Here is a 144179-nt window from a genome sequence, read left to right on the forward strand (position 1 = left end):
CAGAACTAAGGGCCATAGTTAAAGAATGCCCTACACCTAGGGAGGAACCCAAACATTTTTTGAAGAATTTAGAGTCATTATCAGGGTCTGTGACCCCAGGCTACCTGTTCTCTGTCAGCTTGTAGAGATGTTGGTACGATCTGGTGAAGCCCAAAACTGGATGCAGGAAGCAAGATGGCAAACCCCCAAAGATGATATTCGAGATCCTTGGCCTTCAACATCTCAGGAACCAGCAAAAGCTCACAAAATAGCAGCGAAACTTTTATATAAGCCATTCCTAGAGTCTTCCTTGCCTGTCCTTATTGCTCTATTATACAAACTTGCAAACAAAAAAAAGATGACTCTCTAGCAGACTTTAAAGCCTGTGTGTAGTCCTTTCTCTATGACATTTGGGGTTCCACGCAATAAATAAGGTCACCCAGCCTGCTCTGGCTGCCCTCTTTGTACATGGATTATCTCCCGAGATTAGTGTGTCAATAAAAAGGCAGAAAATAGGATGGGAGGCCACTAGTCTGACTGAACTCGTCACTATAGCTGAGCATTTTGAAAGGACCCTGGAGCAAGATTGCAAACAAAAATCTGCCAAGCTATTAGCTTTACAGCTCCAAGGGCAGAGACCCAAAGCAACACCTGGGCCTCCACCCCTGCACCCTCCTAGGGGTCCATTAGCAAAACGCTGGTCCAAAGATCAAGGTCACAGCTCTCATCAACTGGGGCTCTGGAAAAGAGATTGTCCTAGGCAAATTCTTTTTTTAAAATTTTATTTTAAAGATTTTATTCATTTATTTGAAAGAGAGAGAGAGAGGATGAGCAGAGAGAGAGAGTGAGAGGGAGAAGTAGACTCCCTCCTGAGCAGAGAGCCTGACTCGGAACTCGATCCCAGGACCCCGAGACCATGACCTGAGCCAAAGGCAGATAGATGCTCAATTGACTAAGCCACCCAGGTGCTCAGCAAATTCTTTTTTTTTTTTTTTTTAAGATTTTATTTATTTATTTGACAGAGAGAGACACAGTGAGAGAGGGAACATAAGCAGTGGGAATGGGAAAGGGAGAAGCAGGCTTCCCGCCAAGCAGGGGAGCTCGATGCAGGGCTTGATCCCAGGACCCTGGGATCATGATCGGAGCTGAAGGCAGACGCTTAAGGACTGAGCCACCCAGTCTCCCCCCAGGCAAATTCTTCTTAAATGCCCTCATACTTGCCTGCAGAGGAGAGCCCCTCACACAGCTGAAGGGACTCTGAGGGCTTCTCTGCTAGACTATTACCAGAAACTCCCTTAAATAGCCAAGGGGAAAAACTAAAGTGAAAATTAATGGGAAACCTTGGCACATTTTAATAGATACCGGAGTTATACTTTCTACTTTAAACCCCACCCTCAAGATGACAAATCCCTCAAAGTAAAAAGGTAGTTTCCATCGTTGGGGGTAGAGGGTGTCTGATAAAGTTCAGAGAGAATTTTTATCTCTACCAGTACAAATGACTCAGGCCTTTTACTGAAAAACACTCCTTTTTGTTGTGTCAGTCAGTTCCAGACAATTAGGTAGGGATCTCCTTTCTGAATTAAAAGGGCTAATTCATTTTGCCTCCAATGGAGACTTCACCTGAGAATTTCCTGACCAACCTGAACCTGATCTTTTATGTTCCTTAGAGTCTGTCCTTGACAGAGAAGAGGAAGAATTTCAACAACAGTCCCCAAATTTAATGGAGGAGCCCAAAAATCCATGGGCTTCTAATATTTACATTGGACGAATAAGAAGTACAGAACCCATAAAGATTCAGACAGATAAAAGTGACCCTATCCCTACATTACCTCAATGTCCCTTCAACCCTGAGGCCATACAAGGCCTCATACCAGTACATAGTAGAAGACCTTACTACCCAGGAGGCTAATCATTCCCTGAGCTAGTTCCTATCAATTTTGTCAATCCTGAAACCTGATGGGCAGGGAGGGCAATTTGTTCCAGATTTGAGGGCTATGAATAAGATGGTTATTCCGGTTTCCCAGTCATTCCAAACCCAAACACCCTTATGTCACAAGTTCCACCTGGTGCTCAGGGCACTGCTGTGCACCTCTGTTCAGCGGACACATCACCAGCCAATATCTATTTGCCTTCACCTGAAGCAATCGACACTGTACCTAGATGGTTATGCCTCGACGGGTCACCGAGGGCCCCCCTTATTTCTCTCAAGTAACGTCACTGAGGTTTAAGTACCCTCCAGTTCCCTGGGAAACCGAAACTTTTGTAATATGTAGATGACCTTTTGCTGTGCTTAGTCACAAAAGAGGGGTCCTCTATTTGCTGTAACAATTAGCTGAAAAGGGAGACCAAGTCTCTAAGGCAAAACTACAATGATCTCTAGACATTATTCAGTACCTAAGTCATGAGCGAAGCTCAGAAGCAGTTCAGCTGTCTCCAAAAAGAATTAAGCTAATTCAGGAATTTCTGAGACCTACAAGTGAGGGACGGCTTTGTGGATTTATTGCAGACTACGGGATCCTAATTTTTCTCTATTAGCTTCTCCACTCTGTAAACTTAACTAAAATCTCAGTCCCTGAAAGCTTTGCTTGGAAAGACAAACATAAGCAGATTTTTATAAGACTAAAACAGGCGCTGGAAGAACCACCTGCCTCAGGGCCATCTAACTATTTTAAAACCCTTCACCTTATTTGTGCAGGGCGGGGACAATCAAGCCCTGGGAATGCTCACGCACGAACATGGTAGTAGACGCGCTGATGAGAGCATGCAGTGTGACTCAGTGGCTCGTGCCTAGCCCAGCTGTCTTCATGCTAGGGCCGCAGCTGTGGAGTGAGCCCAAGCATCCGCAGATCTGACCCTAGGAAATGGCATTCATTTGGAAACTTCACACTTTGTCCCAAGTCATCTTCACTCCGAACTGACTCCACATTTCTCTGCAAATAGACTAACTTCCTGAGATCCCTCTGCTTTTACCATCTAATCTACATCTTCAATGTTGCAACACCCTTGATCTGGCTCTCTCACTACCTCTACATGATGAAGGTGAGCCTCCTAGCTGAGGTAGGGAGTTCCATTTCGTGACAACTCATCCTGACTTAGGAGATATCCCTTTAACGAATCATTATCTACTCTGGTTTGTTGACATGTCATACCGTAGAGGTGAAAAAGGAAATTTTCAGGCTGGTTGTTGTTATTACTCAGTATGACCTGCTGGGAAAGGGAAACCTCTCACAAGCTAAATCCACCCAACCAGCACAGCTTCATGCTTTACCTGAGCATGCCAGTTACCAGAAACACATACTGTTAATATCGATATGAATAGCTGGGACACCTTTGGAGTCATCTTTGATTTGATTTTATTATTTTATTTTTTTTAAGTTGAATTTTTTTAAAAGATTTTATTTGAGACAGAGAAAGAGAAAGAGAGAACATGAGCAGGGGAAGAGGAGCAGAAGGAGAGGAAGAGCGAGGAGCAGAAGGAGAGGAAGAGCGAGAAGCAGACTCCCCATTGACAAGGGAGCCCGACGTGGAGCTCGATCCCAGGACCCTGGGATCATGACCTGAGCTGAAGGCAGACACTTAACCAACTGAGCCACCCAGGCACCCCTGGAGTCATCTGTGATTTTAGAATGTTATGGAGACCAATTAGATTTTCTTGCATCCTCTGGGACCTCAATCAAAAATGGGCAAAAAGTAAATGATCTTCTTACTGCCATTCTGCTATTCTTTTAACTTCTGAAATTGCTGTCATCAAAATTAAGGCTCACCCTGAAAGCATGGAGTACCAGGAGATGTCCTGGCTGACTCTCATGCAAAGGCAGAAGCATGAGATTGTGGCGCGTGTGGACGAAGTCCATTCTGCTTCTGCAAAAAAATGGCTCTTCATTGTCAAATGTTTGCTATTCTGATGTCCTGGTAACATGGCAACAGTCTGCTCCTGAATCAGAGAAATTAAGATGGGTGAACAATGGCTGTAAATGAAACAAACAGCTGGACCTAAACCTAACTCCATTTTTTGGTTTCCGTATTCCTTCCCCCACCTTAGGACATTTAAGATGACCCAAATTATAAGTAGATATTGGTAGGGACTCTTCTATAAAATTGCAAAAACAGTCTACCAGCCATATCTGACCTGCCATGGCCACAATCCTGGCAAACTATTTTTGTCCTGAGAAGCCTCAGATCTCCTCCCTCTGGACCCTCTGAATGCCTGCAGCTGGACTTCATTCAGCTACCACTTGGTACGGGTTATCAATATGTTCTTGTTATCATATGTGTTTTCCAGTTGCGCTGAAGACCTCCCCTGTCGCAAGGCTGATGTCCTCACAGTAGCCAAGAAAGTGTTGGAAAATGTGTTTCCCACTTGGGGTATGCCTTCTATAATCTCCAGTGATCAAGGTACCCACTTCACTGGCAAATCATATGAGCCTTAACAAACACCTTGCAAACCTCTTGGGATTACCACTGTCCCTATCACCCTTCAATCATCAGGTAAGGTTGAGAGAACTAGAGAGATCCTTAAACTTAAAATGTCTAAACTTGCAGACACCACTGGATTTCCATGGCCCACAGTACTGTCTTTGGTCTTGCTGACTGTTCACAGTACTCCCTTTGGGAAAGTCACTCTATACAAGATAGTTGCTGGTAGATCAACGTCTATCGGTGTATAATCTTCTGCTGAAGTTATACAACTTTCATGCTAGGATGTCCAGCTACAGTAAGTCTTATGCTTATGTCTTCTGTTTAAGCATATCATCAGCAGATTAAAGAAGCTTTTCTGAATCCCATTTCAAGGGATCCTGTTGGTCACAGTCTAAAGCCTGGTAACCGGGTCTTCTGGAAGTGTCATCAGAGGAGGACAGCCTCATTGTGCCTCATGGGAAGGGACCTTCCCAAGTGCTCCTGAACACACTCTACTGCAAAACTAGAACACACTGAGCCTTGGGTACATATCTCACTGATAAAGAAGGCTCCACCTGACATCTGGCCCTAGGCAGCTGATACAGAACTACAAATTGAATTGACAAGGAAGAGAAGTGGCTGACATCAAAGTAGACTGCCTTCACCCAAGATGCTGGATGAAGATCTCATACTTAAATTAAACATGAAACCCTTTCTCCTTGTTCTTTTCTTTACTCTGGCATTGGCCTGGAGAGATAATGCCCTCATTGTATCCCTAGCTAAGTTTGGGGGGGTGGTGGTTAACTCTCAGATCACTGGATTTGTCATGATGCAAGAGATCCTCCCCAGGACCAACTTCTCTTTGAATCTCAATGTCAATCCTCCCCTCCCCCCACCCCATCCCCCACTTAGAAGTATGTACCCAGTTAGACACACTTACCTATGTGAATCTTAGCACATTTGGACCCTTCTGTTCCCATGATTATCTAGACCAGATCCGTCCCCACTCACTGAGACAGCTCGTCAGCAGCACTTACCTTTATAAGGCACTCAAGATGACTTTTTATTTCAGGTTTGGAGATTCCCTTCCTATATATGCTAAAACCCTGACTGACCCCGGGTTTAGGAGTAAATACAAATGAGAATATGATTAGAAACTTCTCCTGAACTCTTGGAGACCCTGCAGATTCTGTTGTTAAGACACTAGCTGCCCAGCAAAGATCCTCAGATTCTCTGGCCAAAGCGTTCTGAGTAAGGAAGTATCTGAGCTGTGGCCAACAGAACCTGCTGTACCTGAATTAACACTTCTGGGGAAGCTGCAACTCAGTTATGTAAGCGTTCCGAGAAAGCCACTTGGCTTAAAAGGGTGACTTCTTCAATGGGGTCATTCTTTGGTTCGGTCTTGGGGACCATGGCTCTGAAGCGCACTCCAAATGTTGGGCATTATCCTGCTTATAGTTACAGTAACCCCCCTGGTGTGCTGTATTCTCCTAGGAGCTTTAAATGCATGTTTGCAGCCACCACCCACCAAGCAAATGATCTCCCTGAGGCAGGAATGACAGAAAAGGAACAAAGAGAATGACCAACTAAAAAATTGTGAGCCTGAAGTCATGACTCATGAGTGCCACAGAGAGTCAGCAAAACCCAGGGTGAATGAAAGTTTCGAGAACTAGAGCCGTAGCTGAGAGTGGTGCTAATGCCTTGAATTTCGATCACATCTCTCCGTTAGGCTGAGAGTTGGATCAAAAGCCGGGGAGGCGGGGGGGGGGGGGGGGGGGGGAGACTGTTAAAAAGAAACAACAGGCCCCAAACGGAGTCACCAAGACTTCATGTCTAACCTAACTGCAGTTTCAGCCTCGCTGGGTTTTAAACTCATCAGGCTGGAATTTCCAAATCAGCCCCAGTGAGGTAATCCGCACAAGACCCCCTGCCCTTTCCCCAAGGGGAAAGTGACCTTGCCTGAAACCATCCTTTCTTTTCTTCTGCTAGTTAACTTCCTTGTCCCACGCGGTTCTGCCTATCAAAGCCTTCCATTTTATACAACTCCTTGGAACAGCCTACTATTTGTTAGATGGGATGCTGCTGACTCCTGAGTCTTAAATAAAGCCAATTAGCTCTTTCAATTTACTCAGCTGAACTTTGTTCTTTAACGAGACATAGTGGGGAGTGCCCAGGTGGCTCAGTCTGTCAGGCGTCTGCCTTCGGCTCGGGTCATGATCACAGGGTCCTGGGACTGGGGACTCTGCTTCTCCCTCTCCCCACCCCTTCCCCTCACCACCTGTACTCTTCCACATGCGTGCACTCTCTCTCTCTCAAATAAATAAATAAAATCTTAACAACAACAACAACAAACAAGACATAGTGGTCTTTTTCATGGTTAACTTAGTGCACTGATGAAATTAATCTGAACTTTGGGAAATTAAATTTAAAGAAATTTCAGATTTCAGAAACTCAGTCCATCGACTAAAATTCTGCGTATCCTATAAAAGGCTAAGGGTGTATGGACTTGAATTCTACTTCTGGCTCTGTCTGCAACGGAACTGGGTCTTAATTATTTAACCTCTTTTGGCTTTGAGTTGGTTGAATTAGATGAATCTAACTGTAATAGTCAGTTACTCTACCACTTATACTTTGTTTTTAAAAATTTGGTTGTTCTTCTGTTATTGCTTATAGTCATTGACTATTTCTCTACCTTGTTTTGTTTCAAGGACATATTAGACGAATCCTTTTGTTTGCTAGATGGGTCAGATGGAGGTGTCACACGTCAATATTATTGTTTTTGTATTGGTTGGGACATGGACTGATCACTGAGATGGGCCTAAAAGGAAACAGGATGATGTGCACTCATGACCAAAAACATCTTAATGATCCTTATGAAATCGTACATGGTTCTCCCTGTTCTGCTATAAAAGGAAACACAATTAGTTGTTTATTAAAATACAGTCCTCTAATACCACAGTGAAATACAGCTATATACACATAACCATATATACACAACTGTAAAATATAGGTATATATTTACACACACACTCGCCAAAATGGCTAAAGTTAAAAAGATAATACTAGGTATGGGGAGGATGTGGAGCAACTGGACCTAACGCTCTGGTAGTGGGAGCATCAGTATGACCATTTTAGAAAACGTGTTTGAGGGGCGCCTGGCTGGCTCGGTTGGTTAAGCATCTGCCTTCGGCTCAGGTCATGATCCCAGGGTCCTGGGATTGAGCCCTGCATCGGGCTCCTTGCTCAGCAGGGAATCTGCTTCTCCCTCTGCCGCTCCCCCTGCTTGTGCTGTCTCTCTCTGACAAATAAATAGATAAAATCTTAAAAAAGGAAAAGAAAAGAAAACGTGTTTGGCATTATCTGCCCAGGTTGAACACGTGCATGCTCAATGACTGAGCATTTTATGCCTTAGTATATGCTCAGTGGAAATGTGTGTATATGTACACCAAAGAACACAGACAAGAATGCTAATAGGAGCATTTTTGGTAATAGCTTCAGGCTAGAAAAAAACCAAATATCTACCAGTGTTGAATTTGTGAACAGATTGTTGGCTCTTCAGATGATGGAATACTACACGGCGACAAAAACTAATGAACCACAGCTTCTCTGAGCAACGTGGCTGAATACATAATACTGAGCAAAAGAAACCAGGCAAAAAGGTGACATAACACACATGCACACAAAAAACCCAGGCAAAACAGCTATGGTGGTAGAAGTCATGATAGGGCTTACGCCTGTTGAAGAGAGGTCAGGGATCTGGAGGAGCTCGAGGAAGGCCTTCAAGGATGCTGGTAATGTTCTATTCCTTCACCTGGGTGGTGGTTGCACAGGTGTGTCTGCATTGTGACAATTCACTTAAGACTTATGCACCTTTCTGAATGTATGTTTTAATTAAAAATATTAAAACAAGAAATTGATGCTTTGTGCTTAGTCAAAATAATAATAGCTCTTTAAAAAGTTATAATAATCTATAGCACTCAGTAACAGCTGCTGCTGAAACTCATTATTTTATAACACTGACTTTGACCAAATGGCTCATAATTAACCCCTCTCCCTAGGGGGAAAAAAGTCCACACAGCAATGAGTGTAGCGTGCCTAAAATGAAAACATCTACAGTATCATTGTTACAAAGCTTCCAATTGAACCAGAATACCAACAATACAGCATAATTTGTAATTATTCTAATTAAGTAGTACTCTTGAAACTTTTGAATCCATTTGCCTAGTTCATGCAGATCTTGAAAGTCTTATTCAATGAATCCAGCATTCTCAGCCAGTCAGTCGCTTACAGTCTACCTCTTCTGGGTCATCCTGATGGCGAGTGATGGCTAGGATGTGTATAGAGCTTTACAAGGTACAGAGCATCATGGCCACCACCAGGAGGACACCACCCCCATGGACTTGTCAGTGGCATCCTTAATCTCGTCTGACTCTGTTTTTTAAGAAGAAATGGAAGAGTAGAGCCTTAACCCCCCACTGGGGACAAAGCTGAACAGAAAGAGAGTTCAGGACAATTGTATCTTGTTTTCAATGGTTGCCAAGTTTCTAGAAGTTCAGGACCAAAGTTCATTACAGGTACTGCCCCCTGAAGGAAAACTCATTCCAGGTGCCACATGTGAATCCCTGCCCTCCCATCAGGTGGCGATTGGGGTTTATTAAAGCTATGGAAATGATCACATATGGGCTGCCAGGGTATGAGGGTATAATTTGGCAAAAAGACCTACGTTCCCTTTATTGAAAATAGTGTTTATGGATATGGAAGGAATGTAAATGCCCCCAAGGAAAGCCTGTTCTATTGCTGATCAGGCTATAGAACAACTATTCACCTTACCTAGAGAGTCTATACTTGGGAGGTCTTCCAATCTTCTTTCAAACACTTTCAATAATATCCCCACTCAACAAGTATTTATTGAGCACCTACTATGTGTCTCCCTATTCTGAGGGATAGAGCAGTGAACAGAGCAGTCAAAACCTCTTAGGAGTGACCGTGGAGCTTATCTTCCTTCCTGCCTCCTTTACTGAGAAGATGGAAGCGATTTTGTGTTAATTTCCTCAACCTGATGGATGGACTTCTTCCTTTCCAAAGCTCTAGGGCTCCTGATCTGTCCCTCTACCCTACTAATAACTACCTTCATCAAGCCTTACTGCTAGGTTCACTAGCCCTTCATTTTTTGACGACAAACATACTCAGGGTCTCCCCACACTAATAATCATGATACAAGGGACAAATAATATGATCAAACCTTTCCACTGATTCTCTTGCCTCCCTTAAACTGCTGGGATCTCTCTTTACTTTATCATCAAATCTCTCTAGAAAATCTCATTTCTTGTTTTTTTTTAATTTTTAAAGATTTTATTTATTTATTTGAGAGAGAGAACAAGTGGAAGGAAGAGGGAGAAGCAGGCTCCCCCCTGAGCAGGGAACCCGACGCGGGGCCCGATCCCAGGACCCTGAGATCATGACCTGAGCTAAGGGCAGATGCTTAACTGACTGAGCTACCCAGGCACCCCTCTCTAGAAAAATCTCATTTCGAAGAAGAGAGGCTCATTTGCTTCAACTTCCTTACAGAGCACTTCCCTTCCAAGCCCCGCCTTCCCCTTACCCAGGAAGGCTGTCAGTTCTATAAAATTTAGATCAGAACTTGGAGAAAAGAGAAAACCACCAGGAAAGCAGGATGGTGAGTAAAATGGTTCTGAGCAAGTGAGCCAAGTGTTTCAGGTAAAATAATTACCTGCTAATAGAGAGCCTCCTGTTGTGTGCTTGGCATTGTGCCAGGAATTTGAGGTTTCTAGAGAAGTACAAAAAGTGACCTTTGATAAAAAGTCAGCAAGGAAAGATGAGACTGAGAAGACTTCCTTGGGAAGTAAGGTTTGAGCTGAATTTTGAGGAATGAGTGGACTTGAAATGGAAGAAGAATTGGCTGAGGGTGGGCGGAGGGGTGTCACGAGCCTAAGGACCTGGAAGCAAGACATGAAATGATGTACTTGTTTGGTTTAAAATTTGGAAGAGATGGGGCAGAGCCAGATTAGCCATGTCCTTGCAAACCAGGCAGAGAGCCACCCATTAAAGGTACTTTTGAGCTCTTCAAGCCTCTACCACCCCATCTCTTTCCCTTCAAAGCCAAACATCTTTACTGTCTTCTCCCTTCCCTTTCACCTTCCAACCCATTCCGATAGGTGTTCTATCCTAACCACCCCCTGCAAACTGCCCTGGAGAGAATTCAGAGGACCCCTGAGTAATAGGCTTTGCTGAGAGGATACTTACAGGAATCAGGGCAGATTACTTAACACTCTGCGCCTCAGTTTTCTCTGAAATGGGGATTATAATATTGCCTTCCTCAAAGGGTTGTCAGAAGGATTAAATACATCTTAAAGCCTTGCTCAAGAACTGAACATTGTTACTATTATTAATCTTCCTTGAGCTCTTAGCTGTATCTGATGCATTTGACTACTCCCTCCATCTTGAAATACTCTTTGGCTTTTGCAATGTTGCACATTTGTTTGCTTTTCCTCTACCACTTTAGAAGCTTTCTATTAGTTTTCTTTGGATCCTGTTCCTCCACCTGATCCTTCCATGGTGGAGCTCTTCATGAATTTCCCCTCGTCTATTCTTACTCTACACTCTCCCCAGGCAATTTCATCCATAACTGCATGTCTTGCATTATCTCCTATGTATTAATTACTTTTAGATGAATCTCCAATCCAGACATTTCTTCTTCTTTTTTTAATTTTTTAAAAGATTTTATTTATTTATTAGAGAGAGAGAGAGAGCACAAGCAGGGGGAGTGTCAGGCAGAGGGAGAAGCAGGGTCTTCGCTGAGCAGGGAGCCCGATGCGGGACTTGATCCCAGGACCCCGGGATCATGGCCTGACCTGAAGGCAGACGCCTAACCGACTGAGCCCCCCAGGCGTCCCCAGACTTTTCTTCTGAGCCCCAGATTTGTACTTGATATAACTATTCAGGTTTTTCATGGTTATCTGAAATTCAACGCCTGTGAAACCAATCTCACTTCTTTCCAACCATCTACACCTGAACTTTCTCCTTCAGCACTCCCTATGGTAAAAAACAAAAAAAACATAACATTCTTGGGGAGTCTGGGGAGCTCAGTCCGTTAGGCATCCGAGTCTTGATTTTGGCTCAGGTCATGATCTCAGGGTTGTGAGATGGAGCCCTGCCTGGGGCTCTGAGCCAGGCATGGAGTCTGCTGAAGATTCTCTCTCTTCCTCTACCTCTGCCCCTTGCCCCCTCTCTAAAAAAAAAAAAAAAAGACATTCTTTCCATTACAGTTGGAAACTTGGGACTCATCTTTGGCTCATCCTTGTCAATCACCAAATTCAGCCGACAATCTGCAAAAAGCATTCAATCTGTCCACTTCTGTTTTCCCATTGCTGCTCCTTAAGTAAACCCAGGCTACTGACAACTCTGGGACTCTCTTGCCACGGATTTCTAACTGGCCTCACAAAGAGTGCTTTTGCTCTTTCAACCTTCTTTCCCCGGATAGTAGCCAGCTTTCTTTCAGTTAATCAAAATGTATAAGCAAATAACAATCGAATCATGTTCCAACCTAGCTTAAAAATCGGTCCACAACATTTCAATTGGTACTCCAAACTAAGCCAATTGTTCTGAAAGCTTAGGGAGTCTTAACCACCACAAATACACTCATGATCTTCGATGTAGTTTCCCTCTTATAGGAACTCTAATTTGATGTTCACTCCAAAGTTAGCTTATCCTTATGTTAGACTAATTGCAAGCAAAAAGTAGCAAAGACATCCATAAACAATGCCAATGAACACTGCATTAGAAGTCAAGCAGTATAAACACTGGGACTGCCATCTTTTATCCTAGGATCACCAGTGTCTCACACAGCTTTTGGCACAAAGTATGTCTTTAGTAAACAGGTGTCTGATACACGATGAAAAGTAAAGAGGATGGGGCGCCTGGGTGGCTCAGTCGGTTAAGCTTCTGCCTCTGGCTCAGGTCATGATCCCGGGGTCCTGGGATTGAGTCCCGCATCAGGCTCCCTGCTCGGCGGGAGGCCTGCTTCTCCCTCTCCCCTGGCCTGCAGCTCCCCCTGCTTGTGCTTGCATTCTTGCTCTCTGGCAAATAAATAAAATCTTAAAAAAAAAAAAAAGAAAGAAAAAGAAAAGGAAAAAGGCTGCCATAAAGTTCCTTACAGAATTGAAATATAATCCACAGAAACCATTTCAGGAGCAAACTCTACAGCCAGCAAAATATTTTCCCCAAGGACGGCCAAATGTTTACTAGCATTTGCATATCAAATGAGCTGCAATAACCTATTTGGCAATGAGGAAAAAAAAGGAAAGGAAAGAATGTGCCAGGCACAGGGCCTGAGACCGGATGAGACTTTTACAAATGCACAAGACAAGCTTCTTTCCCTCCAGGAACTTCCAGGCCACTTGGAGAGAGGCAAGTATCCCACAATTTAATATTCACTCTCTTGGCTCCTCCTATGGATAAGGCTTTTTTTCTTTTCTTTCTTTTTCTTTCTTTCTTTCTATTTTATTTATTTGACAGAGAGAGAGAGCACAAGCAGAGCGGGCAGCAGGGAGAGGGAGAAGCAAGCTCCCCGCTGAGCAGGAGCCTGATGCGGGGGCTCAATCCCAGGACCCTGGGATCATGACCTGAGCTGAAGGCAGATGCTTAACTGACTGAGCCACCCAGGTGCCCTTGTGTTTTTCTTCAGGTGTAAAATGGTGAGTGAAAACAGGACTGGCTCTCAGTCTTATGTCGGGTAAGGGTTGAGACTCAGACATTAATCAAATAATCACTGGCATAATAATAGCAGCTATTCTATATAGCGGCTAGTATATGCCAGGAATATTTTTAATACTTTACATAAATTAATGCAGGCACATTCTATGAGGGGTACTCTTACTATCTTCATTTTCTAGAGACAGAAATTGCAGCACAGAGAGGTTAAGAAACTTGCCCAAGTTCAGAGAGCTGGTCCACACAGTCTGGATCCAGGGTTCATTCTTATAACCATCCACTCACCTGCCTCCATGCTGTGTTAAGATATGGCATAGACATATTTACAAGGTCCGTGAAGGGCGGCTGGATGGTGTTATAAGAACATGTAACAAGGACATCTCAGTTTTTCTTGGTTTGTCTGAAGGCTGAGTACCGTAAACCAAGCAAAGAGGGGTGGTGGGAGAGGGAAAGACATGAAATTGGTAGCAACGGAGGGGAGAGTATGGAAGCACCTGGATATAGTGGTTCATCAGAGGTGGTGGTGGGTGGGGGGAAGGAATCTGGAAGGCCTCACGGAGGAGGCAGATCTGAAGGAATTCAAATATTGGTTTAGTTTGTAGAGAAGATAGGAAAAGTAGACATCATGAGCTCAGACTAAACCTAATTAATTTGGGGGACAGGAAGACACTGGTTACTAGGATTCTTTCAATTGCGAGTAGCAGACACTCAATTTGAACTGGCCCAAGAAAACAAGGACTTTACTGGCTTGAGTTGCTGAAAAGTCCAGAGTATAGATCTGGCAGCAAGTATATGAATGATGTTGTTAGGATCTCTCTTCCATTCCTCATTTCCATTTTTCCACGTTGGCTTGGATCTCAGGCCGTGGAAATATGGAAGCTCTAGATTTTATCCTATCACTTCAGCAAACACGAGGAGAGGAGTACTTGTTTCTCTAAATGCCCCCCCGTGGACTCTCATTGGCTCAGCTTATATTACGTTCTCCTTGTTGAATCAATCACTGTGGCTGGGCCATGAGCGGTGCTCTCATTGGCCAGGCCTGGATCACATGCCTTCCTCTGGAACCAGAAGGCAGGGTCAGCCGTACTTGAACCCTAGGTTCTGAAAATGGGGAAGTTGCCCAAAGTAGAATCTAGAAACCAGGCAGGCCAAAACTGAGACTTCCACCACAAGCGGTTGGCTGGGGCAGTGCTCCTCATACTTTACATGCAGAGTCTCATTCAGTAGGTCTCGGGTGGGACCTTATAGAGTCTGCACTTCGAACAGCCTCGCTGGTGAGGCCAATGCTACGGGTTCACGGACCACACTGTGGAGCAAGGGGTGTAACACCTGGAGTGACTGCTTCCCTCAAATTTATTTAGGCTGTTCAGTGCTAGCCTGTATCCCATCCTACCATTTGTCTACTTTTCTCAGTTTTGACGCTATACCTTTACACTAGCTGGCCCGTATGTGTGAAATACTTTTCCTCCACGTTCTCCCATTAACTTGTCAACATTTTTATGACTACCTCTTATTTCCTCCAAATGTTTCCTCACTGAGTGAAGCTGAGGCTAGGCTTATTCTTCAACTGATGCCTTTTCCAGTTTAGACCTGTGAACACTAACCTTGTGGTAGGGTAAAAATGTATTTAATTATTCATGAGTCTGACAAGATCTGCGGTGTTCATTGATTTGTTGTGTATGTAATTCACTGCCTGAGTTTCAATCTGGGTGTTTGTCTATATTGACCACTTCGGTTTTAGGCAATAGGCTGTTAGAAGGCATGCAAAAGATCCTTTGAACATGCTGATGTAGCACTCAGTAATCAGCACGGGAGTTTTGACCGGCTCCGTTTCCGACCTGGGCCGGTTCACTCCTCCTTAGGCAACCTGGTGGTCCCCCGCACCCGGGAGGTCACCATATTGATGCCGAACTTAGTGCGGACACCCTATCGAAATAGCGCGCTACAGCCCAGAACTCCCGGGCTCAAGCGATCCTCCTGCCTCAGCTTCCCGAGTCGCTGGGACTACAGGCGCGCGCCACCGCGCCCGGCATAGCACTCAGTAATCAGATGATGTTCAATTTTCATTGTCAGTGGTGTTTTTGGTCCTCTGGACTTTGCAAGCCACTGTGCCGATATTGGCAGAAATACTGAACTCTATTATGGCATCAAATTTCCATATCATTGAAGGCTTTGGATTAATGCCTGTAGAATGGAATGTCTGTGAAATTGAGTCCTGAGGCCCGAGTTTTAGACTCAAGTTTGCTCCTGAACTTGTTTTGTGACTTTCTTCAAGTCTTAAAACCACTCTAGACCTGTTATCCCACCGGCCATATTGGGTGTCTTGCTGTCCTCTACGCTCCTGCTTAGCAGACCCACTTCATTTGTTAACACGTGGCTGACGCTGTGGAGGTAGGACACCTGACCCTCTAAGCCTTCTTTTACCCATCTGCAAAAGACAATAATAATCATCTGATGTTATGGTGGCAATTGAAGGTCATGAATGTAAAGAACGTCATGATTGACAGTGTTAAGAAATCATAGTTTACTACCCATCAATATCTTTTTGGAAAGATGTTGGCTGAATGACTTTATAAGCAGGTGTATTACTCCTTAAATCCATTGAAACATAGAGTCACCATGATACTGGAGAACGTCACTCAGCAGTTGTCTTTTCTTTACACCCCAGTTCTGCAGATATCAGCTATCAATGGCCCGCATATGTGACACGAATAACACTTCATAAGTAAGGTAGTATTTATGTATTTCCCAGTATGTTAGCCTTGGTTAGAAAAAAAGCTACCTTCAATTATATTAGTTTCTCTTCTAATTCAATTTATCATTAAATATATCGGTTTAAGAATTATCACGGGTTCCACTTGTACGGTAGGACCTCTGTTGAAAGCACTGAACTGCAACTTTGTAGAATTGTTTCACATTCAGGAACTGGCTTCTCCACTTCCGGTGAACAAATTGGCTAAACCGTGTAGATTCGCGCTTTGAGCCAGAAGCCACGACCTTTTATGCGGGAAATGTGTCTAAACCGATGCTGCACCCTTCTCAAAACCTAAAGACGTTAGGTCCGCGAGAGAGGTTTGTTTTATCGATGCGGAAAAGTTTGGTTCTCGGTCTATCCGGATTCAAATCCCTCCTTGGATAGTCTCTAGTCCTCACCCCGAACCCAGACTTCTCTTTTGTACCTGCTAATGTCACAAATTGCCCGAGCGCGCCGTTGCTGGCCTCCGCCCAAACCCAGATTCCTCTCTCCTCCCGGCGCCCTCTACCAGGCAGGCGGCCCGCCGCTGGCCAGGGCTTTCCAACAACCCCATGTCCTGACCCCATTTACTTCTTGGGTCCCCGCCGGTGCCATCTGGCTGGAACCACGGGGAGAAACTAAAAGTTGGACGTAGTCATCCTGCCCCTTGCCTTCTTCACTCGCCCCAAATGCAAAACCCGGGGCTGCTGGGGGACAAGCTGCTGGAAGGAAAAAGCTTAGACGGGAAACGGCCTCGCGTCCCCGCCGGCCCTCTCCGCGGCGCCCGCCTTCCCCAGCCCGCGGGCCGCAGGAGGCGCGGCCCCTCGAGTCATCCAGCGTCCAAGGCCGTCCCTGGTTCCCTCGGGCCCCTGGCCGCCGGCGCCGCCGCGTCGGGGTCGGTCCGGGGGACCCGCGAGGCGCGGCTGCTGCAGTCACGCGAGAGAGGGCCTGGCCCGGCGCTCCAGCCCAAAGAGGGTGAAGCAGGAAATAAAGAGGCGACGAGAAAGGCCGGGCCGGGGGGCGCGGGGGCGGGAGCCCGGGGGCACCGGCGCAGGAGCGGCGGGGACGGGGCGGGGCCGGGCGCGCGGCGGGAGAGCTCTGAGCGCGGGCTGCACGCGGCGCGCTCGGGCCGCCCCTCCTCCCCGCGCCGCCGGCCGCGGCCCAGGCTCCCTCGCTCCGCCACTCCCCGCCCCTCAGCTCTCCCTCCCGCCTCCCCGCCTTCCCCGCCCTCCCCGCCTCCTCCACCTCCTCCTCCTCCTCCTCCCTCCCTCCCTCCCTCCTCCCTCCCTCCCGGCCTCCCTCTCCCAGCCAAACTGCAAGCCGGACCCCAGGCCGCCTCCCGCCGCCGCCGCCGCCGCCGCCGCCGCCGCCGCCGCCGCCGCCGCCGCCGCCCGCCGCCCGGCCTCCCCGCGAGCGCTCCACCATGGACAGTCCTGTTTTCACCTTATAAAGATGGCGGTGCGGGATCGCTGCAACCTTTAGACTAATGACTGTCCGAAACATCGCCTCCATCTGTAATATGGTGAGTGGCGGCCGCCGCCGCCTCGGGGGTCGTGCCCGAGGCTCGGCGAGGCGAAGAAAGGGAAGCCCGAGCCGCACACCCGCCGGGCGCCGGGGTGGGGGCGGGGGGCGGCGGGGTTCGCGCAGCGTGGCCAGAAGTTCCTGGCCCCCGCGCTCGGCGGGCGGGCCGCAGCCCCCGGGGCGGCCCGGGGAGGGGCCCGATCCCCCGCCCCCCTCCCAGCCCCGGGACCCGAGAGCTCGCCCGCCAGTGCCTGGCCGCGCTGCCTTGCCTCCGCCCTCGGGCTGCGGTGGAAGCGTCTGGGGGCGGGGGAGGGCGATAAGCTCGGGATGGGGGGCACCCATCCTGCCCTTGCGGTAGATAAAGCCCTACCGGTCTCCCTGACTGCCCTCGTCTCATTTTGAGTTCACTCCTTAAACTATATTAAAGGCAATCGGTGTATCTAGAGAAATTTGAAATGTAATAAAGCTGTAAGGAAGTGCAAAATTGTGGTTAGAGAAGTGAACTTCTCCCTGGTTTGGGAAGCACGGTAATTTGTTTTGGATGCCTCAATTTCCCCACCTGTGAAAGAGGGACAAGGTTATTTGGTAGTAACATTTGGAGGCCCTGAAGGTGGGGCCGTCTTTGGGCGTGGAGGAGGTCTCCAGTTATCTTGCCTGATCTGCTGTAGACCCCTCAGAGGCTGGTCTGAGCGTGGTCAAAGCAAGGGGACATCATGGGGCTCTGCTGGGTCTGGGTCCGTGATGTGGTGCTCAGTTAAACTTGGGTTTCTCCCATTGCTCTCCCTTCCTTTTCAGTTTTTGCAGGAAGAGCCTCTAGCCCTTGGGTTCCCAGGGTGCACCCTGCAGGCACCCCGGCTTGCCAGAGCTTTAGGAAGGTTAGCTTGCCCCCTGGAATAAGGCAGTTGCCCTCCCGTGCAGGGTGAGAGAGTGTGTGCCTTGCCATCACTCTCCAGGGTGCCCTTCCCCTTCATCAAAGGGCTACTCCCCCAGCTGGAACACGTGTTCATTTAATGCCAGTTTGGGGAAAACCTTCCTTGAAGCTAATAATACAGGCCCCTAAAGGGAATCTGAGAAGGCTTGATTGAGAAGCCTTAGGGTAAGGTGATCTGGCTGCCCTTCCCCCATCACCACAGCTTTTTAAATCTTCTGTCCCACATTCTCCTGCACGATTAACACCCGGCGGCAAAGGAGCCCTGTGTTAGCTCAGGGGTGGCATCAAGACCCAGTGGCGCGGGCTTCAGTTTTCAGCACCGTTGGCCATTGCTGCCGCGGTGGCTGGGGCTTCCCAGAGTGAGAGCTGCAGGACCAGTTAGATGTGGTGGGTGGCTCCTGGAGCCGTTCCATTTCCTCTCCTTTCCTTCCTTCTCCACACAGAGACAGGTCTCCTGCTCCTTCCTGTCGAGTGGCATTAACGCTGGCTTGGTGCAGTGAGAAGGTGATGCCTTTCTTCTCGCTGTCTCTCTATGCTAAGACCAGTTCCTGAGGGGCACCGGGAAACCAGAGTAGCTCTAATCCTCCTGCTTGCCTGCTGTGTGGCCTCAGGCTTACAGGGCGGTGAGGCATGGTCCCAGCTCTTGGTGGTGTTCCTCTCCTGCCTGTATGTGCTGACGCCTCGCTGTAGTGAAGTAGCCTGGGAACTTGAGAGCTTACATGTCCCAAGAGGAAGCCAGCGTCCAGCTCCCCGCCCCCGCCAGTGCGGCTGGGGCTTCTTGGCACACCTGGGCAGGATGTCACAACCAGATTCCAGTAAAACTCAGGGAGGCAGGCTGCAGGGGAGGCATCACTACTGGGTCTGCAGAGTTGACACCTCATGTGGAGTCCCTGAAAAGGCACCAGAGTTAGGCTCGACATCCGGGTGAAGTGAGGAGCTGATAATTTCTAAGTAGGGAGTTTTCTGTTCGTATTTGTACACTGTGTCTTGAGCAAGTGCAAGTTCTGGTTCTAACATGTACCAGCTTTTTGTCCTGGAACGAGTTGCTGTCTTAGTTTCCTTACCTAGAAAAAGGGGGTGACAGATATCATTAGGCTGTTGTATTAAATGAGCTCCTGCACTGCAGGGCCTAGCACATAGCAAGAACTCGGGGAGGGCTAGCTGTTATTATTAACATCTTTCTCATTATTATGTCACCTTCCAGTGGTTTAAAGAACGATGAAGATGATACGCTCTTGGAAGCAGCCACTAATATAAACAAGCCCACGTTCACTTATGCAAAGTTCATTTATGCAAACCAAGCCGAAAGGCAGTATACAGAGGCTGGGATGTGAATCCTTAACCCCGCCCCTTATAAAAGACTGCTCAGGTCACCCCTGCCCCTCCCCGTCTCACTTCCCACGAGAGAAGGCTTGGTGATGAGGAGTCTGCTGTCTTTTCACCTGATCAATGTACATTTTCACCAGACCCCTCTTTAGATTCTTCACTGGATGATGAATTGTTTCCAGGTAGGTCTTGTCTGAATCTCTGTTTACTGTTTCGTTCCTCTCTGGGGCTCTGATTGGTCCTTTCCACTCCTAACATGATTAGGGCCTAGCTGGTTTGCGTAGTTGTAGTAAGAGCAAGTGACATTTTCTTTTAAGCAGCTTGTTTGGCATATTTTAAACAGGCTGATGTGTCCAGAAAGGGTGTTAAAAGATACCGTCCTCCCAGGTAAGACTTGAACAAACCAAAACCTAGCTTTGAAAAGCAGATTTGTTTCCTCTACCAGACAGGGAAGGACCCAGCAGAGCAGAAACAAAACTTGTAGCAAATCCTTTATGTGATTGAGGAATGAGCACCTTCTCTTTCCCTCACACTTCTCCTGCCTGTTCTAGATACAGGGGTGTTGGAAAATATCCACATCCCTCTGCTGGTCGCCTTACGCACTGAAGTTTTATTGTCCACTGGAAGTTTAATGCTGGTTCCTATTTGTTTGAGTTTTATGTTCATGTGAACTCCTGCCACAGTGATTCTTGATCAGCTTGCTTGTGTCAGCTTAGCCACACAGCGTGTGTGCTTCAGAGATAGTAAAGCTTGTTTGGCTAGTGTGTTGTAATTTGTAAAATGTACTAGCTGCTACCAAGCATGAGGAAATGTTCCTTGTTGATAATCTGATTTTTGTCCAGATCAATGGATTTAACTTCTTATGTATTTTTATGACCCTACAAATGGAAAGTCCCCTCCCCAGTTTGAAGAGCTTGAGAAATTTTCTGAAGGGGAAGCATTTGCTATAGGAGAAACCAAACGTGTCCTCTAGCAATGTGACTTGTACCAATGCAAATTGGTCTGAATCATCAAATTTTCAGTTCATTTAATAGCACTGTAAGATGTACCATCGAGAAAATCTGTGTGTCAGATAGACTACGTTTTTGTTCCCGTAAGCGACCATTTGTTGAGGACCTGCTATGTTATGGTTGGCATATACCATGTGTAGGTACCTCATAAAAGAATGGGGCGAGTCCCGATCCCCAAGGAGCTCAGCAGCTTCTTAACTTTGTGGGCGTAACATTGGTAAAGACTAAACAATTTAAATATGATGTGTTATCTGCACAGATAAAGGTTGAACAGAATCTCAGAAGCAATGCAGTGAAAAGACCGATGAACACAGCAGGACATTTCTTTAATATGATTTGCATTTGACCATAGTTTATTTTTTTTGTATGAGGACATGATTCTAGTCAATGTAACTTTGACCTGGCATCTGTATCCCAGGGGCTGTCTGTGCAGTGAAGCATGTGTGTTATGGTAACTTTGGACAGATTGTTGTATTTCTTGGGACCCTAGTCTTTCTCACCTTGTAAAGTTGATACATTTTTGGGGGGTTGTCCAAAGCTTCTTAGTGAACAGCACTTCTTAGAGTCTTTATAAAAAAAATCTCCTTCACAAGATGGGGCAAGCATCTGAAAGATCAAGTCAAGGCCGTTTGTGAAAAGTCTGATGAAGAGGGAGGGACCAAGTTGTCTAGAGGTCAGCGAGCTGATCTACAGTCCATCCCTGAGGTTGCTGCTGTCAGAAGTTCATGGAAGGATATAGGCTTTGAGGATTTCTCAGAAGAGGGTGCACCCAGGGTGGGGGCGGAGGGGGTGGTCTACGGCCAGTGGGGTCACTTTCTCTCTCAGTCTTCTTTGGGCCAGTGGCACCTACCTACCGTTGACTGACCAAAGGTTCCAGCACACAGATGGGAAGTCTTGTGGAAGGCAGAATGTCCTGTGAGGACGGAGTGGTGGGCCTTGGCCTCCCCAGCACCGCAAACCACAGGAGAAGTAACCAGCCCCTAGATGGGGACGGACCTGTCTCTACTTCACTTTGAAACTCCTCCACACAGTATGTTATGAACCAAGCACTATAATTTTCTTTTTTTTTTTAACTGCTTTATTAACATACATACTGGTCACATATTTAAAGTGTAAAAAAAAAAATTTCCTTCTCATAATTGGCTCTCAACCAATTAAGGACCTAATTACCTTATTTAAAACTGTGTTGAATTTACCAGATACTAGCATTTTAGTTTTCCTTGAACAGTCCCAGTATATTATTGGACACCACAGTGAGTCCCATATTTGAATTGTTTTAAATAAATGAAGTCTCCCTGATAGTAAGGGAAGGTAGAATTAGTAAAAATTGGAATCAAAGCTAGAGGATTTTATAGAGATCTTTTTATCTTGCTGAGTCAATCACTGGAGGCAGTATTTTTGAGACTAGTTGGAAAAATTCTCTAAAACTATTTAAAAAGTACATATATCTTATAATTTGGGAGAAGACATAATTTGTCTCTTCCTCTAGTATTGTTACTGTTGCTTCCCATTCTTAAAGATAATTGGAGACTGTAAGCTTAATGTGTCATCTGGGAGTGGTTAAAGTCGTGTGAGGGTCTACTGTGATAGTTGTCAGATTTTAAAAATTGCAGTCTGGGGTGGGGTGGACTGATGTTTAAAGAAAAATTCTGTTCTTTTGGTCTCTTGGTGTAATATGTAGATGTTTGTGTTGGGTCAGGACCTGACAGCCTATAGATTTTTCTCTTGTTTTTCCTTGGAATCCTAGAGGAAAACAAAGTTGAATGCCAATATTCAATTAGCGTGAAAGGTTGTAATATTTTCTAGATATCAACTTTTCGTTCCAGTTCACCCATACAATAAAACCTATTTATTTTTTAACTAATGTGGAATTTTGGTATTTTGGGTTGTAATTGAAAGTAGTTTTCAATTTTGGTCCTCTTAGCAATTACGAGAAATGTCTGTAGTTTACACGTCCCTTTTTTCCCCAGCCTTGGCTGTCTAGTTCCTTTAAATGACTTGAGGCTCTATGATAGCGTTTAATTCTGTGGTATCATCAAAAAGGTATCTCCTGGTGGTTTTATCTAGCCTACTCATGGAGCCAGCCAAAGCAAATGGACTGGAAGAGTTTGGTGTCTTTTAGTCTAGTTAATGCTTCTGGCCTAAATATTTTAAGCACATTCTTATATCTTCAATTGTGGTGAAACCAAATGCTAATCTAAGAGTTTGAAAGGCCTCGTTGATCTTTTTAAGAGAAAAAGCCACCCCAAAATGAAGGAGCAAATACTTTTTTGAGACAAATAAATTCTGTATCAACAGTCAGCCCTGGCATTAAAAGCTTTTTGGAATGTTTCTGTTCCGAGATTGTTGCCAAGAATTTGGGGTATGTCCTAAGTCGTCGACATGAAATTTTACTACAGTTTTCAGAATGGTTCTTTGTGCTGGATTTGTAAGAGTGTGGAAGAAACCCCATTGGTTCTCAAAGCTTCACCTTCCACCTGTTGGTCCAGTCTTCTGCCCGTCCAGTTCTGATGCCACTTTCAGAGCCTGATAATGCTTTAAAGTAGTTTAGACTTGGGACTCTTTGGGTGGTGGTAAATTTCAGGCACACAGAAGAATATGGAGAATGATAGAGGGAACACCCGTGTGTTACCATCCGCCATCCAGTAAAGAAATAAAATACTACAAATACAAGTGAACCCTTCCTCATCCCACTCCCCCTTCCTCCAGTGACTTCTGTTCCGAACTTGACGTTTATCATGTGTTTATAGACATTTACATCCATCACCCAGATATATTATCATTTTCTCATGTTTTAAACATGCTCTCTGATTTTGAACAGCTCCTCAGTTTGCTTTTCCTTAAATTATGACTTTGAGATTTATCCATTAGAATGCATGTAATTCTAGGTTACTCACTGCTCTATGATATTCCATCACAAGTATGCTACCATGTATGCTATTGTTGATTAGCCCTTGGGTTTCCCGTGTTTTGTGTTTGTCGTGACAGTTTTGAACCTGTCTCCCTGTGCCTATGTTTGAAGTTTCTCTGTGGTATATACCTTGAGGAGAAATTGCTGGATCAAAGGAAATGGGCATCTTCAACTCTTAATATATTTCCAGATTGCACTCGACAGCAGTTATGCCAGTTTGCATTCCCCCCAGCGCTGCTGGGGGCTCCAGCTGCCCCACGGGCTGGCAGACACCTGATACTGTGAACCTTGATGTTTCGCCAGTCTGATGGGTGTGATTTCAAGTGTTTACTTTCCTGTTTACCAACAAGGCTGAACATCTATCTTTTCGTGTGTTTCTGGGGCTGGGGGGTGGGGGTTAATCCAGGGACTCCGGAGCAGTTTTCCAGGGCTTGAGAGTCAGGATGGCAGTGTTGGTTTTGTCTGAAAATAGGGAAAGGGAGGATGCAGGGAAAAACTGGGGGGGACCGAAGAACAAGTCCAGAAGGGTAGGGAAGGAATGGGAGCTAGAAGTTGAGGGAACAATAACGAGGAGGTGAGAAGGAGCAGGGAAAAAGATGACAGACTAGAAGTGAGAAGATACATTCATTCATTGAGTGTTGAAAGTAAATTTGGGATACATTATTGGGCCACGCCTCTCTGTTCAAGTTACATTGTTCATGCTACGTGGAATTGGAATTGAAATTGGCTTTGGTGAACATCGCGAGGTCGGGGCCTCTTCTGTGGAGAGCAACAGCAAGGCTGGGCTTAGGGAGTTTTCCTGTTTACCCAGTTGCTTTTTGAAGTTCTTTTAGAAAGGCAGTGTGTCTCTCTGGAAACGGTGCTGCAGTGAATGTTCTGGTTCTTCTTCTTTGCACACGTGCCTTCTTTTCTCCAGGATGTAGGCCTTGAAAATGGAAGAGCCGCTCAGAGGATGTGCCTTTCTGCAGCTTTCCCGGGTGTTGGCCACATGGCTCCCCAACATGGTTGCATGAGTCGGAGCTTTTTTTGATGTGCAGCTTCTGTGGCCCTCGTCCCAGGGTGGACAGGCTGTAGGTAGGTCTCCGGTGGGTTTTAGGCACCTGCGATTTTTTTTTTAAGTGCCACAGCTGATTTCGATAAGCATCCGAAGAAGCTGAGAAACCACTGTGTTAGACGGGCAGCTCTGCAAGGACAAGAGCTGTGTTTAACTTCTTTGCTGCTGATTTCTCAGCATTCAGCACAGGGCCTGGCACATCTGTGCGAGGTGCTCGACAAATGATTATTGGAGAACTGAGTGAAGAGCTGTAGCTTGCTAGAATGGAAGAATTGCCGTGCAGGAAGGCAGTGCTCCTCGGGTTTCACTGTCCACAGGAATTACCTGGGGATCTTGTTAAAATGCAGAGTCTGCTTCGGTAGGTCTGGAGTGGGGCCAAGATTTTGCATTTCTAGCATGGCCAGATTCTTCTGGCTTGGGGAGCACAGTTAGAACAGCAAGTCCCTAGGGGGAAAAAAAAGAAACCCGATTTCTTTCTTCCCTACAGCTTTAAAGTGGACAAGAGTTTGGGATTTGGAATCCTGCTTGGTAGATCTCGAAGCCTGTTTCCTCATCTCTTTATAACACAAAGAGGCAGATGATAAAATACCTTTCTCACAGCATTTTTGGGAAGAATCTAAGGAGATTGTACTGCCTACGGAAGCATTTTGTGAACGGTGATGCTTTCACACCCATTACGTTTTGTAATTCTCATTCTTTTAGGGAATTAATGGTTTCCTTCAGTTTGCTCAAAGCACAAAGCTATTGTTAAAAGAAATTGAACAGATTTAGGGAAAGCTACTAATAAGTTCAGGTAGTTTACAGATTCACCAAACACCATGAAGGGCAGCACACTGACATCTGAGAATCACTGGTTTGCTGGAATTCTGCTTTCATTTTGACCTGCTGTCTACGTTTAGTGGGCATTTTGAGAGGAGTGGGATGGGGGGTGGGGGAGGTTGAGCAGGATGGAGGCAAAATTCACCTGTGGTGTGGTTCTGACTGCACGTGCTGGGAAGGGGGCATTCCCTTCTCACTGGTTTGTGGTAGGGGGAGGAATGGGGCTGGAGAGAGGCCCACAGCTCTCTCCCACTCAGCTCCGCACTGTAGCAGATGATAGGACAGTAGGGAGGCTCTCTGATTTATTTCCCAAGTCAGACTCTTTTTAAAGTGTGGGGGGATGTACTCCAAATAGTTATTGGGTATTACTGATCTCCCGTAGGCGTAATCCGATTTATTCAGGACAGACCAGGCCTGTGGTCAACCCCAGGTTAAGCCACCAAAGGACACTGCCATTTAAATGCAGCATTTCAGGGTGCTTTATCTCTTGGGGTACTGCCCTATCCACCTGCGAGAGGCAGCATGGTATACAGAGAGGAGGGCAAATAAAAACAAAAAAGTGACGTTCAGAACTCGTGTTTATTGTATGCTGCAGTTTCTTTTATTCCCAACCTTCACTCTGTCTTTTTATTCCCAAGTTTTCCCTACGTCTTTGAACCACTTGAATGTAGTAGTAGTTTTCCTTAGATCTGTTCAACTTCTTTTAATTTGGCCTCGTTTTGTGCTAAGACATCTGTGAAGTAATGGGTTTGATGAGCTAGTTATATGCTTTTCTAAGGCATATCAAAAACATAATTGCTATAGATGCAAATATCAAATCATTATGTTGTACACCTGAAACTAATATAATGCTGTATGTCAATTATACCTCCACAAAAAAAACCACATAATTGCTGGAGTTAAAAGTGTTCATACTTGTGCCACCTAAGATGATCTCACCTCCCTCTGGGATTCATGGTTATAGCTTGGGGGAGGCATTGGCTCAGATAAGAGGTTCTTTATGGTGGTTCAAATAACTGGCTATTTTAGAGGAACACTTTTTTTTTTTTTTTTTTTAAGTAATCTCTGTGTCCACCGTGGGTCTCGAACTCACGACCCCAAGATCAAGTGTCGCATGCTCTACCAACTGAGCCTGCCAGGCGCCCCTGGAGGAACACTGTTCAACTGGTTTGTAGATTACAGGTTGGTCAGCTTCCTTGGGAGGTAGGTTAGCCTGTGGAGGAGATCTGGTTGGATGTTCCATACCGCTGTTGGTTGGGTGTGAGAGTTGCCATTGTTGCCACTCTTAGAGACTCTGCTTGTCACCCATAGCGTGGGGATGACAAGAGAACCTCCCTCCCTGGGGCATTGTGGGGCTGAAATGGAATCATTAATGTCTAGTGCTTAACCCAGGGCCTGACCCTTTTACTACTATTTTCTTCTAGTGCCCCTGGTTTTTCCACTAGCCCTGGAGTCCAAACGATGTAGTGGAAAGTGCCTGGTATCCAAGGTCTCGGGTTCCAATGTTGACCCTGCCACTTTGTCGCTTTCCGGACATCGGGCAGGTGACTTAGGCCTCTCTGGGTCTGAGATGTTAAGAACGATTCCTGCTGGTGAGCAGGGGTGAGAGAAGAGCATCACGTTCCAATCAGAGACAAGGCTAGGGTGGGGCAAGCCCAGAGGGGACAAAAGGAGGAAGAAGCTGTGATTTCAGACTGAAATGTTGATGGTAGACACAGTGCTGATGGTGTGTGTGGCAAAACTTTTGTAATCATCAGCAGGATACAATGTTTTTCCCTTTCCTGATAATGAGGGCACATCATGTAGTCAAAGACTTTTCGCCATCTAATAGGCATCTAACAAACTCTTTTGTATTACCTGGCATACACAGTTTGGTGTTCCTAGCTGAGAAGTATGTGAGGTAGCCAAGTTAAGTTTCTTTCTTTTTTTTTTTTTAAGATTTTATTTACTTATTAGAGAGAGAGCGTGAGCATGCGCATGCCTACACAGGTGAAGGAAGGGGCGGAGGGAGAAGCAGACTCCCCACTCAGCAGGCACTGAGCGGGGAGCCTGATGTGGGGCTTGATCCCAGAACCCTAGGATCATGACTTGAGCCAAAGGCAGACACTTAACCAACTGAGTCACCCAGGTGGCCCTAAGCTCAGTTTGTTTAAAAAAAAATTAGTTTTAAAAAAAGGTAATATGAGTTCACGTGGTAGGAATTTCCAATTGTACAAAAGGATATAATATTGACAATATATGCACCATCTGATTCTTGTCTCTGGCATGGTTACTATTCACAGTTTCTTCTGCTTCCATTCAGAGGTATCTTATGCATGTACAAACAGATATGTTTATTTCTCTCGTAGTTTTTAAAAACAAAGATAGTACTTTTAGCATATGCTGATCTATCCTGATCTGCCCCTTGCTTTTTGTGCCTGGGAGGTGGGCGGGTGCTAGTCTGTGAAGAGCATCCTCATTCTTTTTTAATGGCTTGCAGAGTATTCAGTTGCTTGAATGTACTGCATTCACTTAACCAGGCCCCCCCAATGAGCATAAAGGTAGTTTTTGGTTTTTACAAACAAGGCTATAGGGAACATATGTCCATATGTCCATTTATCATTTTGCGTGTGGGAATATAGCTCTCGGCACACTTCTTAGAAATGGATTTGCATTTGTAACTTTGATGGATTTTGCCAAATTGCCCTCCACCAGCAATATGTGCGAATCTTGTTACCCACAGCCTTGCCAAAGCAGTGTGCTCTCCAGAAACCTTGTGGTCTTGCCAGTCAGGGGGAAAATGGTGTTCTAGTATATTTTTAGTTTTGCATTTCTCTTGTTAGAAGTGAGCTTGAGCTATTCACACGTTCAGGAAAACAAGTTCAATTTCATTTAACTGTTTTGTTGTTGGCAGTTATTTTCCAAGTCTGTAGGGAAGGACCAGTTTTACTTTTCTTTTCAATCTGTCACAGACTGGTATTTTTGTAAAATACAATAAAAAAGAATTATTAGGAAACTGGAGTTAAAAACTCCAAAGATGCATAAGCACACAAACCCCTATTTTTTATGATTAAACTTGACAGATAAAAAATTACTCTATCCATTCATCTTACCTGTTCTTAGTTTCTGAACTTAGCTCATGGCGGTATTAATACCTTAAGTAATATTGCCGTAAAGAACTCCTCACTCATCTCTTTTCTCCCTCCCGTTGTCACCCTGTTTGGGGATGAGAGAAGAGCGCGCAGAATTTTATATTTTCTGTTTCACAGTCAGTACTGGATGCTTTCATTCCATAGGGTGAAATATGTCTGATGATGCAGGACTGATCCAGAGGGCAGGGGTGCTGCGCCGACCCATCGGGCTACACTAACCTTCCATTCTCCCATGCTGTGAGGTGGGATGCCGTTGTCCTGGTGTTTCATTGATGAAGACCTCGAGCTCGAATTACTAGAGGGGGTTGGGTGGGTGGAGAATGTTCAAAATCCCTCTATTAGTCCAATTTGCAGAGTTGTCCTCTTTGACCCGGGGCTTTGCCAGGATCCCATGCCACACCATGCTGCTTTTCTGGGAAGTGATTTGATGGGAGGGGTTTCCTGGGTAAAGTGGGAACTTAAGAGACCTCATAAGCAAGGTGGTATTCTTGGTAGCTTTGCAGAACGTTGGATTGGGAAGGAGTTTTTGCTTCTAGTGCAGAGTTCAGTGACTGTGGGTGAAATTTCCTTTTTCTCCCCCTTCAGCCAGAAGATAGACCCAGACCAGGATCTTTTGTTCTGCTTTTGAGTTGAAATTTTCTCTTTGCATGAGGACTTTGTTATGGTGTCGCTAGGCGTGTGGAGAGCTGTTTTACAAACCAGAGTCTCTAGCTGCTTTTTAATGTCCTTTCCTGTGATGACTTGGGATCATTATGTATCCCAGGGTCATCTTTCTTCAGTAGCAGACGTTTTTGTTTCTGTTATGATCATTAAATGCGGTCATGTTGAGATTTTTTTTTTTTCGTTTAGTTCTTCCTACTCAGTATCCTATAAGGCATGGAAATGACATGCTACCGTGGTGCAGAATGGAAATGTGCTTTAACTGCCTTCTTGTGGATGACAGCCCCCGGGGAAAGCCTGGAGAGGTCCGGGAGGAGTTGGGGCTGCAGTGTGACGGTATTTAGATCATGGGTTCACAACAGACCTCTGCTTTGTATGAACACCTGACCTTGGCAAGTTCCTTAACCCCCTTTACCCTCATTTCCCTTAGCTATGAAATGGGGCTGGTGAGTCTCCAGGAGTGATTTTTTTTCTGGAGGGAGAGTTTTGTTTAGTGTTGCTCACTGGGACTGGGTGACCTGTCTGCTGTCTGAGCAGGACGGGCATCCGTAGCCACCTTGGGGTATCGCGCACCCAGTGCTTAGGTGATGAGGTGTTGTGGGACTGGGAGCCAGAGAGCACATGCTCAGAAGCAGCTCTGGGTCTCTGCCTAGTCCCTGGATCTGCAGCTCGGGAATTACTAAAAATATGAATGAAAAGATCATCTCCCCCGACTGGTGATCAGGAGTCTGGGCTGTGAATCCGAATGGTCTGCATTTGAGTCCTGTCTCTGCCTTTATAGGCTGAGCGAATGTGAGCAGGTTCCCTTCATTTCTTACTGAGTAGCACAGGGATGATAAATGTCATCCGGCTTGGGCTAGTGGATGAGATGAAGTGAATATATAGACATGAAGTCTCTGAATGAGTGGCACATACCACTTACCCTTCCCCCCGTTTGCCAAATTTATTCAATTAGCAAATTTGTGTAAGTAAGAGCAGGGGAGAGAGGCAGAGGGAGAAGCAGGCTCCCCCCTGAGCAGGGAGCTGATGCAGGGCTCGATCCCAGGACCCTGGGATATGACCTGAGCTGAAGGCAGATGCTTAACCGACTGAGCCACCCAAATGCCCTCGTTTCTATTTTTGATGCTGTTTTCTCTTTTTGCCTTGTTAAAACTTAATATTATTTTCTTTTTCTACTTGGCTAAAGATTCACAGAGCTTAAAACCATTTGGGGGGAAAAATCCATTTTCCTATTGACTACATCCTGAGTTTTTCCTGACTTCCAACCTCAATTTTTACATTTCCTTTAAACAGGTAGCAGTGTCCTATAGAGATTTTATAGAAAAGGACAGGTGTGCTGTTCACTGTGGCTACTTCAAGGGGTGCCTTGGAGTTAGGGGTTTTCTTGTACGGCTTTGTGACCTCTTCAGGTTTTCAATTTCTGCCATTCTGGGATTCCCAGGGAACTCTGCCTCCTGGAAAGTCAGTATGGTGTAGTGGTCAGGAGCATACTGGTATGAGTTCAAACCCGGTTCCATCACTCGGCTGTGTGAACTTGGATAAAGTTACTTACCATCTTTCGGTCCCAGTTGTCTTATCTTTAAAATGGGGGCAATAATGGCATTCACCTCATAGAGTTAAATTGTGAGGATTAAAGGAGTAAAATACACATCACGTCCTTGCAGCAGTGACTGGACATAGTAAGGATGATTTGTGTTATTTATTGTTATCATTACTAATTACAGCTGGGGGACCGGTGGCCTCAACTCTTCCTTAACCATCCTTGAATTCTGGCAAATGCTCCTGACTCATCCTGAGATCTTGGGCTGCGTCACCTCATTTTTGTTTCACTCTCTCTGTAAGGCTGTAGAAATGACCCTAAATCATCAGAAGTCAGGGAATACTAGTCCTTGTGAAAACTAGTTCTTTATATACATTTGTACTTTGTAAACTTAACTTGATAAGTAGAATGGCCTTTTGAACGTAGACCTAAAAATGTGTTTTCAGCAACAACATTCACTTTGCCTGTCATATATTTTAATGTAATTAATGACTTGTCCTCTGTGTACTTAGGAATCCTTACATGTCGTTTTTGGCCTTTTTTGTGTGTGTCCCTTCTTTGTACAGACTCGAAAGAGAGCCTGCCTATCCTAGGATATGAAAAAATGGGCTGTCCTGAGGTTATCTTGGGCAAGGAGGCTTACTTCTCTTGGCCTTGGCTTTTTTTGTCTGTGAAGTGGGTCTGGCTGATCTCCGGGGTGCTTCCTGGTCTCTGCGGTTTTTTGTTCAGGCACTCCCATGTTACGGCAATATTCTCATCGGCTTTTATAGACCTTGCAGTGCCAGTGTTCTGATTATATCATCCTCTGGAACAAGTCTGTGTCCTTTTTACCCCCCCCATGGAAGAAATTCTAATATGCTTTCCTTATAAACTGCTTTTAAAATCGCTTTAAAAAGAAATGCCTTTCTGTCTCCATCTGAGGCATTTATGATTCATCCTTCCCGGTTGTTGTTGTTTATTTGGTGATTTTTGTAGCCCCCCTCGGCAGTCACAGAATTGCTCTCAGAAGGGCTTTGAAGAGCTAACATTACAGTCTTCTTGTTGGAACTTGTCCCAGCCCAGATTCTATTTTTAATGAAGTGTGGCGCATTGTTTTTCAAAGGTTACCAAATTTTTTACTGATGGAAATAAGATCTTTGTGTTTCCATACCTCCAGACCCTGTGATTTACCACCACAGATCAGTGTTTTTGTTCAGCATCTGGCCTCCCACTTTGCCTTTTGTGCTTCTGTGTGGGGTGCGAGCAGGAGTGTGGGCTCCCGGGTTGGTAGTTGGTACCTTGCAATTTACATAGTGCTGATGACATTCCCGGTTTTGCTTGATTCTCCCTGCGCCCCCTGAGCAGTAGGTTCACAGGAGACCGGCTACCGTCCCCTCTCAGCCAGGAAACCAAGGCCAAGAGAGGGGAGTGACCAAAACCAAAGGCAAATTCCTACTGGGAGGAAGAAAATGGCCAAATACAGTCTGAATTACGTGCTGAGGGCTTTAGATAGCTGGTCTGCAGGATATTAGTTTGCTAATTTTTACTAAACTTTTTGTATGACAAAAATAATGTATGCTCAGAGTAAAACATGTAAATAGTTGGTAAGAGAACATGAAAAGCCCCTTGGTGACCTCCTCATCTCCCAGCCCCACTCCTAGACCCTGGTGATAGTGATAATGTTAATAATTTCTCCGGTATTCTGGAAGGGGCTTCCACTAGCATGGAGGCGGTGAACGCAGGCAGACCAGGTCTGCTGTGTTCACATGTGGGCCTCAGGTACAAGCGTTGTGCACGGAGCAGGGCTCAGTTACTGTTGATTAAATGAATGGCGTTTCCAGTATTGGCCTGCACAGTGACATTCTCGCATGTTTTAACTTATTACTGTATCTTGGACAGACTTTCGTAGCAGTACTTGTGTGGCCACTTTACTATTTTTTTTTTTTTTTTTTAAGATTTATTTATTTGAGAGTGAGAGCATGCGCATGCACACACGTGAGGGAGCAAGAGAGAGAAGGAGAGAGAGAATCTGAAGCAGATTGTGAGCTCAGGGTAGAGCCCGACGTGGGGCTTGATCCCACAACCTTGAGATCGAGACCTGAGCTGAAACCCAAGAGTTGGATTCTTAACCGACTGAGCCACCCAGGTGCCCTGCAACTTTACTTTTTTTAAATAGCTGCATGGTATTCCGTCATATGGATTACTATAACTTTTTAACCAGTTCAAGTTGTTTTTACCTTTTTTCTGTTACAAACCTTGCCATGAGGTCCCTCTGAGACATTGGCTGCTGGTTGTTCCCTCGGTATCCATTTTCCATTTCTATTTTTTTTTTAAGATTTTATTTCTTTATTTGACAGAGAGAGAACAGCAGGGGGAGCTGCAGAGGGAGAGGGAGAGGCGGACTCCCCGCTGAGCAGGGAGCCTGACATGGGGCTCCATCCCAGGATCCTGGGATCACAACCTGAGCCAAAGGCAGACGCTTAACCGACTGAGCCACCCAGGCGCCCCTCCATTTTCCATTTCTAATGCTAGTCATAGCTGCTTAGGTGAAGACCACACTTGCCAAGATACCCTTGCAGCTGGTATGGATGCTGTACAGATGCCCCGGGTGGGAGGCGCGGGTTATGTCGTTGAAGTTTCCCATTGCTGCTGTAAAAATTTACCACACAGTGACACATTTATTCTTTTAGAGCTCCAGAGGTCAAAAGTCCTAAAATCAAGGTGTCAGCTAGGCTGCACACCTTCCAGGGGCTCTAGGGGGGAATGCATCCCCTTGCCTTTTCCAGTTTCTGAGGCTGCCTACGTTCCACAGCCCACAGCCCTTCCTCCATCTTCACATCTCCCCTCGGAACTCTGCTTCTGTTGACTCGTCTCCTCAATGACTCTTGCCTCTTGCCTCCTTCCTCTGTGTACCCTTGTGGTTACACTGGGCCCACCCAGATAATCCAGGGTCATCTCCTCATCTCAAGGTCCTTAAATTAATCGTACCTGCACAGTCCTGTTTGCCATGTAAGGTCACAGATTCACAGGCTCCAGGGATTAGGGTGCGGACATCTCTGAGGGGCATTGTTCTTTCTGTGACAGACACTCCCAGAGCCTGTGGGTGGTCAGTGAGGAGTTCCCTGAGAAGGATGGTGGGGTACAGCCAGGTGAAGAAACTGGGGAAGAGCCTTCGGGTGGGGGGTGGGATGGAATTTGAGGTGTGCTGAGATGTGTGAGGAACAGAACGAAGGCCGTTGTGACAGGCCAAGTAGTGGGTGGCAAGAGGTGACTGTGGAGACAGCAGGGGGAGTCACTGGTGGTTTTAGAGTAGAGTTGTATTTACAAAGAATACTTGTGCTGCCGCGTTGACAGCTGACTTGTGTTGACATGTTGACGTGGGGTTGGAGGTGGGCACATGGGTTGTTGGAGGCCGCTTAGGACGCTGTCATAATTCAGGTGAGAGATGCCAGTGGCCTGGCCTTGCTGGTGATGACAGGAGATTAAAGAGAAGTGAATGGCCCTGAGAGATTGGAGGAAAGTGAACCCAAAGACATAGTGGTGGGTGGGTTGGGCAAGACCCCCATGCTAGATCTAGTGTTGGCCAGGAAGGAGGCCACATTGTCATTTACTCTGTGGGGGAAACACCAGGAAAGGGTTGGATTTGGGGGGAAGGAGAAGGGAATGCTCTAGTTTGGAGTACACTGATTTTGAGGGCCTGTGAGACAAGCCATTGGAAACATCAATACTCATCCAGTCTGAATGACCTCAGAAGTAGGTTTTCTGGGATGAAAATGAAGTTGGAAATGATAGCTGCTGCTTGAGGCCACATGAGTGGTTATTGCTTACACCCTAGAGGGGCACAGAGAAGAGGAATGAGGGCCTCAGTGTCTGGAGAAGCCAGCAGCTCAATGTGCCCCCTGGAGTTGGCGGTGTTTGGCGCACATCAGGGATGAAGTGGGGGTAGAATCCAGATGAGAGATGTGTAGGTGAGGAAAGAGCCAAGTCTTAAAGAGTATTATGGACAATCTCTAACAAATTGTGTTAATTTCCTATTGCTGCTATAACAAATTACCGTTAACTCAGTGCCTTAAACAATCCAGAGTTTTCATTTTACGGTTCTGGAGGTTAGAGATCTGAAATGGGCCTCCCTGAGCTAACATGAAGGCAGTACAGGGCTGTGTTCTTCCTGGAGGCTCTAGCAGAGACTGTGTCTTGCCTTTTTCAGTTTTCAGAGGTTGCCTGTGTTCTTGGCTCCTGGCCCCCTTCCTTCATCTTCAAAATTAGCAAAGGCTGGTTAAGTCCTTCACACTTGGCATCACTCTGATCTATCATTCTGCTTCTGTCTCCCACTTTCAGGGATGCTTGTGATAACATTGGGTCCACCAAGAGAATCCAGGACAGTCCCCCTATTTTAATGTCAGCTGATTGGCAAATTAATCGCATCTACAGCCTGAATTTCCCTTTGCCATGTAAGGTAATGTAATCACAAGTTCTGGGGATGAGGATGTGGACATCTTTGGAAGACCATTACTCTGCCTATACACATACATGTTCAAGTATAAACAGAACAGTATAAGGAGCCCCATATACCCAGCACTCAGCTTCAACAACGCACTCTGTCCCCATTTCTCCCCACCTCACCACTGGGTTATTTTTTTTAAGATTTTATTTATTTATTTGAGAGAGGGAGAGAGACAGCGTGTGCGCACATGAGAGAGAGCACAAGCAGGGTGGAGGGGCAGAGGGAGAGAGAGAAGCAGGCTCCCGTTGAGCAGGGCTCGATCCCAGGACCCTGGGATCATGACCTGAGCTGAAGGCAGACACTTAACCGGCTGAGCCATTCAGGTGCCCCTCACCACTGGATTAAAACAAATCTTAGAAGTTACTGACTCATCTATAGTTGTTTCAGAATAGCGTTCTTTAAAGAAGTTGAGCTATGATGGAACAAGAACACGGGGGAAGTCACCGCGGGAGAGGTGGGAGAGTGTGCACGCGTGTATTTTTAGTGGGAGAGGCACTGAGGCATGCTAAATTCTTCACTTCGACATTCAGAGCACTGGGCCGAAATGACATGTCAACAGCTGCCACAAGCCTTCAGGACAGGCATGTTCAATTCTGATGAGAAGGATCTAACCGTAGAGGAGACATCGGCTTGGACAAGAGAGAGATCGCCTTCATTAACAGAGGGACATAGGTTGGAAGATTTGGGAGTGAAATTAAGGGAGTTCCTCTCTGCTGGTTTAATTTAGTTCAATTAAAAAAAATTTTCCCCATTGAATCACAAAAGAGATCTATGGGGTGTGGAAGTTTTGATGAGCTCTGGGAAAGTTGGAAATAGTCATGGTGGTGTGGAGAATGAGTGCCCTGAAGAGACATTGTTGGAAGCAGGACACGTTCGGGTCCACTTTGGTGAATTCGGGTGAATCCAGTCAGCTTGGCTGTGTGACTTCCAGTAGCGTTGCACATCTGTGTGGGTGTGTGTGTTCAGAGAAGGTGGACAATTTGGTTCCTACTGGGTTCGTTTTTTGCTAGGTGGTGTGCCCAAAGGACAAGGTTAGGGTTGTTTGTAAGAGCAGTGGAAATCATGATCCCTAGACTCTTAAGCTGAATAAGAAAGAAGAGGAATGAGTGGCTCTGGGGAGTAAATGGAGCCATGGTGCTGGGATGCTTCAGAAAGCCAGCAGGCAGAGCTGAGCCCGGATTGACTTTAGGGCAGAGAGCAGATCCCGAGTACATCTTTGGGAGTGAGGCGCCAGAGTGGCGTGGACTGAAAGACAGCTGGACAATAGGACATCCAGTTACTGAGAGAGCAGGCTGTTGGAATGCTCCTCCACATGGGGATGGAGACTACCCCAGATGATGGCAGAAGATGGCAGGTAAAGGTGGGTCTTCCGTGAGTGGAGGTCAGCCAAGCAGAGGAGACAGGAAGGGCCTTGCAAGCGTTATGAGGCGTGGGCCTCAGAAGGGCAGGTGTTTTGACCAGTTATTTCTCTTAAACATTGCCCTCTGTATGAGTGATCACTTCCCCAACTCCCCCTCCAATGGGAAAGTAGTAAGATAGGTAGAACAAAGCAGACTCGATCCAAGAATTCCTGAATAGCAAAAATCATGGATTAACTTGAATATATGGCTACCTCATAAAGAGAGATTTAATGAGCTCTGTCTCCATGTGCTGTACTTTTATATCTGACATTCCTCCTGGGCTCGAAGCCATATATTCTAATGTTGCTTCAGATATGGCTGTGGGTATATTTAATATGCATTGTTTATATTGATTTATGATTGAGATGTAGCTTTTTTGAAAGTTTTTAGTGATTTTGTCTATACTATAAAATCCTGCTGTAATATGGTAAGTATCATTTAAAAGATTCAGCATTGTATATGGGGTTGCATTATTGTGAAAGGTGATGAAATACACACGAAAAATGAAACTGTTGAACGCACAGATGACCACTCAACTCAAAGTCTCACATGACAGGAAAAGGAATTCAGCTTGGTGGGCCGTATAATGGACCTAGAAGACACAGGAAAACAGGATATCATGACAAGGGGATGGAATTGCCATTTCTGCTGTGGTTCTGTTTGCTTAAAATTGGGTTATTTTGTATTTAACATTTTCTTGTTGACAAGTGACCATTTTGACTTATTCTCGGCCCACCTTTTGGCCATTTCTTCCTGTGAGAGGAGATGCTAAATATATGAATCAAAATAAGTAGCAGCAACAGATTTATTTTTTTATAAAACATAACAGTGTCTCTTCCTTTCTATAATACATATCCCCCCATCTTTGAGATTCTGTGAACTGAGCCTTCTGTGGTTAGCCTGAGGATGTGAGAAGGCTGAAGAAGGATGGTAGAACCACGGGAAGATGTGGAGCCTGATCCCCCCTCCAAACTACTTACCTTATTGGACTGAACTTTGGTCACTTTTCCTCAGACTCATCTGGGCCTTTGGGGAGCAGTGGTGATCAGTGTGGTATTGCTATGGCCACTTGGCCCTTAGCAGTTTGTTTGATATGGTTGCTGTGCCTAGCATTTGTTAAGATCATGGGCTCCCAACTGTGACTCCTGGGTTCAAGGCCTAGCTCTGCCACTTACCGACCGCTTACTGACCATGGTCCTTGGGCAGATTTTTAACTGTCGTAAACCTTATGTTACCTGTAGGATTGTTGTGAGAATAAATAGCACAATCCCTGGCACACAGTAGGACTACCCAGTAACTTCCCACCATCTAGTTGGAGCGTTAAACGTGGCTTCACATGACTTACCAATTTGATGTATTTGGGAAGTGTTGGGTTTTAAAGTGTATTGCTTCCTTATTCACCGTATTCCCTAGACATTTCACTTTCCCAGGTAAGGCTTTTCCCTGACCACCCCATTTAAAGCTTCAGCTGTCTACCTGCCACCCCACCCCCATGCCTCTCCTCACCCCTCCTCACCCCCCCCTCCCAGAGGTCCACACCCTCATTTCCTACTTTGTTTTTCATCACTGCACTTAACCGCTTTCCAGGATACTATCTCGCGTATTTGCTTTTTCTTTCCAGCTGTCTGCATCCGCTAAAACATAAGCTCCATGAGAGTGGGCTTCCTTGTCTGTTTTGGTCACTGTTATGTTGTCAGTGCCTAGAACAGTGCCTCGCACATAGTGGGTGCACAATAAATCTTCATCAGAATGAAGAAATTGACTTCAAGAATGGTGATATGAATCTTTATACCACTAAGTATTATAAAAACTGCTGAGCTTAAACATGTTTTATTCACGAGTTCTTAATGATAGTTTGCTTACTTGCCTATCTCAAACCAACTTTCATAGTGGAAGATAATTAAAGCCAAGTAGAACAGGTTTGAAGGGATGATTAAGTTGCATGAGGAAAAGAATAAGGCTGACATTATTAATTCATTTACCGATTTACTTCTGACACCTGTTTTCCTAGCATGAACATCACCAACCACCATGAGGACCAGGGGTATCAATAGTGGACTGTCTTAAGAGTCTGTTGTCCATTTTACCTACAGCAGAACTTTTATTTTTCTCTTTTAGGGCACCAATGCCTCTGCTCTGGAAAAAGACATTGGTCCAGAGCAGTTTCCAATCAATGAACACTACTTTGGATTGGTCAACGTAAGTATTCAAAAATGTATTATTTTTATCAAATGTTTTAGAGTACTGAAGCAACTCCATGGCAATTTTCCTTATGACCAATTTTTAAATAATTGTTCATGTGCCTTAGTTCCTAGGAATGGTAAATGTTGGGGAGGGAGAAGATTAGTCCAGTGTTTGAAAGTGTCAGTTGTCCCGGAAAAAAAGGTTTAATTATTGCATTGTTGGGTCGGATTCTCACTTCCCCATCTCTGCTTACAAGATTTCCTTTGTACACATAACTTTTGGCACCATTTTATTAGACTTTATGGCCAGATCTGCTTGTATCATCTGGGTGAGCTCCTTAGGCAGTCTTTGTTTCAATATGCATCAGTACAACCAGAATTTTAAAAGTGTTACCAGCTCATCGGCAGTAACTGTTCAACAATATAATTTGACAGTGGTACTGAAAACAGGGGCAGGTTGTTGGGGGGGAAGCCGGGATCGCTGGATCTCAGACTTCCTTGGCCTCCTTTTATTGGTGCCCAGCCCTGGCCCCCTCGTGTATGGCCGCACTTAGCAGGTTCTGCTTCCTTGGTAAGTTGATTATGACTAGGTAGTAAGGCAGTATTACCTGCAACCCTTGTGAGCATTCTTCCTCGCCTGATCCTCTCCTCCGGCCTGGAGGTTTTCCACACACCTGGTGTTAACTCATAAGTACCTGGTTTTCCGGAACAGCTGCTCTGAGCAGAATCTGTCAGTACCCAAGTGTAACAGGTAGTAATTGCCACTGGGGAAGCTAGACATATTCTCAGCGAGGGAATGCTACTTGTGGCTAATGGAAAGAACGTTGGCTTTGAAGTAATACAGACCTAAGTCTGAATTGTGCCCAGCTATTTATTAGCGGTGTAATCTTGAGCAAGTCGCTTGGCCTCTTTGAGCCTCCATTTCCCCATCTGTAAAATGGAGACCATACAACATCTATCTCTTGGGTTATATAGTGAAGGATCAGTGAGAGCTCCTATTGAAGATCCTGACATGAGGCTGAGGCACATTGTGGACACTCAGTGAATGTTAGTTCCTTTTCTTTCCCAGGAGTCATCCCCTGGATCAGGGCCAAGCATTACTAAAGGGTGTCTAGGTAAAGGTGGAGGCACTGAGTCAAAGGGAAGAGGATGTAAGGAGGAAGTCTAAAGCACTAGAATATAGGGCATTGTGTTGGCAAAATACTGACTTCTAATTTTAATAGCTTTTTTAGCTATTTTGCACAGGCCTCTGCTTAGCCCTATGAAGATAGTTATTCAAATTGTGAGAAATTCTGCCTTAGCAGAAAACACAAATGGGGTAAAAAAGAATTAAAGCCGTTTCCTAGTTTGTGGAAGTGTTGTGAGATTAAATTTATTAATAGCTTCATTTATGTTCACTTCGAATGGTAATTCATGAAAGTTCCAGCTTCTCTTTAAAGAGAGGTTTGTCTCCTATTACATAATTGTGTCAAAGTAGATTAAAACATGTAAAAATAGGAAATGTTCTATCTTAGCATACGTAGAAATGTCCCATTAAGTATGGCAGAGCATCTGTCTCACTCTTGGGAAAATGACACACAAGCCAACAACCAGTTTTGAGAAGATGTTCATATTCTATTTTAATCTTACACAGCATTTTGAAATCTATGTTATTAATCTTGTGATTTCTTTAAATTGTTTCCTTTTCGTTTTCCTGTGGGTGGAAAATTCTAAAGGGAGAGTGATAGTCTCGACGGTGTTCTTCCACAGAGTTGGTGTCACGGTCTGTCGAAAACCGATGACATGATGGCATTTTCCTCTTTAATCATCATCTGAGTAGCCATGGTTTTTGTGAGGAACAAAATATTATGGTGTGAGTCCTCATGTGATTATGTAGGAGACCAGGAACTGAGTGCTGTTGTGTTGGGACGCTTGCCATCTTGGCAGAAACCAGATTGAGGGTGACTTAGGAGTTTGAGGGGAAGAAGCTGGTGGGATGACCTAGGGAGGCAGCTCTTTGCCTCTGTGGCTCTGGAGTGAGTGACGACATGCATCCTGAAGCAATGCGCAGCGCCACCAGAATCTTGAACAGGAAAAACTAAAACAAGTGTCCGTGTAGTTAAGGCTGTTTCACCTGAGCAAATAGTTCCTAGTTCCTGGATTTCTTTCTGATTTGGATTTTTATTTTCTGTCATTGGAGTTTCCATTTGTTGCAACATGGCCTCTCTTATTTAGACAGCTACTTTCCTGGGTCGCCATATTATGTCCATGTTTCTCCTCTCTCTCTCTCTTTTTTTTTTAAGATTTTATTTATTTGTCAGAGAGAGAGCACAAGCACGGGGAGTGGCAGCCAGAGGGAGAGGGAGAAGCAGACTCCCCACTGACGAGGGAGCCCGACACAGGGCTTGATACCAGGACCCCAGGATCATGACCTGAGCCGAAGGCAGACACCTAACTGACTGAGCCACCCAGGCGTCCCTCCTTTTTTTTTTTTTTTTAAAGCACCAGAAGGTCTCCTTAGATTTTATTTTATTATTATTTTTTTAAAGATTTTGTTTATTTATTTGACAGAGAGCGACACAGCCAGAGAGGGAACACAAGCAGGAGGAGTGGGAGAGGGAGAAGCAGGCTTCCCACTGAGCAGGGAGCCCGATGTGGGGCTCGATCCCAGGACCCTGGGACCATGACCTGAGCTGAAGGCAGATGCTTAACGACTGAGACACCAAGGCGCCCCAGATTTTTTTTTTTTTTTTTTTTTAAATCAAGCCTCAATACTTATCATTTTAGGGACTTTTACGGGCCAGAGAGATCCCAGGCTGATGTAAACTTGTATTCGTTTCCCTGTTGCTCAGATAGTCCCTGGTGTTGCGAGGGGTTTACTAGTCTCTAGCATGGCGAGCAGGACACTGCTACTGGGAAATCTGGGCTGGTTCCTGGAGGGTGGACTTCTCCAGACCATGAACTGAAGCATCCCTGTTGTCCCTTGGCAGTTCGGAAACACGTGCTACTGTAACTCTGTGCTGCAGGCGTTGTACTTCTGCCGGCCGTTCCGGGAGAATGTGCTGGCATACAAGGCCCAGCAAAAAAAGAAGGAAAACTTACTGACGTGCCTGGCAGACCTCTTCCATAGCATCGCCACGCAGAAGAAGAAGGTTGGCGTGATCCCACCAAAGAAGTTCATTTCGCGGCTGAGAAAAGAGAACGGTGAGTAATGTGTTTAAGGGTCCAAAATAAGAATTCATAGTTCTGTGGATCCTCCAAATAAATCTCCCCTCTTTCTTTTTCTTTTTCTTTCTTTTTTTTTTTTTTTTTAAAGGGAAAAGAGTCTGGCCAACTACTTGAAAATCACTTTTTGTTTTTTTTTTAAAGAAGATGTAATTCTCCTTTTCCGCCCTGTAAACTTAAGACTGGATAAAAAACATGGTTATAAATTCAGATTTATCATTCCATTTTGGAATGGTCTTTTTATTTGCCCCACATTGGGAGGAGTTTTTCCTGGGTAGGACCATTGTGAGAGAGAAAATTGCCCAAGGCAGCCTTCTAAGCAGAACGCTAATTGGAATAAATAGGTTGGTACAATAATTGAATAAAATAGTACTCTTAAAATCTTGTCATAAGTGATTAAAGTAAATGTATATTGTCTAATCAGAGCTCTTGCTGTTTTAAAAATAATACCTCCGACTTTTGCCTAAGACAGTTGAAGGATATTGATATGTTCATATTATAAAAATGACCTGTCACCTGATTTTTTTTTTTTTTCTTCATTTCTGGTTTTTCTATCTTCTTTTTCGGGAAAAGTGGTAGTAGAGACTAGGTTATTCCAGAAGCTTTGCATTGGTAATTTCTACTACTAGAAATAGTTGATATGGCAACTTGTGTTTATCCTAGATTTCAGCCTTACTCCAACAGACTTGCACAGTTAATCAGATGTTTGTTTTATAAAGTCTCATTTAATTTGATTGCTGTCTTTTAAAGTTGTTGTAGTTTATACGTACCAGAATAAAAATAATCTGAGCAGGAAGCAGAGCACTCCCGAGTCTTGTCGCGAACATGATTAATAATGAAGTTTCACAGCTGCATTCATCTCTTGATTGTCCTTATGGCAGGGAACAGCAGTAAGCTTCTGGAATCATTTGTGTTTGGTTTCAGAACACCATCAGATAGATACATGTATCCCCCATGTCCCATATGTGTTTCATTTAAGCTGCTTCCAGTCTGGTCCAGGGTCTAATATGATCTTTGGGAAAAGGAGAATTACATCTCGATAAACTGCAAAATGAATAATTGATCGTTGGCGGTCACGTCATATTAAATACTGATATTTTATCACAGAACTTAGGAAATAATTTCTGGGGTTTTCTGTAAAATAAAAATTTTGGTAGCGTTTACATACGTGATGACTTTAGGGAGATAGGGGAAGTGTAGTTCTTGGGTGGTAGGAAAAAGAATAATGAACAAAAATTCTTCTAAAATTTACCCATTAAAGTTGCAAAATAGAGATGAATATATGTGATACCTGTCCCGTTGACATTTCAATATAAAAATTGAAGTGTGCACATAAAATTAAGCATTTTGTTTGCTTTTCAAGAACTGGAGATTGAAATAATGACCTTCTCTTTTCCAGATCTCTTTGATAACTACATGCAGCAGGATGCTCACGAGTTTTTAAATTATTTGCTAAACACTATTGCGGACATCCTGCAGGAAGAGAAAAAACAAGAAAAACAAAATGGAAAATTAAAAAATGGCAACATGAATGAACCTGCAGAGAATAATAAACCAGAACTCACCTGGGTCCATGAGATTTTTCAGGGAACGCTGACCAATGAAACTCGATGCTTGAACTGTGAAACCGTAAGCACTGAGAGGCTTTCATGTTATTTGCTTGTGCGTATTTGTACAGGCTCTGTTGTGCATGAGTGCACTGTGGTCTGCAGCACCTAGTAGTTGTCTGCAATATATGCAGACGATTCTCTTGACGTATATGAGCCCCGGGGCAAACTTTTGGAAGCGTGTCTCCATCCAAGATGTCTCAGCTGGCTAAAGCAGACGGATGAGGGAAAATCTCAAAAACTGGATTGCTTTGCGTCATGGGCATATTTGAGGGTCCACCAATTGCACTGTTAACCTGGACCTCCACCAGTTATCTTGAAAAGATTTTGCTCACGCAGAGGTCCCCATGTGAGACTTAGAATAGACCATCTCCCCAACTTAAAGGAATCAGCTGTGGGTTGGTGAACTTGAAGTTGGAAGTCAGGCTTGGCTTTGGATTCTGCTGCAGTTTGCTGGGCGAGTCCCTTTCAGTGCTGTTGCCTGGGCTGGGTGGGCTCATGTGTTTGGATGATTCTGGCACACAGTAGTCACTTACTGTAGTTGAATTCGAAGACACGGTCTCCGGGGCATGACTCAGGATGTCACATTTGCTTGGTGTATTGGATTTAGCTCTGTGAGGGGCCTCATCATTTGGTGGTTAAAAGCCCAGCTTTAGAGCCAGGCTGCTGAGCTTGTATGCTGCTGGTTCTGTCATGCCTTAGTTATGGGACCCTGGGCATATTATTCAACCTCTCTGTCTTCACTCTCTTCATCTGTAAGTTGGGTACAATGAGAGCACCTGTGTCATAGAGTCGCTTGGGAGGATGAAATGAGTTAACAGTTGGAAAGCACACAGAGCCATGCTTGGCACATAGCAGATAGGCAATAAATGTCAGCTATTATTATTTACTATAACTTCTAACAACATAGCAAGTCTCTGAGTTCATTAGCAGTCTCTCAGTCTCTTCACATCGTAAGAAAAATTCTGTAGGTCTGTACATTTTCTGAGGGGAGAGAGAGAGTACCTCTCATTGGTTCTGCAAAGGAGCTAGGACCCAGAAATGATTAAGAAATGTGAATTTAAGTGGGAGGCTCTTTGTTTTTTGGCAGTCTTTCTCCTGTCCTTTTAAACAGTTTTTGAATCAACGTTCTGATTTGTTCATTGTAGAAACAACTAGAAAACATAGCTAAGCAAAAAGAGAAAAAAGAGAGTAAAAGTTACTAGTGATCTCCCCACCCGGAGATGATAAATTTGTAACATTTTCTAAAAATTGTGATCACATTTGCCCAGAGAGAACTACTTGAACATTTTGAAATATATCCTGCCAAAACATTTTCTACACATACTTTTCTATCTAGAGATCTTTCCTCCCTCCCTTTTTCCTTCTGTCCCTTTATATTTTATATTCCAGTAAAATCCAAATGAATACAGAAGTAGAAGAGTAGAGTAAATCCCATATGGGTATTACTATGATTGTTAACACATCGGCCCATCTTGATCATTTCTTGTTTTGTGCCTCCTCCCCCACCCTTGCCAACCTGGTCATTTTTAAGCAAATCTCAGATGACTTATTTCATTTATAGTTTCTTCATCACTTTGTAACATATTTCTAAAAGGTGAGACATCTTTTTTTTTTTTTTTAAAACAAAAGCACCGTACCATTATCACACCTAAAAATAATTCCTTTAAACCATTATTCACTTAGTGTTCAGGTTTCTCTGATTATGTCATACTTTTTTTTTTTTTTTAGCAGTTGGTTAATTTGGTTAATTCACATAAGGATCTAAACATCATCCACACACTGCCTTTAGCCAGTTCTGTCTCAGTCTGTAAGTTACCACCCACCGCTCCCCCTCCCGTCCTTTTTTTTTTTTTTTTTTGCAAGTTAGTTATTGAAGAAATCATGTTTGTCCTGTAGAATTTCCCACATTCTGGAGGCATCCTGTGGTGTTAACAGGTACAATAAAATGGCAGTATGTTTCTGTCTTCCTATTCTGTCTATGTAACCCTCATATTTTACATTCCTTTTTCTTTCTTGCCTTCTTTTGTATCAAATATTTTTCTTTTTCTTTTTTCTTTTTGCATCTATTGTATTGTTAGTTTCAAAGTCTCTTAGAAGTTACTCTAGAGACTGCAATGTACATCTTTGCCATAGTTAATTTTTTACCACTTTCCCAGCATCGCTAGAACTTGTGGAATACTTCATCTCCTTTTCCTTTTGTGTTACTGTTTTGTGATGAACTCATGACTTTTAACATTTCACGTGCTTTAAATCCATTGCAGTTTTTTATTCTTCTTGATACTGAATGTATTTTTAGAATAACTTCACACCCTCTTAAACATCGAAATCATGGCTATATTGTAAATATTATAACTTGCAGATTTGTAGTCTTTTTGTTGTCTCCCCTCCTTTTGATAAGGGACTTTTCCTTGGCACCATCCTCACCTTACGTCTTGTGCCTGTTCTGCCATCAGTTCTGTCTGTTGTATCTCTTTTTCATTCTCTCCTTCTCTCAGTCCCCACTGCTCACACCCTGGCTCAGGCCCCTCAGCTCTTGACTGGCAGACTCAGCTAAATTGCAGTAACTTCTTACTGGATCTTCTGCCCTTTTCTTGCCTCCTCCATGTTCCTGTCCTAACTAATGCAGTCTGTTCTTTGAATGTTTGGTAGGACTTGAAACTTATTTTGTATCCCTAAAGTGCATCATTCAGTTTGGCTTGTCTTTTGTGTCTATATGAATGAAATAATACAACATGTATTCTGTGTGCGGTGTTTTGGGTTTGCTTTTTTGTTGAGAATCATTTGTGTTGTTACGTGATGCTTTCAATCGTTTTCATTGCCATGTAGTATTCCATGCATGAATATGTGATAGTTCACTAGTTTATTTCACTGTTGGTGGAAATGGGGTCGTTTCCAATTTGGGGCAGCTATGACCAATGCTGCTATGAACATTCCCATACGTATAATCAAGTGTACATAAATCTGTATATATATATATTTTTTTCTCTATATATTTTTAGGTCCTATGGTATGCTTATCAGAAAAATATCAAATCTCCAAAGTGGTCGTCCCATTTTACACATCCAGTGTATGATCATTCTCATTTCTCCACATTGTTGTCTATACCTAGTATTCTCAGATGGCTTCACTTTTCATATAGTGGCTGTGTAGCTGAGTATTATTTTATTCCATAAACACCTCCCCCTGCCTCAACCTGCTGTGTAAAGGTAAGGATACTGAGAAGGGTACAGTGAGAACCTTGCCTTTCTGGGACTTTCACATGGAAGACAGACATTAATAAAATGAATACTGAGTTTTGTCATTACAATTGTAAAATGCTATGAAGGAGAAGTACAGAGTACCCTATGAGCTTATGATACAGGAACCGGAACAGTGGGGTGGTGCATTTCTATGGTTAGCCGGGAAATCTGCCGCAGACGGTGTAGCTGGGCTGGTCCTTTGGTTGTCTTTGAAATTACCAGGGCTACTAAGTCCATCCTGTGGAACACTCGGTAGGAGTTTTCAGGAACGCTCAGATGATAGGCTTAGTCACATTTGTATTTTTTTTTTTTTTATCTATGAACAGGTTATTCAATCCCAACAAATGCAAATAATGCACCCTCAAATATTGTATGGCAGAAACTATCACCTAGCCTGTTACTTTCCTAGAGGGTTACCATTAGATGTGATAACTGTGCCCAGAGATTCCCTTCAAAACTTCTGGGTGATGGTGGGGCACCTGGGTGGCTCAGTCAGCTAAGCGTCTGCCTTTGGCTCAGGTCATGATCCCAGGGTCTTGGGATCGAGCCCCGTGTTGGGCTCCCTGCTCAGTGCGGAGCCTGCTTCTCCCTCTCCTTCTGCTCTCCCCCTGCTTGTGCTCTCTTGCTGTCAAATAAATAAATAAAATCTTAAAAAAAAAAAAAACTTTTGGGTGATGCCATAGTTTGTTGTTTTTTTTAAATTTTTTATTGTTATGTTAATCACCATACATTACATCATTAGTTCTTGATGTAGTGTTCCATGATTCATTGTGCATAACACCCAGTGCTCCACGCAGAATCTGCTCTCTTTAATACCCATCACCAGACTAACCCATCCCCCACCCTCCTCACCTCTAGAACCCTCAGTTTGTTTTTCAGAGTCCATCGTCTCTCAAGGTTCGTCTCCCCCTCCGACTTACTCCCCTTCATTCTTCCCCTCCTGCTATCTTCTTTTTCTTTTTTCTTAACATTTGTTGCATTATTTGTTTCAGAAGTACAGATCTGTGATTCAACAGTCTTGCACAATTCACAGCGCTCACCATAGCACATACCCTCCCCAATGTCTATCACCCAGCCACCCCATCCCGCCCACCCCCCACCACTCCAGCAACACTCAGTTTATTTCCTGAGATTAAGAATTCCTCATATCAGTGAGGTCATATACATGTCTTTCTCTGATTGACTTATTTCACTCAGCATAACACCCTCCAGTTCTAGCCACGTCATTGCAAATGGCAAGATCTCATTCCTTTTGATGGCTGCATAATATTCCATTGTGTATATATACTACATCTTCTTTACCCATTCATCTGTCGATGGACATCTTGGCTCTTTCCACAGTTTGACTATTGTGGACATTGCTGTTATAAACATTGGGGTGCACGTACCCCTTCAGATCCCTACATTTGTATCTTTGGGGTAAATACCCAGTAGTGCAATTGCTGGATTGTATGGTAGCTCTATTTTCAACTGTTTGAGGAACCTCCATACTGTTTTCCAGAGTGGTTGCACCAGCTTGCATTCCCACCAACAGTGTAGGAGGGTTCCCCTTTCTCCACATCCAATGCCATAGTTTGTTGTAATGGGATTCCAAACATTATACTTGGTTTGTTGAAGTAAGAGCAAATGTATGAGTGTCTTTATGGAGGATGGCACACTCTGAAAAACCTGTATTTTTTAATTTTTTTAAGATTTTATCTGAGAAGAGAGAGCATGAGCAGGGGGAGACAGAGAAGCTGACTCCCCGCTGAGCAGGGAGCCCATTGTGGGGCTCTATCCCAGGACGTCGGGATCATGACCTGAGCTAAAGGCAGATGCTTAACTGACTGAGCCACCCAGGGGACCCCTGTATTTTTTTATTTCTTAAAGTGATTAGACTTGAGGCAGGAGTTTTCTCTAGGGTTACTTAGGTAATCACCTCCATTTCTTAGATCCTTTAACTGGATGGGATCCTAGGAGTCATCCATTCCTTCCCTGCCAGTGCCCACATCCCTTCTGTGACATCCTAGCCAGTTGGTCACCAGCATCTGCTGGCCTCTGTCCAGAGATGGGGAACTCAATCTCTCTGGGTGATGCATTCCATTTTTAGAAAGCTCTAATTGTTAGAAAAGCCCTCTACTTTCTAAGAAAATACATAGCCTGCAGGCTGTTTTTGAGGACTTAGTGTAAAAGAAGACCTAACATTTAAGTTTTCCTTCACAGGATCAGAAATATGGGGCCCCCTTTGAGTAACGTCCTTGGCCCAAGGCAAGTAGCCTTTAGATGGTGCTTCAGTCACAGTTATGAAATCTCACAGTGGGATTCAGCTATACTCGATCCTGAGCTGCAAATTAGCCCCTGGGGGAGCAGGGAGCCCTGCTATTGGAGCCACCCCACCCACCAGTACCTCCAATTGTGCAAAACTCTTTGTGCCAGTCTTCATGCTTTCAGAAAAACATAATTTTTTTTCTTGGTCTCGCCCTTTGTAAATGTTGCTTGTGATTGCAGTGCAAATGTCAACTGAGAGATTTATGGAGACGAACAGTTTCACTCTGCAATACACTTGGAGAGGCTATTTTAAGGGGGTAATTCAGTGCATACTTTTCCATATAACCTTGATCAAGGCACCTCAGAATTGCAGCATGGGGATTTTCCAGCCTAGCCTCAGTGCTCCTTTGGCTGTTCTTTGCTTGGTTCATAAGATTTGCGGGGCCACTTGGAGCTTAATTTTGTTGTTGTTGTTGTTAATTTCCCCCCTTTCCAGTAAAGCTGGGTTTTTGCTTTGCAAACCTGTGTTTTTTAGTGCTTCCCTGGGGCTTTAAGGCACATTTATATCTGTCACTGGAGCCAAAAGGTTGTCTAAAGAACTGCTTTATTAAGTACCAATTGCACGGCTCCTTCTTGCTTCATTTGCAGAGGTTAAAATTGATTCAGTAGAGCTTCTGAGCCCTTTGCAGCGGAGGAGCGGGGATGGGTGATGTGACCAGGTGAGATCACTGAGACGTGATTCTGAGTCCCTCAGGTGAGCTGTCATTAACCACCTTCCCTAAGCCCAGTGCTCTGTCGCTGCTCTAAGACAGCACATTTTCAGTTCCTGGCTGATCACCGTGGAACAGCACCTGGCCACCTTTTCTACTAAGCCAAGGAAAGGAGTCCGGGGATTCAAAGCACATTTGAATATGATGTTAATTACTCAGGACCTTCGGAAAGCTCATGATTTATGTGTATGCCCCACATGTTAATTTGTCCTACTAGTTGATTTGTAATTAATTAAAAAGAAGAGCAGGTAGGGTCACTTAATTTTCCTAGCTACCTTTTAAGCTAGTTTTTGGGGAACTCCATGCCCGGAACTGGGGAGGAGAAAGAATAAGATGTAGCCTGTGCTTGCTGAGAGTATTGGAGTCTTAGTGACATAGATGTTTCCTTGGAGACAAGCTGTATTTTCACTTAGACCAGAATGAGATCCTTGTGTGTGGGAAGAAAATGATTTCATTATCTGGCAGCTTTCTGGGGAGACAGGCAAAAAAGAAAAGAAAAGAAAAAAAAAGTTGCTTGATCACCCATTGCTTTTGACTGTATCAGTCTGAGTCAGGGGGAGAGAAAAATCCTAATGGAAGGGTTTAGAGCCTTGTGTTCAAATCCCCCAAGGGGTTGATCTACCTGAGCAGTGTTTTCTCACACTCTAAATTCTGGAAGCAGTTTACATTGGGAATTGGGGAAGTTACAGTAACTTTTTTCATGTAGTTAATTAGGTTTGTACCTTTCTCCGCTCCCTAAAATAACTAGAAAGAGAAAAGATTTGTGTCCAGCAGGAGACAATGTTTCTCTGTCAAAGCTTTCCTAGAACCTGATCCTCCCTCTCTAAGTTATATATGATTTTATATATGATTTTATCTGATCCTTTTATTTTCTCCTAGAAAAGAACCATTTAAGTTTAAAAAGTGTTACTAATTAAAAAATATAATACCTATGGATTATTTTCTACAAATCAGGCACAGGAATGTATAAAAAGAAAATCATTTATAATTCTGCTATCCAGATGCCACCCTTGGCTATTAGAAATCTTTCTTTTTGTTCAGTTATATAATATTCATGCATTTAGTAAGTACTTATTGGGTCCCCGCTAAATGCTGGAAATTATTTTACGTCCTAGGGATATAGCATTTAAAACAAACAGAAAAGATAGTCCCTGCCCTTTTGTTTACTAAATACACACTTTTAAAGTTATATGTTTCCCTTTAAGCACCGCTTTAGCCGCATCCCACAAATACTGATTTTTCTTTGTCATTTGTTCAAAATATTTTCTAATTTCTCTTGTGCTTTTTCCCCTGTGATCCATGTATTACTTAGAAGTATGTTGTTTAACTTGCAATTGTTTAGGATTTTCCTAGGTACCTTAATTTTATTGACTTCAGATTTAATTCTGTGTGGTTAGGGAGTATATTCTATATTATCTCAGTCTTTTAAAATTTACTGTGACATGTTTCGTATCCTAACATATGGTTTATCCCAGTAAATGTACTTTAAAACAAGGTCTCTCAACCTTGGAACTATTACTATTTAAAGTCAGATAATTCGTTGTTGCGGGATGCTGCCCTGTGCATCATAGGATGTTTAGCAGCATCTAGCATACCTACTAGGTGCCAGTAGCAGCCCCCAGGAGGTGACACCAAAAATGTGTCCAGACATTGCCAAATGTCCCTTGGAAGGAAAAGTTTCCTTTGCTGAGAACCACTCGGTTGAACAGAATATATATTTTGTAGTTTATACATAGAGTTCTTCAGATTTTCTATATTTTTCTTGATTTCCCCCCTAGTCTTTCTATTAGTTGCTGAGAAAGGGGTGTTAAAATACCTAACTATGATTTGGGGGGACGCCTGGGTGGCGCAGTTGATTATGTATCTGACTCTTTGTTTCGGCTCAGGCTGTGGGATTGAGCCCGTTGTTGGGCTCTGTGCTCAGCAGGGAGTCTGCTTGAGATTCTCTCTCCGTCTTCCTCTCCCACTCATGCGCTTTCTCTCTCTCAAATAAATAAATAAACCTTAAAAAAAAACTTAACTAGGGCGCCTGGGTGGCTCAGTTGGTTAAGCGACTGCCTTCGGCTCAGGTCATGATCCTGGAGTCCCAGGATCGAGTCCCACGTCGGGCTCCCTGCTCAGCAGGGAGTCTGCTTCTCCCTCTGACCCTCTGCCCTCACGTGCTTTCTATCTCATTCTCTCTCTCTCTCAAATAAATAAATAAAATCTTTAAAAAAAAAAAAAAACTACAATTGTGGGATAATTTTATTTCTTCCTCTAATTCTGTCAGTTTTTGCTTCATGAATCTTCTACCTTTTTTTTTTTTAAGATTTATTTATTTATTAGAGAGAGAAGGGGGTGGGGCAGAGAGAGGGACAGAATCGTTAAGCACTCTCCACCAAGCACAGAGCCCAGCGCAGGGCTCAGTCCCAGGACTCTGAGATCATGACCGAGCCAAAATCAAGAGTCAGCCACTCAACTGACTGAGCCACCCAGGCACCCCACTTTTTTTTTTTTTAAAAGATTTATTTATCTTAGAGCATGAGTGGGGCTGGGGGAAGGGGAGAGGGAGAAAAAGAATCTCAGACTCCCCAATGAGTGTGGAGCCTCACAAGACAACACAGGGCTCAGTCTCACAACCCATGAGATCACAACCTGAGCCAAAATCGAGAGTCGGTCGCTCAACTGACTGAGCCACCCAGGCACTCCTCTTTTACTTTTTAGAAAACAGCTTTATTGACGTATAGCTTATATGCCATAAAGTTCATCCTTTCAGTAATTTTCAAAGCAATTTGGTGAGTTGTGCAGCTATTATCATAATCCAGTTTTTTTTTCTAATTTTTATTGGAATCCATAATCCAGTTTTAAAACATTTCCGTTACACCAGTAAGATCCCTTGTACCCAGCAATTAATCTCTGTTGTAAGCCTCAGGCCACCACTAATGTTTAGTCCATTAATGTTTAATGTAATTACTGGTATGGGGGGGTTGAGGGCTCCCACTTTATTATTTGTTTTCTATTTATTTCCCCTCCGTTTTTTGTTATGTTCCTCCTCCTCTGCTTTTTTTGAAAAAAAAAATAATTTTAATATATGTATATATTGATATATGTACATACATATTTGTATAAACAGTTCCATTTTAATCTTCCTCTTAGTATGTATTTGTGTGTGTGTTGTTTGGGTGTTTCTCTAGAGATCATAATATATATCCTTTACTCTTCACAGTCCATGTACAATTAATAATGTCACTGTTTCACATAAAACAGAAAGCTTACAACTGTACAGGTGCATATTCCTTCTGCCTGCCCCTACCTTACCTTGTCCTTCTGCTGTAGCTATTCTATGTATTACATTTATGTATACTATAAACCCCACAGGGCAGTGTCAAAATTACTATTCTTGATGCTCTTCATTCTTTCTTGAGGATCTGGATTTCCATCTGGTATCATTTCCGTTTGGCTTGAAGAACTTCCTTTAACCCTTTTTTTTTTTTTTTTTTGTAATGCAGGTCTTTTAATAATGAATTCTCTTTATTTTTCCTTCATTCTTGAAGGATCTGTTTATGGGCTATTGACAGTTTTTTCTTTTAGCACATTAAAGATGTTCTACTGTCTCTGCCCTCCATAATTGCTGATGAGAAATCAGCTTCCAAATGACCCATTCTTTTGTAGTATGTCATTTTTCTCTCCATGTTTTTGAGATTTGCTTTTTACCTTTGACTTGTTACAGTTCGATTATGATGTGCCTTGGCTAACCTTTTTTTGTATTTATCCTACTTGGTGTTTGTAGAGCATCTTGAATCTATAAATGTATGTCTTTCCCCAAATGAGGAAATATTTCGCCATTGTTTTTCAAATAGCTTTTCTGCTCTATTCTCTTTCCCTTTCCAAAACTCCAATTATATGTATGATATTTCCTAACAGTTTTCTGAGTATCTGTTTTTATTTCAATTTTTTTTTTCTTTATTCTTCTCATTGGATAATTTTCTGTTGATTTGTCATCAAGGCTACTTTTTCTTTCCTTTGTCATCTCCAGTTCATTGTTAAGTCCATCTGGTGTATTACTTTTTCAGTTCTAGAATTTCCATTTGGTTCTTTTCTTTTTTTTCCTATTTCTCTGCTGAGATTTCTTATCTGCTAAAAAAAAATCTTGTCTGCTCATTTCAACATCGGCATCCTCTGAGGATTGGTTTTAGTTGTCTTCAGAATGTCTCCCGTTAACTGGGTGATGGGCATTGGGGAAGGTATGTGTTGTAAATGGCACAGGGTCTTATATAGGACTGATGAATCACAGACCTGTACCCCTGAAACAAATAATATATGTTGATTAAAAAAAAAAACAATGTGTCACATTTTCCTGGTTCTTCACACATTTTGTAAGTTTGAATGGTATCTAGGACATTGAGGACGTAAAATTTGAGAGGGCTCTGGGTTCTGTTATTTTGCTTCAGTGAGTATAATGTTTTCTTGAGTTTTAGCAAGCAGTTCATCTTGGCTGGACTGTAACTACAAATCTGTTTCTTAGGCGGCAGCTTGAATCTTGGGTCAGCCCTTTTGTATCTGGCTGAGTTGCTGTGAGTGTACTCTGTGTGTATGTGGCTCAGCAGCCCACCAGAGGTGTGCGCAGACAGAGCTGAAATACCCTCTGATTCCTCCCCTTCTTGCTGGTAGACATGGTTTCCCACTCAGTTTTCTGGTTCCAAGACCAGACAGACTGCATTTGTTCCCCCTACAGATCCCCAGGGAAAGGCTATGAAACCCTGAACTTATCCTGTGCAACCGTTCTCTTCCAGGTGTGGACTCCCCGTCTACCTGTCTTGTGTTTATTCTCCAACACCTTCAGGTAGCTACTTGTATTTATAGTTAGCTGAGTTTTATAGTTTTCTGGAGGAGTGTAGGAATGGAAAGATCTTAGTCATTCCTGGAACCAGTCTTTCATTTTAGTGAGGGAGAGTCAGACAATAAAAAAAAATACAAATAAAACATTTATAATATGAAATCATTGTATTGGTTATCTATTGCTTTGTTACAAACCACCCCAAAACTCTTGAGACTTAAATCAACTATCATTTATTATAATTCATTCAACTGTGGGGTGGCTGAGGGTCACCTGATATAGGCTGGCCCTGGCTGAACTTGTGTGTTTGTATTTCAGCTGGCTCACTCCTGTATCTGCAGGCTGGCTAGGCATTTTGCTCTCGATTGGGCTTGGCTGGGGTACCTTAGTGAGAAAGCTCTCTTTCATGGGTCTCTCATCTTCTTCCTGGGAATAGTGGACTAGCCTGGGGTCCCCCTGGGTGGCTTATTTGGTTAAGCGTCTGCCTTCGGCTCAGATCAGGATCTCGGGGTCCTGGAATCGAGCCCCGTGTCGGGCTCCCTGCTCAGCGGGGGTCTGCTTCTCCCTCTCCCCAATCTCAGGCACTCTCAAAAAAAATAAAATCTTTAAAAAAAAATAGTGGGCTAGCCTGGGCTTATCCTTCTTATGGTGATGACAGAAATCAAGAGAGCAATTTTGTAAGTGCTTGTTCAAGCTTCTGCTTCTGACATGTCCCCTAACATCCCACTGGCCAAAGCAAGTCGTATGGCTGAACTCAGAATCAAAGATGGGAAGCATATCTCTTGATGAGAAGATCTGTAAAGTCATATGGCAAGGAAGCCAGTGTAGGCGGTGGTGAAGATTTGGGCCTTTCATGTATTCTACCATAGCAGTAACAAGTGCCATTAAAAAGGGGGGGGGGGCAGAATGATGGAGTGTGTGTATATGTGTAAGGGCATGTGTATGTGTGTAAATGTATACATGCCTTTTTTTATACAAAACGAATTCGCTTATAGAAGGTTGTGTAGTCTACTTATTCATTTGATATGATATACCCACCATGTAGTAAACCATTCCCAGCTCTTTGCCCATTTTAGGCCATTTACAATTTTTACACCCCTTCCCCCGATTTATTGAGTGTTTAATTTTGAAAGCACCTTACATGTATTATTTTATCTTTACAACAGCCTGGTGAAATACTCTTAGTGTCCCCACTTTATAGATGAGGAAACTGAGGTACACCAAGGCTGAGTAACTGGCCTACAGTCACCCACTGCATAAGTGACAGACAGGATACGGAACTGGAAAGTCTTTCTCAACACCCTTGCTTGTGTGTACTAATAAAAGTATAAAAGACTGTGTCCACATTCTGAATATTTCTTTAGATAATGGCCTAGTGGTGGAGTACAGGGTCATAGGATAGTTGTCCCACTTAAAGGAGTGTTTTCTCATTTTGCTGCCAATTGACTGAACACTTCAAGGTTGTTGCTGAGCTAGTTTGTCCCTCCCACTGCAAGAGAGTAAAACACCAGGCTTGCCAGTCAACGGCTGGAATGCAAGCAGTTAAACTCCGTGAACCTCAGTAAGTAGGAGAGCCAGGATTGGTGTGGTATGAACGGCAGGGGCCAAGAAACAGCGGGGCCAGTGAGCCAGCTCCCGGGAGCAGTCCGCCGTAGGGTGGCCTGTGTGAGCCAGGGCTCTGCAATGATGGCCATTTCCACGGCTCAGGGACAGGTGCACGTGCGGTTAGTGTGATCCCCCGGCCCAGCACCCATCATCTCCCTGGCCCTAGGCACGGTTTGGATGATGAGGCTCCGGAGCCAGTGATTTCCAGGGACTGGCGGAAGATGCAGACGGCCTCACGGAGGTTGACTATCTGAGTAGTGACTTTTAGAAGTCTCTTGTCTTTTTTTCCATTTTTTCTCATTCTGCTAGTTTGGTCTCTATGGGTGTTTTGTCTGATACTTCCTACTTTGAAATGAGGGGGAAAATGAATGGAGAGGAAGCGAGATATGGTTGAGTGCTAATTATTAAAAGTTCTGAATTAAAGCTGGAACAGGAATTTAGGTAAATTGAGAATTTTGGACTTTCTCTAGATTGGGTTGTTTTCAGTGTAACTCAGTGCCAGTGAGTATACAAAACTGCGCATGACCAGGCCTGCAGTTTTGGGTTTTGGTTACCTGTAGGTGTTCAAAATTTTACCTACTATGTCTCTTATGTATTTTGTACCTAATACTTTTTTTCTTTTTTCTTTGCTTCAGGTTAGTAGCAAAGATGAAGATTTTCTTGACCTTTCTGTCGATGTGGAGCAGAATACATCTATTACCCACTGTCTGAGGTAACCTCATGAATTCTGACAGTGAGCTGAGCTTTTGATCAGGCTAGTAAATAAGTGGGGGTGGGAGGGTGGGGAATACTGTGTTTCCTCAGGAGGTAATCTTTCTTTCTGTTAAACCCATATAATCCTATTATTTTCTATTTCTTCTTTCCCAAGAGAGATTAAAAAGTAAGTATATGTGGTCTAGAGAAGAAGGATCCTGCTGAGAAGAAAGAGGATCAAGTGGAAGTCATTAGTCCTTAAGTTTAAAAATAAGTTTTAATCTTTAATCCAGATGTGGGCTTTGGCTTTCATCTCTCTCTCTCTCTCTCTCTCATCTTTGTCTCTCTGACACACACGATTAATACACGCTACCCATGCCTACCATTACTCTTTTTCTTTCTAAGCTACTTTGAAAAATTATGTACTTTTGAGTGGAGAACCAGTGAGGGAACCGTCTGTTCCTCCATCTTTCAGCGTTCTGTGGAGATGAGTGATGGAAGGAAATTCCTCCTTGTTAGGGTTGAGAGAAGGTAAGGAACCCGGAGCACAGAACAGCACATGCTCCGGATTCCAGGCATATTGTGTATTGACTTGAACATTGGAAATGTGCCCAGAGTCGACTCACAGACACGATTCCCTGTTCCCCTTCCCCCTCCTGCTCTCAGTAAGTCCTGAGGGCTGAGGAGCAGCCCAGCCCTACTCTAGACACTGGGCGTGGAGGAGCGAGCATCAGACACGTTCCGGCTCCCACAGCACTTACGTCCTAGGGGGAATCCACAGGCGACGCTTGGTGCTTTCGAGGAAGTTAAATAGGGATCCAGAGTGGTGGGTTGTGGGAATGCCAGTGTGGACCCCACGATCAGGGCAGGCCTCTTGAGATCTCACCTTTCCAACAGGAAGACGGGCCTGGGCTGGGTGTTGCCCCTCACCCTCACACTCTCAGAGTTCTGGGCTAGGAGTGGCAGCTTTCTAACCTATCCCGAAAGAACAAAGTGCCCAGAAAGGCCCAGGGAATCAATGATGCCCAGCTGCTCCACTAGCATTTTCCATCTGAGGCAAAAGAGAAGGAATGATTATAATCTTTTGGGTCCCTTTCATGGTTCAGTTCAGTTTGCATTCTTAAGGGTTTGTTTTTAAAATTAGAACTATGAATTTTCTTCTTACTATGTCTGCATATGTCTTCTGATGTGATATGTTATCTTTCTTTCATTTTGATGACCCAAAAGAAATTACAAATCAAGCTAAAATTGTAGGATTTGAATGTAAGGTCTCTGCCACCTCCTTCCAGATGGTTAATTCCAGTATGGTTTCATGGCTTTTGTCCCAGAGGAATGATGAAGTAAATAGCGGTTACGTTCAGGATACAGGGCTATGGAAACCATTAGATACATACTGTAACTGAACTAGAATCCTCACTTTTCAAACGTCAGTACCCTGTCTCAGGCCGGGTGAGCCATCCGTATCATAAGTGAATACCGAGGAAGTTTTTTCTTTTCTTCTTTTGAACAGCTTAGAGATGGCTTCAGGCAAAAACTTCAGATACGTGAAGTTTATCTTAATTATCCTTCCATGGCATTTTGGGTATTTTTTTGCCTTTCACTTCAGTGCCTGAGTGGCTCCTTCACAGAAATCTTCCCTTTAAGTTCCAAGTTCTGAAACCACTCTCCCTTGCGCTGTCTTCCTCGCATTTAAAATGCCTGTTCTCCCAGTGCTGCGGAGGTCAGCTGGGAGGGAAGTAGCTCTTCATTCTCCTGTAGCTCTGTTTTAAAAATTTATCTTCTCTAAAACGAATTCCTTTCCTACTTATTTTGAGAAACCTCTTTTAAGTGTTCTCTACACCCACTGTGGGGCTCGAGCTCACAACCCCGAGATCAGGAGTCATGCACTCTACTGACTGAGCCAGCCAGGCGCCCCTGAGAAACTTCTGTATACGAAGTTCATATGCATCCCCACGACACATCCATTGCCGCGTGCTTATTTATTTATTTCTCTGACCTGTGTTTGGTTATTATTGATATATATAGTATTTCCTGATATTTGACATGTGTTTCTCGTGGATTTCTTTTTTCAGCCTTCTTTAAAACTCTAATCAGTGGTTCTCAAATTTTGCTGTGTATGAAAATCACCTTGGGGAAGTTGGGAAAAATAGGGGCCTAGCCCGTAGTCAACTTCAGTGAGCCTGGCCTCTGTTTTTAATCAATTTTCTAGGTGATTCTAATAGCACCAGAGTTTGAGATCCACTGCTCTGGGTCTTTGCTGCTCAGACAGTGGTCCATGGGCTAGCACCAGTGACATCACCTGGGAGCTCATTAGAACGGCATGTTAGGCCTCCCCCAAGAACGAATGAGCAAACCAGAATCTTCATTTTGACAAGATCTCCAAGTGATGCAAATGCATGTTAAGGGTGACAAAGCACTGGGAATAGTGCTTCGCAGACTTCCCAGCATATTGGAACCACCTGCTCTACCTGGAGAGCTTCTAATGTAATTGAGGGGGGCTAGGGGGGAGGGATTAGGCACTGAGATTATTTTGGAAGCTCCCCGGGTAATTCTAATGGGCAGCCAGGAGAACTGCTGATGTTGCTGCTGTCTTCCTTAGAACAAAGCTTCCCAACCGGTGTGCTCCAGGAGACAGGTTACAGGTGTGTATAGGTCACCTTGGCTCCTGGGAGGCAGGGCAGAGCAGCTGTGCAGCATCGACCGAGAGACATGCTGTACCGCAGTTACCTGCTGGGGTCAGCCCCTTCTCCTGACTTAGCCTCATTTTCCCGTTCTCCACCCACAGATGTCCTGGGGTGGGGGGCCTCCAGCCAGCTGGGGCGGGGCAGGGTGGTGGTTATTTGCAAATCGGGCCTTTAAATTAAGTACTGACTTTGGTATATTTCCACCTATCTGGGTCTGCAAATACTTCAGAAAACTTTCTTTGAAGAATAAGAGTAGGAAGTGTTTTAATTCCTTATTCACCACTGTGCTTGCCTTGATGATTCTGGTTCCTTAGCTGGATGAAGAGGTACATCTGTGGTAGACATCCCAATGAGGTGAATCTCCACCATCATCCAAACTCTCCTCCCCCTCTCCCTGCCCCCCACCCACCAGTTCCACCCCAGCCCTGTGTAGGCCAAGAAAAGCGTTCACGTCAGTTACTTTGTTGAAGAGTCAGCCTGTGTTCATTCAGCTAAGTCTGAGTCTCTGTTATGCACCAAGCACCTGAGATCTGAGAGTTGAGTATAATTGCCTTCTGAATTGTTTTCTTGCTTCTCGGCCCCTCCAATCCTTCCTCCATAGTGCTACCAGAAATGGTATTTCTCAAAAGCACTGATTAGGTCTTTTCCTTGCTGGGGCCCGTTAGTGGAATTCTAGAGCCACGGGTCCGCACCAGCTTCTAAGACACACTCCGTACCTTGCCTCCATATCCCTGTGCTGCAGCAGTCCCTCTGTCTGGATTCCTTGACTCTTACCCACCTGGCACTTTCCCCCTCTGAGAACCTGACTGCAGCATCACCTCTTGGAAATGACGTGCGTTACCCCAGTTCAAGTTCGTTTCTTCTTCCTCGGTGCTTTCCCCTGGATTTGACATACCTGCTTCTGTCTTCACTTAGCCAACAAATGGAGTGCCATGCTGCATCAGGCCTGTTCTCAGGGCTGGGGATGTGGCAGTGAGTGAGATAGACGGAACCATTGCCCACAGAGAGAGGAGTCAAGTGATCAAATAGGAGGATGGTTTCAGATAGTGCTGAGTGCTGAGACGAAAACAAGACAGCAAACAGGATAGAGGCTGGGTGGATTTGCAGAAGGTGGACAGAGAAGTCTTCTCCCTGGAGGTGACATTTTTGCTGAGCTCTGAACAATGAGTGGAGCCAGCCATGGAAGCATCTGGAAAGGAACTATTTGGGGAAGCAGCACATGCAGAAGCCCTGAGGCAGAAAGGCTCCGTGGCACTCGGAAGGGAAGGTAGGAGGGAGGTCAGAAGAACAGTCAGGGGTCTGAGCGCCGAGGGCCTGTCTGCCTTGGCAAGGTATTTGGTTTTATTCCTAAGCATCCTGGGGACGGGCTAGAGGGCTTTAGGTGGGAGAAGTGTGTGAAATGATTTTTTTAACCTGCCCGGAACACTGCCTACTGTAAAATGGCTTACTTGCGCGTGTCTCTTAGACTGGGGGCAGCGTGAGGGTGGGTGCTTCTGTGAGCCCCCAGCACCAAGTCTAGATGACTGTCGGTTAACGGCTGAGTAGTGAATGCATGAGCAATCTACGGTTTCTTTTGATAAGCTCTGTTTAAGTGTGTGAGTCAATAACACCATGTAAATAACATTTTCTGTTTAATAAAATCTGATCATTCTGCTGCTAGGACACTCCCTATGAATAAAGAAATATCACAGGCTCTCTCCAGACTCTAGAGTATTATATTTTGGATGTTGTTCTCAGCCTTTGAAGCAGTACCACAGGAATGTTAAGTAGAATCTCAGTGACCAGGAAAGAATGAAAAGCCGTGACATTTAAAAAATGAAAACTATAAGTAGCGCGGTAAAACCTCACGATAGGGGTGAATACAGATATAACATTGGGCAGTGGCATTTGTCCTCAAAAGGAGCGAAGGTGCGGGATGGGGAGCAGGGGGTTGGAGGAAGCAGGTATCTCCTGCTAATTAGGGATTTTCTTAGTTCAATCTAAGGGCAGTTGTATATGACTTAAATTTCATTATCTGTCCCTTTGTACCCTTTGAAAATATAGATCACCTGAGATAGACTGTTTCTCATTACATGATAATGTCTCCTTGCATTTTATGTGATTGACAATTTTTCAGACCTGACTTACAGCGTAACGATGGGCTTTTACAATAGTGAGGATTTTTCTGTTCTAATTTTTAAGCTCCAGGGTACGGGTGGTCTTGTTAAACCTTGAGATTTGTTTTTTGAATCTGTTGGAAACCCTAATTTATATCCATCTGTGTCCCATGAAATAAAGCTCTCCTTGAAAATCGCCAGTGGTGAAATCATAACCCAGCCCAGCAGACATGGTCTAATGGCAATCATAGCATCTACTCATCAGAAAGATCTTTTCTCATTGCTTTTTTCCCCACATTCACTTAAAAATCACCCTATAGGTCACCTGGGTGGCTCAGTAGGTTGAGTGAGTGCCTTCGGCTCAGGTTGTGATCTCAGAGACCTGGGATCGAGCCCCACAGCGGGCTCTCTGCTCGACGGGGAGTCTGCTTCTCTTTCTCCCTTTGTGCGAGCTCTCTCTTGCTCTCTCCCTCCCCAAAATAAATAAAACATTAAAAAAAAAATTACCCTACAGGTAATAAAGGGTTTAAAATACGGTATAGCAAGTACATTTTGGACTGTGTTTTGAGTTGAAAATATTTTTCTCTGCAGAGACTTCAGCAACACAGAAACACTGTGTAGTGAACAGAAATATTATTGTGAAACGTGCTGCAGCAAACAAGAGGCCCAGAAAAGGTGCGTAAAGGATTTAGCCCGGAGGGTGGCTTTGTGTTGAGGGAAGGGACCATATCTCATTTTGAAACCCAGTTCCATGGGCTCGTGGCCGAGGAGCTTTGGAGAAGTCAGTTGCCTTCCTCCCTGGAGAAACAAGGATAAAAATGCCTACCTTGGAGACTTGTCCATTTGTCTGATTGTTGGATCCTTTGTCCACTCATTCATTCAACAAATGTTTATTGCGTGCTGTGTGCCAGATACTGTGCTGGGTAAACGAGTGGTTATCAGATACAATTACTATCCTCTTGGGATGAAAGGCAAATTATAAAAAAGATGTAGCTTACAACACATAGTAGATATCTAGTAATACTGTTGGTATTGCCTCAGTGTTGGAACTTATTTCAGAGACACAAGAGGTTAAAAAAGTTAATCACTCAATATGGAAACATGAGGAACTCAGTAATACATCAGTTATATGGGTGGGCAATAAGAAGTCATCACATTCTGAATTGATCCGGGATCTGTGCTTGCCTGTCTTTTTACCAGCACCAGCTGGTTACAGCCCCTGGACAGAGTGCGCAATCATCAGGGATTCTGTTATCTGCCCGAGAAATCAGGAAGCTTGACATTTTAATTATCCCATGAGGCCTTACCGTGAGTTACACTTACCCTGCCCACAGTTGTGGAATATTCAGAATAGCACACAAGAGCTCATGACTGCCGTCTGAAACCTTCCAGGGTCTAGAGCTGAGCCAGGAATAGTCCCTCTGCCCAGCCTCTGCAGCTCCGCTCCTCCCCCGCCCCAGATATGCCCATCTTTCCTCCCTGCATCAAAACTCATCAAAGGTTAGTCATTCCAGCAGATGGGAATGGAGGGCAGAGGTGGTTAACTGTTGTGAGTGATCAGGGAGCTCCTTTCTGCTCCCCGTCCTTAGAATCTTGGTCTGCTCAAGGCCAGCCCAGGCCTTGCTGTGTGGCTCAAAAATGTATGTTCTGCTCAGCCCTGGAGGTTTTATTGATTAAAATATTGTGTGTTCCTGTAAAATAGGGTGTTCCCCAAGATTCTTATGTTTCAGCTGGCGTTGCTATTTTGCTTATTTTTATGAACAGGGTTTTACCTCAATAGGTTCCTGAACAGTGGTCTCTTAAAATTTGTCCTTTTCAAATAATATGCCTTGAAAATGTATACAGCGTTGCCGCTGACTCAGGAGGGGGGGTCCCGGAAGGTGACCGAAAATCCTCTGTTCTAGCAGAATTACCTACATAAACTGTTGTTTTTGTGAATTTTTTACCAAGGAATATTAATGGTCACCTAGTGAAAAAAGCTTTCTGTGTTCATGTAAGTTTGGGAAAGGCCCATCCAACAAAAGAGAACAGTTCCTTCACTGTAGGATTTCTCAAAACCTTCAGTATGCCAGTGCGCAGGGAGGAACTTCAAAATCAAAAGTAACCCTGTTCAGACGTGCCCCCAGAAACCCCGTCTCTGTGAGCACCTGCAGTGCTCCCGCAAGCCCCGTTTGGGGAGTGTAGCCCTAAGCCAAGCCCTACATTTTCAGAATGACGACACAGCACACCAGGGGAATGCTTTACACGGAGTGAGCATGCGCCGAGCATGCCTGGCTTCCCGGCCTCCGGCAGTGTAGTTTGGGAAGCGTCCCGGCCGGCCCTCGGAACCTAGAAGGCCAAACTTCAGCCTTCTGCTTGTCCTCCCCCCAACTTCCTTTTCTCAAAAGCTGTCACCCCTCCTCTCCACTATCTCCAGATGGCGTGCCGGGGGGTGTGGCTGTCCAAATACCGTTCCTTTCTGGAGGGCAGCAGGCAGTACTGGAGAGCAGGTGCACATCCTATTTTTTATTGGTACAAAAATTCAGGACGGTCTCCTTTGACCAAACCGAAACAGAGACCTGCTGTGGCACGTCGCTCGTGCTGGCTGTGCCCCCATTGGCCGAGAAAGTCGGGGAAGCCAGCTCTCCGCAAGTGCGCGTCCTTTCATTCTTGCGAGCGGTCCGGTTGTTCGCTGGATTGAAGCCCGTGAGAGCCCTCCTGCTGTCCATTTGTGTGGCCATGGCGTGCTCTTGTCGCCTTGGCCACTATGGGGGACAACTGATGGTCTATTGCGTGGTTTCTCAGGATGAGAGTGAAGAAGCTGCCCATGATTTTGGCCCTGCACCTGAAGCGGTTCAAGTACATGGAGCAGCTCCACAGGTACACCAAGCTGTCTTACCGGGTGGTCTTCCCGCTGGAGCTCCGGCTCTTCAACACCTCCAGCGACGCCGTGAACCTGGACCGCATGTACGACCTGGTGGCTGTGGTGGTTCACTGCGGCAGGTGAGGGCAGGCGGGGAAGCGGGGTGCTGGCCACAAGGGGAGGCTCAGGCTCGTGCTCCCGCCTGAGTAGACCCAGCTGTTCCTTTCCGGGGCTGTGAGACTCCCTGATATGGTACTTTTGAGGTTGTCTTCCAACCTCTTTATCATCGCAAAATAAATCTAAAATGTACTCTTTTTAAAAAAAATTTTTTTAAATATACTCTTAAAAATATTCTTTATGCCATTTGTAGTCTTTACCCAATCAGAAAAAAAAGAGAATAAGAGAGAAGACCCCTAGATATGGAGATGCAAAGCGTTTTCCTGGAAGTCCTTTTGAGCGGGTATTTTTTTATTCCATAGCTGTAGATAGAAGCATGGAAAAGTCCGTTGAAAATTCACCTGTTTGTGATCCTGTGCTCAGCTGGCACAGGTTTCTGTTTTCTCTTTCCATGCTATTACTCTGGCTTTATTCTTCATGGCACTCATTACCCCTTGAAATGTATTTATATTTTGGTTTGTTCATTACCTAGCCAAGCCTTACCCCAAGAAAGTGGGAACTTTGTTTTTGTCACTGCTTTTCTGACAACCAGAAGAGAGCCTGGAACATAGTAGGTGCAGAGTCGTTGTTTGTTTATATTTGTCAGGCTTGACTATCCACTTTCCCCACTGGACTGTGGATCTTTATAAGACCGATATTTTTGCATCTTTGCCAAAGATTCCCTTAGGTTCAGCACAGCACTGCCAGGTGGATCCTTCCTCCATACATTGTGGCCAAACTAATGTGGGCATAGACCTGATCTGTAGCAGTTCTCTGTCCTGATGAGAGGGTTGGTTCTGGTAAATCACTACTTATACAGAGCTACATAGTTTTTCTTAAAGAAGTAAATGTTAACTTGGTAACTTTTGTTTGTTCTTTTCCAGCGGTCCTAACCGTGGGCATTATATTACTATTGTGAAGAGTCATGGCTTCTGGCTTTTGTTTGATGATGACATTGTAGAGGTTGGTATGCAGATTACAGTCTGTGCCCTAGCCCCACTGTAGGGTATTCTGGGGAATGTGTATGTGTGGACCTTTCCTAAAACAGGCCTGTTTTCCCCTAATCTGGCTTGAAAACAATTTACATTTGTCTCATAACTCAACCCTGCTGCTCCTCGTTCTCCGTGGAAAGGCAGATAGGGGTGTGATGGGGGCTCATTAATACTGTGTTCTTGTTAACTGATCCACCATAGATACTGGATCTCTGTGTCACCTGAAATCATATTTATATTCTATGTAAGTCCTGTTTTCCACTGCAACCAAAACCCTCTCTGGTACAGACCAAATAATAAACTTAAATTAAAAAAAAGTTCTACTAGAATTCTTTCATTATACCGAATTTTCCTTGAATTGATTGTTAAAAATAGTTTTTCAGTCTGTTGAACCTGAAAATCGTTCTGTCACACTCAAGAGTTCCGTGTATTGATTTTGTTGTAAAAGAATACTAGCTGGGAGAATTCTACTCTCAGACAAGGTCCACTTTAGCTCATAGGGCAACACTAAAGGGAATGAACTCTGATGACCTGAAAGAATTAAGGTTTTTCCCAAGACCCCCCGGCTTACCCTTTGAAAGACAGAAGCCCTGGCTTCCTCAAAGAGTGCCAACATACAAGCGGCCTCAGAGATTAAAGGGTGGCTTTCCTCCTCAATGATTTGCAAGTTACATAATTGTGCCCCTTTGTCAAGTCTGGGGCATTGCCCGGTTGCTGTTGAGAGTGCCCAGTTGTGATTTTAGAACAGTGTTTCTTACATTTTCTCGTTCATCCTGTTCATTTTTCTTTCCTTCTTGCAGTCCTCATGTTAAAAACAATGGTATTGATTTGTGTCTCTCTTGTTGCAGAAAATAGATGCCCAAGCTATTGAAGAATTCTATGGCCTGACATCCGATATATCAAAAAATTCAGAATCTGGATATATTTTATTCTATCAGTCAAGAGAATAACTTAAAGACCTGCGGGACTAATTCAAATGGGGGGAAATGTTCCAAGCACTCTTCCGTGGTTTCCCTGCACACTTTCCTCCCCAGCGGCCCACCAGGGATATGACGCCAAGTCCGACGGTCTGGCTCTGTTAGACTTTCTCTCCCTTTGGTTTTTTTTTTTTTTACATGCAGCACTACTTGTGGTTTTATTTTAGTCTGAGGTAGAGTTAACTGCAATCAGATTGTAGTAGGATTTATATGAGTAACAGTTGCTAATTTGGGGATCGGGTAAATGCCCCACCACTGGCTGTGTCTGGCTGAAGCCGAGTGACATTTCCTGCGAATGTCTACAGTCTGTTTTGGGTCTCTGCTGAACGGCCTAAATGCCTCCCGGGATCGCGTCTCAGTGCATTCCTTTAACTTGTCCCTGGAAGCACCGCTACCCAGTTTTTGCTGCTGTGCCTCTTTTCTGCCAGGAGGACAGAAGAATTGGGTAGATGTTCACCTTTTAGGGCTGCAACTATAGCTTTAAGTTTGTGCAAGTGAAAACATTGACGAGTGAGTAACCTCAATACTAAGACCATCCTCCAGGTGGAACAGGGTGAAGAGAAGCTGTTCCTGGGGGCTCGCGCCTGCCCCGGGCTGTGCTCTCAGTCTGCCAGCCTTGAGAATCCCCGAGGCTAGGAAGGTAGGAAGCTCAGGGCAGGCAAAGCCAAGAGGAGGAAGCTTTCGTGGACAGTGAGAAGTTACTTTTCTTATCTTTCTACCAAAACCACGCGTCAGGAAAATAACCCTATGCTGTCTGTTCTTAGTGACCTTCAGCTTCCGTGAGGTCCTGTGAGTCGTATCTGCCCTCTCTCTGGCACTGCTAAGCTTTCCTGGGTGTCATTCCAGGCCTGCTGGTGTTTTGCAGTCTGTGGTCGCAGGGCTAAGACACCATGGTGACTGCTTCCGGCCCAGCTCTCCTTGGCCGGTCAGCACCCACGTCCTTCTCTATCACCACCATCGGCCGCGTGGTACAGCTGTTGGCTTTTTCACATTTCCATTTATTGAGGTGCTTGGCGAGCCCTGGGGCTAATGTGGAACCTTCCCTAGAGGGATTACTGGAGTGAGCTGGGTGTGAATGTGGGTCAGAGGAAGTGTGAGTGGGTGGGCGGAGGAATGAACAAAATGGTGGCGTCTCTTTGGCTCAGACTCCTAGAATGCTTGACAAGACAGTTTTTGGAAGAACCTCATCTCACTAGAGTTACTTTTACTTTTTCACTTTTGTTATATATGTATTTATTAGATCATTTGAGTATTGGTACCTTTTATCAAAAGGGTCAATTTGGTGTTTTGCTGTTGAGCTGGTTTTTGGATTCTTACAAATAACTATGAGTCCTAGATCTTGGCTTCCTTTGGGAAGTCAGTTGACTTCCATACACTATAATATACTGTGAACGTATTATTTTGTTACCTAATAAATCAGCGAATGAACATGCAGATGTTTGGCATAATGTGAACTAAAATTGAAATCGAAAATGTTAGCGGCCATTCTGTAAAATGAAGAGCATAGCACTTTATCTAGATGAAAACTGGATTCTTGTTTTTGACATATCTTGAACTGTTTATTGCTCAGAACTTAAATAAGCATGCCGACACTTCATCTGTTCGTGCTTGAAGTGAAATGTTTTACTTTTCACTGGAGAAGACAAAAACAGGGTGATTTCACATTATTGTTTTATACAAGTGATACCTTGCCTTGTTTAGAGGCAAATTCATATTTATAAATATTTTGTCTTTCTTTCCCTCCATGAAACATATGCAGTAATCAATTACCTGGAAGGTGAGTATTTATTCTGTTTTTAAGGAGAGACACTTTGCAATTGAAGGTGACTGATACAAGGAACTGTTTGTACTATATATAACCCATATATTTGACTGCAGGTTGCAAAGTTTTTTAAAAAAAAATAATGGTTCATATCTAATATATTTGGAACTGATTCATAAGAAAAACTATTAAAATTATCTTTGAAATGACTCTTGAAGCTAATTTATTAGAAACAAGAAGTTTCAATTGGAAAGCTACAGAAGTAATATCTAAATGCTAAGTCATAGGTTCAGTGCATTTTCTTTATTATTATTATTAATATTATGTTTTTGTACGTGTAAAGAGTTTTTCCCAGTGACTTAAGAGAAGAAACTGAAAGGGTCAGTTAGAATTCAGTATTCCTGGAGAGAGGTTAGGAGTAAAGAACAAGTATGGAAGGTAATGCAAAGGCATTAAAATGGTTGTGTGATGCAGGAAAAGAAGATGGGAGAAAGACCAAAACACACTTATCCACCGACACTCCATCAGATTTTTAAACTTTAGAGCTATCTGATCATTTCTTTCCTCTTCAATAAATGAACAAACACTAGGCAGCTACATTTCCCCCATATCATTTCACTTTATGTAAAGACAGTAGCATGCAAACACTTTATTTTTCATCCCTCCCTCATTGTATAAAGCAGAGAACGGTGTGAGATGTGAGACCATTCTGAGGTCAACGATAGCACAAAGACTCAGCAATATTTCCTCAGATCGCCGGGGTTTTGTGTGTCGTTTTCTGGCAGGAGTTAGAGTAGGCCTGCTGTATTTCTTTTAAATGCTGCAGGTTTTAGAATAAGTCACAGTGTTTTACACTTAAAAGAGAGAAAACATATTTGCTTTATTGGTTACTTACTAGCTGAGCATAGAGATGTATGGTACAGTTTGCTAAAAAGACATTTGTTTAAAAGCCTCTTTTGGCAAAATGCTGACATCCAGTCCGGTTACACGGATGCATTTTCCATTCCAAGGCAGCGAAGTGGGCTGGTTCGCAGAGAGCCAAGGAACAATACAAGAGGGTGTTGGTTCGAATCAGAAGCCAGTCGTATTTGGTTTTGCGGCCTGGCATATTTTGGATTTCAGATGAAATGGAAAAAAAAAAATGACAGGAATGGTCCCTATGCATTTATTTTCATGGATATGCTTAATTTCATGGGCATGCCTAACAATGAACTATGTTCTAACTGGAGCTTAGGACTTATTTTAGATATTGGAGTGTAGCTTTATTACAGATGGATTTTATCTTTAAACATTGCATTTTGATCAACTTTGTATATTCACGTGTATTAAAATATCGTGCCCTTAATGTTTTGCCCTCATTTGCTATTATATGGTCAAGGCATTTATCAGCAGTATTGTGAATAACTCATGTAAATGGCATGGATCAGGGAAAATTATTTCCTACTTTTCTGCCTAATTAAATTTCTGTTTTCCAGTATTACATTAATTTATTTTTGGCTCCCATTTCTTTGTAATCAAAATAGTTACTGTATTTGTGTGGCATTCATTTGATTTTGTTGCTAAAAAAAGTTTAGTTTTTATTTAAAATAATCTGTACCTTAATTTTCTTTTCATGTAACCAATTCAAGCACTTTAAGCAATAACGTCAATCTTGTGAAAGTTCAGTTTAACACCCTGCCTCTAAAATTGTTTGCAAAAAAATAAAATAGGAATTCTCTTCCTAGAGAATTATATCTTAGTAATGTTACACACATGGACTTAAAATCCTTTTTATAAAATGTGAGTTATTGGCAAGTCTCATGTCCGGGTAATCATTCCAAACTTAATTTTGAAGCAGTGGAAATGTAAAGAACCTTCTGGTTATTGTGATTTATAAATGCAGTGCTACTGTCAAGGTTGATAAAGTCGGTATTCTGAAGGTAACTCAGTCCTGTTTTTGAGTTAAAAAAAAAAAAAAAAAGATCAACAGAAGTAATCCAGAAACCTGTATTTGGGGAATAGCAAATTGAGGCTATCAATGGGGGGAAAAAAATTAGGTTCAGGTGTATTAGACATCACAGTGAATTCCTTAGCTGGGACTCTGCATATAAAAATCACCTTTTACCAGTTATGAAATAGAAGATCCATTCCGCAAATAAGAAAGTGGCTTCCAGAATCTGGTTTCTAGGCCCGAGCGGGAGTGTGATCCTAGCCCTCTTGTACTGACAGCCAGCCCCTAGGCTTCTGGGTGGTTTCTGAGCTGGGGGGGGGCCCCCAGCGGGGTGCACACCACTCCCTACAGGGGCCTGCCAGGGTGGGAGCAGCATGTTGTCTCCTTCCCGAGACTAGAGCTTGCTGTTAAGATGCTCAAGGCTCGGCCCCTGCTCCCCAGGCCAGTCCCTTCAAGGAGTCCATGTGTGGGCAGGAGATTGTCATCTGAATGCATTTGCCTGGGCCCAATTATGGGAAATAAAAACAGACCAATTTCCATCTGTCTTCTCTCGGGGCAAGTCAGCCAAACCTGACTGAACTGGGAAGCCACCTGGAGCCACCGTGACTGTTGTAGGAAGGGAAGACCTTAGGAAAGTCTCTTTTCTAGGCCTGGTTCTGTCCATCTGTTAAATGGGGTTATGCGGGATAGGTGTGTCCCCAGCAGCAGAACCCAGTTTCTGGGGAATGAGATGTGTTCTCCATTTATCCGCCATTTCTGTACATTGATACCTAAAACACCTTTAACAGAAGGCAGCCTTCCTTTACCTCTATTTATTTACATGCAGATAAAAATCCTAGCAAAGTCATTTTCCCCCCTGAGGGAAGATTTTGATTGTGGGGATGGTACTAAAGACAAACCACTTAGACTTGTCCTAGAGATGCCCCAAGTGGACAGATTTCTAATGAAGTGATTATTTAGCACCTGTTACATGCCAGATTTGTTAGGAGTTGGGGGGACAACAAAGGGGAGCAGAGAGGACCCCCTTTCTCATTGTTTACCTCAGGGAAAAAAAAGGTCTGTGGAAAAGAAATTTAAATTGTGGAAATACTGCGCCTGAGGGGAATTCACAGCTGAGCACTGATTGGGTCTGACAGAGCGGTTGGGCAGTTAGATAAAGCAGGCCCATCCCTTTCTTCCCCGGGGCCCCTTTTGGAGCCCCACTTGCCTCCCTACCTACGCCTCTGAGGGACAACACATTTTTTAAAAACAGTGTAAATCTGTTGTATTGTAGCAATGACCCTGAGCATTTTGCCTCTTAATTTCATGTCAGAGGAGCCAGAATTTTGAAAGTCTTAACAGAGGGTTTTATGAATAAAATAAACAATCCTTTTACATTACTACCAGATAATTAACAGCCTGTCCAAACGTTAGCAAAACCAACCCGGGCATGAGCGTTTCTAAGCTATATGGCTCAGTGACTTTATTGACTTACCAACCTGTGTTCTCCTTTTTGAGCTCCCTTATGTTTTCAAAGTGCTTTGAACAAAGCACGTGAGGAGCTTACAAACAAATGAGAAGCTTCATTTTGGTTGTGAGACACCTGTCAGAAACGACATTAAATGTTGTAAAGAGAATTCCTAATTTTGTGCTCATTTCCCACACAATGATTCATAATAAAGTACTAACGACCCTAGGGTATCTTAGTCATGTTGTGAGGTGTGTCTTCACTTTCTCCCCTGCCTTGAGTGAGCACATGGGCTCCATTAAGGCAGTGTGAGGTTCCACTGAGGCTCTCCATGAGAAGGTCGGGCACTTGTGTGGGTTGAAACCCTATTTTGTTTTCTTACCTCCTCCTCGTACGGAGCTTGGAGAAGAAAACATAGCTATGGATTTGACTTGGCAGGAGGCAAAATAATTTGATAGTTGAAGCCACCATTTCTATGTATTTAACCAAGTTCTGTGATTCAACTCAACTTCTTTTGGTATTAAAGAGTCTTTCAGTTGACCTTGTCTGAGAGAACATTCTGTGCTGAGATAACTGAAAATAAACACAGGAACAATTTAAGAGTGAGCCTTCGTCCCTCCTGAAGCAAGCTAAATATCTACACTAGAGAGCTCATCTCCAGGTTGAGAATTGCCTGTATCCCACGCTGAGGGTTAGAAAAATATTTTATGAAACCTGTGTGAAGACTAATTCTCTGTCCCCCTCCCCCAGAATAAATTGTTTGAAAAACTGAAGAGTTGCTTCTGCATATTTTTCCATCTCTGCAACCCCCCCCCCACAAGGCCAGAGAACAAAAATAAGTATGAGTTGCCAGCCTATGTAGGTCATCTGTGCCATTCTGAGGTGTCAGCAGAAGTAGGGGTGAAGGCTGTGGAGTGGAGAGGATCCCTCTTCCTGGATGTTCATTGATGGACCTGGCTCTCAATTATGTCCTCTGAGAAGTCAGTTTATGAGGAACAAACTTACCTCAGAATCTGCCCTCAGGTGAGAATTTGGACCGAATGTGGAAGAATGAGGGGGTGTGGCTCTCCGAGGCATTAGAGGAGGGGAATCAGGTTAAGACCCTTCTCACATCACTGCTTAGCTTCTAGCCTGGGTCTCGCTCCTGCACCTCTGTTGGCCCGCAGGGTTAGGTGAATCCCAGTAAACCCCACAAGCACCTCTAGCTGATGTACAGCCTACAGAGGCTGTGCCATTTCTGTTTTTGCCCTGATCTGGATCGCTGACAGAAGAATTTTAGTCTCATTCAGAAGTAGTGTGGAAAAGCCCTACCGGACTTGGGACTCAGCTCCAGGTTCCAGTGTTGGGGGGGCGGGGTGGGATCAGTCACTGGCAGGTGCTCTCAACAGAGCACATGGGGCAAGCAACAGCTCAAGAGATGGAAGATCTGAGTTCAAGTCTTCACTGTGGCATCTGGTTGGAGGATCCTGGAGATCCTTCCCCTCAGTCAGATGTTGGGCATGATGTTGGGGTCAGGGTGCTAATGAATGGTATTTGGCAAAGGGGCCCTTCTGCACAGGTCCTGGAGGGGGATAAAAACACAACTGCCGAAAACAATGGACAGCCTAGAGGAACTAGAGTCAGTGATGAAGACGTTCTGGGGCACCATGCAATCCTGCTTCCTTTGATCTAATCCTCCCCACATCTTCCAGTCCCGAAAAGACAAGACCAAACCGAGTGGAGAACAAGAAAAACAGCCCCGACAGGCAGGAACTAGCTCACGCCAGCCACGTTTTGGATGGTGTCAGGAGCTGACCCAGTGGCTCCGGCCGGGCCACGGCGTTTTCTGGTTGGACATAAACAATGTCACGGAACACCAGCCTCAGTCAAGGTCATGCTGTGACTGTGTTGAAGTGACACGAGACAAGACCCCTTCATAGTGTTATCTACGCACAGGCAAAAACAAAGTCACTGCAAACCGCAGACTGCCAAACATTCCTCCCTCCCACCAAACCCAAGTCACTGCCGCCGCTTTACTAGTGATGGCCTTAGCTACGTTCTCACCTGTCCCAGGTGAGATTCAGTGTCAGTCACGATCAAAGAATTATCCCCGCTTCCAGACAGCACCCAATCCAGAGTGAACCCCTGTTCCTTGGACCCTCCCCCAAATGACCCAACTGAAGCCCCAATCCCATAGGTTCTTTCTGCATGCTCTTACTGAGATGCCCCATGCTTCGCCAACATGTGTGGTCTCACTGCCGTGAGCATTAAACACGATTCGTTCAACCCCAGTTGTGTTCCTGTTTGGTCCGGCTAGAGAGCATCCACAGAGGAGTGTGCTAGACTGAGAGATAAGCCACTTCCCTGGGGTCAGCCTAGATCTGCTGTTCTCATGGCTGGAAGAAAAAGGAGCCACACACATTCAAGGTTGTCATTAGTGTCCCGGTACATAGCTGGTCTACAGGAACTCCTGCCCAGAGGGGATGGTGGTGTTGGTCAAGATGCCAAGAGAGGCTTCTTAAAGTAATTTTGGATAAATCTGGACTCAGGTTTTCCTAACTTGTAAAATGAAGTTAGAGCAGGATTGTGATGTGCAGAAACTGCTGGAAAGTATGGTCGGCCTTGTAACATTAAAGACCTCTTCTAGGCGTGAAGCTTCAGACGTGAGAGAGACACTCTCTTGTCTTCAAAGAGATCATTTTCTTCTCTCCTTTGTCCCTTTCACATCTGAAGCTTCATGCCTAGAAGAGGTCTTTGAGTACAAACAAATGCTTCATTATTAGGCAAGAGCTTGAGTGGAAGAACCTAAGAGTAAAGGACAATTGATTACTGGTCCCATTTAGCTTGTTAATGTTACAGGCGGGAAGAAAAGAATAGAAGAAGAAAGGGGAAAAAATGGCATCACCGAGGAACTGATATAAAGTGAAGTGAAACATCTGACAGCTCCTTTGGTATTTTGGAAGGTAACAGGGAGAGTGCCACACGGCAAGCCAGTGAAGATGACAAGGCATAATTTTAATCCTTAGAGTTTTGCCCAAGCGCAAACATACCGTTCTCTCTTTTCCCCATGCTGTTCACAATTTGGTTAAAATTCTGAAAGATTTTATTTATGTATTTGAGAGAACGTGCGTGGATGCACAGGAGCAGGGGAAGGGCAGAGGGAGAGGGAGAAGCAGACTCCCCACTGAACAGGGAGCCCAACGCAGGGCTCGATCCCAGGACCCTGAGACCATGACCTGAGCTGAAGGCAGATGCCTAACTGACTGAGCCACCCAGGGGCCCCCACAATTTGTTTAAAATTCTTTGCAAGCTATTGGTTTTTGTGCACACAGACTGTAAGACCTCTGCAAGAGTGATATGGGGGTAGAGATTCATTTATTGTTTTTGAATTTCTGGAAAATCATTTTGCATTTTGGAGCAGTGTTATATTATTCTTGCTGGAGGCATTTATTTATAATCATGTCTGCTGACTCCAAACTATAGGATATATCATAGAATTTTAATTACCTTAGGCTCAGGATTATTCTCTTCTCCATTTAAATGTGTGAGGGAGTGATGTACGGACAGAGAGTCTATAGTGACATTCGAGAACAGGAACTGGGAATGATGGAATGAGGTACGTGTGAGAAGGAAATCCAAGGAGAAAAGTTGCAAAGCAGAGCCGAAGGGAACAGGGAGAAATAGTTCTTTTTCTTAGGGATGGCTGGTTAGTGCGTGACTTCTGTCACACAAAGATTTAGATGAAGCTGACTGCTGGGATCTATTCTAAAATAGATTTCAGGGAGAGCAGATTATATAAATAAATACAAACATACATATTTAAACTTTATTATAAGAAAGTAGAGAGAATAGAATACTGAACCTCCATGAACCCACGACTCGTCTTCAACAGTTAATTATGGCTGGTCTTGTTTTAGACTGATAGAATCTTCAGATTGCCCTGGAAAGTTACCAAAACTCGTAAGTCTCCAACTCTTCTGGGTATCTAAAGACATAAAGGATAAATATATGAGGTGTTAGCGCAGTTCAGATGAACAACCCGCTTTAAGTGATTATCCGTCTTTTTTGTCATTCCTCTAGCTTGAAATGTGTCATTCCTTGAACCTGAAATGTTTCTGCATAAATGTGGAAACATTTTTGCAATACAGAGGTTTTACAGTTGAAGTAGGCTTAACTTGCATAATGGCTAAATAACATGAGATATGATGAAACTGAAGCTGCGGTGTTTGAGGGTGACCACATTTATTTGGAAAATTATAGTGAAAATAATGGCTCTTCTATTAGTTATGAGTTAATCTAGATTATAGAATATAGTCTTACAAATGTTTATGCAAAAGTGCAAAGTTTTGGGACACCTGGGTGGCTCAGTCAGTTAAGCATCTGCCTCTTGAACTCAGATCAGGTCTTGATCTCAGGGTCGTGAGTTTAAGCCCCATGTTGGGCTCCATGCTGGATGTAGAGCCTTCTTAAAAAAAAAAAATTAAAAAGTGCAAAGTTTTACAGCTCATATCTGTCTCACATGCCTTCTCTTCTAGGTCTTCTTCACCTTTCCATCTACCCCTTATCTTTCTGGAATTTTCCCAGAGGGATGGGGCCAGGCTCAATATTTCTATTTGTCTTCACCCTTTCCTGTTGGTATTTTCCCTCCTGGCCTGTCATGAACAGATTTCACTGATTAGTAGATTAAATTGAAAAATGCCAAAGCAGAAAGGAAGTTCCCAGTTAACAGTGCAGATTTTCCAAAGCTGAGACAAGGAACTGGAAGCCCTGAGATCTTAGCAACATTTGTTTGCTTTGCTTTCCTGGCTGGTATGAACTAGAGTAAGGAAGGAGGGACTGGCGGAGGTCGCCTCAGCATTGAAGCAGGGCCACCATTGTGTGTGGTGGACCCTTGAAGCAGGAAAGGGCCGCAAACTCCGTGTTAGCGCAAATCTCATCTCCACCTCTGCCCGCTGACGGAGCCTCAGAGCTGCAGGGGTCTGGGCAGGGACAGAGAAACGGGGTAGAGCAGAGACCTGAGGGTCTTATGCATGGGACTTCACCCACCCCATCCCATTGTCCAAATGAGCTAAGGCCGAGGTTTTCAAACTTCATTTAGTAGCAGTCTTTTTTGAAAAACAAAATCTTACGTAGAACTTTACTCAGGGTGTATGTAGTATTTTATATCGTATTTTATTAATATACATTCCTTTTATAAGCTAACTTTGTAAACTTAATGAGAACAATGAGGAGGCTACTTGATGACCATGATATTTTTAAAGTGGCAGTGTGTTATTGGTCTCAGCACCAGTTATGAATTTTGTTTTGCTCACATAGGATTAAGAAAATCCAAGTTCACATAGACATATATGATTGTAAATAATATTTTGTTTTGTTGTTTTTCTGTTATTTTTTTAAAAAGCTGTCTTGCAAATTCCAGGATTCTTTTCAGTAAAGAAAAAGAGTGGGGAACTTTTATTTTTGAAATCTTCATAAAAATAAGTTAACCTCCCAAGTTAACTCAGTTGGAAGTCTCCAACAAACTTAAATTTGATTTATAACACACTGGAGTATGTCCGTTGATTATTAAACCAAGTTATATTTAAATAGTGAAATCCTAATGAAAACCTTTCTGGAACCCCTGAAGCAGGGTTCCATGGAACACAGTTTTGAAAACTACCAATCTGTTACTCAAAAGGTTAAGGCTTCCATGGAGCACCTGGGTAGCTCAGTCGGTTAAGCATCAGACTCTTGGTTTTGGCTCAGGGTCTCAGGGTCTTGGGATTGAGCCCCATGTCAGGCTCCAAGCTCAACGGGGAGTCTGTTTGAGATTCTCTCTCTCCCTCTCTCTCTGCCCGCCCCTCATGCCTGAGTGCTCTTTCTCTTTCTCTCTCTTTAAAATAATAAATCTCAAAAGATAAGGCTTCCTTTATTTCTTTACCCAAACATCTTTCAGCCTTTAATGCTGCCCTTTCATAGCTTTCTCCCCCTTTAGAGAGCACGTTGAGCTGATTTTTATCCTGCCATCTTTATGGAGGTGTAATTGACATATAACATTGTATCCATTTAAAGTGTACAAGGTAATGCATAAGATATACATATATGTGGCAAAATAATTACTGCAATTACCTTAGTTAACATCCATCACCTCAAATAGTTCCAGTGTTTTGTTTTGGATTTTTGTTGTGAGAACTTTTAAGATCTGCTCTCTTAGCAATTTTCAAGTAGGGTTGAGCTCATTTTAACTGTTTCACTAAGATAGCATTGTTGGTCAGAGGATAGAAAGGAAGATAAAGTAGCCAGCCCGCTCTGCCTGGGTGGGTTCCAGTGCCAAGTAAAATCGTCAAGTAGTTGGACTTAATTCTCATTGCTTCTTCAGTCCTTCCATCAAGAGTCTCCCTCTCTGTACAGTATCCCATGACTCAGACCCTATTTTCTGCAAGGTGTTTGCTGGCTGTACTGGTAAACCAGTTCAGCTGCTATATCTACTGATACTCTTCTGCAAGTACTAGTTATTTGTATTACATATTTATTGAGCAATTGCTATGTGCGAAATACTACACTAAGTCATTACATGAGTTGCATCCTTGGGTTCCCATAACAACCCCATGAAATGGGGTCTAGTAGTATCATTCCCGTGTAGGGATGGGGAAACTAAGGCTGACACTTATGAAGCTTTGTTCTGGTACCACCAAAGCTACCTGGTTTGAATTCCAGGCACAAATGATGAGGTGGCTCAGAACCAAGCTTTTATTCATCAGAAGAATAGACCGTCCATAAGTAACACAGCAGTGAAGAGCACAGGTTTTGAAATCAAATTAACATGAATTAGAATATAGTCTCTGCCATTTACCAGTGGTATGTTCTTGGTCAGTCTCAGTTTCCTTATCTCTAAAATGGGGATGATGATAATAATAGTACTTATGTCTAAGTGTTATGAGGATTAAACAAGATGAAGTATATCAGACACATAGCACAACTCTTGCCTCTGTGTTCAGTGCATTCAATAATTCGATGCTGTAAGTGTTCAGAAATTATTAGTTGTTATTGTGTCATTATTAATTCATTAATAGGTCTGGACTAGCTGAGCACAATGGTACCAGTCAAATCTTCCACTTATGCACATATTTAAAATAGGAACAAATGAAGTTGCTGGATTAATTTAAGATAAGCAGTAAGACTATGCTAATACCATTTAGATTAATTTTTTAAAAGATGTTATTTATGTATTTGAGATAGAGAGCGTGCCCAAGAGAGAGCATGAGTGGGGGGTCAGGGGCAGAGGGAGAGGGAGAAGCAGGCTCCTGAGATCATGACCTGAGCTGAAGGCAGACACTTAACCGACTGAGTCACCCAGGCGCCCCAACACCATTTAGATTAAATCTTTTATTCTTTTGAGGTCTGATGGATTCACTGACAGACACTAGCTCATGTTTGGTGTCTGCTGTGGCCTGGTTCTAAGGTTAGTGTGTGTGTGTGTGTGTGTGTGTGTGTGTGTGTGTGTGTGTGTGTGTTGTTTTTGTTTTTTGTTTTCATGTAAACCTGTTGTTTTAATAAATAAAACGTTCATGGCTTAGATTTTAAATTGCATTTATAGATGAGGAACACTTCTAGGCCCGAACAGGTTAACAGTGAAGCTACTCCTGCGGGCAGGCGTGTGCGCCAGCGCCCCCCCACCCCCTGCCCTACTGCCCCCCTTCCCCCGCCCCAAGTATTTTAAGCCTAAAGAACAGAGACTTAACATCAGAGAACATAAGATGCGTGTTTTATATCTTCTTTTCCTTTAGGGCAACAAAGTCAGCAGATCAGGGTCTGGGCCTGGGTGCACACTCTTCCAGCCAACCAGTGAAAGAGCAGAAGGAGCTGAGAACATCAAGTCATCATTCCTGCACTTTGAGTGAACTTCGTCCGTAAGCAGCTTTGGGACCAGTTTTGCCCCCTGGTTGCTGTTCATGCTGCTGAGGTCTAAATCAGTCAGCGTTTTCTCCAAAAGCACGGTTTCTGCCCTTGGGAAAGGACAAAAAAGGACGGGGGCTTGCCGGCTGCAGGCCTTGTGCACGCACTGCCATCTCTCCTGGGCCCAAAGGGACAGACACGGGGGGGCCTGCGGTGACAGCTTCTCACTTCCTGCCCAGCAAACCAGCTGCTCCAGATCTGTAGCAATTTCGCAGCCCCTTTTCTGAGCCATGTAGGGATCGGCCCCTGGGTTTTTTTTTTTTTTATTCAGAAACACCATGCTTTCCCTAGCTCCAGTCCGACAACGTGTTTATCTTTTCTTTGAAAAAATACTTTGCATTATTTTTGAAATAAAGAGCCTTTGCCATTTATTTTTTGGTCATTCAGCTTACATAAGTGATAACACAGATCGTGATTACAGTTAAAAATTCAAAATTACCCTGTAAAATAGGGTAAAAACTGAAAGTTCCCTCCTTTCTCCCAACGCATTTCCTTCCCCAAAGGTAACTAGTAATGAAAAGTTGTAGAAGGCCCTTCCAGACCTTTTCTTGCATTAACACACATATATATGCAAGTAGATGTGTAAACCTGCACGTGTTTACTCTTGATTTTTAAAACTTAAATGTTATTAAATGTTATTCTGCAGCTTGCTTCCCTGCAACGCAATTGTCTTGAAGATCTTCCTATCCCAGAGCTACTTCGTTAAAAAAAATCGTTGCATATAATTCTATAACATAGATGTACCATAACTTACAGAACATTTAGGTTCTTTACTTGCTTTTATAAGCAACCTTGTAGTAGGTGTCTTTGCAAGGGACTCATGAAACGCTTTTTTTAAAAGAAATTTCTATGCCCCACATGGGGCTCGAACTCATGACTCCCAAGATCAAGCATTGCATGCTTACTGACTAAGCCAGCCAGGCGCCCTTTGTTAAACCTTTTGGACAAAAGCTAACACTGAACTTCAGAACTCCTTGGGTTTATGAATGCCTAAAGAGATTTTTTAGTTTTGTGTGTGTGTAACACACACAGACCTTGGAGCCATCATCTAAGGAGGGTAATCAGAGACATAATTTTAAATTTGCTGGAAGACAGTAAAATGTGCTTGATGTCTATCCTCATCTGGTGTTTGGGATTCTTTCAAGTATCCTAGAGCCAAGAGAGGCTTGAAAGTTGATAATGTGTGTTTTTCCATTGTTACCCTTTCACCAGGGTCTAGAATTTCCAACTGGTTCAGTTGTGAAACTTGTCTTTTTACTGACGTGCTTTTCCCTTGATTTGGGATTGTTTTTTAACAGTTGCCAAAGTCACATGACTTAAATTGCAAATGCCACAAAATGTATTCTCCCACTGCTATTCCTGAGATACAATGTGGAGATCTAAAATTTGAAGGGTAGGACTTGGAAAGGAGCAGGTAGGACTTTAGAAGGGACTGTTTTAAAATCTTCGTGAAAGTGATGCCTTCACTCCATACTTTAAAGTCTCTTGAATAATCTTGTTTCTCTGTCAGACAGTCACTGGGACGGTGATTAATAAACCCCCTCTAGCCTGAGTGGAGAGTTGCTTCAAAATACTAAAGACGCAAATGCACCAGGAGTCAGAGACAGGAGTCCAAACCCAGAATACTCTGCCTGGAGCAGTGTCTCTCCAACCTGACCATGCCTCAGGGCCAGCCGGAAGCTTTCAGGAACATAGTCATCCCCACGTAGCCCACGTTACGTGGACCAACCTTCTTGATTGCTCTCTCCAACCTATTCATGGCACAGCAGCCTGAAGGATTTCTTTTACCTTTTTATTTTGAAAAATCACAAAACCACAAAAAAGTTGCAAGAATAGAATAATAAGCACCTGTATACCTTTACCGAGATTTACTGATTGTGATTTTTTTTGCCCTATTTGCTTTCTTTCTTTATATATGTATGTCTTATTACTATCACTATTGCCATTATTAGTACTATTTCTGCTGATCCACTTGAGAGTATGCTGGAGACACCATGGCCCTTCATGTCTAAATACTTCCATCTGTATCCTCTAAGGACAAGATCATCCTCTTAAGTATTAACTACAGTACAATGATCAAATTTCCCGAATTTGACGTTGATTCAACACTATTACTAATAAATAGTCCATGTTTAAATTTTATCAGTTGTCCCCAAAATATCCTTTATAATTTTTTTCTTGGATTTGGACTGGATTCATTTACACACATTTAATGGTCACATCTTTAGCCTTTTTTAATGACTTTTTTTGTAAATTAAGATTTTTGGAGACTGCAGGCCAGTCTTTTATAGAACACCCCCTCCCTTTAGGTTTGTCTGAGGTTTCTTCATGAGTAAATGCAGGTGATTCATTTTTGGTTGGTTCCTCCTCAGAGCATCACATCAGGGGTCCGAGGGACTGTAAGTCATATGGTGCTTCTGCAGGGTTAGTCACCCTCCAGTGGCATCTCACTGAATAAACCTTTCCACACTCCAACTACAAAGCCCTGCACATCCAGGAAATAGCTTCTCTCCACCTTACCTCCTCCCACCAACTCTTCCTTCCCTCCCTGTGCTCTGGCTGCCCAGGGCTTCTTCCATTTCCTCCAGCTGGTCAACCCGGTCCCTGGGAAGCTCTTCCCACCCATTCCACTTGCAGTTGGTCAGTCTGGACTGTCCAGGAGTTCAGCTATAGAAGGGACACAGACTAAGGAATTGCCCTTATTTTGAAATGGAAGTCACTGCAAGTTGATTTTTGTTAAAAACATTTCACCTCCCTAAGGCTACCTGTGTTTTGCTCTCTTTGCTTCGTCTTTTAATGCCAGATTGCCCAAAAGGCAGGGTGAGCTAGAACTGGGGCTTGGCATACTCTGATCTGCCACCCAAATTCCATCTGACAGGCTTCAGTTTGGGTGTTTTGTTTTGTTTTTTAAGACTTTTTTTTTTTTTTTACAACAAGGGAATCTAAAAGGCAGCATTTTAAAAATCAACTTTTAATTTTAGATTACTTTAGATTTACAGAAAATTTGGCAAGGATATTCCAGAGTCTGTAAAACCCCTCCTCCTTCCCTCTGATGTTAACATCTCACATTACCTTGGTACATTTGTCAAAGCTTAGAAATCAAGACTGGAGTATTATTATTAACCAACCTCCTGACTTTATTTCGATTTTACCACTTTTCCCACTTCTGTTCTCTTTCTGTCCCTGGATCCCATCTAGGATACAGCATCACATTTAGACGTCATGTGTCCAGAGTCCACTCTGGTCTGGAGCACTTTTGCCTTTCTTCCTTGTTTTTCATTATTTTTTTTGATATCATTCAACAAACTTTTATTTTTATTTTTTAAGGTGTACAACATAGTGACTTAATATGTATTTACATTGTGAAAAAATGAGCACAATCAAGTTAGTCATCATGTTTTTCATGATCTAGACAGTTTTGAGGAGTTCTGGTTAGAGAATTTATAGAATGTCCTTCAATTTCAGTTTGTCTGAAGCTTTTCTCATACTTGGATTGAGAATATGAATTTTTGGAGAGAAATCCTCAGGGGTGCGAAATCCTCCTCATTAACATGCTGTCATGGACTTACCACTGTTGTGTTAATCTTGGTCCTTCGGTTAAGGTAGTATCTGCAGGCTTCGCCACTGTAGCATTATTTGTCCCGTGCCATACTCTATTCTTTGGAAACAAGTCACTAAATCCAGCTCCCATTTGGGTGTGGGAGATGAAGTCAGCTTTGAAAACTTTAGTGCACGTGCTAGTTTCGCAATTTAGAATTAAATTTTTTTTTTTCCTTTCAACTATCTTCTTTTGAAGTGTTGTAATCAGACCCTACTTCAATACCTCCCTGGAATGCTAATTGCAAATGCCTTAATATGATGTGGCATTTCCTAGCTGGTTCATGGCCAGAACTAGCAAGGTTTTGCCAGGAAGTTTATGTTGAAATATTTTTTTTTTTCGTTTCATAAGGAGATATTTATTGAGTGCATACTATGTGCCAGGCAGGGCTGGGAATTCATAGACACATTTCTTCAGCCTGCAGTTTGGCTTGGGAGAGTAAATATAATCACAACTACCTATGGAGTGCCTGTTACAACCTAGACACTGAGTTCTGGGTGCTCTATATTCATAACTAAATATTTGACAGTCCGGCGAGTAAGGTTTTACTACCCCTGGTTTATTTTCTTTTAAAAATTAATTTATTGTTTTAAGCAGCAGAACTCAGCATCAAAAGATTTACAATGAAATAAATATAGGAGTTCATCACCCACAAGCCATGCAACACCCCCCAGAAGTAATCCACCCTCTCCTGTTCTAGCCATTTCTCCTGGTGTTTGCCTCTATATTTGTAAATAGTATGCTTAGGTTATTATTAAAATTTTTTAAATGTGTTTAAGGTAAAATAAAATACCAATACAGAACACCACACAAAGTCAATGAACGGTGTAATGGAATATGGTGAGCTGGACACTTTGTAATTGTCCCCAAAACAAGAAATAGAACTTTGTGAGACACCCCCAGACACTCCTCCTTGTGCCCCATCCTTATCATTGTCCCTTCTTTCCCCGAGGGAGCCCCTCTGCTGGCTTTTCCTGCTGTCACTTTCTTGTGTTTTTACAATCATTTTATTACCCAGTGTGCATCCTTGGACACTACGGTTTGTTTCATCTTCATCATTTAAAAAACGGTGGTGTCTTTTCAGGCTCTTTTAATCTAAAGTTTCATCGTATCCTTTTTTTTTCCCCCAACAAAATCCACAATCTGGATTTTCTTGTTTTTGATCTTAGAGGCTGTCCTTCATGTGACCTTGTCCCTTGCTCCTTGCCTGGAGTCCCGGATGTCCTGGCTAGCTATACAAATAGAGACAACCTGCCCTAAGAGACATTTTTACACCTATCATTTTTTGGAGAAAGATACTAAATACACTCCCAATGATCATTTTGGAAGGTAGGAAGATGAGTGTGGAATAGAAGTGTGGGTGCTTGGTAGAGGCTGTCAGGGTTTTACCCAACATTTTTCCTTTAGCAGAAAAATAACCACTATGATTATGTATAGTTTTGAAATAAAGACTTTAAAAATCGCATATTGATTAAAAGTAGGTGCTCTGATGCATGCCTGGGTTCGAATCCTGGCCTCTCTACTGCTTAGTGGCTTTGTGACCTTGAGCAAGTTACTGAGTTCCCTGCTCAATATCTCTTATGCACTGCACTGTGGGGGTGAGAACTGTCATCGGACTGTTGTGAGGAATCAAGGAGCTAATACATGCAGAGTGCTTTGAACCATGGCTGGCAAGCACAAAGTAAATGTTCAATGTTTTGAGCTGCTATTATTCTTTGCAGTGGGAAATAGATTGAAAACCTATTAGCTTAAGTCTGATGTACATGGCGAGGATTTTCAACTCATTTGTTTGCTTTTCCTCCTGGTACATTTCCAGATCTTGTTCATGTGATTGGGGATAAAATTAATTCATCCACAGCTGCTCTTTAATCTCTGGTTATTTTCTGACTCCTTGGCAAATAAATTATCAACCTTTAAACTAAACAATTAGTCCTAGCTTGAAAGAATTTGTATATATCTCCCAGGCCAGGCACAATGAAACAAATCCTTTGTTTCCTCTGTTTATACATTAAACCGTGGATTGTAACTACTGAAATCTCTGCTCTTCTGTATGGCATTTCGGGAAGGGAAAAAAAAGAGTATAGTAATTAATTTTTAGCAGCAAAGAGAAAGCTGGTGTATTTCTATGTACATCCTTAAAACCCAGAAAACTCTCTAAATCAATTTCCTGCAGTCATATTTTCTAATGTAAGTAGTTATTCCCTTGTAGAGGGTTGAATGTATCTCCCAAAAAGAAGTGTCCCAGTCCTAACCCTCTGGTATCTGTGAATGTGAACTTCTTTGGAAATACAGTGTTAGCAGATATAATCAAGCTAAGGAGCTAGAAATGAGATCATCCAGGATGTAGGGTGAACCCTAAGAGACAGAAAAGGAGACATAGACACAAGAGGAAAGCCAGTGAAGACTGAGGGATGTGTCAGCAAGTTGGAGAACAGCAGGGATTTCCAGAACCTAGCAGAGACACATGGGGAATGGATTCTCTCAGAACTGCCAGAAAGAACCAACCCTGCCAACACTTTGATTTCAGCCTTCTGGCTTCCGTAGCTGTGAGAGAATAAATTTCTCTCATTTTAAGCGGCCGCATTTGTGATAACTGGTAGTGGCCGTATTCGGAACCCGCTACAACACTCGCGATAATAAAAAACCTTCTGAAAAATTTTAAATCAGAAACATAAAAAAAAAAATCACAGTCTAGACCTAGATCTTCTACTTCTGCCAGTACAAATAACACCCCTTCCTCACACACTCGCCTTTTATTTATCTTAAATCACACATAGTTGGGAAAAGGGCAGGTTCTGGTTAAGGACGGTGTCCCACGGCAATACCCATGTTTTTCAGGAATCCAAATGTTTAAACTGTGTTGCACATAAACTATTCATTCTTAGATGATTCAGAAGGCCCTGCATACTTGCAGAGGCCTGGACGTTACCTGTGACGTCCCCATCACGCTCACCCTGACATCCATAGTTAATGTCACATGCCACAGACGTTACCTGCGAAATACCTCTCGGACATAGCCACTTCTTTCCATTCCTCTGTCACGCTCTGGTCACAGCCACCATTCACTCCCACCCTGACTGCTGCAGCCGCCTCCAAATGCCCTCTGCACCCCGGCTCACTGCACCTCATGCAACCCACCGGCCTAACTATGCAAGCGCGATTATGTCATCTTCTGCCGAAAATTCTTCCACAGGTGCCCACGGCTCCACCATCACGAAGATCAAACTCCTTGAGAGAAGCGACTTCGTTTTCCTCTCTTCTCCACTTAGATGCCTAAAACAGTGCCTGGCCACAGTAGGTGCTCAATAAATGTCCCTGGAATGAATGACTTAAACAATGCTCCGCCTCCTCTAGCTCAGGATCTAGTCCAGTCCCCACAGGCGCTGGCTGCATGACTTTGGGGGAGAATCACTGAACTCCTCGGGCTTCATCCGGGGTCCTGCTCTCCCTTGTTCACCCTTGCCTGAGCCACACTGGACCTCTCAGATTTTTGCATGTGGTGGGTTTCTTCCTTCCCAGAGGGTTTTTACCGGGCAGTCCCCGCCTCTTTCTCAGACCTCTTCTCTTACTCAGCATCTACACATCAAATGCCACTTCCTCGGTGACACTTCCCAGGTGAGGTGACACATCTCATTATAGAATCTTACAGAACTTTATACATTTCCTTCACCTTCCAGTAAATCCAGTAAAAAAATTCCTTGTGATTTTCTTAATAACATTGTCTTTTCTCTAGCTTGCCTTATTGTAAGAATATAGTCTATAATACATATAACATACAAAATACATGTTAATGGACTGTTTAAGCTATTGATAAGTCTTCCAGTCAACAGTAGGCTCTTAATGGTTAAATTTGGGGGAAGTCAAGAGTTATATGTGGGTTTTTGACTACACAGCAGGTGGGTGCCCCTACCCCCTGCACTATTCAAAGGTCAACTGTATATATTTATTTGGTGATCACTTGCTTGGTATCCGCCTACCCACGATGCTTCAAGTTCCGTAAGAGGAAAGATAGGTTCTACCATATTTCCCACTGTATCCCCAGAGCTGGGCACAGTGCCTGGCACATAGCAGTTGCTCCAAAAAAGGTTTGTGGAAAAAGGGATATGCCTTGTGGTTTCTCAGTATTGTCCTTATGACTATCAACGTGCACAGCATGTTTCTGGCTTTGGGGTTCATGATGTATGGGCATTAACAGTAACATTCACTGAAACCCAGGATGGGTGGAAGATTCTATCTGATACGAAATCCCCTGTGGGCTCACTGCTGATGTATGATGAGCAGTGGGGGGTGGGGGCGGGGAGGCAGAGGTGGGATGCGGCAGGCCGGGTGTAAGAGGAAAGGTACAAAATGCAGCAAGAACATTAGGGCTTTGGTCCCACCCCTGCCTTTTGCACCTGGCAGTCCTGGGCCCATAAACTCTCAGTCCCAGTAGGAGAGGGAGCAACAGGGTGGAGTCAGAGGGAGGAGGGAAGACAAGTCCACACAATGCTTCCCAGACAGCAAGCTAGAGAGACATTGAGCCTCTTTTTGGGAAATACTTTTCTAACTCTATATACTTCACGGTTTCCCTGAAAAATGAAACAATATTTAGCAGTGCTTAAAAGTTTCATTTTCTCCCTGATTCGGCTATTACGATGTTATAGTATATCACCAGGCCAAGGACCTGCAAGGCAGGATGGGAAGCAACACTTTTCGAGAGCGTTCAGTGGACCAGGTTCTGTGCTGCTGACATTTGTCAGTTCCTTCCTTCCTGCCTGCCTGCCTTCCTGCCTGCCTGCCTGCCTGCCTGCCTTCCTGCCTGCCTGCCTGCCTGCCTGCCTGCCTGCCTGCCTTCCTGCCTGCCTTCCATTCACTACCCAGCACTGTGTTAAGCACTGGGAACGTACTGATGATTAAGACACACACGATCCCTGCTGTCATTGGGCTCACCCTTTAGTGTTTACATATTTAATCTTCCCACCAATCCACCGCAGTATATATTATTTTTCTGGTGGAGAAATAGGCCCTAGTAGGTGAGGGCTATTTCCCTCAGGAAATGGCAGAGCTGGATTCAGTCTTTACCCGGCATCCTTATCATAAGCTCTTTCCGATCCCCTCCCTCTCCGGCTACAGGGGCTGCCCTTGGGAAAGTCCCAGCCCCGCCCCCCCCCCCCCCCAAGGGCCAGGCTGTGAGCAGTCCGTGGCAATGGGCTGGGTGAGGGAGGGGCAGGGCCCAGAGCCTCGGCTGGAACACAGGAGCCTGGCAGGTGCTGTTGGTGCCCCACCCCCATCCCCTCCCCGCTCCCAGTCCAGACACAGGGCGGAGGCCTCTCCACACAAAACTTTGCTCTCCGTCTGGGCCTGAGGCAGGCTGAACAGTCCAGGGAGTTAATGCCCTTGGAGGATCCCTCAGCCAATGACAGCCGGAGGTTAGAGGATAAGCATCCCTCGGTGGCAGGTGATACACGGTCTCCCAGAGCCTCCCAGCAGGATGCACCTCGGGCGCCCACGGGGGACACCTCACGGGCCTCCTTCCCTTTTGTCTCTCATTTCTCCCCTTCCTGGGATCGCCCCTAAAATTAACTACTTGCCTTCAAACCCTTGTCTCAAGAGTCTGCTTCCGAGGATTCTACCCTGAGAAAGGCAGTAACACTTCATATTCTGGCACGTTCCAGGACTGACCTTGCTCTTTGATAGCCACATCACCTTGGAAAAAGGGATTTAAGTGCAGGGCAGTTTCCTTCGTCTTGGAAATAGGGAGTAATAACATCCTCCCTCTCGGGGGCTGCGAGTGGCAAGCAAATGAGAAAGATCTTTTTGTAAATGATAGAGTCCACAGAAACTGAGTGGGGCCTTGGGAGCATCAGAAATGGCCTGTGGTGTTGAAACAGCTGAAGTGTTTGTACGCCCCAAGTTCAAAGGCCCCCTGGGGGCCCCGGAAAGGGTTCCTTGTCCTTGGACCCTCAGAAGCAGTGTGCAGCTTTGCAGCCTCTCTCTGGGTGACGCGCATCCTGGCACTTGAGAAGGGATGGATGTGACTGACACTCTGTGGAGCGGATCCTAGCCACACGGGTCCCTCACCAAGTGATGGGGGCACCCCTTTGTGGTGATGAAAAAAGAAAATGCACTCAGAAATGGTTTTTTTTTTTTTTTTTTTAAGATTTTATTTATTTGAGAGAGAGCACCAGCAGGGGGCAGTGGGAGAGGGAGAAGCAGGCTTCTCGCGGAGCAGGGAGCCCGATGTGGGGCTCGATCCCAGGACCCTGGGACCACGATCCAAGCTGAAGGCAGATGCTTAACCGACTGAGCCACACAGGGGCCCCAGAAATGCTTTCCCTTCACATTAAAATGAACTGTGAGAAAGGGTTCTGCACTAGGAGACCCCCCCCCCCCGCCCCGGTGGTCTCAGCAGGGGCCCTACGAGAGTCTGAATGCTTTTAGTCTTCTTCCCACGGCTGCTCTCGGCAAAGTACTGTGGATGTTCCTTAGAAGCCAGGTGCCCTGCTGGCCTCGTGGACGTCAGCAGCCATAACACCCACGAGAGCCCTGTGAGGGAGGCCCTGCTCCGTTGTCCTGTGTCGCAGCCTGGCCCGGGGGAGGTCCACACCGCGCCCCGGATCCAGGAGGCTGCTAGCGGCAGAGCGCAGATTTCAGCAAGGCAGTCTAGCACCAGAGCTGGGAGCCTAAGCCTCAACCCTACGCTGCCTCCCTGGGGGACTAGGGCAGCTGGAGCCCCAAGACCTGGGTTCAGAACCCAGTGGAGATTAATGATTGCTCCTCCTAGAGCGGTTGGGAGGATTAGTTGAAAGAATGCAGAGGTGATGGCTTTATGCAGTGTAGAGTACTATGCAAATACTGGGATTTTGATAAAGATTACAGGGAAGATGGAGGAAGGGAGAAGGCAAGCCATCGTACTAACTTAGAGGGATGGGCATAAGAGGAGGGGCAGAAACCAGCTAGAGCTCACCAAACCCATGCCTCCTCTTCCTGGGGACAGAGTGGGACTGCATTTCTCCACCTCCTTTGCAGTTAGAGAGACTTCTGTCCCTAAGTCCTTGTGCATGCTCCTCCTTGCTCTCCTTCCTTCCTTGTCTGCTGGCCAGCGGCAGAGGGTCTAGGGACAACCCTAAGGCTTAGCTGGAAGACAGTGGCCCCCACTAGACTGCCTGTCCAACAGCCTCTTGAACTTTGCATGAGTAAGACATAAAATTATCTCATGTGATAGTCACTAAGATTGGGGTCCTTTGTTGCAATAGTGAGGTACCCTCTATAATAGAGACGGTGAGAATGTTTGCCTAGTTTCCTTCTCCTTTATTTATTTATTTATTTATTTATTTATGTATTTATGTATTTATTTATTTATGTATTTATTTTTTTGCCTTTTTGCTCAGACCAGATAGAAATCACACTCTGGAATTTGAGGGGTACATCAGTTGGATAGAGACTGCTTTGTCCAAGCTGACCAAAGATGGAATTCTTGCTCCATATTGTTTTAATTAACACACCAGCCAACAAGTAATTTGCCGTCCCTCTAATGTCATTTTCTAGCAAAATGAAAAACAGGATTTGAATAATAGTAATTTTGAGAAACTTCGGGGATACACACTCTGGGATTAATCCTATTCCCAAATCTCGTTATCCATGGAGAATCCCTGACGAAATGTACAGGAGCTTGAGCTCTACTTAAAAGACAAAAGTGCAATCATCTGCTTAGAATGGAGGCTTCTCCTGGGGGTCTGTGATTTGTGGAATGTGGTTCAAGTTAAGCTTTCCCAGCACGGGGCTTACAAAGGAGCGAGGATTACTCTGTTGGCTATGCCCCTTTAGAAGGTCACCACAATCAGCAGCCGAGGGCAGCATCCCCATTTTAGAAACCAGGCCCAAACTTGGAACTGCAGGAAAACACAAGAGGAAGGCTGCCCAGCCCCACGAGAACTGGGGCGCATTGGTTCTGGATGCTAGGCCAGGAATCTCAGCAATTAAAATCACCACAGCAGCCTCTGAAAAACCAGAAGCGGTCTGTCCGAGGGTGAAATAGCCACAACATGTCAGGAGCCCTCTCAACCTCAGCAGCCCTGTGGGGCCGGTTATGGCCTGATTTTTTGTCCCCATCTGCCTTATGTGGAAGCCTGAAGCCCCCAAAGTGATGGTAGCAAGAGCTGGGGCCTGTGGGGGGTAATTAGGTTTAGATGAGGTCTTGAGGGTGATGCACCCATAATGTGTAAGTGTCCCTATAAGGTGAGGAAGAGACTCTGACCATGCTGGCACCCTGATCTGGGGACCTCTCAGCTTCCAGAACTGTGAGAAATATATGTCTGTTTAAGCTGCCCAGTCTGTGCTGTTTTGACATAACAGCCTGCTCTAAGACAATGGTTTACTTGGCATTTCCGTTTAAAAAGAGGTATTTGGGGTTAAGAGTGCAGGAACTGGGTTCTTTCTCTTGACTCAACGATCTTTTGATGAATCCATATGTTAGAACCCTTTGAGAGTCATTTCCTTTCTGGAATCTGAGAGACCCAGGAAATCTACCCCATTGGGCGGTTTGTTCTTCTAATGGCAATCTCTGGAATCACGTCTTCCCCATACTTACAGACACATAGGCGAGGTAGAGCTTGACCCAGACAGTGGTACCCTCTCTCCAAGCTCTCAGCGCTCCCGGCTCCCGGAGCACGACCAGGAGGGTCTGCTGCTTTGCACGTCTCTCCCATCAGCTCTGCGGTCCAGGGCCTGTTTTCCTTCAAGTCACATCTGTGAGGCATCTATTCCCCCTACTCTGTGTGGTAGCCGTGCCAGCTCATCAACTAGGCTTCCCTCCTGGTTCAAAGATGGCTGTGGCCCTAGATCTTCCCATGTCTAAAGTTCAAGTTCATCAGGAAAGAGCACTTGCTTCTTTTTAGCGTTTCTGCGAAAGGTCTCATTGTGTTTTCCTGGTTCTGATTAGAACATGAGTTGATACCTCAGACCAATCACTGTGGGTGGGAGTGGCAATGAGCTGCTTGGCTGAGGTCACAGGCTTCATCCCTGGTGCTTGGGGGTAGGAGATGGGTGATGGGGTTGGGGGAAGTGAGGGGCAATGAGCATCTGAGCTCCATGGCATAAGGACGAGGGAGAATGGATTCCCAAAAGACAAGGAGAACAGAGCCTGTCCATGGAAGCAACTTGAATACTGGATGACCCCAAATCCACAAATGTCCGTTACCAGTCCTTTACATTAAGATAACAAAAGAAGTCCCTAATTCCCTAAATAGTACCAGGGGACCTCAAGTTTCTCAGTGTTTTTGCTCAGGGTTGTATGAGCAATTTTAGCTAGAGTGTAAACCCAAGTGCTTTGGGAGAATCAAGTTTCAGACAAGAAGGATGATGCATACTGTCACCCTTGAACAACAGAAGGTAAAAAAGGGGACAGTTAATTACAACAGCTACAATACCGGCACTTAAGCTCTGTGTTCAGCACTTTACACGTGTTTCTGTGTCTAAGAGAGAAAATGCAGACATTAAAAATTAGGATGTTAGCTCACCAGCTCTGCAATGGATGGGGAAGTACACCTAGTCCAAACCTCATGGGGGGGGCGGGTCAGGAAACATTGCCTAATCTTGCTAGGCCACTAACCCACCATTCTGCTCCCATGGGGCTATTACCTGTACTCTTTCTGAGTTTCTTTTTAAAAAATGTTTTATGTAATGGGCGCCTGGGTGGCTCAGTTGGTTAAGCGACTGCCTTCGGCTCAGGTCATGATCCTGGAGTCCCAGGATCGAGTCCCCCACTGGGCTCCCTGCTCAGCAGAGAGTCTGCTTCTCCCTCTGACCCTCCCCCCTCTCATGCTCTCTCTCTCTATCTCATTCTCTCTCTCAAATAAATAAATAAAATCTTTAAAAAAATAAATAAATGTTTTATTTAAATTCAATTTAATTAACATACACTGTATTATCAGTTTCAGAGGTAAAATTAAGTGATTCATCAGCTGCATATAACACCCAGGGCTCATTCCTTCAAGTGCCCTCCTTAACGCCCATCCCCCAGTTACCCCATCCCCCTTACCCGCCTCCCCTCCTGCAACCCTCAGTTTGTTTCCTAGAGTTTAGCGTCTTTTATGGTTTGTCTCCCTCTCTGTTCCTTTTTGAGTTTCTTAAGATTTAAAAGCCTAAATGAATCACTTCTTATCAAATTAGAATGAGTGGGTATATTTTTGCTAAAATTGGTCTTGCTGCCTTTATAAATTTAAGCTCTACATCATTCCCACTAGAATGAAGGATCCACAAGGGCAGGGATTTTTCCTCCTTTCTTCCCTGTGGTTTTCCCAGTATGTAGAACGGTGCCTAGCACAGAATGGGCAGCCTGCCCAAATCCTCCACGCTTCCCAAACTGTTAGGGGAAGTTAGTTAGGCTTTAACAGGATGCCTGGAGGCCAGCAAGGAGGAAGTCATGGCCGGCTATCCAGAAAGTCAGAGGCCTGTCCTGGCAGCACTCTAAAATTGAGCCACTAGAAGCCAGATCAAACCAGACAGGCCCAAGATGGCTGACAAAGTAGGCCGGAAAACCCTGGCCCAATGAGGAAGAAAAAGCTGGAAGCCCTGCTCCCAACACTTCTCCACCTTAAGTCATGAATATTCCTCCCTCTTGTTAACAGCTGTCAATAAAAGAGACCCAAACCTCAGGCACAGCGCGCGCGCTCTCTCTCTCTCTCTTTCTCTCTCTCCCCACCTTGGTAAAACCAAGCAGCTCAAGAGAATAGAATTAATGATCTCTAGCCTGATCTCCTGCCAGAGAAACCCACCAGTCCATAAACCTTGTGTATACAGTTTCCATTATTTGTCGTCACTCTGTTTCCAAACTAATTTTTGAGGACTTAAAAAGAATGAGGTAGAGATGTAAAATGGGGTCAGTGAAGAGGCTGTGCACAAAATGTAAATGCACAGTTGCTATGGGTGGGCCGAAGATCTGGCTCACTTAACAGCCCAAAGGGAGAAGGACAGTTAGGTGCTTTGCCAATAGCCACAAGCTAAAAACCAATCAGTTGCTCCTCGCTCCCTTCTCTCTCACTGTAGGCTTATCTCCTAGTGATGGTTGCCATGGACTCTTTGTCTGGACTCCACTTCTGTGGATTGAGTGTCTGTCCTTGAGGGCATCTCTACAAAATTCCAGTAGCCCCGGCTCTGTTTGAACTAAAGTCACCCTGACCATGTCTGTCACTCCCACGCCCAGCACACCCACTTCCGACTTCATACCAGCTGATGAAGATACCTCCTGGGAAAATTCTGTCATGGCTATTGACTTCTAACCCACCAATCCATTAGGTCCCCAAAGAGGATTAAAGGGATGATGGCTATTAATTTTTAAAAAAGAAAGAAAAAATTTCATTGTAAGAGTTGACTTCTAAAGCTTTCACTCCCCAGGAGCAGGGTGGGGAAGCTATTGGCTCAGATGCCTGTTTCTCCATGGAAATTGTTCTGAAGGGGCACGGGTTATTTTCATTCTCTACGTCTGGGCCTTGGAACCTCAGAGCGCCCTCAAGGAAGTACTCATGCAATTAAACTCAACTCAGGGTATGCCCTGTGCTCTGCAAATTTACTACATAGAAGCATAAAACATGTATCTTTTGTCTTGAAAGCCTGCATTCACTCCCTTCTGATATCCCTGAAATATCTGAACAGTATAATATGGGTACAGTCATCCTTTCTTGCTGCAAAATGACCCAAGAAAGCGGAACTTTGTCCCTTTATTAAAAATGGGTAGGACAAGGAATCCTGTGTACAAATCAGGTAATTTTGTTTTAGATATTTTATTGCACTTACAACATATGTTGACTATCTATTATGTGCCAGGCACTGTGCTAGATTATGTGATACAGTAATAACAAATGAGACCCTACCTTCCTCAAGGGGTTCATGGTCTAGTGGGGAAATAGACACAGAAACTTCACTGCAATATACATCTTGATCAGTACTTTTAGATAGGTTTGTAGGAAGTGTTGTGGAAGTACAGGAGGGGTCAGTGAATTCTTTCCCAGAGGGCTGGGGGTGCGGATGAGGAAGGGTGATGTTAGGGAAGACATTGTGAAGCCATGCTTACCTTTTCACTTTTATACAATGAAAGACGAGACTAGCCAAAATAGTTTAATTGGAGCATCTACTGAGTGCTGGCAGTGGATATAAAGATATAAAGTACTTGGCCTTGAGAAATGTCTTACTTCTTTTGGGTCTCAAATCTATTTGGTTTCCTATAAGCAGCATTCACTAGGAAAATATGTATTTTGTCCGTGTTGATAAGTATCCAGATGCTTGATCTAAAGACTAAAGAAGAGATGTTTCGCCTCGTCTGGAAAGGGAGAGTATGACTCCTAACATTCACGGAGTAATTGATGGAACAGGTTTGGGGCTTATTCTGTGTAGCTTTGCAAGGCAGAAGAAGGACCAATGTGTAGAAATTACATGAAGGCAGTTGTAAGTCCATTGTAAGGAAGACTTATTTCTCTGATGTTTAGAACTCTCTAAATCTGAAATAAGATGTCTTGGGAAGTGGTGAGTGCCTCGTAAAACAAATGTAAAATAATATTCAGGCATTATAAAAGACTGAGCCACATTCATTCATTTAACAATTATCTACCATATGCTCCGCATTCTGCCAGGATCTAAACATTCAATAATGAGTAAGTAATAAATCTTGCCCTCAAGGCAACAGAGAGGTATATAGGCAAGTACATATAGTACAATGCATGACAGTAAATTTAAACGTACTGGAGGGCATTATGGAAGGCTTCATAGAGGAGGTTCTTTCTTTCTTTTTCTTAAAGATTTATTTATTTACTAGAGAGCATGAGTTGGGGGAGGGGCAGAGGGAAAGGAAGAAAGAGAGACTCTCAAGCAGACTCCCCACTGAGTGCGGAGCCAGATGTGGGGCTCTGTCCCATGACCCTAGGATCATGACCTGAGCTAAGATCATGACCTGAGCTAAGATCATGGCCTGAGCTGAAATCAACAGTCAGACACTTAACCGACTGAGATACCCAGGCGCCCTGAGGAGATTATTTCTAAGCTGAGATCCAAAGGAAAAGAATGTAGCCAGGTCAAGATAGTTGAAGAACAAAGCTGGAGGCATCACCCTTCTGATTTCAAAACAATATAGTACTAGAATTAAAATAGATGCGTAAACCAATGGAACAGAATCAAGACTCTAGAAATAGACCCTTGCATATATGTGAACTAATATTTGACAAGGCAGCCAAGAATACTCAATGGGGAAAGTATAGTTTTTCTATAAATGGTGTTGGGAAAACTGGATATTCACTTGCAGAAGAATGAAATTGGACCCTTATTTTACATGCCTCACAAAAATTAACTCATCATGGATTACGGACTTAAACACAAGATCTGAAATGGTAAAATTCCTGGAATAGAACATAGAGGAAAATGTCCCTGACATTGGTCTTGGCGATCTTTCTTTTTCTTTTTTCTTTTCTCTTTTTTTTTCTTTTTTTTTTGTGTGTGTATGGACCAAAAGCACAAGCAACAAAAGCAAGAGTAAATAAATGGGACCATATCAAACTAAAAAGTTTCTGCACTGTGAATCAACAGACACATGAAAAAGTGCTCAACATCGCTCAGCATCAGGGAAATCCAAATCAAAACCTCAATGAGATACCCCCTCACACCAGTCAGAATGGCTAAAATTAACAAGTCAGGAAACGACAGATGTTGGCGGGGATGCGGAGAAAGGGGAACCCTCCTACACTGTTGGTGGGAATGCAAGCTGGTGCAGCCACTCTGGAAAACAGTATGGAGCTTCCTCAAACAGTTGAAAATAGAGCTACCATACGACCCAGCAATTGCACTACTGGGTGTTTACCCCAAAGATACAACTGTAGGGATCCGAAGGGGTACCTGCACCCCAATGTTTTTAGCAGCAATGTCCACAATAGCCAAACTGTGGAAAGAGCCAAGATGTCCATTGACAGATGAATGGATAAAGAAGATGTGGTGTATATATATATATACAATGGAACATTATGCAGCCATCAAAAAATGAAATCTTGCCATTTGCAACCACATGGATGGGAACTAGAGGGTATTATGCTAAGCAAAATAAGTCAATCAGAGAAAGACATGTATCATATGAGCTCACTGATATGAGGAATTCTTAATCTCAGGAAACAAACTGAGGGTTGCTGGAGTGGTGGGGGGGTGGCAGGGATGGGGTGGCTGGGTGATAGACATTGGGGAGGGTACGTGCTATGGTGAGCATTGTGAACTGTGTAAGACTGATGAATCACAGACCCATACCTCTGAAACAAATAATACATTATACGTTTAAAAAAAAAAAAAAGAAGAAGATAGCAGGAAGGGAAAAATGAAGGGGGGGGAATAGGAGGGGGAGACGAACCATGAGAGACGGTGGACTCTGAGAAACAAACTGAGGGCTCTAGAGGGGAGGGGCGTGGGCGGATGGGTTAGCCTGGTGATGGGTATTAAATATTCACATATTGAATGAAGCACTGGGTGTTATATGCAAACAATGGATCATGGAACAGTACATCAAAAACTAATGATGTAATGTATGGCGATTAACATAACATAATAAAATTAAATTTAAAAAAAGGATCAACAAAATGAAAAGGCAACCTACCAAATGGGACAAAATAACTGCAAACCATATATCTGATAAGGGGTTAATATGCAAAATACATAAGGAATTTATACAACTCAATTGCAGGAAAACCAAACAATCTAATTTAAAAACAAGCAGAGGATTTGAATAGACATTTGTTCGAGGAAGACATACAAATAGCCACCAGGTGTATGAAAAGATGCTCAACGCCACTCATCATCAGGGAAATGCAAATGAAAGCTACAAGGAGAGATCAACTCACACCTGTTACAATGGTTCTAATTTCTAAAAAGGCAAAGAAAAGAACAAGTATTGGTGAGGGTGTGGAGAAAAGAGAACCCTCGTGCACTGTTGGGAATGCAAACTGGTGCAGCCACTATAGAAAACAATATGGAGTTTCCTCAGAAGTTAAAAATAGAACTAACTTTATGATCCGTCAGTCCCACTTCCGGTTATAAATCCAAAGGAAATGAAATCAGGATCTTGAGACATCTGTACTCCTGTGTTCACTGCAGCCTTATTCACAATAGCCAAGACAGGGAAACCTAAGTTTCTGTCTATGGATGAATGGATAAAGAAGATGTGAGGTATATATATATAATATATATATATATATGTAATATATTACATACCATGTAAACTATATATTAGATATCACATATATGTAATATGATCTATCATATTGCAATATATATTATATATCATATATATGACTATTATTCAGTCCTTTGCAACGTATGGATGGATCCTGAGGGCATTATGCTATGTGAAGTAAGTTAGACAAAAAAAGACAAATACTGTATGATACCCCTGTATATGAACTCTAAAAAAAAAATCACGGAAATCTAAAAATCATAGAAACAGGAGTAGAACAGTGGTTGCTGGGGTGAAGAGAAGGAGAGTGGATGGAGACATGTTATCAAAGGGTAAAAGCTTCCAGTTATAAGATGAATAGGCTCTGGGGATCTAATGTAAGCATGGTGACTATGCCTAATGATACCGTATAATCGGAAAATTGCTAGGAGGATATATCTTAAATGTTTTCACCAGAAAAATGGTAATTATGTGAGGTGATGGAGGTGTTAGCCAAGCCTACTGTAGTAATCATTTTGCAATATATGTGTATCATGATCTCAGGGTTGTGGGTTCAAGCCCCACCTTGGGTGTAGAGATTACTTAAAAATAAAATCTTTAAAAATAAATAATGCAATATATGTATATCAAATCATTATGTTGTACATCTTAACTTACCTAATGTCATCTCAACTGTATCTCTATAAAGTTGGAAAAAAAAGAAGTAAAGCACCACACAGATGCACACCTCCTAGATATATGAGTTTGGTTCTAGACCATAGCAATAAGGAAAATAAGCTAGCCGAATGAACGTTTTGGTTTCCCAGTGCATATAAAACTCATGTTTACACTGTGCTGCAGTCTATTACATGTGCAATAACATTATGACTAAAGAAACAAAGTACTTGCCTTAATTTAAAAATGCTTTATTTTCGGGGGGCGCCTAGGTGGCTCAGTCGCTAAAGCATCTGCCTTCGGCTCAAGTCACGAACCTGGGGTCCTGAGATCGAACCCCGCATTGGGCTCCTTGCTCAGCCGGCAGTCTGATTCTCCTTCTCCCTCTGCCGTTCTCCCTGCTTGTGCACGCTCTCTCTGTCTCTGTCAAATAAACAAATAAAATCTTTTTTAAAAATGCTTTATTTTTATACTGAAAATGCCAACCATCATCCGAGCTTTCAGCGAGTCATAATCACCACAGATCACCATAACAAATAAAAGAATCGTGAAAAAGTTTGAAATATTGCAAGAATGACCAAAATGTGACACAGAGACACTAAGTGAGCAACTTCTACCGGGAAAATGGCACCAATAACCGTGCCCCACAGAGGGCTGCCACAAACCTTTAATTTATTAAAAACAAAACAAAACAAAATACGGTATCTGAGAAGCCCAATAGAGGGAAGCCCAATAAAACAAGGCTTGTCTATAAAACGGATTGAGGTTCCCCTGAGACACTCTGCTAACCCTCTTCCCCCTGTCCCCTCCCCAGGGAGAGCCATTGGCCTGGACTTGGTATTTATCTTTAGTGTGTATATGTTAAGACCATTGTTGCTATCTAGGTATCCACAAACAAAAACAGTCTTGCATTGCATGTTTGAAACTTTTTTAAATGGTACAAGAGGACTTGCTATTTTTTTATTCACCATTCTATTTTCAGACTTCTCTGTGTTCATACATATACATTTCATTCATTCTAACCTATGTATAGAACTCCATTTTGTAAATAGAACACCGTTTATTTTTCCATTCTCTGCTTGCAGTGAACACTTTAGTGTATGTCTCGTTGTTCACAGACGTGCAAAACTTTCCTTAGTGTTTGTGCCCCCCCAGAATTCATATGCTGAAGTCCTGGTCCCCAGGGTGATGTTATTTGGAGGTGGGACCTTTGGGCAGTAATTAGGTTTAGGTGAGGTTGTGAGGGTAGAGCCCCCGTGTTAGGATTGGTGCCATTATAAGAAGTGCAAGAGATCATCTCTCTGCCTGTCCCTCTGCCATGTGAGAATATAACAAGATGGTGGCCCTCTGAAGAAGGGAGAGGGCTTGCAGCAGACATTAAATCTGTTGGCACCTTGGTCCTGGACTTTCCAACCTTCAGAATTGTGAGAAATAAATGTTTGTGGTGTAGCCTCCTGTCTATGATATTTTGTGGCAGTGACCCAAATGGGCTAAGACACCCAGAGAAGCCTCTGATCATCAGAGAGTGAAGACCTGAACCCAACACTTCCATGAACTTTCTTGATGTTTTTAGTTGCAAAAATATGGACTCTGCCCGAGCTGGTTTAGACACACGTAACAGGGATCTATTAGAGGATTCTGAATGGACTAGAACCTCGAGACAGGGCAAAGAAGCAGATTTGGAAACCCAGAGTAAAGAAACAGATCCACTGACACGTCAGATTGCCCTGGGGTTCTCTTTGGGATGCCAGGCGGGGATGTCATCACTAGGAATTCTGTGTCTACTGCCTCCAAAAGGCCAACGTCACATATCCCCCACTCCAAAATCCATGCCACCCTACTCTCTTCTAAAGGACAGGTTCATCGGGGTACATTTGAATTTTGAAGCCTGGGTCATATCCCTTCGCTTTAGCCACAAGGGAGGCTGGGAAAGAGGAGGTTGGCCTTTGCCCAAGGGAGGTGGAGTTAAGGAGAGGGTAGCAAAATAACCATTCACTGTAATACTCCAGATTAGAATTTCGGGTTTGAAGGTGTGCGTATCTTCTGCCTACTAGATTTGCTGAATTGCTTTCCAGGTGGTTGGGCTTTCATTAAAAATGTATTAGTCATCTATTGCTGCATAACAGATTGCCCCAAAATTTAGCAGCTTAGAACAACAAATGTCCCTTAGTTCACAGTTTGTACAGGTCAGGAATCCGGGTGTTTCTCAGCCGAGGGCCTCTTGCTCAGGATCTCTCAGGAGATTGCTGTCAAGATGTTGGCTGGGGCTGCTGAAGCTTTGACGGACCACTGGGGTCATTGTTGGCAGGCCGCAGAATATTCCTTTCTAAGCCAGCTCACATAACTGTTGTCAGGTCTCAGAACTTCTCTGGAGGCTGGCTGGAGATGTCAGTTTCTTGCCCTGATGGGCCTCTCCATAGGGCTGCTCCTAACATGGCTTCTTGCTTCCCCCAGAATGACAGATGAGAACAACAGAGAGAGAATGGGAAAGAGAGAGAGACTGAGACTGATTTTAAGGAATTGGTTCACACAATAGTGGAGGCTGCCCAGGAAAGTGTTGCAGCTTGAGTCCAAAGGCAGACTGCTGTTAGAATTCCCTCTTCTTCAGGGGAGGTCTGTCTTTGTTCTATTAAGGTCTTCCACTGACTGGAGGAGGCCCACCTGCATTATGGAGTATCATCCACTTTACTCAAAGTCTACTGATTTAAATGTTAATCTCTTCTAAAAAAAAAAAAATGCCTTCACAGAAATATCTGGAACAATGTTTGGCCAAATATCTCGATAGTGTGGCTTAGCTAAGTTGATGCATAAAATTAGTCATCACAGTGTGTATGTGTTTGGGGGGGGTGGGGAGGGACAGACTGTCACTCTCTCACCTGGACCACACTCCTGCCAGGACTGGGCAACCACTTAGAAGGCCTGACTGACTCCAGGGAACTGCTGGGGAGTCAGTGGGGGGCAGGGGGCAAACTATGGCTCCATCAGGTCTCTGCAGGGCACCAAGGAACTTGGGCAAGTGGGGAAATGCTTATTTGCCAGGCTTCCTCAGCACACTCCCCTCCCCCCAACCTCCCTGCACCTGGGGCTTTCTCATTTTACCCAGGGTCACGCCTGGCTGGGGCAACTCAGGGATGGGAGAATTCCAAAGGGGGATTTAAGTATCTTGGATGGAATCCTCCATCCCCCTTTCCACCCTCAGCAAATAAGCTATATATCCAAACCCCTTCCAAAGTCCATACAATAGCATTTACATATTTTATTTTTTCATCCCTACAGATTCTTCAAATCTCCTGGTTGAACACTCATTTGGGAGAAAAGCAAGACCTAATAGTTGGATTCATTGTTTTTCTCAAAAAGGTTAACTTTTCCTAGTAGAATTATCCCGTTTACTTTTATATTCAGTTTATCCTTCCTGTTCAGTCTTGCTCTCAATATGCCTTCTGAATATTAACACGCAGAGCCTTCGGGTAATCATGTATATTTCTTATTCTTTGAAAAATGCTTAGAGACCCTTTCAGCTAGAGCAATTGTGTATGCGGCTTTATTATTTCAGAATATCTTAGAGTCACTTCTTGTTTGAACACTTTTCTATCTATCAAGCGCAGGAGTGAATTGGAGAAGAGAAAATGAGGTTTGACAGTTCAGTGAAAAATTAGTATCGTTTTCCCCTCCTGCAGGGCAGAGAGGTGTGCTGTTTTGGGGAGGGGCTGGGCATTCTCTCTGGTGCACATACTTCTTTGTATTATAAAGTTCCTTTGTTCCTTTTTAATGCACTGGAAAGTCCTTTGAATCTAAAGAAATCTATTTCTGCCCCTCTCCCTTTAACCAATTTCTCTGATTATTTAAAACACTTAAATTTAAAGGAATCCTGGAGAAGGTAATTTTTATATTTCTGCACATCATACAATAGTGAAGTAGGCTCTTCAAACTTAGCTTCCAGTTTTTGTTTTGAAACTAAGATGGGGTTTTGGGAAAGTCTAGTTTTCCTGCCTCTGACTTAGTCCCACCCAATCCATTTCCCACAAGCACCAGAGTTTTCTAATAGGTCCTAGTATTTTTATTGAATTTAATAGTAATTAAGTGATGGTGTATGTGTGTGTGTGTGTGTGAGAGAGAGAGAGAGAGAGAGAGAGAGAGAGAGAGAGAGAGAGAGATGGCGACAGTTGTGAAGACGCGGCGCAGGAATTACTACGCTTTATTCCCCTTCTTTCTCTGTCCTCTGCTTCCTACTGTGTTACTGATTAAATCAGTGTATTGGCTGTAATATTTCCATGCCTTTCCATGGCTCTGCATTGCATAACCAACCAGGCGCTGCCTGCGTTGGCAACCTCATCTGGCATCCTGAAGGGCGATGATGCCTGAACTGCTTTGCTGCACCTCGCTGTGGTAGGTGCTGCTGGTTGCCTTCCCCCAACTTTTTCCAATCCCCCTTTCCCTTGCCTCAGTCTCAGATACTGACTTTCCCAGCACCCTCCCTTCCTTCCCCTTTGCAGTTAGGGTGGCCACATGACTCATTTTTGGTAGCTTCCTGTCTTTGAATGTGGTAGAGAGAACGTGGTGCGATGCTTGGAGCCAGTACAGCCATTTTGCAACCATGAGGCATCGAGATGAAAAACCACCGTTTGGGGTCATCCTTCTAATGAAGGATGGCAAGAGACTGGCTGGAGAAGCGAAGTATTTCTGAGACTGCCCACCTCTGATGTTTTCATTAAGGAAGCAACAAGTCCTTATTGTTTAAGCCACATTTTTTGGAGGTGGGATTTGCTGCCCAAAGTAATTCTGACTGATACATGAGCCAGGCACAATAGGGCTCAATATATACTTTTTGGATGAATGAACAAGAACAAATGAATGAAACTTCTACCTCTACCACCCCTTCCTGCTCTCCAGCTGTACCTGACTGCTAACAGTTCCCAGACTAGGCTTTGCTCTCTGGCTTCTGCATTTTGCACATTCTATTCTGTGCTGGAACACTGTTCCCCTCATTTTTCCTATGTATCATCCTTCAGGACTGAGCTCAAATATCAGTAGCTCTTGACAATCTTATTTGTCTTCCCTAAGTAGACTAACGGTTTCCCTCTATGATCCCAGAGTGACTATTCCAGTTGTAAAAATCTCCTCAAAACCCAGTGGTGCAAATGACCATTTATTATGCTCCTGGATTCTATAGGTCTGGAATTTGAACTCGGTGTAGCAGGGATAGCTCGTCTCTCCTCAGCTGGACACTTGAAGGCTGCGCTGGGCTCATCTGGTGACTTGTTTGTTCACTTGGCTGGTAGTTGTTGCTGGGAAGGGCCGAAAATCGGGGGTTGGAAGAGCAGGGGCCCCTTGGGCATCTCTCTCTATACCTGTTGCTTCCCTACATGGTCTATCCGCATTGCAACTTCAAGGTTGCTAGAACTTTTTATAAGGTGGCTCAGGGTTCCAAAGGTGTACACTGAGAGAGAGAGCGAGACAGAGAGAGGAATTGAGGAAGCTTGTATCCTTTATATGATCTGGTCTCAGAAGTCACTTAACATCATTTCTGCCATATTGTATTGGTCAGAACAGTCATGAGTCCACCTAGGTTAAAGAAGAGGGGAACTAGATTTCACCTCTTGATGGGGAGTGGAAGGTTCCGGAAGGTTCTGGAAAAGCAGGTGGAACTGAAAATATCACCAGGCCATTTTTGGAAAATCCAGTCTGCTGGAGTGCCTTATACATACCTCTATTGTAATATTTACCATCTTAATGTGTTTCTTGCATGCTACCCTTCTGACTAAAACGTGGACACCTTGAAGCTTTGACTGTGTTTTATTCACTTTAGTGTCCCTGGCATCTTTATAAATATATGTTCAATAAATGGCTTAAACTAACCTTTCTGGGCCTCACTTGATTAAGAAAAAAGCATCAGGCGGAGTGAGAATTTTGACGTGGCTGCCAAGGTCCTTGCCAAGTACAGCATTGAGAGTCTGCCTCTCTTTAGGAGGATAAGGGGTCTAGCTGGTACAGATAGTGGTGGGTATTTGCTTTTCCACCTGTCAAGCTCTAGAGCTGTTCTGCCCTACAGAACTTTCTGGGATGACGGAAACATGAAATATCTGCACTGAGCTCTATGTTGCATGTGGCTCTTGAGCCCTTGACATGTGGCTAGTGTGACTGAGGAACTGAGTTTTAAAATCTACTTAATTTCAATTCATTTTAGTTAATTCTAAATAGCACACGTGGCCAGTGGCTGCCTTATCGGAGAGCTTAGGGGCAGCGGATCATGTTTTGGCCATTCGGTCTTGACCGCAGGACCAATACTACTGGACTTTTTTTTTTTTTCCATCAAAGAAACAAAAGCCACAAAGGTTTTTTTGTGTGTATGTCCGTCCTTACCTCCTCCCTCCCACCAAAACACCCCTTTAAGCTTCCAAGATAGCTCTTAGTTGCCAGTTTCAGCAACTTTCCCCTACTCACATTCTTTGTGTCTCCCGTCTTTCAACCAGTTGGTCATGACATATAATGTCTTTTGTTCCCACTTTCTTTTTTCTCCCTAGAAAAATACTTGCTCGTGTCTCATCTGTATCTGTATCACACATGCCAATGTGATCATCTGTGGAGAAAGTTGTTGATGCTACATAAGCCAGGTACCACTTTCCTGCACTTGAATGCAACCCGCTTTAAACGTTCCCGATTGGTGGTTGTTGATTGTGCTCACGGAATCTGGCCTCTCCAGCCACCTCGTTTGATGCCATTGGTCATTCTCTGTGTGCTTTCTTTTGGCCTGTGCTGTGTTTTTATTAATCTCGAGTCACTGGAATGTTCTGGCTTGTAATGTAGCTTTTGGGGAGTAGCGAGCATTGTCTCTTTCAGAGTAAGGAAAGGGAGGGGTGGTAATCTTCACTGACAAAAAAGTGTGTAGCTTTGTGACCCGTTTTTGAACATTTTGAGCAGAAAAACAAATAGGTTTTCTGCCCTAAGCCCAGAGGTATGACCACACAGAGAGTTTGGGTAGCATGGCTGGGGCTCTAGAATGTTTACATTTGAAAAGCAAACTTTATTTTCCCAAGAACAAGTGTGACATTGGAATCTGGAGTGACCGGGGGATTTAGGTTTTGCAGCAAAGGCACTTTAGGCTGCTCTGGAACGGAGAAGCAAGCCACAGATGGCCTGGGGACATTTGCAGGAAACATCGGGAAGGTCAAGACAGTGTACCTGCAACATTGTTGGACTTAACCCAGTCAATGGCAACTGTATGCATGGATGGGGAGGGGGGAGGGAGAGAAAGGTAAGTGTGCAGAAGACAGAATTTTATGTTTTTTTTTAAGATTTTATTTATTTATTTGACAGAGAGAGACACAGCGAGAGAGGGAAGAGGGAGAGGGAGAGGGAGAAGCAGGCTTCCCGCTGAGCAGGGAGCCCGATGCGGGGCTCGATCCCAGGACCCCGGGATCATGACTTGAGCCGAAGGCAGACGCTTAACGACTGAGCCACCCAGGTGCCCCAGAATTTTGTCTGTTTTATTCCCTCTTGTACCCAGCACTCACTCACTCACCAAATATTCGGTACATACTATGGGCCAGGAGCCACGTTGGTGAACAAAACAGGTGGACTCCCGCCCTTGTGGAGCTGAAATTCTGTCATGGAGTGTGGGTGGGGGGAGAAAGACCCCCCAAAAAAGGCAACAAAATACATACTTGTTACTTGTTAGTATATTTGCTAGTGCTATGAAACAAGAAAGCATGGAGCAGAGTAAGGGCTATGGGAAGGCTGGGATTTAAATTGCAATTTTAAGTATAATGGTCGGATGAGACTTCCCTGACGTACTATTTGAGCAAGGACCTGAATTGAGAGATTGGCTCCTAGAATGATGCCTGGCTCAGAAAATATCTGTTAGAGGAACAAACAAGTGAACTCTGTCGATGTTTCCACGCACTTGGTGTGTTCTTCAAGTGAGCTGGAGATGGAGTGTGGGAATCTGCTTCCCCTCAGGGACATCTGGATACTTGATCATCTCTCCATGAAGAACATTCCATTCTCACTGCTAAGGATCTTCACACACCTCAACTCCTGGTTGTAAGCTGACAGTTTCATCTGATGTTCAACTGAGATCGGGTGATGTGTTTCAAAGCCAGAGGAAAAACCGGCCTTATTGGATGTACTTAAATGTGCATTTATACAGCATTATGATCTCCGACTGGTACTCTCTCAAGGTGTGTGAAGGCAAGTTCTGCAAAATGTGCACCTGTCCGTTCAACTGAACATTGCAGAAGGGGAGGTAACAGTGGTGGGGGGCGGTAGGGAAGGCTGTGGAGATTTGCCGAATTGGGTTAGAAAAGCTGAGCTTCCCTGGCTTCACAATTCTGCCTGGGGCCAGGCCTGTGGGAGAGTTTTAATAATGAACATTCTTCATGGTTCTAAAGTTATTTAATTTCATGGTGATTTTACAACTCCCCTTTTCAGACTTGAGTCACAATGAAAGTAGATCATTTGTCTGCGGTTCTCCAGAGTGAAAACACTAAGGCCCATAAAACGTTTTGTGTTGCCAGAAGCCTAAGCTCTTGTGCTAAATACTAGATCCAAATGGACTGAGTTTGGAGGACTTCGAGTTGATCAAATAATTCATTCATTTATTTGAAAAGTATATTTGAGCCCTGTGTTGGAGCCTCTGAGACGGCTGCCAAAGATGCTTGCCTCCTGCTATTCATGTTCTGTGTGGTTCCCTGCTCCAAACACTGGGGCTGACCTGGGAAGCCAATAGGACATTGTGGAAATGACAGGGTGTGACTTAGGAGGCCAGGACACAAAACACATGATAGCTTTCATCTCGCTTTCCCGGGGCACTAGCCGTGAGGGAAGCCATCATGTCCCGAGCGGCCCCCTGGAGAGGTTCAAGTGGCAAGGAGCTAAGGCCTCTTGCCAACAACTGGTACCAACTTGGCAGCGGTGAGCGTGAGCCATTTTGGAAGTGAACCTCCAGGCCCAGTCACGCCCTCAGAGGGTCACAGCCTGGGCTGACATCTTTGCTGCAACTGCACAGAAAGGCTCCCCCATCCAGAACCACTCAGGTAAGCTGCTCCCAAAGTCCTTCCTCACAGAATCTCTGCAGTCGTAAATGTTGACTGTTGACCTGCTTTACTCACAAGGCTTCTGATGCCAAATGTGTGTGGATTGTCTATCTCACGTTCTCTGCACACCAGGTGGGTGTTTGACAATTGACTTTAGTTCTGACACTGATCCCTGGAGTTAGCATCAGGCCCCACAGGTGAGGGGCTCAGTCCCACAAGACTGTCCCCACTTCAGATGCCAGCCACAAGTCCGGGCCTCTCGTACTTCTGACCAATCAGCTTATAAGTTGGGGTTCCCACCACCTCCTCCTCAGATTTAGTAATATGCTAGAGTTGCTCACAAAACTCAGGAACACACTCTACTTACTACTACTGGTTTATAATAAAGGATACAACTCCGGAACAGCCAAATGGAAGGGATGCATAGACCAAGGTGTGGGGTGGCGGGTACTATGTGGAGCTTCCATCCTCTCTCTGGGGACATTACCCTCCTAGCACCTCCATGTGTATAACAACCCGGAAGCTCTGAATCCCATTGTTTGGGGGGTTTTATGGAGGTTTCATTATATAGGCGTGATTGATTAGATCATTGGCCATTGGTGATTGAACTCACCCTCCAGCCACTCTCCCCCTCCCCTCCCCACTGGTTGGCTTTGGGGTGTGGGTGGGAGGGGATGGGCCAACCGGCTAGTTATGCCTTGTTTTTTTTTGACCAGTTCCCATCCTGAAGCTATCTAGGGGTCCCCAGCCACCACTCATCTCATTAGCATGTAAAAGACACTTATCACTCAGTAGATTCCAAGGGTTTTAAGAGTGATGTGTCAGAAACTGGGGTAAAGAACCAATATATGTTTCTCATTATACCACAGTTGGTTTTTGTTTGTTTATTTGTTTGGAGAGAGAGAGAGAGCTTGAAAGAGCAGGTGGGGAGGTGGAGAGAAAGAATTTTTTTTTTTTTTTTTAGATTGTATTTGTTTATTTGAGAGAGAGAGTGTGTACAAGCAGGGTAAACAGCAGAGGGAGAGTGAGAAGCAGACTCCCCCCTGAGCAGGGAGTCCAACCCGGAGCTCGATCCCAGAACTCTGGGATCATGACGTGAGCCAAAGGCAGATGCCTAACTGACTGAGCCACCCAGGCACCCCAGGGAGAGAGAGAATCTTAAGCAGGCTCCTGCCCAGCACGGAGCCCAATGTGGGGTTCGATCCCACAATCCTGAGATCATGACCTGAGCTGAAATCAACGGTCAGATGCTTAACCAACTGAGCCACCCAGGGACCCCGATACCACAATTCTTTTTAAGCTACAACTCTGAGGTAAGGTTTTTACTCAGTAATTGATAACTAATCTAGATATTGGTACTTGTAAGAATGATGCCATCATAACAAAATCCTGAGAATATCAGTGTGATTTTTGAATGGGATGGTGGGCGGAAGGACTTTGAGAAGAGTGTTAGTGAAAGCTCGAAGAATAACCAGACCCCTGGAGTCACACTCCATTGACCTGAGGTGGTTGTTTTACATTTTAAGAGAATTTTTTCCACTGAACCCCAGACGGCTGCTCCCTTCTCAATGACCTCCTTATTTGTATGGGAAAAGCTTTCTTAGGTAATTTCCAGAAGAGTTTCCAAAATGAAGGACTCCTAAGCACCAGGACTGGTACAAATACAAAAGTCACCTTCATCCTTCTCTTTAGTTTATTCATGTATTCCACAAATAACTATTAGCATCTATTACATGCCAGGAGTGATTTTAGGCACTGGAGACATAATTGTGAACAAGACAGATAGAGGCTCTGCTCTCATGGAGCCTACATCCCATTGGAAGGAGATGGAGAATAAATAAGCTAGTGGTCACAATGATTTCAGGGCCTGATATAAATGCTCTGAAGAAACACAGTCTATAACAAGAATAACTCTGATAAATGGTCCCCTTTGCTCTCTGATGACCTGTGTATCTAGATACTAAGACTTCTGCCCATATCCCACATTTTATCTGACAATGCCATAATTGCCCAAATCTGGAAGCAACCTAGATGTCCTTGGCTATAAATGAGAATTTTGACACAGCTCTCTGGGAATGGAATTCTTGAATTAGCTGCCTCTTATAAAAGTGGCAACACACCCAAATGCAGATAGAAAAATTTGGCTCTGTCTTGAAGAGGATGGATGGGCAGGCACCAGGGACAAGCTATCTAAATTTTACAAGTAGCCTATTGTGTTAAACCCCAAGGTTATTCCAAGGGTTATCTTATTTAAAAACATTAAAATGTATTGATTTTTTTAAAAGAAATTTATATTCTAGAGCAGCTTCAGGTTCACAGCAAAAATGAACAGAAAAAAAGAGATTTCCCATCTATTCCCTGCCCCCCTGCCCCCCCCACCCCAGCCTCTCCCATTATCAGCATCCCTGGCCAGAGTGGGGCCTTTGTTAAAATTGATCATAATCAACCAAAGCCTATAGTTTGGACAAGTTGACCATAACACGTATCTACCGTTATAGTATCATACAGGGTATTACTGCCCTAAAAATCCTCTGTGTTCTGCCTATTCATTCTCCCACCCACCTCACCCCCACAACCCCTGGCAACCACTGATCTTTTTACTGTCTCCCTAGTTTCGCCTTTTCCAGAATGTCAGATAGTTGGAATCATACAGGAGTCTGCAGCCTTTTCAGACTGGCTTCTTTCACTTAGGAATATTGAGGTTCCTCCCTACCTTTTCATGGCTCTACAGCTCTCTTCTTTTTAGCGCTGGATAACATTTACTGCCTAGATGTACCACAGCTTATTTATTTATCATCTACTGAAGGACATCTTGGTTGCCTCCGAGTTTTAGCAATTATGAATAATGTTACTATCAACATCTGTGTGCAGGTTTTTGTATGGACACACGTTTTCAATTCTTTTGAGGAAATAGCAAGGAGCACAATTGCTGGATTGTAGAGTAAGAGCATGTTTAGCTTTGTAAGAAACTGCCAAACTAGTTTCCAAAGTGGTTGTACCATTTTGCATTCCCACCAGCAATGCATGAGAGTTCCTGTTGCTCCGCGTCCTCTCCAACATTTGGTGTTGTCACTGTCCTGGATTTTGGCCAGAAACCGTAGTTGTATCTCATTATTATTTTAATCACCTTAATTTAAAAAAGTTAATATAATTTATTTTTTAGTACACTTTAATTCTTAATCCACCCCCTACAGGTTTCAGTAGCTGTAATGGGGAAGTCACTCATATAAAGCTTGATAGGAAGATAAAAGAAGTCCACATGGCAAAATAGACGTTTAAAAATTTAGCTGGATCCTGAATGCTGTGCATTAAGAAATAGTGGCTATTGTGTGGGTCATCCTGCTTAAAAACAACAAAGAGAAGCCTCTGTCACATACCAGGCAAGCCCTACACAGTGCGTTCAGTTCATGCTAAGTGATGGCTGTGTCCTGGGATTAGTGCATGAAGCAGGCATGGAGAGTTGCTTTTTTTGATTGGAACTCTTTACATAAAAGAGAGTCCTGCTTTCCGCCTCCTGTCTCTCTAACTGTTGACAATCTGCAACGCATATGAATAAGTAAAAAGAAAAAAGCAACCTGCAGAACAGTATGTATTGCAAGTTACCACCTGTGTGAAATGGGAGAAACCTTATGCATAGCTTTTTATTCTTCACTAATATTACTGAATCCTACTTTGTAATAGGCATTTTGCTAAGTGCTCAGGATACAGAAGTAAACGAAACAGATGAAATTGCTACCCTCAGGGAGCTTTTACACTAGGGGTGTAAATAAAATTGGTTTATTTTAGACACAGCTATTTGAAGTATGGTGCCTAGTTTGTATGAACCAGGTAAAGGAAACTTCTTTAAATTGGGCACGCTGGGGGAAGAAGAATTTTAGAATGAGGAGATAAAAGGTAGTGATACTACTTTTTTGAGTGTACAGGACTCAAGCTAAATGTATTAAGAAAACAACTCAAGCTCTCTCTCTCTGTCTCTCTGGAGACCAACACAGGGCTTGATCTCAAGACTCCAAGATCAAGACCTGAGCTGAGATCAAAAGTTGGACACTTAACTGACTGAGCCACCCAGGAAACCCCACAACTCAAGCTCTCTTAACCAACAGCAAGTAGCAGGGTCGGGAGAGGGGAATTCCATGGATTTCTCCCAGATTTCAAGAAGTCGAACAGCTAATCCCAGGGACTGGGTGTTCCCCAGCCCTTGCATTAGTGAAACTCACTCTCGACTCCCAGTTTCTGTATCCCAACTCTGCCAGTGACCAGCGGTATACACCTGGGTGGGTTTTATGATCGCTATGTACTTTAGTTTCCTCAAGTGTAAGTTTGAGGTGGTAATAGCAATGCTTGTCTTGTAGGGTCGTATAGCACACACTCATCCTTCGGACGCTGAGGCTGGACTGGGGTGGCTTCACTCCTAGCCAGCCACGTGACCTTGGCAAGTCATTTCCTTGGTCTGTGCCTCAGGTGCCCTCCTATGCAATGGGGGATAACTTATGTAAGAACCTATGTCAGAGGGCTTTGGGGCAGACGAAATGAGTAAATGTATACATAATGGGTTGGATCTTGTCCCCTGAACAAGAGATGTTGAAGTCCTAACCCCCAATACCTCAGAATGTGACCTTATTTGGAAATAGGGTCACTGCAGATGTAATTAATGAAGATGAGGTCATAAGGGTGGGCCTTAATCCAGGATGACAGGTGTCCTTATAAAAAGGGCAAGTTTGGACATAGATATACAGGGGGAGAATGCATGTGAAGATGAAAGTGGAGACTGCGCTGATGCTCCTACAAGCTAAGGAACACCAAGGATGGCCAGCAAACCCCAGAAACTAGGGGAGAGACAACGAGCTGATTCTCTCTCAAAACATTTGGAAGAAACCAACCCTGCCACCACTTCCAGCTCCCAGAAGTGTGAGAAAATAAAACCGTGTTGTGTAAGCCACCCAGCCTGTGGGACTTTGTTACAGCAACCCCAGCAAACTGATACAGTAAGTAAAGAAGCACTTGGAACAGAAAAAAGGGCATTATGGAGTTACTATGGGAACCAGAGGGGACTATCCTTCAGTGGTCAGTGAATGTCAATCATTATTTTTAGAACAAAAGACTCAGAGGCTCTAAATGACAGATATCCCCATCTCAGATTCTTCCATAGAAAGAAGACTCCAGAAATAAAGAGATGACTCGGCCTCCTTTGAGGGTAGATGCTTGTTGTACTTTGAGGCGGTTCAGATGAGGCTGGGTCAAGGTCTGCCTGCAGCTCGGCTCACTGTTGAGTGAGAAACCCTCACTCCAGAGCCCTGCCAAGGGCTGCAAGGAAGACAGAAGGAACAGTAGCCCCTGGGCCTGGAGGAGGTGGTTGGAGGTGTGCACAAACCTAATGAGCATAGGGCAGGGACTGCTGCTGAGGAGAGCAGAGTGTGAAACATCCACTCCCCGAAAGGGTCACTGGCATGCACCTCCACTTTTACTGGGAAGGAGCCGGCTTGGGGAGCTCTTAATGCACTCCTGCCTGTGTCCAGGTTGGCCTAGACAGTTCCCCATTTTGATGACAAGTTTCAACTGCTGCTCTTTCCCCAGCACTGAAAAGTGACTCAAAATCCTGAAAGCTCTTTTGCCTTTACGAAAAAGCAATCTGCCTGGTGTGTTCTATTTGTCCCCAGACAACACACTGTGATTACGACCTGCTTCTCCCATCATCTCCTCTGAAAAAGAAGGGCGGCTATGCGAATATTGTCACTGGTGTTTTCAGCGCTGGGAAAAAAAAATATCCGTTGGTTCTCAGCAGGCTTGATGATACCTTATGAAAAACCCCGTGGGTCATGTGCGGCCCCTCTGGGAGTAAAACAGGACAGCCTCCTCCATCAAACTCCCATTCGCACTGACCTGACCGTGTCCACTTCAGTTCACTGTTTAAGAATAATAATGACGCAATTATCATGCGTCCTTCTGGAGTTTCTCTGAGGAGGACAGAGGAAATTAAAAGTAGGTTGTTTTGAAAGAGGAAGCTCCTTTTGATCAAATGTTATCAGCCCACTATATTCTATGTGCATAAAACACTTCTCCCGGGGGCTCTGGGTGAGCATACGTATCTGCCCTGAAGACTTTGCGAAGTCTAGAATGGATGTGGTGTTCGGTTCTGCTCTGTCCAATACGGTAGCCATTAGTTGCCCGTGGCTACGGAGCACTTAAAATGTGGCTGGTCAGAACCGACATTGCTCTAAGTCTAGGATACACACCAGATTTCAAAAGTTTAGGACAAAAAAGAAGGTGAAAGATCACATTCGTAATTTTTTATTGATTATATGGGGAAATAATATTTTTAATATATGGGTTAAAAATTAAAGTATCATTAAAATTAATTTCACCTGTTTCTTTTTACCTTTAAAAATTTTTTAAAGACTTTATTTATTATTTGACAGAGAGAGAGGGAACACGAGCAGGGGGAGTGGCAGGCAGATGGAGAAGCAGACTCCCTGCTGAGCAGGGAGCTGGAAGTGGGGTTCATCCCAGGACCCCAGGATCATGACCTGAGCCTAAGGCAGATGCTTAACCAACTGAGCCACCCAGGTGCCCCACCTTTTAAAAATATTCAAATAACCACTCTAAAGTTACATCTCTGACTTAACAGCTGTGCACCGTCTTGGTCCAAATCATTTGTACAAGTGTTTCCTCTTAAAGGTTATTTGGGTATTTTTTTATAATGTTTTCCTATTGAAAGTTTAGTGTGCCTTCTAAAAATTGATAACCAATACTTCGTTCAGATATTTTATTTCTCCTTGATTGCCTTTTATGGTTGATTCAGCTGACTTAGTGATTTGCCACCAAATGTTGAAATATATGTTTGAGTCTCTTTGCTTCTATAAGGCCTATTTCTTCATCCTTAAACCAGAGTGCCAGACATGATATAATCCCAAAGGCTCCTTCCGGGTTTAGGATATTAAGGCCTTATAAGGAGGACGAAAATCTAGATTAACCTTGGAGGGTCTTGGCATTGGAAGCATGATAGTTTTCCTGAGATAAAATCTTTTTCCTGATTCTGTTCCTGAAACAGAGCCTGGAATCCCAGCCAGTGGAGAGACCAAGGCCTGGCAGGCAAAAAGAGGCAATGCTGCCTCCTTCTGGGCTGGAGGGGAGCTGCAGGTCGGCCATGTGTGTCCCCATGCAGCGCCCCCCCCCCCCCCCCCCGACCCCCGCAGTGCTGGTCACAGCCCAGAGTGAGGCCAATAGTCAGGGCGACAGACAGTGTGTGGGGGGGTCCCGACAACCCGTCCAGCGGCTTGCCCAGTCTGCCCCACACCCCTTGCCAAGGGTCTAACACCTGATGCAAATAGGAGATGACGGCTCCCTTCTGGTTACAGTTGCTTGCTCCAGGGGTGTCTGTGGTCTGGCTGGTGAAGCTGCAAGGATGTGAACACAGGAGCTGCCCACCCCTCCCTCAAGGCCGCAGCCTCAGGGAGACAGCAGGCCTGTGAGGAGGTACCTGACAAGCCAGGAGAAACCGATGCTAGACGTTAGCCCAAACTGGATTCCTGCCCTTTTCCACCCAGAGTCCTGACCCATACGGCTCATAAAGTGTTTCTTTAGAAGATGAACTGACTTGTTGAGCAAATAGAACAGACCAGTAATGTAAATGGAAGGGACACATGCCTTTCTCTCTGTATGCAGTGTATTTAAGAGAAAGGGAATCTGAGGAACACAGGGAGCCAGACTGGTGCCAGACCGAAGTGTGAAAAGGCCCACATGAGTCTGTCCATTTCTGTTACTCCCCATTACTAGGCTCTCCTCCCTTATGGTGCCACTGTCCTCCCAAATGTACCATTGTTCTGCTGCCTGTGACATCTTTTGACTTCTCACCTCATCTTCCCAACACACAACACACTGATGCACATTGTACACACACACACACACACACACACACACACACACAGGCCACTCTTTTGGTAGCAAGGACTACAAAGGAATATACTCACCTGTGTCACTTCAAGTAAGGCGGGTATTACTACATGGAAGTAAGAAAAACCGGAATCTCATGCTTGCTGTCAGGCCATTTGGGTATCGAAGGAAAGTCACATAACCTCTCGAGAGGAATAAGAACCACGGGGCAGCCGAGCACCACGGAATCCAGAATGCATTCTGGCACGAGGAAGGTCATTCAGCATCCACACTGTCTTTGAGACCAGTTATCCTGTCGCTGGCCTCACGTCCTGTCTTCTCCCTCCCGGAGGCTGGAATAACACATTCCAAGCGGTCAGCTATTAGGGGGCGAATCTCTGGTTTATCTCTCTCACACACTGTGCATAACTACTTCCCTCTCTCTTTGGTGTATATTTTGACTTCTGTGTCCTCATAGCTTCTGCCACCGCGGGTTTCATAATTACTGCTTTCTCTTGACCTTCCGATATGGTTTTCCGACCCTGTTTGTCCTCTCTCTGTGCTGTTTCCTATCCTTCCCTCTTGCTACCAGTCTCTTCCTGTGTGCATTTCATATTGCCGAGAAAGAGACTTTGGTGCCTTAATCACCATCATCTTTGCGGGGAGACATTTCTCACCAGGCTTTCACAAAAGGTTGCTGGTCAACCCTAGATTGACTACCTTTAGATTGGATGTCCATCTCTGGTCCAATCAGCTGTGACTCCAGGGGCAGGGTCATACAGCACAGAACACGGCCATTTATGCTAATGGACCAGTAGCTTAGTGAAATGAGGAACCTTGAGTATAACCCTTTACGAGGGATCAATGGGAGTGGTGAGTTCTAAGACTTCTCCTATCCCATATACACCTGTGGCTCGCCTCTCAGTCCTACCTACAATGACACTTTCCTGTCTATTGCTCATCTTCCCGGTCCAAGATCACATTTTATAGGTTGCCATCTGCCTTCCTTGGACAGAGGACTAGTGTGACTTTTCTCTTTAACGGGGAGTGAAAGATGGGGCAGCGGGGAGCTGGTATGATTTTGCTTCTTTGGTCAAAAAAAGACATTGAGAAGAAGGAAGTGTTTCATGGGTCTGTGAAATGACACACACATCTTGTGGATCATCAGTGGCAAGTGCAGTACGCCAGGACTCTTCCCAGAGGAAGACCTTTCTGGGGAATGAGGAGAAGAGGGGTGGGGTGGAGGGGTTTGGAAAGAAACCTCAGGCATCTTTCCAAACACTGTTCTTTCCCCTCAGGCATCTCTCCAAACACTGCTGGGATCCCGGGACAGTGCCAGTTAGGGGGCCACATGACCCAGTCAGTCTTTTTATGTAGTGCAAGCCGAGGGACCCCCCCATCTCTTCAGCATCAATCTTCTATTCTCTTGAAATAGCCATCGGTGACTGCGTAAAGAAGACTCTTCTCAGCGCGTGGCTGCTCTCCTCACACTTAAATGCCCTGGTTTCTATTGTTTCTAAGTGAAATCACTTCTGTTAATTCTGGATCTGGAGGATCTGATTTGTGAAATCTGAGGAGAACTGAGATTGAGGGGAAATACTTTACATTTTCTTCCTGGAGAGAGCATTCTCATGTTTCAGAAGTCTCAGTCACTACACTCCTCTGCAGAGTTCCAGATTCTGTCTCCCGCACGTTAATGATGACCCTTACTCTGCTGTTTAAACACCAGGCTCTGTCTTGTAGTCAAATCTGGGGTTCTGAGGGCATAACTTCCATCTACGCACTAGCCACTGCTGTAGGAACTATAAGTTCACAATGATCGGGACAGATGTATTTGTTGAGGTAATCATGGAATGTGTAGCAAATAAACTCAAGAATGTGTAATGGCTCAAACATGATAGATGTTTGTTTCTTCCTCCCATAAAGTTCACAATGGGCATGCATGGCTCATGAGTAGATGCCTCATCCAAGTAGAAATCTGAAGACCCAGATTTCTTCCTCTCGTGCCTGTGACATTTTCAATAGACGGCTTGCAAGGTCTCGGGGAGCGTGGAGGACTGCTTGTGGGGGTTTCTACGGAACAGGCCAGGAAGGGTACTCCCCACTTCCGCTCACACTGCATTGGTTAATGCCCAGTCCCATGACCTCGCCTGACTGCAAGGGATGCTGGGAGATGGGAGCTGAGGTTAGGGATGTGCCCAGTAAGAAGAGTCAGTGGATTCGATGCACACACAGCAGTTTCTGCTACAATAAACAAGTTCCTTGTTTTCAAGGATTCATCTGTGATTTCAAGGGGGGGGGGAGATGCTTCCGAGCAAGACAACTTGAATCAAAGGTCCAACTAACTTCCCTGGCTTTGAATACTGTTTACCAAGGGCATAACAATGGCTAATTTGGCTTCCACAGATTGTCTGTAGGGGAAGAATGTGTTGACGAGGTACCCCAGAACTCTAGTCCAGCATTCCGGGCACACTATGAGGACAGGACCAGGTAGCCACAACTTTAGCTCCTTGCCTGGCCCAAAGGATAAAAATAGCTAATATTTCCAGACCTCTCCCTAGACACTACTGTAAGGATGTTACATGCATGGACAGAATAGAAGATTGAGACTCTACAGGAGAGGGCAAACAATCTTAGGTTTGTGCTAAAGAACTAAATAAAAAGCCTGACTGAGTCTGGCCCCAGTCACATAGCTAGTGAACGGTTCATGCCCAGGTGGTGGGACTCTGGAGCTGGTGTTAATCTTTTGCTGTATTTCCTTGTTAAATGAATGGATCAGTGGGTTTTTTTTTTTGAATGAATGAATCAGTTATTAAAAAAACAAACTGACATTGTGCTTCATGCACTGATCGCTTATGAATTTAGTTAGGGTGAAGCCTGGTCTCCCAAACTAATTTGTCCTGTACACACTGATAACATTGAGTTGCTGGATGTGCAAAGTGGACAAACTGACTGTCTCCTGGCAACAGGAAAGCTTTCCTTTCCCAGTGGGCAAGAGCTTCCCTCAAGTATCTCCTTCTCTGGTCTACTCCACCATCCAAGCTTTGGTTCTTTTAAGACTTTCTCCCTAAAATACAAAACCACAATGAGATACCACCTCACATGTGTCAGAATGGCTAAAATTAACAAGTCAGGAAATGACAGATGTTGGCGAGGATGCAGAGAAAGGGGAACCCTCCTACGCTGTTTGTGGGAATGCAAGCTGGTGCAGCCACTCTGGAAAACAGTATGGGGGTTCCTCAAGAAGTTGAAAATAGAGGTACCAAAAAGCCAGCAATTGCTCTACTAGGGATTTACCCCCAAAATACAAAGGTAGTGATCTGAAGGGGCACCTGCGCCCAATGTTTATAGCAGCAATGCCCACAATAGCCAAACTATGGAAAGAGCCCAAATGTCCATTGACAGATGACTGGATAAAGTGGAGGTGGTATATATATATACAATGGAATATTACTCAGCCATCAAAAAATGAAATCTTGCCATTTGCAACGATGTGGATAGAACTAAAGGGTATTATGCTAAGCAAAATAAGTCAATCAGAGAAAGACAATTATCATATGATTTTACTCATATGTGGAATTTAAGAAACAAAACAGAGGAGCATAGGGGAAGGGAGGGGAAAAATAAGACAAAATCGGAGAGGGAGACAAACCATAAGAGACTCTAAATCACAGGAAACAAACAGGGTTGCAGGAGGGGAGGTGTGTGGGAGGATGGGGCAACTGGGTGATGGGCGTTAAGGACGGCGTGTGATGTAATGAGCACTGGGTGTTATATGAGACTGAGGAATCACTGACTTCTACCTCTGAAACTAATAATGCATTATATGTTAATTAATTGAATTTAAATAAAATAAGAAAAAAAAGACCTTCTCCCTACTTCCTTAATAAAAAGCCTGTTTTGAAACTCAAAGCTCAGCAATGAGTTATTTATTATAGGTCAAATCTGCCTTCCCATTCCTTGGTCCTAGCCAAGGAATTAAAAAAAAAAAAACCCACCTCTGGATTATTAAGAATAATTGATACTTCAAAAAATTATACTGTCATTCTGTGACTTGAAGAAAAAATTCAATTGTCTTTGCTTTTAAAGGGAAGCACGCAAAGCCAACTATAGGATTATTTTCTATTTGTTAGCAAGCCCTGTGTTCGGCGTGAAGGCAAATTTTGGAAATATAAAGATGGCACTGATGTAGGCTCGGCAGAGAGGGGCAGATGAGTCACCACACACGTTAAGTGCTGAAGCAGATGTAGGAGGGGCCTAGGGGACAGAGCAACTAATTCTATCTGGAAGAATGGTAATTTACCCAAGGCAAATGATAAAAACCAGAACCATGTCAAATAATACTATTATTAGGTATCTTTGTGCTTCTTGAACTTAATGTGTATGCCCCCAATATTTCACTGTAAAATATTTGTTAAGATGTTTCCTTTCTGGGGCGCCTGGGTGGCTCAGTCGTTAAGCATCTGCCTTCGGCTCAGATCATGGTCCCAGGGTCCTGGGATCGAGCCCCGCATCGGGCTCCCTGCTCAGCGGGGAACCTGCTTCTCCCTCTCCCTCTGCTCGTGCTCTCTCTCTCTCTCTCTCAAATAAATAAATAAAATCTTAAAAAAAATTTCTTTTTTCCTTTCTCCCACATTCTGAGAGTATTTTTGCATTCTGTCCTTGGCTTCTTTTCGAAGGAGAGAAATTGAATGGAGACTAGAGAATGCCGATGAGAGAGTTAGTGTCTGATGGCAAGAGGCAGCAAAAAGGAGGTTGTTTCCTTCAACCAGCCTGTGCAGTATGGAGGACCAGAACCACAGTTGAGGCAGTCGGGGGCTGGGAAAGGCTGGGGCTGGGAGAAATTTCTGAACCGCAGGGCTTGTTGAGGGAGTTTGAGGGATGGCGGATGTCTTCACAGCTTCTACCTTGGGAGATCGACTTAAGTGTGCTTGAGAAGAGAGGAGGTGACATGAATTGGAGGAGGAAGATGGTAGGTTCTAAGGTGACATGGTAAATAGATAGTTGGAAATACAAATCTAGACTCAAGATTGGTCAGAGAGCTGTGAGCAGCATCAGCGTGTGTGTTGTGTGTGGTAGGCAGTGAAAGTCATGGGACTGGGTGAAGTTCCCTGGGTAAGTGGGCAAAGCAGGAGGAGAAAATGAACCCCAACTAACAGTGGAGGTAGAGAAGGGGAAACCAGGCAATGAAAGCAACAGGGTGCTTGTCAAGTCTGATAAAGTCTAGGAGCGTGCAAGAATAGCTAGCATTTTTTGGATGCCTACTATATGCCTAGTACTATACCAAATACTTTTTCATGCATTATATGATTTGATTCTCACAACAATGAAATTGTTATAAAGTTGGTATTATGCCCATTTTACAGATAAGGCATATAGAGGCTTAGAGAGAGTAATAACGCACCAAAGGTCACACCATTAGCCTGTAGCAGATCTAGGATTTCTACCCAGAATGGTTATACTTCAGAATCTTTGTTCTCACTCAACACCAGCTTGCTGTCCTGCCATCTTGGAAACCAAGTGAGGAGAGAGTTCAAGAAATAAGGGGGTGGGTGCTGAAGGCATTGGCTGGAGAATGTACTTGCCTATCCAATTCTGTCTTGTCTGGGTTAGTATCAACAAGAATGTGCAGACCCCTGACTTAGGCCAGTTGAGTAAAAAGATAACGACCCCTAATGTGAAGAAGATCCCCCGAGATCCCATGAGACCCTGCAGTTTGGGAAGGAACCCAAGAGCAATTCAATCCCTGAAAATCCAGGCACGAAAAAGACTGGAGGCAGGTGGGGGGTGACATAAAGTAGAGCCTCTGACAGGTGAACACCTGTGACCTGATGATTTCCAGATTCCACTCTTTAGATGTGTCGCAGTGGCAGCTGAGTCTTCTGATGGCTGTGAATCCAGATTCCTCATTTCATTCATTTCCCAGTTCAGAAAAACCATGGAGCATATCCCACTCTCAACACAAAAATACTAAAAGGTGTGAAACATCTACTCTGTTAGTGCTCTGAAAGCTCAATTTTCTGAAACGATTCTTCATCTCTAGGCTGATAATAACTCTTAATGGTTATCGAGTCTTTACTAGGGATGGATTAAAGTGCTTTATATGCACCATCATTTTTAGGACACATCAATCCTGACAGATAGGTGTGACTTTTAAGCCCATTTTACAAATGAAGTCCGTCTCTAGGACCTGCACTCTTAACCCCTGCATCCCTAGGATAAAGGATATCGATAGGCAGCTGGGCGTTCTGCAAAGCCAAGGAATCTTCCTGTGTTTCTCACAGAATGAGTTAATGTTGATTTGGAGCAACGGTTTGACATAACGATTGTAATCTACATGCATCAGAAGACTGAGTTTTGTTCTCAGCTCTTTTGTGAACTTTGTACGTGGGCCACTTTGGGGACTTCTTTGAGTCTTAATGTTCTTAATGTTTTTTATTTAAAAACCACTATTGGAAAACATACCTCATATACAAGAGTGTATAAAACATATCTGTACCACATGAAGAATAATAATACAACATCTGGATGTCTACCACCTGGGCCAGGAAATAATATGTTCTTTTTTTTTTAATGTTTTATTTATTTATTCATGAGAGTCAGAGAGAGAGAGAGAGAGAGGCAGAGGGAGAAGCAGACTCCCCACCTAGCAGGGAGCCCAATGTGGGACTCGATCCCAGGACCCCGGGATCATGACCCGAGCCAAAGGCAGACGCTCAACCATCTGAGCCACCCAGGCGCCCAGGAAATAATATGTTCTTAAACCCCAGAAGCTTCCAGTGTGGTTTTCCGGAGGTGACCATTATCTGAATTCTCTGTTAATTAAGGCTTTTCTTTTTCTTTTTCTTTCTTTCTTCCTTTCTTTCTTCCTTTCTTCCTTTCTTCCTTTCTTCCTTCCTTCCTTCCTTCCTTCCGTCCTTCCTTCCTTCCTTCCTTCCTTCCTTCCTTTCTTTCTTTCTTTCTTTCTTTCTTTCTTTCTTTCTTTCTTTCTTTCTTTCTTTCTCTCTCTCTCTCTCTCTCCCTCCCTCCCTTCCTTCTTCCTTTCCTCTTTTGCCTTTGTTTCTCCTTATAGCTTTATCACCTTTGATTATGTCTCTAAACAAGGTATATTTTAGTTTTAAATGTTTTTAAGCTTAGGTTGAATGGAACCATACTCTTGTTCTTGCTTGCTTCTCTCCTACCATTATGTTCTTGAGATTTATTCCTCTTTGCATGTGCTGTGACTCATTGCCTTTCACTGCCCTACCCTGTGTCGCATTTGGGAGGTACTATCATTCATTTATCCATTCTTCCATCAACACACATTTGGGTTGTTTCTGGGTCTTGCTCTCACCGACAACGGTGCTTTCAACATTCTGGTACAGAGTTCCTGTGCCCAGGTACGTGAGTTTCTCTCAGAGTAGAATGGCTGGATGTAACTGCTTTCAGCCTGTAACCTTTGTGGTTTTCCTTCTCCAGGGACATTAGGAAAACTGATGGATTGAGGCAGGAACATTAAGTAGTCTAAACTTTCCTGCTCTGGCATCAGACTGCCTGGGTTCAAATTCTGCTGCTGTCCCTGTTTGGCCATGTGATCTCGGGCACCTCTCTGAGCCACAGTTTCCACGTTTGCAAAATCTGGTTAAATGACAGAGCTGAATTCACAAGGTTGTTTTGGAGATTATATGAGTTAGTTCTTGTTAAGGAAATGATTAGCGCAGTGCTCCAAGACAAGAAAAGTTGGGGAAACATCACTCTTTGTATCTCCAGGCGAAGAGACCTTCGGGCAACCCTGCTGGAGTCTTTCCTCGGTCTCTTCTCCCTTCGCCCCAGGGGGAGGAGGAGTGACTTCTCCAACATGGAGTCTGGAAGAAGAAATGAGCCCAGTGCCTCAGCCGCTCTCATTTGAAACAAGCCAGGCCACAGAGGGATATGTTGTGGTCTGTCTCCGGGTGTGGTAGGTTAAGGGGAACTAACTCTGTGCTCAGGGGAGGGGTCTGTGGTTGTAGGAGTGCTGTCTGTAATTGGCGATCCAGTCCAATTCAGGTATCAACATCTATGCTTGCCGACTTGTATATGATCTAAAGCCTTGTTCTATGGTCACTTCATCATTGCTAGGCCTGCATTCTGGTCTCCAGCTTTCATTCCCTGTGTCCCATTGCTCAAGTAGTCCCAAGCTCTGGAGCAGGAAGGAAGGGGGGAGCATTCATAGTCTCCCAAGATGTCAATGCTGAGTGCTCCTTACACATGAACTGTGACAATTGCAAAATGCTTTGGGAGCCTCTAAGTTTAAGATGCAGGGCATGCTCCCTTGTGTGCAGGACTGGAGCTGAGCTCTTCGGGTGGGTTCTAAGACCCAAGTTCCATCTGGAAATGATCGAAAATACCCAAATAATCTTCTTAGTTCATTTCATAATGTGAATGAAATAGTGTTGCCCACTGACAGGCAGCTGATGTGAGGATTAAGACTTCCCCAGCTATCAGTACATCTAGCTTTCAGAAAGGGATACATCCTGGCAGGCTGATGCCTTCCTGATTTGGCAGTCAGCTGTAGCTCTCCAGTCCCCAAGTCACAGAAGGCAGTGTGGCACTGCGGATCACACAGCGATCAAGCTGATATGTGTGTGGGTATATATGTACATTACATATATGAAGGGAAACAAATTAAAGATGAATGTTGACATTTTGAATGTTGGTTGCTATTGAAAAGTATTATTGTTTTGAATCTTTTACGAATAGTAGAGCTCCCTAGAGTTGCATGATTCAGCAGAGAAAGGGGGGGGTGCGGAAGGAGATGGATGAAGCACAGAGCAAGATGGAAAGAGATGGGGAGAGCAGGGTGGTGAGTCCTCAAGCCTCTAGATGCTCTGGTCCTGCCTTTACCTCCTGTTACATACAATTTCCCTAATGCATTTACCAGTTGAATGAGTTATTTTCAAAGAGACCAAAAACATTTTTTGGCAGAAACACAGATGGAGGTCTGGGTTCTTAAGTGCTGCATAAGCTACAAGCACTCCTGCTCCTACCGCCTTCCCCGGGCCTCTCTCCAGCATGTTCCTCTGGGGTCTGAAGGCAGAAGGTCATGCCGGTTCCACCAGGAAGAGCAACTGCAGACTGACAACTGCAAACAGCCGCCGTGCGGGCAGAGGCTATCGTCCTTCTTCCTTGCTTTGGGGCCAGGGACTGCGGGTCTCGTGCTGGTGTTTTCCATCACTGTTATTTCAAAGAGCAACACGGTATCAGAACAGGATCGCGCCCCAGGAAAAGCTGTGTTTCAGATCTGCTACCAACTGGTTGGTGATAGTGAAGTTCTTTCCATCACTGGGGCCTCTCTGGCTCCCCTGCCTGAGTTCTGGCTCCAATAACTGGTCCCTTGCCATGTCCTCCTCCCTTGGGGACTGGAGTGTGACACGGGACCCATGGCCTGGCTGTGATGTGCTGCCAGGCTTGGCTGCGCAGCTGGTCTGAGTATCCGTGGGCTGCATGCCCCATCCATCTTGGCCCCATCACCTGCCTGCTGGGCCTCCATCTCGGGGAGACACCAAGGACAAAACCCCACAGGGAGTGTGGCCGGGTTGGATCATAAGCAGGTCATATAAGTGAGGTTGCCTAAGAGGCTAAAATACTAAAATATTTCCGTAGCTACTCTCCCAGGTCCCTCAATGTCCCTTCACTGTCCCCTGCTGCCCCCAGCTGCCGGATCCCTCCCTCAGGACTCCCGTGATCCAGGAACCAAAGGGGTAGAGCCTGTATAGTGCAGGCCTCTAAGACCTCGCTCCGGTTCCTGGCACAGACGGTTCTGACTGCTCATGCCCGTGTGCAGGGCAGGAAAGCCTGGGGCGCTGAGACTGGCTACAGGTCAGGGAGGTGCCCAGATAGAGACGGGGGGCTGGAACTGCCCACCTCCGCAGTGGACAGCTGGGAGCAAGCAGACGTGGTCACCCACACTCCGCCAGTCAGCCCACCGGTCAGCATGCCTCCCTCAGGTCCTCATGAATCTCTTTCTTAGCCGTGGACGACACTCACTGTCACTCACTGGGGAGACGGCCTGCTCCTTGGGAACCAGTCACCTCTGCAAACTGGAGTGATAACTCCCTTTTTTAAAATTTTTTTTAAATTTTAATTTTTTAAGATTTTATTTATTTATTTGTCAGAGAGAGAGCCCAAGCAGGGGGAGCGACAGGCAGAGGGAGAGGGAGAAGCAGGCTTCCCGCTGAGCAAGGAGTCCGATGCGGGGCTCGATCCCAGGACCCTGGGATCACGGCCTGAGGCGAGAGTAGCCGCCCAACCGACTGAGCCAGCCGGGCGCCTCTTGGAGTGACAACTCCTTTTGTTCGTTTCCCATTGTTGCTGTCACAAATGATCACAGATTTAGGCTTAAAAATAACACAAATGTATTCCCTCATAGTGCTGGAGGTCAGAAATCTAAAATCAAGGTGTCAGTGGCGTCAGGTTGCTCTGGAAGCTTCAGGGAAGAATGCTGCCTTGCCCTTTTCTGCATTCCTTGGCTCATGACCCCTTTTCCACATCTTGCTAACCTCTGGCTTCCACCATCACATCCTTACTTCTCACTCGGACCCTCCTGCTTCCTTCTCCTAAGGATCCCTGTCATGACATGGGGTCCACCTGAACAATCCAGGGTCATCTCAAGAGGCTTAGTTTAACCTGCAAGCTGTCTTTTCCCAGGTTCCCAGGTTCCAGGGATTAGGACATGGACACCTTTGAGGGGCCGTCATTCTGCCCAGCACGCTCACCTAGCTGCATGCAGCGTTCCCCAGAAGAGCCAGATGACAGTGACCCCCCTGTGTGGAGCCTCATGTGTGGAGCCAGCTACAGGAGGGGACCAGAGTATGCATCAAAATTCATAGAACGGTCAGACAAATAGATTCAGAAAGTGGTTCACAGGCAAAGTTACTCATGTGAAAGTATGAGAATAACACATTTTTGTTTTGTTTTGTTTTTTAAGTAGGCTCCCGGCCCAGCGCGGAGCCCCACACGGGGCCTGAATTCATGCCCCTGGGATCAAGACTGAGCTGAGACTAAGAGTCAGATGCTCAACCGACTGAGCCACCCGGGCGCCCCAGGAATGAGGCACTGTAACTGTACATTAAATATTTGTGTCGAATGTCATAATAATTATGTGGAATTGGTGCACTCCTGGAAAATAGCAGCGTATGTGTGGAGTATGGTTTGTGCATGACAAAAGCTCCTATTGCCTGAGAGTTTCCTTCCATCAGTGGGCTGGGGCGGCCATAATGAAATACCACGGGCTGGGGGCTTAACGCAATTTATTGTCTTATACTTCCGGAGGCTGGAAGTCCAAGATCAACTTGTCAACAGGGTTAGCTTCTTCTCGTAAGGCCCTCCCTCTCTGGCTGGCAGACGGCCGTCTTCTCTGTCTTCACATGGCATGGTCGTCCCCGGTCCGTACACCTCTGGAGTCTGTTCCTTTTCTTATAAGGACACCAGTCATATTGGATTAGGTCCCCACCCTAATGGCATCATTTTAACTTAATCACCCTCTTTTAAGTGCTGATTTCTAAACTTGTTACATTCTGGAGTACTAAGTGTGTTGGGACTTCAACATGTGAATTTAAGGGGTTGCACAATTTAGCCCACAAAACCCCCTCTGCCCAGATTCCTACCATGGATCCCTCTTAACGGTCTTTTTCAGGAGATTCATGTTTTAACTGGGTTTACACATTAGGTAAACCTAGGGAAGGTTGTCATATGAGGAACAAGGATTTATTAATCTGATTCATGAATACAGGACAGATTTTCACTAAAGAAACCAGAATGCACTGGAACACTTGTCGTAGTGAAATTAAAAGTATCTTAACTAATTTTTAAAAAATATCAGTTATGGGCCTTGCTTTGCACGATCTGACTTAATTCCCGTAACTCCTTGAGATGGGTCTCTTGTACAGACAAGGGACCTGAAGCTCAAGAGATTATGGGACTCATCGAAAGCCTCACTACGGGGAAACCATGTCTCTGTCACATTTTGGAGCCTGCATTCTCAATCATTCATGAAGTGGTGCTGTACTTGTAATTTGGAGTGTTTTTACTTTTCATCTCCTCACCTGATTCTGCCAACAACTCGGAGGGTTAAGTATTAGTATACCCTTGTTACAGATGAAGAAACTGAGGTGCAGGTTATTAAGTATTCTGTCCAAGGTCATTCACAGGAAACAGGTGGTGAAAATGGGACACGAAGCCAAACTTATAACTCCCAAACTCTAATCACTATTTCCAGAATTCTAGAGATTTCTCTGGTTGCTGGTTGGAGAACAGACTGCAGGTGGATGAAAGTGCATGGAGGCCCATGCCCTCACTGTCTCCCACCGTGCAGTTGTCCGTACTTGCCTCGTGCCACACTCCATTAAAAGTGCCCTATTCTAGTGCTGCTTGGGCTCCAATTACACATTTCAGCCAAGTAGCTACTATTATGGCTTTTTACTTTGCTCTCTTTAACCCTGGGACCCAGCTACGGGGTTGGACCAGAGAGGGAGCTGAGTCACCACCACCATGCTCTAAGCAGCTACCCTTCCTTCTAGTCCCCACAGGTGTTTTATTGAGCCCTGTGGTTTTATCCAGCATCTTCTTCTGCCTGTCGATATTTGGAAGGCCCACCCCACCGATTTGCCAAATGTGCCCAGACATTATCTGGCTGTCTTTCGGACTCCAGCTGGAACCCATAAGTCGTACAAATAAGTTTCCTCATTACACTTGGACTTCAGTCAATGACATTTATATGGGTCTTGAGGAAAACTGCTTTTGCATAGAAAGGATATCCATACTCTGAGATGAAGGTGATCATAGTTAAATAAACTATGTGTGACAACTGGTTGTGTCTTTTTAGCCTCCGTACTCAATCAATCCCCTTAAAAAGTCGTTTCTAAGTGTCCTGGCATTGCCAGGGAAAGAAGCCGGAATAACCCTGAGATCGTGCACCACCCAGTCCATGCTCATTTAGGTGGGCACCTGAAGACAAAGGCCTGCTCCAGGCCCTGCCCTGTTGGTTTGTGGAGAGTCTGAAGCATGCTTCTGGTCAGAGTACACTGAGACCCAGCAAAAGCTTGGTCAGGCTCTGTCAGACAGGAGCCTTTTGTGTAAAAACCAGCGGAAAAATACTATTAAATTTACTAAAATAGAAAGCATTTTCCATTAGAACCATTTATTACTTATAAAATGTAATAGGGGTAAGAGTAATAAATGAGTAAGCACATAAGCTTGCGAGCAGCCAAAATTTTGTTTTGGTGTTATATTTTTATATAATACGTAATACTTTATTAATGTGAGATCTTGATTGATGGGAAGATTTCTTCTGGCTCACTTTTCTGCAAATTTATTAGTTTCTCAAAATTTGTACTTTTAGTAACTTTATTTGCAAATGATATAAAAGGACATCAGTTGCTCTTGACAAATGCAAGACTGCAAACAATTTTTGACCATTTTCAATTTTGAGAAGGTGTTTTTCTGTTGACATTACTGTTATTGGACTTATTAAGATTATTTTATAGTTCGAACAACGCTGACCTACATTTTGAGAATTGTTTCAAAATATAATTTTTGGTACATCTAGAGCTAATGATTCTCACAGAAGTTTTTCTAAAAGGATTTAACCGTTCATGTACATCCACTTTGTGTAAGTCTGAGTATAGTTTTAAAGTGTAAATGTATACAATAACGTTTTAACGCTTCTGATGGTTGGTGCAGTGCGAGGGGGTAGTGCAAGAAACGAAGAGTGGCTTCCTGATGTAGGCCAATTCAAAATGCCTGTTTGGCTTCAACACAGCAACAGTTAATTTTAAAATTGTCTTCCTCATTAATAATTGGTTCATCTGAAGCTTTATCTGAAAATGGGGCTCTTTTCTATCAGATGTGATGATCTTCTTTACTCTTTAATTTCTAAGCTTGTGGATATTTGCTTTGTGATGTTGCATCCGTTTTCAAAACTGGAGTTTCTCTTAAGAATTATAATAACCTGGTTGTCTTCATTGCAATATCCATGCGTGTACTTATGTTTTGTGGTAGTTTATTGGCAGAGGTCCCAGCCCCAGCGCCACTGTTCCGGTCTGGGTGCTCAGGCCCCGGAAGTTGAAATCTGCGCTGCTGCTGCAGCGGCTGCTCCTGCTCCTGCGGCTGCTGCTGCTGTTGTTGCTCCTGCTCCTGCTGCTGCTGCTGCTCCTGCGGCTGCTGCTGCAGCGGCTGCTCCTGCTCCTGCGGCTGCTGCTGCTGCTGCTCCTGCGGCCGCTCCTGCTCCTGCTGCTCCTGCGGCTGCTGCTGCTCCTGCGGCTGCTGCTGCTGCTCCTGCTCCTGCTCCTGCTGCTGCTGCTGCTGCTGCTGCTGCTGCTGCTCCTGCGGCTGCTGCTGCTGTTGTTGCTCCTGCTGCTGCTGCTGCTGCTGCTCCTGCGGCTGCTGCTGCTGTTGTTGCTCCTGCGGCTGCTGCTGCTGTTGTTGCTCCTGCGGCTGCTGCTGCTGCTGCTGCTCCTGCTGCTCCTGCTGCTCCTGCTGCTCCTGCTGCTCCTGCTGCTCCTGCTGCTCCTGCTGCTCCTGCTGCTCCTGCTGCTCCTGCTGCTCCTGCTGCTCCTGCAGCTGCAGGGGTGGGCTCTGGAGAGGGACGGGCAAACCGGCCTCCCAGCAAGAGTCCCACCCTCGGCTCCGGGCAGAGCCCTGCTTCCTCCCGCGGCCTGCTCTACTCTGGGCTTCTGCTGCTCAGCCTCAGCGCCAGCAGACCCCTGTGGCCAGGGCCCAGCCCAGCGGGTGCTGGGGGTATCTCTGCTTCTCACATGCAGGCGCCATGTCCCCATTGGATCTCACCTGTACAGCACAGGGTCAAGGATAAAATTACTAGGAATTTCAAGACAGTGACAGCCGAGGCTTAAAGTAAGAATGGGATCGTTTGGAGAGTGGGGGTCCTGGCAGATGGCATACTGGCCCAGGTGTCAGACGCCATAAAGCCCCTCTGTGCCACAGGTGACTGCAAGGAGGCAAGAGTAAGGGAGACGTGGATGGCCAAAGGTATCCTGTGCTTAAGAGGTCTGCAACAGAGCTCTCGGCCTCCTCCAGGCTCTCACCCCACTCTTCCACCCCCTCCCCATCTCAGTACATGGCTATCCCATTTTTCTAGCTGTCCAGGCCCACATCCTGGAGTTAAATGCCTCTCCTGTGTCCTACACTATCTGACTGGCTCTTCCTTGAAAGCCCATCCCAAATCTGACCGCTTCTCACCTCTTCTGCAGCTCCTGCTCTGCTCTGTGCTTGGGGTTCTGGAAGAGCCTCGGCATTGGTTCCCATGCTTCTGTCCTTACCTCCTAATGTCCATTCCTAACAGGTCAGCTAGAAGGATCCTTAGAAAACATTCAGTGGATCATGTTATTTACCTGGTCAAAGTCATTTGATGGCTTCCCATCCTATTCACGTTAAAACCCACTGGCCCACAAAGCTCTACGTGATGCGCTCCCTGCTCACCTCTGATATTACAGCCTTGGCTCCTGGCTTACTGTCCTCTAGCCACATCGCCTTCGTGCAGTCCCTCCAAGGAGCCACGCATCTACTGCCCTTGACCCTGCTCCTCTCCATGGGCAATGCTCCTCCCCCGGGATACTGCCCACTTCCTCTAGGGTTTTATTCGAGCATCCTCTCTGTGAGCTTTCCCTGACACTCTGTTGAAGGAGGCTCCCCCGAGGCATCCCTACCTCCCTTACTGTGTTTTTCCCATAACCCTTAACTGTCATCAGGCATCCTAGATATTTACTTTTTGTTTGTTTGTGTGGTCTGTCTCCCCCTTCTAGAAGATACGATCAAAGGGGGCAAGGCTTACATTTCCTTCGCTCTCTTCTTGGCACCTAGAATCGGACTTGGCCCAGAGTAATCACTCAGTAAACACTTAGGAGATCCAACGAGTAGGACCTTTGAAGCTTGGCTGGCTTTGTGAAGGGCACACTGATTTCTAGGCAGGATGATGAGGGTCGAGCCCAACGTGTTGTAATTGCAGTCTAGGGAGGCAGTTCCTAAAATGTGGCCTGTGGACCCAAGGGGGTCTCAGAGGCCCTTTTCCGTTGTGTTAAACATTTGGACTGATTGTTCAAAAACAATGGTGAGTGAACCTTCAGTGATGCAGTGCAGGTGAAAGCAGCTGCACCACACTGTGCCACCACGCACTCGCCAAAGCGGAATGTCCGATTTCACTGCAGAATGTTCTCGATGTGGAAACTAACCATCCTGAATCTCAGTCCTTGAGTAAATAATGGTTTAATATTCAGTGTGAGGAATGGGGAGTATTCATGAAGCACCTTTGCTGTACACCGAGGGATAACGGTGGTCTCAACGACAAGCTCTTGTGAGATGGTTGAGTTGCACGATGCACTCCCCACTCTCCTCAGGGAAAACCGTTTTTTAAAGAGAATAACTGACATAGAAACTAAGGTTATTTAGATTTGGATATTTGGCAGACTTTTTTTTTTTCCCCAGAAAATGAATGAAAAGAGGCTGTCGTTTCAAGAAAAACAATAAATAGCATCTGCTAGCAATTATAAAACTTGAGTTTTCAAAGGAAAATGAGAGACTTTGGGAAACTTATATTCACCGCAGTGAGTTTGACAGTGTTCCAATACTTGAAGACTTTTTGATAAGATCAGGGATATATTATTGAAATATATGTACATGTAAAATGTGTCAACATTCGAAAGATCTGCGTAACTCAGAGAACCAATATTTTCCAAATGACCAGTGCGTGCTGTTATAAAACGATACATGGAAAAAGATCCATTCAAACTATAAAAGGAACCAAGGGATTTTAATATAACAGAGTATGAAAAATTCATTAATCTGCTTTCAGATTCCACACTACAACTAGCTTTTAAGAAACTACGACTTGTCAAGTTTTGATGTGGTATCAAGGAAGAATATCCACAATTACCTGAAAAGGCCATTAAACTATTTCTCCCCTTTCCAACTATGGATTTGTGCGAGGACAGATTTTCTTTATATACTGAAGCTAAAAACACATAATTCAACATATTAAATGTAGTGAGCAGATATGAGACTCCAGCTGTCTTTTATTAAGTGTGACATAAAACGGATGTGCGGAAATATCAAGTAATGACACCTTTCTCCCTAATTTGAGAAAACATTGTTATTCCTTTAAATGGCTTTATTAAGGTATAATTGAGATACAATAAAACACCCATGTTTAACTTCTACTACTCGATAAATTTAACATATGAATACGTCTGTGAAACTATCACCCCAAATCAAGATAGTGAATAGAACTACACTCCCCAAAGTGTTTCTTTTTAATCCCTTCCTCCCTCCCTCCCTCTCTGGCCTCCCTCATTTCTAGGCAACCGCTGATCTTTCTGTCTCTCTGTTTTAGCTTGCATTTTCTAGACTTTTATAAAAATGGAATCAAAGAGTTGGTGCACTTTTTTTTATCTGGCTGTTTTCACAGGACAATTATTTTGAGATTCACCCGTGTTTTTGTATGTATCAAAACCTCATTCGTTTTTATGGTTGAGTCTTCTTCCATTGTGTGGCTATGACCTAATATGCTTCTCCTTTCACCCATTGCTATGGCCTGAATGTTCTTGTCCCGCACCCCCCAACCCCACCAAATTCATAGGTTGAAAACCGAATCCCCAAGGTGATGGGACCACAGAGTTGGGGTCTTAAGAGGTAATTAGATCAGGAGGACAGAGCCCTTAGAAAGGGGATTGGTGCCTTTACAGAAGAGGCCCCAGAGAGTGTGCTTGCCCTTTCCACCACATGAAGATAGAATGAGAAGTCTGCAGCGGGAAAGAAAGCTCTCACCTGACCCTGCAGGCACTCTGTTCCCAGACTTTCAGTCTCCAGAAGTGTAAGAAAATAAATACATTTCCATTGTTTATAAACTAGTCACTCTATGTTTTTTTGCTTATAGCAGCCCAAATGGACTAAGAGACTTGCTGATGGGCGTTGGGATTGTTTTCAGATTTGGGCTGTTGCGAAACCAAGCTGCTATGAACATTCGTATATAAGTCTTTGGAAGGACATGCACGTTCATATCTCTTTGGTGAATACCGAGGAGAGAAATGGTTGAGTCGTATGCTAGATGTGTCTGTTTAACATTTTAAGAAATTGCCAAAGAGTTTCCCGAAGTGCAAACGGTCCCCAACTCACAAAAGTTTGACAACATTTTTCAACTTTACAATGGTGCAAAAGGGATATGAGTTCAGTAGAAACTGACCTTCGAGTTTTGAATTTTGATCTTTTCCCTGGGTGGGGGGGAGGTGATATTCGGCACATACTCTTCTGATGTTGGGCAGTGGCAGGCCCCAGCTTCCTGTCAGCCATGTGCTCCTGAGGGTAAACAACCAATACACTGACCACCATTCTGTTTTTCACTTTCAGTATAGTAGTCAATATATTACGTGAGATACTCAACACCCTCTTTTAAATAGGCTTTGTGCTACATGATTTTGCCCCACTGTAGGCTAATGTAAGTGTACCGAGCACACTTAAGGTGGGCTAGGCTAAGCTGTGATGTTTGGTACGTGAGGTGTGTTAAAATGCATTTTCGACTTCTAACATTTTCAACTGATGATGGGCTTATTGGGATGTAACCCCATCATAAGTCGAGGAAGATCTGTAGTTGTACCATTTTATTTTTGAACTTTTAAAAATTTATTTTTTAAAATTAGTTATTTTTAAAATTCCAGTATAACTAATGTACAGTGTTATGTTAGTTTCAAGTGTACCATACAGCAATTCAAGATTTCTATCCATTACTCAGTGCTCATCACAGTAAACGTCCTCTTAATCACCTCACCTGTTTCACCCCTCCCCCCCCCCACCTTCCTTCTGGTGACCACCAGTTTGCTCCCTATAGTTAAGTCTCTTTTTTATTTGTCTCTTTTTTCCTTTGTTTTTTTCGTAAATTCTGCATATGAGCAAAATCACACAGTATTTGTCTTTCTCTGACTTATTTCACTGAGCATTATACCCTCTAGATCTATCCGTGTTGTTGCATATGGCAAGATTTCCTTATCTTTTTATGGCTGAGTAATATTCCATTGTATACATATACCACATATTCTTTATTCGTTCATCTATGGATGGACACTTGGGCTGCTTTTGTCTTTTGGCTATTGTAAATAATGCTGCAATAAACATAAGGATGCATGTAGCTTTTTGAAATAGTGCTTTAGTGTAGTTGTACCATTTTAAATAGCCACCAGCAGTATATGAGAGTTCAACTTCCTCACGTCCTCACCAACACTTGGAATGGCTGTTCAGTTTTGGCCATTCTATCAAGTGTGTATTGACATCTTCTTGTTATTCAATTGAATGACTAACAAGGTTGAGCACATTTTCATACATTTATTTGCCATCTATATATATATTCTTTGTTGAAGTGTCTGTTCAAATATTTTGCATTTTTTCCATTGGGATGTTTTCATCATTTTCTTTTGAGTTTTAAAAAGATATATTTTAGGGAAAAGTCCTTAATCACATATGTGGAAATATTTGCAAATATCTCCTCCCAGTCTGTGACTTGTCCTTTATCTTAACAGTGTCTTTCAGAGAACAGAAGTCCTTAATTTTCAAGAATACTGATTTTACCAATTTTTTTACATTATGGGTCATGCTTGGAGTCTTATCTGAGAAATCTTTGCCTAATTCAAGTCACAAAGATTTTCTCATATTTTTTTCCTAGAAGTTTTATAGTTCTAGGTTTTACAATTAGGGATATGATCCCTTTGTAGGTAATTTTGTATATGGTTTCTACTGGAATTCATTGTTTTCCATAAGAATATACCATCATTGCAGCACCATTTGTTGAAAAAAAGCCTCATTTCTCCACTGACTTGCTTTTATACCTTTGTTGGAAATTGACCCAGATAGGTAGGTCTGTTTCTGGACTCTGTTCTGTTCTATTGACCTATTTGCTTATCTTGATGCCAATATCACACTATGTTGGTCACTTAGCTTTATAATAAGTCTTGAAGTCAGGTAGTATAAGTCCTCAGATTTCTTTCCTTTTTCAAAAATGTTTTGGCTAATCTAGGTCTTTTGCATTTCCATGTGAATTTTACAATTAGCTTGTTAAAAAAATCTTCCTGAGATTTTGATTGTAGTCATATTGAATACATAGATTGATTTGCAGAGAATTGGTATCTTAACAATACTGAGTCTTCTAAGAATTTTTTATACTTTAAAAAGATATTGGTCTATAGGGTTTTTTTTTCTTTCTTGTAATGTCTTCGTCTAGTTTGGTAACAGGTTAATACTGGCCTCATAGAATGAGTTAGGAAGTGACCCGACTTCCTCCTCTATTTTTATGAAGATTTTTAGAAAGATCGGTGTTATTTCTTTTTAATTCTAAACATTTGATAAAGTTCACCAGTGAAATCAGCTGGCCCTGAATTTTCCCTGACGGAAGTTTTTTTACTGACTGACTCAATCTTCTTACTAAATTCAGATTTTCTATTTCTACTTGCGTCAATTTTGATATCTTGTGTGTTTCCAGGAACTTGTCCATTTCATCTAGGACACCTAATCTGTTGGCATATAATTATTTAGAATATTGTCTTATAATCCTTTTTACCTCTGTAAGGTCATTAGTGATGCCCCCACTTTTGTTGCTGATTTTGGTAACTTGAGTGTTCTCTTTTTTCTTTCTTGGTCAGTCTAGACAGAAGTTTATCTACTTTGTTGATCTTTTTTTTTAAATGCAGCTTTTGTTTTATTGATATTTCTCTGTTGCTTTTCAAGTCTCTGTTTTATTTATCTCTACTCTAATCCTTATTACTTTCTTCCTTCTGTTTTCTCTGGGTTTAGTTTGCTCTTTTTTTCTTTTTCCTAATTCTTTAAGGTGGAAGGCAATGTTAGAGATTTCAGATATTTCTTCTTTTTCTTTCCAAAGATTTATTTACTTATTTTAGAGAGAGAGAGGGTGAGCAGGAGGGCAGAGGGAGAGAATCTCAAGCTGACTCCATGCTGAGCGTGGAGCCCAATGTGGGGCTTGATCCCACCACCCGGAGATCAGGATCCCAGCTGAAACCAAGAGTGGGACACTTAACTGACTGTGTCACCCAGGCACACCCCCCTCTTTTTTAAACGTAATTATTTAGAGCTCTAAATTTTCCTCTGAGCATTGTTTTTGCGGCATGTTTGGTATGTTGTCTTTTAGTTTTCATTCATTCCAAAGTATTTTCTAATTTCCCTTGTCTTTTTTTTCTTTGTTTAAGAATGTGTTGTTTAAGCACACTGTCAAAAATTTAAAAATAGAACTATCATGTGATCCAGCAACTCTATTTCTGGGTGCTTATCCAAAACAAATGAAAACACTAACTTGAAAAGATGTATGTACCCTCATGTTTACTACAGCCTTATTCACAATAACCAAGATATGGAAACAACCTAACAACCTAAATGTCCACTGATGGATGAATAGACAAATAAATTGTGGGGGAGATAAATATATATATAATGGAATAGTATTCGGCCATAAAAAAGAATGAAATCTTGCCACGCGTGACAACATGATGGATAGACCTCAAGAGCACTATGCTAAGTGAAGTAAGTCAGAGAAAGGCAAATGATCTCTTTTGATCATATGTAGAATCTAAAACAAAAATAAAACCCCAAGCTCATAGATACAGACCAGATTGGTGGTTGACAGATTGTCAGAGGGAGGCGGGTAGAGGGGAGGGAAAATGAGTGAAGAGGGTCAAAGGCAAAAAGGAAAAAAAAGAGTAATGCCAGGACAGTGTGACTAAGTATGGTATTGTCAGAACTAAACTGTGCTTTTCATAGCAGGTGAGCAAACAACATTTGCCGAATCAATTAGCTAGCCAACTCTTGGTTTGAAAAATAACAACAAAACATGGCAAGTGGGAATTGAATGCTGCAGAAATAACCCAAGGAAAACAAAACAAAACAAAAACAAACAAAACAAAACCAAGATATTATCTAGAAATAGTCATTATTATGCTTTTTATATCTGATCACTTGCAAGTTAGTTACCCCTTGTCAGTCAGAGACAACATATTGCCTATGGAAGAGATTAGTATAGAGGGAATAAAAAGAGCTTACCAATGTCAAAGTTCGAGCTTAGAAAGTAAACTGAACGTACAAAATAGGCTTTTTGAGACATAAAGGCAGATCTTGAGGAAAAGCAGGCATGGAGTATACAACGTAACAACTACAACAGAAAGAATGTAGGAATATAGAGGAAGAAGGAGATCAAGATCCACCTTCTACCTGGGCTTGGGTTTGGCAAGGAACAGGTGTATCTTAGAGGAGTTAGTTGGGGGGCAGGGAAGGAGGAGATCTGACCTGGCAGGGGGAAGGGAGCAGAATGTGGCTCCCTATCAGACATAGGCCAGCACTTCTTGGCCCACACCAGGGAACCACCAAAGGAGAGCTAAACCAACATCTGCAGACCATTTTCTTATCTTCGGAGGAAACAGTGCACACTGTTCTAGAAGAAAAGCTACGTAGCTCTTTGCCTGCTCCTGTGGGTTGTGGGCCTTCCAATGATGGTTACCACAAAGCTTCCCATGCGTTCTCCAGCAGGTGTTGGCCTCACTGTGACCTGACATTTTGCTGATCCTCATGTGACCTGCTGTATGGGGACAACTTACTCACTTAAAAAAAAGTGTGCTGTTTAATTTTCATACATTAGTGGATAGTCCAGATTTTCCTCATTATTGATTTCTGATTCTACTCCATCATGGGTAGGGAAGATATTTTGTATGATATCAGGCTTTTTAAATTGACTGAGACTTGTTTTGTCACCTAACATATAGTCTGTCCTAGAGAGTAGGAAAGAGGGGTGTATAGTGTCAAGGGACCCTGTAATGGAGGTGTGACCTGAGCTGGGAGGTCAGGGAAGGCTTCCCCGTGAAAGTGACAGTTATACCAAGAGCTGAGAAATGGAGATGTTTTAACTCTGTGAAGGTGGGAAGAAACAGGAATTATTTTCATTACTCTATTTGGCTTCTTAGAGACTGACTTGCTAGTCTTTTCGTCTTCTTCCTCCTTCCCCTCCTCTTTTAGAGCTTTTGTGTGTAGGGTGTTTATAAGCAACCATAAAATCTGCAAGGAGAAGGTCTGTGCTTGTTGTGTGAACTGATGAAGTGTAGGGAGTGGTTAGATTGTCAGGGTTTTGATGATGCACGCTTTATTGTCACCCTCTACAGGTGACAGCAGGGTGAGAAAAAATGAAGGAGCTGGAACCAATCAGACCGTAAGCTGAGCCACTTCCAGCAAGGAAATTTAATTTCAACGATCGAATCACTGACCCACCAAAATAACTAAGTACACTATATCTTTAGGTTTCAAACATGCGTGGACTATCTACCCTAGTGGAGAATATGAAGAGGCATGGAGTTAATGTCCCAACAGGAGACACCATATTTCTATGTTAGACTTTCATCTTTGACCATGAAGGGCCTCTCAGGATTCTGCAACACAAAGGAATTTATCTCTCCAGGAACCACATTTCTAGAGTTAGACCCACTTTGGCAGGGTACCAACATTAGCTGTAAAATGCAGCAAAGCAAACTAGAATGGCAAGCCCTTTGGCTTCTTGACTCTGCAATTAAACATCAGGTCCTCAGTTTGACTGGGATATGTGACCTTTTCAAATGAAGCAGAGCTCTGGCATAACTGTAAACCTAATTTGTCTTTCTTATCAGTGAAGAAACAGGCAGAAACAAGGTCAAAGCAAGAGACCTCCTCCCCTGGGATTGTTAAAAGCTATTGTTCCATAATTACTGTGACTAAGGCAACAAATTCTATTGAAGTTGACAGCCACATCAGATCAGTGCAGCTGAATTTCTGTAGGTTTTTCCTGCATGTTCCCAATAAAAGTACAGCATGTTTTCACAGAGAAAGCAAAGGAGGACAATAGACTATTCTAACTCCAGAGAAGCTATAGGAACATATTCTGCCAATATGAAAGGGGATGCATTTCATTTAGGCTTGTTTTAAAATGTAGCAAAATATCACCATATTGGAGAAAGAGTTTATCCCCCACCCAAAATAATGAGAAGTGCAGGAGAGTTAAAAAGAAGTACACTTTGCACTTAAACTAGGCTAGCTTAGACTAGTCTAGACTCCTGTAACTCTAACCCAGTTGAAGACCACGACGTAGGTATTCATGGCTTTCCCCCTCTTCCATGGCGCATGTTCCATAGTGCCTGCTTAAGAAATGTTTCTTAAGTCGCATTGAGTTGAGCTAGTTTCAGTCATCCAAAAGTTCTTTTTTTATCACCAGAGAACAGAATTGGGGAAATTGTGGCAGTCTTTCTCACCCAGTGACATATTCATTCTTGAAATCCATTTTGTCATGGCTGTCTCTCTGCACCAGAGGTGTAGTCTCATGCCATATCTGGACACAGATACGGGCGCTCCTGGAAGATTTTCTCTCTCTCTCTATTTGATTGGCTGAAGATTCACAGTCTCATGAGTGTATTAGTGGAGGTAGGTATGAGCATATTGTCTACCAAAATTTTTTGAGGCGATGTCCCTCGCTTTCCTATCATTGGCAAATTTTCTTTTATGAGATCAAAGACCTTAGTCAAAGCAGCCCTCATTGTTTACAACGATAGTTCCATCTCTCACCATGAAGGGCCTCTCAGAATTCTGCAGCACAAAGGAATTTATCTTCCCAGGAGCCTAATTTAGGAGGAAACCATTTTATACTAGATCACTGAGAGTATTTTGCTTTTGAGCTACTCAACAGATAACAGATATTTACTGAATCCTTACGGCTTGCCAGGCATTGTTATAGATGACACGACGATGGATAAGATAAAGTCGTTTGCCTTATGGAGTCTGATGAGGAAGACAGTAGAAAACAAACAAGTGTATATATACTATAATGCTAACTGGTGAGAAATATTATGAAAAACAATGCAGGATAAGACGTTAGAGAGTGACAGAGTTGCCAGGGAAGACCTCCTTGAAGAGGTGACATTTGTACTAAAGAGTACATGCAAAGCCAGTGAAAGATCTTGGCTTATTTGAGGAATAGTCATGAGGCTAGTGCGGCTATAACACTAGCCCCCCCCAAAAGAAGACACAAATTTGGTGAAAAACATCAACACACATAACCAAGAAGCTCAATAATCCTAAAGAAGACAAACGTGAAGAAAAACATACCTAGACACATTGTAATCAAACTGCTGATAACCAAAGACAGAAAGAAAAATCTTAAAAGCCACCAGAGGAAAAAGTGTTATCACATACAGGAGAGCAGTGGCAATAATGACAGCTAACTTCTCATCAGAAACCACTGAGACAGAAGACAAGGAACAACCTCTTTAAAATCCTGAAAGGAAAATAGTCTGTCAATTGCAAATTCTATATTTACTAAAAGTCTCCTTCAACAAGGAAGATGAAGTAAATATGTTTTCATAAAAATGAAGGCTGAGAGAATTCTTTGCCAATAGACTCATCCATACTATAAGCATTGCTGAAAGAAGCTCTTCAGGTAGAAGGAAAATAAGACCAGTTGGATATTCAAAAGCAATAAAGAAAACGAAACGGATAATATGTGGGTAGATGAGAATTTTTTTGCTTAATTGATTTATCTCCTTAATTATTTTAAATTACAATTGATTATTTAAAGCAAAAACATGTATTTTGAGTTTAATAACAAACGCAGAAGTAAAGTATAAAGGATAATAGGGATTATAAATGCAGTTTTACTCTGGTAAGATTCTTACATTACACATTAAATCATAGTAGTTCAATGTATATTGTGAAAGTTAAGGACACATGTTAAAATCCCTAGGGCAACCAGTGGGATCAATAGAAAAAAATACTAACATGGTAGACATCGGCACAACCATATAAATAATTGGAGTAAATGTCAACGGTCTATACACCCTAATTTAAGGCAGAGATTGTCCGACTCATTTTTTTTAAAAAAGAAAAATTATAAAGGATTTACTTTGAATATAAAGACTAAGATAGTTTGAAAGTAAAAGTATAGAAAAGTATATTAACACTAATACTAAGAAAGCAGACTTGGCTACATTAGTACTGGACTAAGTAGACTTCAAAATGAGGAGGATTACCAGAGGTAAAGAAAGACTTTTCATAATGATGAAAAGGCCAACCCATGAAGAAGACAAGAAAATCATAGATATGTATGCACTTAAGAACAACATGAAGCAAAACTTGAGGTAAAGGAAGAAATAAGCACACCGCAATCGGGGGTATTAACAACTGTTTCTCAATAATTGCCAGGAGAGGCAACATCAGTCCTTGCTAATAGTCATCTGAGCAGTGGTTTCTTCTTTAGGGTCAGAGGGGAGGGAGGTTAACCAGAAAAGAATATGAGGGAATTGTCTGGAGTGACAAAAAAAATGTTCTGTATCTTGATATCTTTTATAGACAGGTACATACATCTATCAAAACTTCTCACAGTTTGTACTTAAAATCTATGTCTTTTACTATAGGTAAAATATGCTTAGTATTTAAGTTGAGCATAAATTTATAAAATCTAGCTCTAGATATGTTATGGCTCCAATTTCTTGTTAGATACCAAAATGGAGATATTAAAGTGTTGTGTAAATTGGGTATGTGAGTCTAAAGTGCAGGTTGGTGCTGGAGTTATAAATTTGAGAGTCATTATATAGAAATGGGGTTTATCCACAGGACCAAATCAGATCACTCAGATACTAAAAGTGTAGAAAACATCAAAGGACCAAGCCTCGAAGGGGCATGCTAACACGTCGAATTTGGGGCAATAAAGGAAAACCATCAAAGAACACTGGGAATTATCAACTGATGAGAGACAAGAAAACCAGCAGGATGAAGACGTCAAATTAAGGAAGTATTTCAAAGAGGACAGAATGATCATGTCATATTCTCTTTAGAGATACAGTAAGATAAGTGCTCACAAGTGCCCACCCATTTCTCCAAGATGGAAGTCGTCAATAGCTTTAAAAGAAAAGATACATAAGAATGTGAGAATGCAAAGAATGAAATCTTACCATCTGCAACAACATGGATGAACCCAGAGGGTGTTATGCTAAGTGAAATAAGTCAGGCAGGGAATGACAAATGCCATATGATTTCACTGATATGTGGAATCTGAAAAACAAAACAAAATGCACAAACAAAAACGATGCAAAGAGAAACAGATTCATAAGTAGAGAGAACAAACTAGTGGTTGCCAGAGGGGAGGGGGGTTGGGAGAAGGGTGAAATAGGTGATGGGGATTATGAGGTACAAGCTTCCAGTTATGAAACAAAGAAGTCACAGCGAGGGAAAGAACAGCATAGGAAATAGAGTCAGTAGTATTGTAATAACTTTGTGTGCTGATGGAGGGTGACTATACTATTGTGGTGAGCATATCCTAGCGTTCATCACTGACCAATCACCGTGTTGTACACATGAAACCAATACAGTATTATACGTCAACTATACTTCAATTAAAAATTAAAATTAAAAAAAAAAGCTTTAAAAGGAGTGGTAGAAAGCAAGTCTGATTTAAGTGGGCTAAGGAGAATTTATGAAGGGACAGTAAAGTATGGACAACTTTCCAGGAGCTGTTTTTCCAGGTTGCTCAGATGAGATGATAAAGCTGCTTCTTACATTTGAACAATGCCTGTGCATCTGGGACACTGGGATCTGGAAAGAATATACAGAGAATGATGATGTTGGATGGGGACTTAGGAGCCTTATCCTCCCATGATTTTTAAGAGGAGTTCTAACCAAATCCATAGAGCTGCCCCTCAAGATCGGGTGGGGACCCATCACGACTTGCACATGCTAGTACTTTAGTTCTTCTTCATATTTATATTTTAAAAACATTCGTTTAAGTTTATTTGGAGTCTTCTCCAGATAATGAGCTTTGTCCTGTTTGCGAGAGGGTAGATGACTAATGGTCACTTTCAATCTCCTCAATCTCAGTACTCCTACGCCACAGATGTAAAATGTCTCCATTCGGCCTGTTCTTTGTTAAGGATCTCCCTTCTCCCAAGTATTCCTTCTAAACATACATGTTATTCTCCCGTAGAGAAATTCTGATAGATTCATTCTTCTGTTAGGATATAATTTCAATTCCATGTGA

The 144179-nt window shown here is 43.9% G+C and overlaps 1 protein-coding gene and 1 pseudogene across 3 annotated transcripts; one reads left to right on the forward strand and one right to left on the reverse strand.

Annotated features, from left to right (window-relative positions):
• Positions 1-14861: 14861 nt before the first annotated feature.
• Positions 14862-15138, reverse strand: LOC148164920 (signal recognition particle RNA; annotated as a pseudogene).
• Positions 15139-17237: 2099 nt separating this feature from the next.
• Positions 17238-72648, forward strand: USP46 (ubiquitin specific peptidase 46). 3 transcript variants are annotated; one of them, XM_028100706.2, is made up of 10 exons: positions 17238-17363; positions 19498-19801; positions 38746-38826; positions 41780-41993; positions 43414-43643; positions 56937-57013; positions 62366-62449; positions 64559-64756; positions 65657-65735; positions 66613-72648. In XM_028100706.2, the coding sequence occupies exons 2-10, from the start codon at positions 19784-19786 to the stop codon at positions 66712-66714; spliced, it is 1083 nt and encodes a 360-aa protein (XP_027956507.1). In that variant the 5' UTR covers positions 17238-17363; positions 19498-19783; the 3' UTR covers positions 66715-72648. The 3 variants fall into 3 exon arrangements, with proteins under 3 accessions (XP_027956507.1, XP_027956505.1, XP_027956506.1); XM_028100704.2 differs by lacking the exon at positions 19498-19801 and adding an exon at positions 35062-35179; XM_028100705.2 differs by lacking the exon at positions 19498-19801.
• Positions 72649-144179: the final 71531 nt, after the last annotated feature.

This window comes from Eumetopias jubatus, unplaced genomic scaffold, assembly GCF_037043125.1.
Source record: "Eumetopias jubatus isolate StellerSeaLion01/CBP00866 unplaced genomic scaffold, mEumJub1_p1.0 scaffold_2, whole genome shotgun sequence".
Taxonomy (NCBI): domain Eukaryota; kingdom Metazoa; phylum Chordata; class Mammalia; order Carnivora; family Otariidae; genus Eumetopias; species Eumetopias jubatus.

Bases quoted from the DNA above. Each gene is read 5' to 3' on its own strand.
- USP46 (XM_028100704.2), top strand. From the start codon at position 35,120: ATGTCAGCTGATTGGCAAATTAATCGCATCTACAGCCTGAATTTCCCT. The intron at 35,180-38,745 runs GTAATGTAATCA...TTTCTCTTTTAG, and splicing joins ATTTCCCTTTGCCATGTAAG to GGCACCAATGCCTCTGCTCT. The intron at 64,757-65,656 runs GTGAGGGCAGGC...GTTCTTTTCCAG, and splicing joins GTGGTGGTTCACTGCGGCAG to CGGTCCTAACCGTGGGCATT.